Here is a 143,028-nt window from a genome sequence, read left to right as displayed (position 1 = left end):
AACAGCTCAAGTCATCCAATCCTGGGTACATTTTTGCATGGGGTAAAGTATAATGCAGAAATGAGGTGCTCATGCATAAATTCAGCAGTGTGGTGGCTGTAAATATGTTGTCAGTTTTTAAGTTCACACCAGGCTTTGTGCAAAACGATTTTCATTGAAATAGAGCACACAGTTACACCAGACATAGAGCTACATATACCTTTAAATGACATTTGAAGAACATCTCCCCCCTCAAAGAATTCAGGGCCCTTTCCTTATCCTCTGGACTCCCTGGGAAACTCAACAAACCTGCTGTCCCTGGAACTGGGTGTGAAGAAGACAGCTGCATGGGACACAGCTGTGGGCAGCCTGAGGAAGTGCCATCCACCTTGGGCCTGCCCAGAAAAAGCAAGGCTAGAGGGAGAGACTAGGGTGATGCCTGCTGCTTCCAGGACCCCTTCTCCTGCTGAGAGTTTGTTTGCTGAGACCTGGGGGCTGAGAGGGAAGGTGTGTCAGAAGGAAAAGGAATTGATTTTGATTTCTAGTAACCTTGTAATAATGTAACATTTCTATATGTAACTGTGTATTTTTGTAATATTTTGCTCAAGTTGTCAGTTGTTGCTTCAGTTTCTTTGTATACCTCTCGGAGATGCTTTCAATGCATTGAGTGGTACAGAAATTAAATACCGTATTTTTTGCTCTAAAAGACTCACTTTTTCCCTCCTAAAAAGTAAGAGGAAATGTGTGTGTGTCTTATGGAGCAAATGCAGGGTGCGCAGCTATCCCAGAAGCCAGAACAGCAAGAGGGATCGCTGCTTTCGCTGCACAGCGATCCCTCTTGCTGTTCTGGCTGCTGGGATTCAGAATATTTTTTTTCTTGTTTTCCTCCTCCAAAAACTAGGTGCGTCTTATGGTCTGGTGTGTCTTATAGAGCGAAAAATACGGTAATCAAGCAATCCTATTGCTGTGACAGTAAGCAGCAGTGAGCTCCCCTGTTGGGAGGCCAGGAAAGCATCTCCACACATACCCATGCTACCTGTTACTGCTCTGATGCCCTTGCCAGGGCCCCATCTGATTGCCAGTTAGCGAGTCGGTGTAGTGTAGTGGTTAGAGTGCTGGACTAGAAACTGGAAGACCAGGGTTCAAATCCCCACCTAGCCATGAAACTCACTGGGTGACTTTGGGCCATCTTAGCCTAACCTACTTTGCGTGGTTGTTGTGGAGATAAATAAGGAGGGGAAACCACATATGCCAATTTGAGCCCCTTGGAAAAAAAGGTGGGATATCAATGCCGGTTTCTGGTTTCATGCTGGGGAGCATTTGTTGTTGTGTCGTTTGACATCTGCTGCCTGGAGAAGCAGAGGTGCCATTGTGAGACCTTTTGGTGTGCAGGTGTGTCAGCAGGGGGAGGGACAAGAAAGTGAAATGGCTCCATCTACTGTACAACTATTTGATTGTGATTAGATTTGTAAATTATCTTGTTTAAAAACTTCCAAAATCTCCTACGCCTGGGGAAAGAAAAGAGTTATTTTCCCATCTACAGACTCTCAGCATTACTTCTGTGCTAAGTAAGAGAGGCAGAGAGATTTGCCAACTTTTCTTCTGGCAGGGCTCCTATCTCTAACAGCTTCCTGCTGTGCAATTTAATAACTGGAGTTTTCCCTGTCAAGGAGATGCAGTGAGCCAGGGAGTTTCATCTACACAATGTCAAGAAGCCATTAAAAGCAGGGAAGCCCTATTTGTGGGGTGGGGGTGGGGGAGTTGACAACTCTAGAGGTCAGAAAGAGCACCAGAAGTGTTTCTTCCACACATGTGGGTTGCACCTTTCATGCACGGCCTGCCTGTCTCTGCATCACCCCTTCATACAGAAGAATATTACTTTTCTCTCTCCATCAGAAGTCCTGTGCCTTGACAATCACATCAGAAACAGAAATTCAGCTTGGGGACAGCTTTCTTCTCCCTGTGTGCCTCCCTGAATATTGTAACTGCTCCTGTTGATTTCTCTTTGCCCATAAAGAGCCTCTGTCAGGGGGTGGGAAATGTTGGCAACTCTATCAGAGAAATCACTACTGCTTCTGAACATTGTCTTTGGGACTTGCAAAGGTCAGATTCGCTGAACAGTCACATTTCAACATCTTCTTTTTAAAGTAAAACTGTGTGCAGATACGTCCTCCAAAACAGAGCATATGTTCTTTTTTCTTTTTAATTCAATTCTTATGTCAAATTTGGTTTCCGCAAATTATAGCATGGGAAAGCCCATCCTATATCCCTGAAAAATGTGCCCACTGATGTTTCTCTCAGCAAACTGTGCTTGCCTGGGGACAACCCACAGAAGCTGCTTTTGCTACAGACCACCGAGTGTCCTCTTTTCTTATCTGTTTATACAGAGAACTTTTAATTTCCTTCTATGATGGATTACTTTATTTACAGAAGCAATGTTTATCAACATGCTGCTGGGACAGTCTCTTTCCAGCTGCCTCTGGTCTATATCATAATGTTGTTAGTAGAGCTGAGGTTAAACCAGCCTGAAGGGACCCAGAAAGCCGACGGAAGGGGAAGATGTACAGAGGGGGTTGGGAAGGTGTAGAAGTTCAGTGGATGTCACCCCAAGGCCGGCTCAGCTTACTGAGCTATACTACTGACCCTTGGGTAGACAGAGGCAGCCGTCTCAGGCGCCACATACTGGAGGCCATGGACTGGCAGCAAGGTGCTGAAAGCAAAGCTAGGTGTGCCATGCAGCCTGTGCAGCATCCTCTAAGACTGCCTGCTACCTCAGGTGCAGTGTAGGATGCGGTCCAATCCCCAACCCTGGAAGTAAGATTCGGTTGCCACTCCAGTCAGATTCTGTATGGGAAAGGGGTGGTGGCACTATCTTGTCCTTTGCCTCAGGCATCAGAATATATTGGGCCAGGCCTGCTGAGGTACAAAGCACAATTCCCAGCCACAAAGAATTCTGGGAACCGTTGCTTGTTAAATATTGCTGGGAGTTTTAACACTGTGCGTGTGATAAAAGATAGTACCCAGAATTCCTTGAGGGCGTAAATGTGCTTTGAATGTGAGTTGAATGTATAGTGTATATGCAACATAAAATAATTTTTGAGGAGTTTACAGGTGATTGTTATGCCGAAAATGCTTGAGGAAGGAGAATATCTCAGTGATAGTGAGGGAGACTGTGATTTGTGGGTTGAATCCCACTCACAAAACAAGCAAAAGTCTGGAAGCAGCATGAGGGACAATCTGTCAAGATGTCCAAAGTGTATGATGTAAATTCGGTGTTTTTTAAGAACAACCACCCCTTGGGCTTCCAATTCCAGGAGGAGAAAACACTTGAATAGGGGGTGGAATGTGGAAATGTCATTTCTGGGACAGCGAGTGAATAAAAACAAAGTGGAACAAAATTGAGGAAAGTGTGGGCATGGACACAATTTGTGTCTTTAACAGCATCTGAACATATAGGAATTAAGCAAGAGAAGTTTTCCTTATTGTCTCCATACCAGAAAAACCTTTGTTTCTTAAATTCCTTTGCATGAGGCTGTCCAAGATGCTGAGCCAAGGCCTGTAATCAAAATTTTTAGAGTTGGAAGGGACCCTGAGGGTCATCTAGTCCAACCCCCTGCAATGCAGGAATTTCAACTAGTTCATACATGACAAATGGCCATCCAACCTCTTCTTCAAGTTTAGCTGGCTTTGCAATGCCAGGTACAGGAAGGCTGTAAGAACTAAAGCAGGAAAAGAAATAGCTTTTATTAGCCTAAACGTTGTTGCTGCTTCACTGCCACAAGCTGTATGATAAAGAACTTTGTGGAACTTGAAATCCCGCGTGGAGGCAATCCAGTAAAAGTTATTGATTTACTCCATGTTTTATTTCCTATGCTCTTTGACTACCACATAGCCAATAAAAGCTATAATGCCTAATAAAAGTAGACGAGACGTGAATAGCGATGCCTGCGGGTGTGGTAAAGAAAAATGGGAAGAAGCTGAGGAGCCAATTAGCTTACTGTTAGGTCGCTGGGAGTCCTGCCATCGCACAGACTTTGAGGTTGCAACTGCAGCATTTGAATAAACAGTGGCAGGACATTAATTGTGCGTTTGACTCGATGGAAAGCCCCAGCCTTTAACATGGGGCTTGGCAGGAATACAAGAATGCTGTGGCTGGAATGAATTCTGCATTATTTGCAGCAGCAGCTAGGATTAATATTTTTGCATGAAAACTAAGACCTTCCCAGGTTATATGAAAAAATGTAGTCAAAATAAACTTTGGTCTTTGGGGAAAGCTAGACAGGTTGTATGTGTGCTGTTACAGAAGTCAGGTGCCTGTCCCTCTCTCTGCCAAGCTGCGGCAACAACACATGGGATCCCAGGCGCCCACACAGGGCCTGTGTCCCTTTGGAGAACAGAAGACATGGTGGATGCTGTCGTGCTTTGAGAAATAGGGTGTATTCGCCTATTTGCACCCTCAGTCTGTATGGAGGGTGTCCAAATCTGACAGCATGGCCCAGAGCATGCAAATAGGCAGTCCCTCCTTCACCCTTGCCAAGATGAATATCCCCCTTTCTTCCTCTTTCTTCTTCCCAGGGCAGTTACTCTGGTCACCTTCCAAATCTCCAGTGTCCAGTCACACCTGGGACAAGGAGTTGTTGACGGCCCTCAATGACTCTCCGTTGTAATGCTAACAGCTCTGCTCTTCAGACAGGTTTGCTTAAGGCAGCCCAGGAATCCCCTTGCAGCTTGTATTCTCCCTTCATATCACAAAGAATCCAAAATACCCAGCATTTATTAATTTCTAGGGTTTACCCCAAATCTCTAACAGTGCACATGTGCTGATTGCCAGTTTACCATGTAGATATGCATGTTTTATACAGGGGAAAACATGCACAGAAGCAGGAAACGCTTAAGCTAAAAGCAGATCACCATTCATGTTCTGTCACTGTTTATCTGAAAGCTATAATTACAGCCCCAAACTCTGTGCAGTGGAAAGCCTCACACTTGCATAAGGAGAAGCTGATTGAATTCCCAACTATTGTCAAGTCACTAACCTTCCTTGTTCTGGGCGTTGTGCTCGAGAGGGCATTCCCTGGTTGTTTCTGTGCTATTATTTTTAATTTTATTGTTGCTTATTAAACTTATTAGTTGCTTTTGAAAAACCCCAATATAACCCAAAGTGACTTACAACAGTAAATAAATAACACTCATGAAGACCAGGATAAAACAAAGCACAGAAAAATCTAAATCACATCCATGTTTTTAAAAGGCAGAGTTAAAAGATCCCACCCACTGAAAGAGGTCACAGATAATTAAAAGTCAAAAGCCTGACGCCTAAGATATATAATGATGGCGCCAGGTGAGCCTCTCCGGGGACAGCATTCCATAAGCAGGGAGGCACCAATGAAAATACCCTTTCTCTTGTTTCCACCTTCTGGACCTCTCATGGAGAAAACAGGTGGAAAAGGGCCTCAAATGCAACTGCAGAGTCCGGTTAATAGGTGGAGAGGAGGTCCTTGAAGTATTAGGGTCCTGAGCTGCCTAAAGCTTTATAGGTGATAGTCGTAGCTCTGGGATAGGGAAACTACCATACATTTCAAGTGCATTCAGTCTGGGAAGGCATGTGCTTTCAATGTGTGTCGAATGTGCTTTCAATGTGTGGTGTGGATCTGCCCTAAGTTTGTTTTCTTTCAAAAGGATGCACGCACATTCCACATGGGACGGTGCAATGGTGCCTCGTCAGCTTCTACTGAAGATGTAAAGCTGAAACATCCATTGTTGAAAAGTTCATAAAACTGGCGCTGGCTTCGAGGAGAGAGGTGCCATTTTGTCATCACAAGCACCAGTCTGTTGGCACCCATGAACCTGGCACAGCCACACTGTGCACAGCAGCCATAATCGCACTGCACCCACTTCTGAACCAGGAACAAAATCTTGTCTGAGCAGTTGGGAAATACGGGAAGACTAGATTGTGGGAGCAGCTTCTCTCTATGACAGGATAATAATTATGCAATTGTTGTGCAATTAAATAATTATAATCTTCTGAGACAGCTTTCCTCATTCTGGTGCCCTCCATATGCTTTGGGCTACATCAATCTCAGTCAGTATGGATGTGCTGGCTGTGGCTGATAAGTGCTGTAGTCCAAAACATCTGAAAGATGACAGACTGGAGGATGCTCTCTGGAGGGAAGATTTCCTACATAGTCAGGAGACCTGTCCAGTAGCTAAGAACATTCCTTTTTTAGCTTTTCCATAAAAAATCCCGACTTGTTTCAGCCCATTGGTGATTTTAAACTTTTGTAATGGATGTGTGTGGGAGCTGCTTGCTTTGCTTTGCTTTGTTTTTAAGATGAGGTCATTGGAAGTTGTGAATTAGTCATTAGGATAAGCCGTGTCCACACTCTTCAACATTGTATGAATGTCACACACTAGAGGAATTCAGGCTAATCACAAGCTGTAAATTCCATGGATTGACTTGTTTCTTGGCTGTGAAGATGCTGCTGGTACTCTCCATTGAGAATTTCATCATTTCCACGTGTTTGTTTCAAGCCAATTCATTATTAGTCTTTTTGACCCAGCTGTGAGTCACATTCCTTTGGGATTCCATTCTAAAAATCTCAATCAAGAGATGCTGCCTCAACTGGGGTTCTCTTAGGTCAGGGGTGGGAACACTTACACCTCCAGATGTTGTTGGACTCTAACTCCCATCATCACTGACCACTGGCTATACTAGCTGGGGCTGATGGGAGTTGAAGTCCAACAACAGGTTCCTTTCCCATGACTCCCATCTCTGTCTGTCCATGGTGGTACTGCAACACTGCTGGGAGGTAATTCAGTCAACCATTCTCTCTCTTTGATGTACACATGAGCACCAATTTGGCAGGTTTGCGCTTCCAACCTTATAACTGTGCTAAAGACGTATTCCAATATTTCTTTGTGCCTAGGCTGCCTTCCTTTAATCTCTTGTCTGCCTGCCTTCTCTAGGACTGCAGACCTTGGCTGAGCTCTGGAGTTTGAGACCACACCACCCATGTAAGGCACCCATTCAATGCCAGTTAAGGGAATGCTATTAAGGATGATGGGAGCTGTAGCTATGTAAGGGGGAAACTACCGTTCTCAGGATTTTTTTCAGCAGAATCGTGTGTTTTAAAATGTGTGTTGAAAGTACTTTCAATGCATGGTGGGGATCTGCCCCAACCCTGGCTCATTTGGTGGCTTGCCATGTTGTCTCCTGGATTTTCCAGCTTCCATGCTAGGTCTGTTCTAATTTTACTGGATTGAACCCTCTAGCTGGACTTTGGAGGTACCAATCCAGCCTAAATATGTGTGCATTTGGAAACTGACCTACAAACAATTACTGTTCTCTGCCTTGGTGATAATTTGTAAGTGGAAATTCAACAGATGCATCCTTTTCCAGCATGGCAATGCTGTTAACTTAATGGCTTCATGACAGGCACAAAACACTCTGTAACAACCCAACTTTCACTATGATCTTTCCACATTTGATGCCAACAGTATCACATGGTAGTGTTTCTTCTCTCTAGTTGGAGGCAGTGAATTTTATTTTATATTTTTAAGAACGGTCATGATGATTGCATAACATGTATTCTCTGGAACAAATAACTAGTGTTGCTAAATTTGAAACTCATTTTTTTAACTCCCAAGGTCTATCCAAATCCTTGCACATAACAAGCAATATAAGTTCACAACAAGCCAAACATAACACTTTGCCTCCCTAAACATAGGGAATCCATGTCACTTTACTGACCAAGTAGCCCAATCTCTGAGAAAGCTGCCCCGACAAGTGTCATAATGACCTAAAGTCATTCTGGGACAAGGATAAGTGGCTCACTGTGTAGCCGCCACACTATCGCATCTCCTGGTTTAGACAAGACTCAGTAAAGCCACTAAGCTGTCTGTGGGCATGGACAGAAATGAACCTTTGGGACCTGTTGCGGAGTGAAGAACACAACACCAAAATTAAGCCAAGTCCATCTCTTATATTTGGTTAAAAATGTTTCAGATGTCACATACATGTTTTCTGTCCTTGGGTAATTACATCCAATCTACTTCCAGAGTAATTTCAAGGTATTTGCTTTGCTTCTGTTCCAGGCACACACTATAGGAAGCATTGCTATACAGGACATCCCCACTTTCTTAGTAGAGTGATTGTTCATTGTTAAAGAAAACTCCATTACTCTGGAAAGCAAAAGTACTGAGCTCCCCTGGAGCAATTTATCTCAGTTGCACAGCTTCCCCTGCTTTCACACCATGGCGATGCAATACAGGTAACTCTCAACTTACATGCATTTAACTTGTGCACATTCAGCTTCACACACTTGGTAAAAAATAAATTAAAATAAAACGAGGTGGAAAGAAGGCAGGGATCAAGGAAAAAAATAATTTTGGCAATCCCAGCCACCTGTGAACCAAATGTGTTTTGACTATATGTGATTTTGGCTTTACGCACTGTCCTCAGAACATAACCACAGAGTACATTGAGAGTCACCTGTGTTCCTAGCCTGGGACACAAAGAGGACAGGGCTCCCGCATCTTTAATAGCGGCACAGAAGAGGGATTTTCTATGGAGCTTCTGAAATTCCCTGTTCTGCACAACTAAAGGTGCAGGAACCCTGACCACCCTAAATACTCATTTGCAATGAACAAGTGGTGATGAGCTCCATTAGATATTAAGAAACATATATTGTTGCTCTGAGTCTTGCACTGTCAGCTCAGGGCCTTACACAGGGGCCCGCAGCAATTGCCTGATGAAAAGCAGCTAGAAGCATTTTTAACTTTTCTTTACTGAGTTGCTTGTTTGCTAATGCCTTATTCTCTCTGTGTTTCGCCAATGCAAATACTTTTGATAGTTAAAGAACTCTGTGCAGACCCTGCAAACTGCACCATCGCTACCCGATGGTTAAGTGCCCTGTGTGCTGCTGCTCCACAAAGAGAGGTATATTGTGTTTGAAAAGACCCAGTGTCCAGAAGACCTGCCCCGGGTACGTACCATTCCAAATAAGTCCTCCATGCTCCTCTACCTTGCAGTAGGACAGAGCTACCTGTACCTGAAGCATAGCAGAGAGATATAAGTTTATGTCATAATACACAAAACTGTATGGAAGTGGAAAGTCCCTTCAAGTGGGAAGAGCACTTGCGTGACAATTCTGTGAGTACATGGGCTTGGGCCCTGCAGCTTACACTTTCCAAATTCACAGTGATGAAGGAGAACTCCCTCTGACTTCAGGAACTTCGAGGAAGAATCCTGTTGACCCTCAAACCACATGTTCCAAAATAGGCCCCCTGGCTTTTGTGGATCTGTTTTCTAGGGATGTGGCCCGAGAACTGCAGCTTCATCATTAGATGGAAGATTGCTAGTTCAGATAATTTGTATCCCTCTCTCTTACTTCCCTACTTTTATGTGGACTTTGGCTATGCAGAAGCTTGGTGGGAAACACTGAGCGAGACAGGATGGGAAACAGGAAGCTATCAAGGCTGGTGGTGGGAAATGCATTGGTCTAGCAGCTGCTGTACCACAAATAACAAACAACTTCGTTCATGTACCCAGTTCCCATGGTCTAACTGCACCAGGTTCCTGGGTAAAATGACATAGGTTGGAAGGCACAGCTGGAGGGGAAGTCACAACAGAGTTCCATCTTCCACCTGAATGAGAGAAAAGTTTACCCATTGAATGAGGCAAGAGCTGGGCCTCCCTTTAGCCCTTTATTCAAAGAACACAGTTTGGCCTCCTGGTGCACCTTTCAATGGGACACACATTTCATTGAATGTATATGCATTTATATGCACACGTTTCGTTTTACTTGGCTCCAATGTATACAGAAAAATTGTTCACATCATTATCATGGCTATCAGGCAACAAAACCTTGTATGTTCCAAGTTCTTCCCCAGCAGTCTTTAGTGTGATGAAATCTGCACAGCACCTAACAGAAGCTCAGTTAATCATTTCTGACCTCCTCCCACATTCTAGCTTCTGGCTGGAACTAGGTGCAGCCTCCCCAGCTTCACCGTCAATCAGCTTTCCCCATGCCTGTTTTGTTTACCAACTGACCCAATGAAGTGTCCTAGAGAACCTAAAAGCTTGTACTTTGTGACATTTTAGTTGGCCACCCTAAGGCATTGCCCTAACCATGGAACTGGTGCTACACAGACCACTTGCCATTCTTCAGGCATGGAGAAACAAGTTACAGTACAGTGGTACCTCAGGTTAAGTACTTAATTCGTTCTGGAGGTCTGTTCTTAACCTGAAACTGTTCTTAACCTGAAGCACCACTTTAGCTAATGGGGCCTCCCGCTGCTGCCGTGCCGCTGGAGCACGATTTCTGTTCTCATCCTGAAGCAAAGTTCTTAACCTGAAGCACTATTTCTGGGTTAGCGGAGTCTGTAACCTGAAGCATATGTAACCTGAAGTGTATGTAACCTGAGGTACCACTGTATGTATTTTTGTTAGCAATTTCACATTTGAGTTCTTTAAGAACTACCCAGCGGATGTCATTCAGACCCAGTGGCCTGCCATTTTTAAATTTGTCAATAAGGCCTGGAGCTTCTTCTCTTCACTCTTCAGGGGGTTGGACTCGATGGCCCTTGTGGTCTCTTCCAACTCTATGATTCTATGATTCTATTGTCCCTCATGTCACAAAGGCTCAAAACTGGACACCAGGAATTTAGTGTCAATGGTTCCATGCTGGGGAACATTCTTGCAGCAGAGATTTGGCAGGGCTCTTTGCTTTTGTCTATCACACATCTCTTGAATTATTTTTTTATAATGCCAACAGACCTATGCAGCTGTTTAAAACATTTTGATAAGCCAGTCATTTTAATGATTTTGTACTGTTTTCAATGCCTCTCGTAACCCCTTCCTTGTCCTCCTGTAGCTTTTGTATCCAGAAATCCAGCTGGTTCTCTCCATTCCATCAGATTACCATTCTGTCTATGCCCTCCTTTAGGCACAAGCATTTCAGCTCACTCACTTTGGCTCGGAGGCTTCTGAGATTAGCAAAAAAATACCTGTACACAATTGTTATGTGCCGGCATGGTTGCTCAAGAGCGAACAGGCAAGACTCCCAGCGGTCTTTTCTAGGCTTTATTATCTGTACAAAAACATTTACAGCACAGAGCGTCTCAAGTCCATGTTTGCTCAGTCGCTAGCAGAATCTGGGAGTGGGCGGTCCTTAAACCTTCCCCAGCATAACAGTCTTTTGACCCCCATCCTTCTCCTCCCCTCTCTGCGCTCGAACCAACTGCGCAGAGAGGGCGCTGGCAAAGGGGGACTTGCCTCCCCTCCACTTTGCTCAGGCTTGGTGTTGTGGCTCTCTCTAGCTTCTTCTGATCCATGCGCCCCTTCCCCACTGGAGGCAGGGCTTCCCTCCTTGCTGGAGGAAGAGCTGCTTTGCAAGATCTTCGGAGGCTCCCTGTAACACAACTGCCCTTCCGCCTCTCGCCTCTGAGCTGATGGCAGTTCCCTAACAACGATCGCTCTGTGTATGGTTTGGCACTGTGAGTTACCCTGCAGTGCTTTGATCTCTTTGAATTACTATTGCTTCTTCCCGCACTTTCAGTGCCTAGTCCTACCCTCGCCGTCTGGACAATCATAACCATTTTCTATGTAGGGTTTTTGTAACTGTGTATAGATGGCAATGGGCCCAAAGCTCAAAGGTGACATATGATCAAACTATAATCAGATTGTTTTTAGGTCCTTTCATAGACTTTCCAGTGTTGGAAAGGACCCAAGGATCATCTAGTCCAACACCCTGCAATGCAGGACTATTGTTTTAAGTACAATAAATAAAGCAGTGTTATTTGTTTATTGAAGTGGATTCAAGGTAACAATATCCTGTAGGGATATTGCATTTTTACAATGCTCCAACTGCAGCCTTTTGTCCCTGGCAAAGTATGATTCTTCATCACTGATCACACATCCATTGTAATTGCCATATGAAATGCTGCCATGCACAGGTGCCTACTGAGTAACATGTACAACATCACTAGTGAGGACCAAAAGAGCTATCCTCCCCACACCAAACAATGCATGCTCTATTTTGTGACCGATCAAATGTTTTATTTTTAATTTCTTCGGATATTATGAGCAAACTCCCTGTGCGCCTTAATCTCAGTCCCAATGATGTCAATCACCCTGATGCTGATTGTAGGCCTTGGTGCAGTATTTGCAACATGAAGATTGCTTTGTCTCTCTTCCTTGGCCACCATTTGGCTGTAGCAGCCAGTAAATGGAAAGTGGCAGGCAGGCAGGATGACGCACAATACTTCATGAAGTCTGACCTCCAGAGTGGTACCTATTTATCTACTTGCACTTTTTGGTGTGCTTTCAAACTGCTAGGTTGGCAGGAGCTGGGACTGAACAACAGGAGCTCACCCTGTTGCGGGGATTCAAACCGCTGACCTTCTGATCAGTAAGCCCTAGGCTCAGTGGTTTAGACCACAGCGCCACCCGTGTCCCATAAACCTTCAATATGTACATATTTTATTGTTTTGCTGTGGAACTAAAGAGACCAGAAACCTACCCTTTGGGAAATCTTATGCAGGATTACCAAGAAAATCGTTAATAGCTTATTTGGGAACTGATGATGCAATTATGGACATATAAATTTCAATACTTTCTGGTTTCATTCCATATTTGCTATCTTTTGCAACCTTTTTGTCAGATTAATTTCTGACATGGATTTGTCAAACATGTGTATTTACAGAGTACAATTCTTTAGAATATGCCTAATATACTAATATATGCCCAGCATTGTTGTTGACCATCCTTGGAGCACAGGAAATACCATGCTTTAACATGTGGAAATACATTCCAAAGAAATGGTTTAAAAGCACATGACTGGAGATTCCATCATCCATGGAGTTCTTGAACCTTCAAGCATTTTACCCCATATGAGTTCCTTTGAAATGCTTGTGCAAAAAAGTTGGCTAGCCAAATGTTACTCAACCCCTGTAACTGTGCCACAGCCAGCAGCAGCATTATCAGCAGGTATTAGCGGGTGATAAATGTTTATCATCAAATGTTTTTCCTGCTGGTTTCTGCACTTTGTTGTTGTGGTTGTTGTTTAGCCGTTTAGTCGTGTCCGACTCTTCGTGACCCCATGGACCAGGCACTCCTGTCTTCCATTGCCTCCCGCAGTTTGGTCAAACTCATGCTGGTAGCTTCGAGAACACTCCAACCATCTCGTCCTCTGTCATCCCTTTCTCCTTGTGCCCTCCATCTTTCCCAACATCAGGGTCTTTTCCAGGGAGTCTTCTCTTCTCATGAGGTGGCCAAAGTATTGGAGCCTCAGCTTCAGGAACTGTCCTTCCAGTGAGCACTCAGGGCTGATTTCCTGAAGAATGGATACGTTTGATCTTCTTGCAGTCCATGGGACTCTCAAGAGTCTCCTCCAGCACCATAATTCAAAAGCATCAATTCTTCGGCGATCAGCCTTCTTTATGGTCCAGCTCTCACTTCCATACATCACTACTGGGAAAACCATGGCTTTAACTATATGGACCTTTGTTGGCAAGGTGATGTCTCTGCTTTTTAAGATGCTGTCTAGGTTTGCCATCGCCTTTCTCCCAAGAAGCAGGCGTCTTTTAATTTCATGGCTGCTGTCACCATCTGCAGTGATCATGGAGCCCAAGAAAGTAAAATCTCTCACTGCCTCCATTTCTTCCCCTTCTATTTGTCAGGAAGTGATATATGCAAGCAGACCATTTCTTATTAGTTGGCAACCCTGGGGAGTAAGAAATATTTTGACAATTGACTGTTTAGCTATTGTCTGTCCAATTATTCTGAAGTACACAGCACATTAGCAAGTTATTATGGGGTTATTATCCTTACAGGAAGGAAGCAGCAATCATCTTGAACAATATTGTTGCCAATATTCTAAACATAAATGAAGGGGAGGGTTGGAAAGAGGCAGTGAATTCCCAAGACTAGGGGAATTGGCATTGCCAATTTTTCACTGAATCTTTGAAGTGGTGTTTTGAAAAGCACCTTGATTTAGGAACTTAGGAAGGTGCACCCCAGGTTTGTTTACACCCTGTTGTCTACACTGACCAGCCCAGCTGGAGAAGCAGGGATTGAACCACGTAATTGCTCTATGACTGAGCTATGGGCCCTTCCCAGGGATAACATTTAGCTCCTAACGCAATTGCTAAATAAGAATAAAACAGCAGCTTTGACAGCAGCTTGGTCTGCAGAAATCCAGAAGTGAAGCTTTTCATAGCATGGAGATTAACAATAGCACGATGTTTGCCAAATAGTTAAATACACAGCTGCAGGGTCTGATTTAAAAGATGGGGAACCCTCCCAGCAAGCCCCCTAACTAAGTCAAGTTTTGACCTAACCATCTTAGTCTTGGATCTCTATGAAACCTTTTTCTAGTGCTCTCGGACTGTTTTGGATTGATACACAATGTGCCACTTGCAACAGAATATCCTGAAAACTCTCATGTTTTTGATTAACTTTGTACCAGATTGTATCTAATGAACCAATAAGACAAGCATAATAATCAGCTAAACAGTTTGAGGATCTATACAACTTTGTGACATGCAGAAAACAGCATTATTGGAGAAACCAAAGACTGGAACTGAGGGAAGTCGGGGGGTGGGGTGGGGGGTGGGTTCTGTGGGGGGGGGGAATGGGGGAGGAAATAAGGATATTTTTTAGATATGCCTTCTTATAACTTTGAATAAAAAAATAAATAAAAAAGATACAATGTGCCACTTGCAACAGAATATCCTGAAAACTCTAATGTTTTTGATTAACTTTGTACCAGATTGTATCTAATGAACCAATAAGGCAAGCAGATCTGAATCACTTGGGAACCGTAAGAATTTAATTCAGCTTTTCTGTGGAAATGAACTGGGTTGTTGTTTCTTCTGCTATTGCTAAGCTGCTGACAGGAAGAAATGCAAGGCGAACATGTTCTCAAGATGGAGTTGATGCCAACCTGCCAACCTAGCAGTTCGAAAGCACATCAAAGTGCAAGTAGATAAATAGGCACCGCCCCGGCGGGAAGGTAAACGGCGTTTCCGTGTGCTGCTCTGGTTCGCCAGAAGCGGCTTAGTCATGCTGGCCACATGACCCGGAAGCTGTAAGCCGGCTCCCTCGGCCAATAAAGCGAGATGAGCGCCACAACCCGAGAGTCGGCCACGACTGGACCTAATGGTCAGGGGTCCCTTTACCTTTACCTAGGCTAATACTGCAAAATGCCAAAAGTCTCCAGTGACTGCATTCCAAGGAATGCAAAACCCTAGGTCAATGCTTCCATCCTTGGAGTCCTCATCACTCTGAGAATTGGTGTGCAAGCTTCTAACAATATTCTCCTGCGGACTCCTTAAAATGGGAGAATCCAGATATCTAAGTGAAGAGATCAGGAGCAGGGCAAGAAGTTCAGAACTGGAAGGAAGCGGTGAAGATGGCCTAGTAAGTTTCCCTGCCCCACCGCCGAGCTTTAAAGATGACACACTCACACACAAGACTCTTGCACCTTGCAGGAATGTTGAGGTTGCAAACTCATGTTCCATCGATGAAGGTGGGTCTGCTCCCCTCTGTGAAGGTGGTGCCTGGTTCTAGGTAACAAGGCTACACCCTCCTGTTCAGTCATTGCCACCTCATGTTCAGCTTCCCCACTTGGGTGATCCTCCCCAGCCTCCACTGAGGCTCTCTGCCCCACAGAGGGGAGAGATGGCATCTCTGCTCCCCCTTCTAGAGCGGCTGAAGTTGAGGCAGAAAGGGGATACCTGCCATCCTCCATTCCAAGTTCCCGTCCTGCAGCCCAGCCCTGCATTTCTTCCTTCTCCTGTGTCAGGCCCTGCCAATCCAAGCCTGATCCCAACACGGCTGCACTTTTAAAAATTATTTACTGTGGGTGCTTCTACATTGTAAATTAAGGTTGTAAAAGGGTTGTTAAGATATTGCAAATGGGTCATTGGCAACAGGTTTGGAGGGTGGTGTTTTTTGTTTACTTCTAGAAAGGGTAACTCCAAATGTGTGTGTGTGTGTGTGTGTGTGTGTACTACAAGCTGCTAACAACTTGCATAGATAAGGAGCACCCATCCCTCTATCAGCACCCATGTGGAAGCACCCTGTATTCTCTCAGCAGCCCAGTAGCTAATGTTCTGTTTTTTCAGCTCATCCATTGTTAGTGCTGAGCAATAACAAATTTAAATGTATAAATGCCACAATCTTTCCTCTCCTTCCTTAGAAAGATGGTGATCTCAATTCAGAATTATCCACAGATTCCACCCTTGCCTCCAGTTCCCTTCACTAAGTGTTAAGGGCTGGAACTGCAGCTATGGATATAAGCCACCATTCACTCACTTGCAGAGGAAGAAACAAAAAACTATTCTTGAGCTGGCAGCATCTGGTGACCTGGGTCTATGTAACAAGCACAACAACAAAATTGGGGGTGGTGGGGTTTTGCTTTCACTTTCCACAGCTATTTAGCTCTTGTCCAGCAGAATGAAAGCCTTGCTTGTGCACCAACAGTACTGCTGAAGCCAATTGTATAGGGCTGCATGAAAGCACTTGCAAAAAGCCGAATCTTTGCTCAAACGGATGAGGAAGGAATATGTTCTGATGACTAAACTTCTCCGCTATGGAAAAAGAAAGGATGCATTTTGTCATCCATCAGGTGTTAGGCCCTTGAAAGCCACTAGTCCAAGACAACTAAATGGGTGGGAGTCCTTTGAGCCAACAGCTGGTGCTGCTGGGGCATCAGGAAATGGGTTGATAGGACATCCACTTTTTTCCATGTCATCAATGAAGCAACCCACACTAGTTTGATGGAGCCGCATCCTGACTTGGGGATTTCCAAGCAAAGAAGGCTATTGGAAACAGATGTGTATACACAGACATACACAAAGATCAACTCGTGGATATAAATTATAATCCTCTTTGTACCTTGCAAAGGGGTGCTGCTGTATTTTGTTCCCCTCCGGGGAGGGGGGGACACATATCCTTGAGCTGTGGTTTCTCTGTCTGCTCTACCTCTCTGGATACTTTTGATTTATCAGCTCTTAAGTGACAGATGACTTTAGGAGGTTATTGACATTACTTATTTGTCTGCAATTGACCAGGCAATGGAGCCCCAAGAAATACAGTGAGATCAGAACAATCAATGGCATTGAGATTTAACCTAAACACATAAATATTGTGGTAGTCAAAGCTTTTAAATATCACTCGCAAGCCATTGGTACATAAGCAGGCATGCACTTTTAAAAACAAAAAATTGGGGGCTAATCACATTTTGTTGTATTTGATTTTCTTTCTGAAACCGAACAAAGAAAAATATGATTCCACTTCAACAAAATTGTGACAGGCAGCTGTAACATGGACAAAGCAGCAGCAATAATGTCCAGACCCTAGACCAGGAGTGGGAAAACAAATTTCAGCCAAATGGTCTTCCGGGATGGGAAGTGCCAGAGGCAAAAGTTGGCTGGAGCAGCAGGATTGACTCTTACCTTTGTACACAAAAGTCAGAGGTTTCACACACACTCCTCTCCATCCAGAAAGGCCAAAGGCATGATCAACACTCAAAGTTTCATTTCAGCAAGGCAAAAGCACTTGAAGAGTACATGGAGAGCAGGGTTGGTGAGGGATATGGCCTGGGGGAAACCCTGAAACTCAGGCAGAGAGGCCTGGAGGCAACATTTGGCCCCTGAAACTCAAGTTCCCAAGCCCTGTCTCTTCCTGAAGTTATCAGCCATAAAGAACACAGCCAGAGTTTAACTGGAAAAGAGCTGGTGTGTGTAATTTTATTCTTTGTGACTAAAAGAGGGTTTTCCCCCTCCTAGGGTTGCTTACTGTCCTTCCCCCTAATCATACAAACTCCCTGAAACCTTGTGGCTTGGAGAATTAGTGTGTACATAATATTATCACTTAAGTGTGTACTTAAGCAGCAGACCTCCAGAAAGAAAAGGAACAAAATGAAAGAATCACAAATGAATAATCAGCAGGAGGGAAATCGTAACGGGAAGTCATCATCTAACAGGTGCTTGGAGCACTCGTGCAACCACATTTCACATAGCAATCATATTTCTCCCAATACGGATTGTAATTTGGGTGCTTGGGCAATGCAATGTCCCATCCAAAAAGCAGATGATGAGAAACATGTGGACAGGGCACACCAGAGGAAAAAGAAATGTGCATTTATTGCTCAACAGATGATTGTGCAAAAAGGCCCTCATTACGGAGGACGTTGGCCAGCCAGCCACCCATCTGGTGGTACAATGATCTCCTTTCTTAGAGCCCAAAGAGGTTGAGGCACAAAAAACCAAACCTGCTTAGAATGGAAAGCGGCCATGGTCTGGAATGAACACCACCACTGACATGACACAAGCGGGAATGCAAGCCACAGAGAGACAACTGAGCTCCCTGCTAGTTCCAGAAACAAACTCCATTCACCTCAACAGTTGAGTAAAACTGGACTGGGGCAGGGGAAGCAGGAAACTGAAATGGCACCCAGTGGGACCCCAGATTTACTTGGCTGTGGCTTTGCCTGTTTTAATTTAACATGGAAAACATGTGGGGAAAACATGGAAAACATGCAAGGAGGTGATAGTGCAGGCTTGAATTGAATTCACATGCAGGTGTCAAGGTCCAAAGGAGGCTCAGGTGGAGACATTTTTGGTCAGGAAGAAATGGGTGGGCACCTCCAGGATACCTGTTTATGCAACCTGCCTCCTGATTTGTTTGCATGGAGGATTAGATGAAGTTGCATTATCTCACACTTTCCATTGAAGCTTACTGTCACTTTTCATACCCTAAGAAGTTCATTTATTTATTTGCAGAAGTGAGTTTTCTGCACAAGACCTCCCAATCAACTGAATTTATCAGACTGTTGCAATTTTTTGGTGCAATTTAATCTGGAAGCACCCAGATACGGGGTGGGGGGAGAGGTATCCCACTAACTTTAAAAAAAAATGGGGCGAATGTGGCTCTAGTCCCTGCATAACTGGGAGGAGAAAGGGAGGAGAACATAGAACCAGGTTCCTGTTAGCTTTCCTTTGGTTTTAAAAGTTCTCACAGATTTGGTCTCTCATGCAAGAGCTATACTAATAGGGGAAAGTCCTCTTGAAACAACACTAAACAAAGGTTTCACAAAATAATGAGGGCGCTGCCTTGAACAAACAGCTTTCATTGTTTTTCTTTCCCTTCTCAATTCTAAGCTAGGCTGATGCTCCAGTTGCACGGCCTCTGAAGAATTTTTAAACAACGCTTGAACAACCAGCTCATAAAATGACCTGAAGGAGATGAGTTGTGCTGCTCATGCTGTTATCCAAACTATGTCTACTCAGATATAAGTCCTATTAAAGTCTATGGATCTTACTCCCAGGTAAGCAGAGTTCAAACAGCAGCCTCAGTCACTGACTGGATTACTCACTACAATGACTCTCATGCAACCATGCACTACACAAGAGCCACAATGTTGTTTCTGTGGAGGAGGAGATAATTGCATCTTCTCGTAGAAGTATCAGATTTTCCCCAAGCACAACAGTGTGTTGTTGAGTGCTTAGTGAGTGCAACCAACCCACAACAAAAGTGCCACCATGAAGGAAGACTGTGTGCAACAAATGAGAAGCAAATGTGCATTTATGTTGTGGAGGGGAAAAACACCCTTCTAAGAATTCTGGTTACATAGAAGGGAGACGCCACAGTGCGCAATGAACAAAGTGATGCTTGCTGTCATGATGAGAGCCAACAGATGATCACACATTGAACTGGCCTCGAACTCTAAGCTTATGCTAACATGAGCAAGTCCCTGAGGCTCATTCAAATGAAGGTGGTAACTGCTGATCTGCTCCAGTTAAGCTTCTGGTCCCTAAGCAAAAAAAGATAAAGGAGCTAATAATCACAGGCAGTAGTTCCAAAAGCTGATTTATTTCCCACCTTTTCTCAAGGTGGTGTACAGTATTCTTCCCACCTTCCTCATTTTATCCTCAATAGAACCCTGTGAGGTAGACTGAGAGACTATGACTGGCCCAAGGTTACCCAGTGAGCTTCACTGCTGCGTGGGAATGTGAACACTAGTCTCCCACTGTTTCACTCATCCAATACTAACTGCTACTTGTCCTGAGCCTCTGGCCTGCATGGCAGCAAGTCAGTATGCCAAGTCTGGGGGATCAAGCCACATAAGCCAAGTTCAAACATCAGGAAATGCAGTCCACGGTCAATCCAAGCAGCCAGAATACAGTCCGGAGTCAAACCTGAAGCACAGTTCCATAGAAGTCCAAGAACATTCAAGCCAAGGTCCATCAACATGGGCACCTCAGCTCTGCTTCCCTTTTATACTTTGCATGCAGCATCTGGGCTTGAGGAGGCAGGTGACCCTCACCTGTTCCAAGCCTCCTCCAGCTGAGGAATCACACCCCTCCTTCCCAAGCTAGCGAGCCCCACCTGGCCAGCTAGGGAGCCGGGCAGTGGGCCCTTGCCTGCCCCAGCCTCCTAGAACGCCACTCCTGCTGCTCTCTGTGCCTCAGAGCCCGCTGTGTCCATGGGAAAAGGGGCCCCTCTGGCTCTGGTGATGGGTCATGCTGCTCTGGTTCCTGTGCATTGTCCTCCATCCCCTCGCCACCCTGTGAGTACTTCCTTCCCCACCACCTGCTTGCCCTGGTGTGTCCCAGTCCTAGCTACACCCCATGCTGGGACCCTCTTCCGCCACTCCATCGTCCTGCCAGTTCATGTCACTGCTGCACACACACCCATCCCTAGCCATTGCCCATGCTGGCTGATGGGGAGGAAGTCAGACAACTGGAGGGGGAAGATTCACTCCTAGTTTAAGGGAATGACTGTGACTGGAACTTGGATTTTATAGTATCAAAGAGTTCAGACTCTAATAGTTAATATCTTAATGTTATTAATCTTAATAATAAAGATCTTATTAATCTTATTTAATATTTATTATTAATAATATTATATAAGATTAAGAATAATTAAATAAGATTAAAATATTAATCTTATTTAATTATTCTTAATCTTAATAATAAAGATATGTCCAGGGAACATACTTCTGAGATTCATGCATAGGATTATGTTGTCAGGCTATTTTAATACCACTGCTGTTTTACTGTCGTGGTGTTTTATTATACTTGACTGCTGTTTGTAATTGCTGCCCCAGGAGTATTTTATACTAAAGATGTGGGCTCTAAATACTGTATACAAATAAATAGGCACAGGATTGCCAAGTTATTCACGCTGAGCTCTTAAGTGAGGAGGAAAGTTTGCTCCACTTAAAGCATGTAATGAATTGTTGATGAATTTCTTTTTAAATGAAGATCTTTGCTCAAGGAAATCTTGATCAAAGAAGCAGGACATGGCATAACTCTTATCAAAATGTGGGCAACCGTAGCAGTTCAAAGGGTTGTGGCTTAATGATAGAACAGCTCCAGGTACAGCTTGTTGGAATATTCTAGAAGAAACTTGAAAATGGTCTTGAACAAGTTGCTAGGCAATGGAAAATTTCCCCAGCAACAGGGGTCCTTATCAGGGCATGCAATCAACTCAGTCTGGGTCAGTGTAAATGAGTACGTGAATGAGTCAGCCTTAGGTCTCTGGCCGGATGGCTAAAAGAGAAAAGACTATGTTGCTTTATTTGTTTTGTTCTTTATTAATGACCAGTGTAAGGTTTTGTAAATCATAAAGACTCTGAGAAACAGAACCAAAATGGTGTTTATTCCTGCAGTGGGAATTTCACTAAGAGATAGCTGGGATGCTGCTGCTGTTGTTGTAAAGAAGTCAGTAAAAGATGCAGGGGAACTTTTCTGTAAAAGGAATTCTGCTGCAGAAAGGAATGAAAATGCAAGAGCAGATGCTCACACAACAGCAGGGATCCTTGCCTGAAATCTGACAGGCAGCCAGAGCCAGGTGGATCATGAGTCTTACCTGGTATGCAACTTCTTACGTTCCAATTTCCTTTGTTCAGGGGTGCCAACTTGAATAAAATAATGGAGGGGCCCAGGTAGGCCCCACCCTGCATAATTATGTGATCAAGTGATCAATTGATCACATGATGGGGCTCAACCACACCATTTGAATGGCAATGCCCATCAACTTGGGGGGACAACCCCCTCAAATATCTTTTTTGGGGGGCAAAGGGACCTTGGGCCCTAGGAGGTGGCTCCTATGCCTGTGTTCATATCATTTGTGACCCTGAGCTCAGCTCTCCTAATACAGATTCCCAAATGACATCTTATAAATCATCTGCAGTATAGTCTACTTGTCTAGTCAGAAGCAAGCCTCACTAAATTCAGTAGAACTTACTCCCTGGTACATATATTGGGTTAAAGGCTCTGGAATAAGTTTGGAAGGCAACTGAAACAGCAGGTGCTGTGTTTTCCAAATTGCTCTGGAGTTTTTGCAAGAAAGCCCTAACCCCAGCACTTGCAGGAGAAGAGACATAGATCTGGAGACAAGAGATCAGTGACTGGGTTCAGAAAACATATGGAAATTAACAGCAGTTGGATTTGGTCCAAGGTCAGAAACTTAATGACTCTAACCTTCTGAAACCAAACCAAAGCCTCCTTGCTTTCAAAGAGTTCCCTTTCCTTCTGTTAAAGAGGGTGGTTTAAGAAAGTCCTCGTCAATTGTCACTTTTATAAATAATGTTTTTTTAAAAAAAATCACAATGAGTCAAGCCAAAAGTTTTCTCCGGTTTGTTACCCGGTCAGTGTGTTGAGTGGAAGAAAGCCTAAAGACACAGGGACTGGATGCCTCTGAAGCAGGAAACCAAGAACTGCTAGAAGAAGGACATCCCAGGAAAGGGGGGGGTGAGACAGGGAGTAAAAAGGAAACCTACGTAGACCAAAAAGAAGGCAGAACAAGGGGCACAGGAGAGGGGTCACATCTGGGGCTGGGGGAGGGGGGAGAGGGGAAATGCCACATCAGCCCCAGGCTGCAGCATCAGAAATCCCAGAGACTTCATATTCACTGTGTGGGCTACCCCCACTGAAGACAAAATCACATTTCAGGGAATCGGCATGGATTGCTGCAATTTGTCCTTGCCGTGGCAGTTCATTACAGAATCAGCCTTGGTTGGCGTCCAAAATCCAAGTCATTGAGATTGAAAAACAGCCTTGTGTTGTTGTGCCTGCAGATATTCCCAATAGAGCCCCCCCCCAGCTCCTTCTTCGTCTTAGCAGCATGTTCACAATGTACAGGGGTGTGCAACAGCCACCATCTAGTGTTCCTAGTAGGGGGTGGACGGGGGGGGGAGCAGCTGCACACACACACACACACACACACACACACACACACACACCCTGCTTACAAGCTCAAGGTGGAAAGGATTTTTGATTTTGAATCTGAGAATGTTGACTTCTAGGGAAGTAGCTGCGTTGGACTCTTGCAGCAAAAACCACCAAGAATCACAGATGTAAAAGGCCTAACAGATTTATTGTGGCTCGGGAAAAATATATGTTGTGTGTTGAGTGGGTTGCAGCCTCCTTCAAGCTTCATTGTTGCAGAGTTATCTAATAAGCTCTAAGTGCAGCAAGCTCGTAACATGTTCCTCACAGCTTGCAGGCAGCCACTGAAACTTCCTTCCACCTCCCCCTTTCCTGGTTATGAAAGGGTGAATTGGCAGAAATGGGCCGAGTCACAGCCCATCTGGGGAGTCATTGTTTTTCCTGGAGGTTTCTGCATCTTAGCAATTAAGCTGCAGGTCTGGGTAACCACTGCCTCACACTTCACCTCATTGACGTGAGGGCGGATATGGGCTTTGCTGACAGAGAGTCTGCGGGACGCTGTGGGACATGCCAGTGGTTTATCTCAGCTGGATATGTCCCAGCCTCTTCCCCGATGGAGGGGACTTGGCTGTGGCTTCATCTGTTTCTGATCAGATGTCCCCTCTTTGACACAGCTTGTCTTGAGTGGTGGTGGTCAGGGTCTCATGGAGACTCCTCAGGTGGGCGAGGAGCAATATACCCCCCCCCTCAGTGGCATACAAAGCAGTGTTTTAGGGGTGCAACAGCACAGAGAAGTGACCCTGTTTGTATGATTAGCTGTCTTATTGTGAAAGTCAGCTCAGAAGGGCATTGCAAAATGAGATGAAAGCCAAGCTTGAGTCAAGGTGCCCCCGTGGCCTGTGGTTAAGGGTCATCAGGTGTAGTAGGTGAGGAAGCGGGGGGGGGGGTCACTTCCAGGAAACCAGTTTATTGAGCATTCAGTTTGATCTGTTTGCAGGGAGGATACGCAACATAAGCTACTTACTGAGCACTCATATTTTATTGTGGGGTGGTTATACAGTGTTGCATCAAGCAAATGTCGCCTTAGAATTTCAGCTGTCACTTTCCTTATTGCACAACAAAAATGCCCATTTTTATTGGGGGGAAGTGGGTTTATTGAGCAAGGCTTCCCAATCTACTATAATTACACAACCTGAATTTGCAGGTTTGTGAATGAATCCCACCCGGAAGTCCAGGAAGCAAACACACACACACACACACACACACACACACACACACAACTTACTTTGCACCAGACACAAGGCTGTCACATCCTGCCATTAACACAGGCCTGATGGAAATTCCCGGATAAGGACTGGTCTAGTGTACAGACTGGTGACCTGCTCCAGTTGTGCAAACAAGACCACAAATGATCTGCCCTCCTGCTCCACAAAGAGAGGGTGAAGAGATTTCAGGAAGCAGGGTGAGGTGGCAAGATTCACAGCAAGGTTCAAATGCCTACTCTTTAATATCTTCAAAAATAAATTGCAAAAATGTAGAGTATTCCACAAGCATGAGCTCTGGTTTCCTTTTTTATATACTTCATAATCATTAGACATATAGAGTTGTATCCTACTCAGAGTAGACCTATTGGAATTAATAGAGTCTGAGAAGAATATATGATACACCAGAACAGGAGGAATGAGGGGTTTCAGAGGTGGGACCATTCAATATATCCTATTTGTAGTTTCACTCTGGCTGCTGTCAGACCATTTAAAAACATGAAAAACATCTTTGAGCCTCTCTCTCCCTATTGTATTATGTCTCACAGTTCTTATTGCAGGATCATTTGCAGAAGAATGATATGTTTAACTTGGATCTGCATTCTGACCAATATAGGTTCACATTAGTGGCTTACCTGAGCATAGACAAAAGAAGACAGTTTAATCACCATGAATTTGGACTTGGCGGAGTCCTTAGTCTTGCCAAGGCATGTCTAAACAGCTGCTTTCTATATTTCAAATTTGTCACTGAGGAGCACCAGCAGGAGTGTGGGAAACTTCTTTTGGGGTGGGCTGGGGGAAACCCTGCTGTCCAAAGGCTGGAAGAGCCATGCAAATGGCATATGCAGCCAATTCTTGTCCAACAATGGTCCCTTTGACATTTATGGGCTCAGGGATTTAGGGGGACCATATGCTCCTGAAGCAAGAGCCATGTGGACATGTTGCCTCAGAGCAGAGATAGGCAGCCACATTTATTCAGGGCATCTGACCATGCCTTAGTACAGGGCTGAAAACATGGGCTGAAACACCATTTTGATGAACTTTTCTACAGATTATGTAAAGGAGCTGCTAAGCTCCAGAGCACTGAACTTTCCAGGGCAATGGGAAATCAAAACTTAGTTTCATTTTCCCTATTTCATTAAAGCTAGAGTGCATGATTGAATAGCCTGCCAGTCACATATTTAGCTAATTGGTGCCGATGAAGTGTTTAACTAAAACTATAACAAATTGGATGTTTCCAGGCCATAGTCCAATTCTGTTCCAGAATACTTACTCATTCATTCTCTGATAGTATTCCAGATATAACACAGAGGGAATCCCTTTCCTATTGCTTATTAAAATAATTTGCAAGTATTCTGTTTATGATATATTACTCACCCATCCCATTAGGCTTAGAAACTTCGTGAATGACCCAGTTAAGGACTTTCAGTTCCTGTTGACTGAGCTGTGGAGGTTAAATGCATGCTTGAATTTTGCTGATTAGTAAGCTCCAAAGTACTTTACTTTGACTGGATCATGTCCATTATGTGAAAGAAAGAAAGAAAGAAAGAAAGAAAGAAAGAAAGAAAGAAAAATTGTTTGGTTCATAGATGGTATGCAATTTAAATAAGCACAAGAACATTTCTGATTTTCTTCTGTACACTCTTAGTCGCCAGTGAGGCTTGGAGAGTATCACTGTGGTTTGTCAAACTCCAGAATATTCAAAAGATGGCTCTGAGGCTGAGTAACAGACCTTTCATCACTGTGAGTCAATGTGGATCATTGCAGATGATACGCGCACACACGCACAGACACACACCACCTCTTAAATTTTTTCCTGTGTAAATTTTAAATACTATTATTATTATGGCTGCTTTCTCAAATGCTTTGTAAAGTAGATTCCTTAGAAAGTGCTTCAAAATATGCCTACTGTGCAAACCTAGGGTGCTTCCAGATGTGGGCTTAGTTTGCAAATGGGACATTGAGATATATCACAAATGTAGGCTAGCCATATGTCTGGAATTTCCCGGAAATAGCCTGGATTCGGCAGTCGGAAGCAGTGTCTGGGTGGAACTCACTGAAATGTCCAGGGAAATCTGGACATATGGTAACCCATGTCGGAAGTGTAGATTTTGCCAAATTTTCTTAAAAATAGCTGAATTTTTTTTTGAGTTTTTGCAAAAGAGAAAAGGGGGAGGAAGCAGCTCAACCCTAATAGGTTATTGCCAACGGGTTTGTTTGTGTTTGTTCTTGTTTGTTTGTTGCAATTATTGATCTTGATTAGATGAGGGGGTGGAATACAATCTGCCTGTAATTTATTACCATGAAATGATACCAGTCCAATTTAAGTTGTTTGCTAAGAAGCACCAGAATAAAATTACAATTAAATCAGGTCCCTCTAAAAGCTTATTCCTGACAATAAAATTTTTCTTCCTTTCACTTGTGAATGAGCAAATCTTGAAGAACGCTAAACATTCATTCAGTTAGAGTTATTTTTAGCAAAACTATCTCTGGAGAGAGTTCTGGGAAAGGCCTGATATGTCTGTAATTTTTATGTGCATTGGTCATAATAATTGAAGAGGCAAAATACAATCCCAAAGCTACATCTAGCCATAGAACCACTCAACCTTACAAAAATTCAAATACAGAAATTGGAATTGGAAGTAAAAATTGAATGGATAAAAATAAGGACAGGCTAATAAACCATAATAGCTAAAAAAAAATAACCACAATAACTAAAAATAATAGAAAAACTGGTTGTCTCCAGTCTCTAGTGGCTTTAATTCTAATTTTAGAAGTGGTCAGAACAAATTTTGCAACTGTTTTGGTTAGCTCTGCATGCTTAACTTCCTTCCAACAAAAGTGAGAAGTTTGTCTTTTGCAGTATTTCTTTAGTTAGCTAGTTCTTCAGCTGGAAAATGTCCTCAGATGCCTTCTTTATCAATCAATAAAAGCAGGACACTCCTTGCCCAATGCCTATAGGCGTCCAATCTAAAAGAAAGAACACAAAAAGTACAGGAGGGGAGAGGGAGGGCAAAGTAAATTCAGGCAACAATTTCTCAAGCTATAATGTTCAAATAATTGTCAGCTAGAATGGAAACAATTCAGTGAGAGGAGGAAGAGGAGGAGGAGCCAAGTACAAATTGTCTCTCAACAGAGCCAATGGAATAGTCCTTCCCATGACATTAAAAATGTTGTTTTCTAGAAGTAGTAAGAGTCAGCTACTAGTCCAACTTCTGTACATGGAATAGGAAGGAGGCACCATCTTGCCCTTCACCTTGGGTATCAAAATGACTTGGGCTCCCCATGTGTGGCTGGGGTTGCCTGCAGCTGCAAGGACCATTAAATGCTTCTCCACACCCTTGTGGGTCCACAGGATTATGTGATAGCTTAGTAGCCATCACCACACCTTTTTGAACAGCATAGTACAAGTGTTGCTACTTCCCATGTAATCTGGCAGGCTAACGTAGGTGGAACATGTAAAGCGGGGTGGAGAACTTGCATGCCTCCAGGTGTTGTTAGTCTTCAACTCCCAACACCCTGACCGATGGTGTGTTGGCTGGGGCCGCTGGGAGTTGAAATCCAATAGCAGCTAGAACACCGAAGGTTCATCATCCCTTACTTAATCAATACAGCTGCATGGAGTCCTCTCTGTCATTCTTTTTATTAAATGTCTACCTATACAGATAGGCCAAATTTGTTGGAAGTCTCATCGCCAGAACCATTTGAAATGGTCCAGACCAGCTTGAGTAGTAGGCAGGTCTGAACTGACATTACATAGTCAGGGGTCAGCAACCTAAGGCCCATGGGCCAGTAGCGGCCCACGGGGCTCATCTATCTGGTCCATGGCGCCCCATGCCACCCCCCACCGTCCACTCTTACCGGCATGGCATGGTGCGGTGTGGCGTAGCGCGGGGACCGACTTCCGGATTGATGGTGCCTGTGCGCATGTTCATGGACATTCCTCTGACCCGGATGTGCACTGGAAATAGCATGTGCGCACACATGCAGGACGGAGACGTGCCCGTGCGCATGTGCACCAGCTATTTCCAGCACACATCCTGGTCGGAGGAGCGCCAGAAATAGCGTGTGCGCACGTGCATGGGCGCTCCTGTGACCCAGAAGAGTGCACATGCGAACACGCTCCGGCCCATCCAACAGACGGAGTGTGGACTAGCCCATCGTCTGGTAAACTTGCTGACCCCTGGACTAGGGTATCCCAATGCTTGGTTGAATGGATGCTAAATGACAGGTTTGGGGTTGAAAGGTTACAGGCATAGGCAAACTCTGGCCCTCCAGATGTTTGGGACTACAATTCCCATCATCCCTAGCTAACAGGACCAGTGGTCAGGGATGATGTGAATTGCAGCCCCAGACATCTGGAGGGCTGGGGTTTGCCTATGCCTGGGTTGGGAGGACAGTGGAGTCAGATAGTGTCTTAGGCTGCTGCAGCTTGAGGCCTCATTTTGATTGTGTTTGCCCAACAGTCTCTGAGTCAGTAGAAAGCAGCAGTTGGGGCTCTTAATTGTGGTGTGAGACACTGCAAAGCGTTCCACAGCTATCATTTCTCAGAGTGTTTACTAAACATCTCTGTGTCAGTTGCGGACAGACAGGCAAAGGGCCAGGCCTTAGGAGCGAAGCTGCATTGGAGAAATGATGCTGTCCGTGACTCATATGCGTTGCTTGAAATTGATTGCTGAAAGTGATTATTTACCCCACCTGCTTAAATGGGTTAATATTATTGGAAGCTCTGACTTTCCAGAAGGCCAATTGAGGTTGTGGGGGAACTGTCAATGCAGCCTGAGCATGACGCATCTTTGAGGTCAGCTGGGGCCTTCTCGTACCTGTGCATGTAATAATCGAGCTTGTAGTGGTCATACTGAGTGTTCCTACAGCTGTATCTTGACTTGATCCTCTGGGCCAGCCAGAGGATGAAGTGCTCCAGTTCAAAAATGGCACATTCCAGGGTTTAACTGGGAGCAGCTGGCCAGGTGGGCAGCACTGGGTTGCCACCACTAGTGCATCCATGCAGCTCTAAACTTACTTCATGCTATCGAGGCAGGTTGCAGTGATGCAGCTGCTGGAAGGTTGGCTCCTGAGTTCGTGTTAAAATCACATTCGCTGCCCTGTTGACCTTTAATTTCAGAGGAGTGTGTGGTTACTCAGCGATGTGGGGAAAGCATGCCGCTCACGTTCAGATCGATCTATCCATTATTATTACTTCACACTAACTAGGGATGGGGGAGAAATTGTATTCCATTCTCATTTAAAGCCGAATCTATCAAATTTGTACTTTCGGAAACTATAAGAAATTCACACTTGTTCAAGTTTTGCAATGCAGTTCAACCAGGCGGTGTTTACAAAAATGCATATATTACAGGGAAATGTGCATAAAATGACTATGTTAGTAAAATTAACATAATAAAATTCATGTTTGGAGAAATTATATTAAGAGAAGAATGTGTACATTAGTCAAAGATGCATACAAAAATGTGTTATTTTAACAGGTAAGGTAAAGGTAAAGGGACCATTCGGTCCAGTCGTGGCCAACTCTGGGGTTGCGGCGCTCATCTCACTTTACTGGCCGAGGGAGCTGGCGTACAGCTTCCGGGTCATGTGGCCAGCATGACTAAGCCGCTTCTGGCGAACCAGAGCAGTGCACAGAAACGCCGTTTACCTTCCCGCCGGAGTGGTACCTATTTATCTACTTGCACTTCAACGTGCTTTCGAACTGCTAGGTTGGCAGGAGCTGGGACTGAGCAATGGGAGCTCACCCCGTCGCAGGGATTCGAACCGCCAACCTTCTGATTGGCAAGTCCTAGGCTCTGTGGTTTAACCCACAGTGCCACCCGTGTCCATTTTAACAGGAATCCACACTAAAATGCTGAAGATTTTTCATGAGGGCTCTTTTGTGAGTTGCTGCAGAAATCTGGGGAACTGAATTTAGGACTGGAAAAAGAAGAAACCACTTCTTTTGTTGTTTTGTTTTTTTGATGGAAACCGCAGTGGGGGAGAGTGCTTGATGATTTCCCACAAGCATCTGGTTGGCCACTGTGTGAACAGGATGTTGAACCAAATGGACCGTTGGCCTGATCCAGCAGGCTCTTCTTATGCTTGCAGAAATGTAGAGAACTGAAATTGACAGATTTTTCTATCAATACTGAAAACCAGTTCTGAAACTAGGCCCTGTTGAGCCCTGTCTCCAGTCAAACCCTATCCTGCTCACTTCCTAGTTACTGTGCTCAGTGAATTGTTAGACTCCGTTCCACCAGAAAGCCACATCACAAACAGCTGCTCACCTTGGGTCAGAAGATAAGTCAGATGGAATGAGAATGAAGCGGGACTTCAACTCTCCTCATGAGCCATAGCTTCCACACAAGAGTAATGAGTAGTTGCCCTTCCATCAGCCACAACAACTGGGTGAATTACTCCCCCCAAACAAACAGAAGACAAGGGAGCAATTTTTACTCCGGTCACCAGTGACTACTTACCCTTAGATCATGGAATAAAGGGTAGAGGATTGCAAACCTCCTTGAGCGTCAATGTCTCCTTATGAGAAGAGCTTTTTGATATTAGCTGATGGGATTGATCTGGGCCCTGGAAGTGGTTCCAGCAGCTTCAGCTCAAAAGCTTCTTTACCTGGCTGTGCGACCTGCTGGCACATCTTTCCACCAGTCCTTTGCTGCCTCTGTGTGACCAGACTCTTGCCTACCTGGGTGCCCTTTCACTTGGGACCTGGTCTGAAACACAGCCATCTGAAGGAATTCCCAGACGAAGTTTGACTTAAATGTAAAGAACCATAAGAAGAGGGAGTAGGACCCTGAAGTTGCCCTTGAACAGTTAGCACCAGAACAGCTGGCTGAACCCATAGCCTTCTCCACCATGGTGTGATGTACTGTATTTATTTGAAAATTACACTGATTATTTCCAAATGTTATGAAACTATTTCTTTTCTTCTTTCTTTCTTTCCATTCCCTTTTTCTTTTTCTGATGTATTTCCCCTTTTTAGCCATGCATGTAAGTGGCCACCCTATGCCTTCCACAAGGTTCTGCTTGTGCTCTAGATCCCTACCATGTCCAACGCCATACATCTAAGCAAGTGCAAGGCTCCAGTGCTTTACTAAACCCACAACCTGTAGACTGCAATGATTCAAGGCAGGAAGGTTTGCTGCTTGCGCATGAAGTGGGCAGAAACATGACTATGGCAGAGCAACTCCATGAATCAAAAGAAAGAAATATATGACTAAGGGGCAAACTAGACATGACACAGCAAATCAATTATCGGGAAATCCCATTTGTTTTTATACTGGCAGGCAGCCAGTTTTTATACTGGCATGTTGGGGAGCGGGGAATTGTATTGAGCATGTGGGGTTAACTCTTTCCTCACTCCCCATCTCTCTGATTTAAATATCACACATCCCACAAACTGATATTGGCTGTAGTGGCTATCCATTGCAACTCTCTTTTAAAATCCTCCCCTGTTGGTTGCAGCTTGGACGGGGGGCATTTAGATCAAGGAAATCATGCAATTGCATTCAGCATGTCCACCCTGAAATCTTTGCAGACAACAGCAGTACTAAAAGTGGGATTCCTTATACCCTCCCTGATAATGTCATGGACACAAATAATCATGAATGCACAACATAAATGAAATCTCTGGAAGGGTCTTAGTTAGGTCTTTAAAAGGCACCTTGGCAAGGCATCACAGTCATAATTGAGAAGTCTTCTGAGGAAAGGTGAAAGAACTGGATACATTTAGTTAATGTGTAGCCATTACAAACATTTAAAAGGCTGCTGTGCAACAGAGTAGGTATGGTTGCTTGTTACAGAAGTTAAAAAGGAGCAGAGGAGAACCTGAAATGTTCATAGGGACATTAAGCTGAACATTCAGGCATGTCTGACTGGGGGAAAGAAGCCATTGGTGAGGAATCTCCTTCCTCACCCGCATTTTGGATGAAAGTTTTTTTTTCCAGGGTTGCCTTTAATATTGGGTACGAAGAGAGGTGGCTTATTTCATGGCCCATTCTGAAAGCCTGCTTGGACAACTGCATTTTTAGGGTTCAGGAAATGTGCCTCACCTGTCCAGCTACGTCTCCCCTTCAGGTGCAACTCAGTTGTGAGCATCTCACATTTTTCCAGCACTCAGATCTCAGTGGGTAATGTAATTCTCCCCCCAGCTAGCATGTTTATCACTTTATTAACTAGTGTGGGAAACATGTGTGGTGCCTACACCTTTAAAATCTTTTTTTCTTTTTTCACATCCTCATCCTCTAGTCTAGTCTGACCTAGAGGAAATTACTTACACCTGAGTCATGGTCAAAACCAGCAGAATGTAAACTTGGTTGTGGGCAGCTGGCTTAAGGCCCATTGATGCCAATAAAACATAGGCATGACTAACATTCATTGACTCCAAGGGTCTGTCATTGTAATGTTATGACCGGCCAGATGGGTGGGGTATAAGTAATATATTAGTATAAATTATTATTATTACTATTATTTTTGAATTGGAGCTATTCTCCACTGTAACAGGCCAAGCACAGAAAAACCTTTAAAAAACAGAGAGAGCTGGTAAGGCTACCTCCTCTGCTCTAGAAGGGCTCCCCTTATTTTGCAACCTCTTTTTTTCTTTTAGCTTGATTTGTTTGGTTGTATAAGATAAACAGCCTACCTGCCCTCTCCCCACAAAGCACTGCTATTCCCTTTGGAGGATGACTAGGGCCTGCCACTATACCGCACCTCCTGTCTCAGGATAAGGTCAAGCAAGAGTCTAGAAAAGGCTTTTCATCATCCAACCAAGCGCCCAAATTCTGTGACTGTAGACAGCTCTGTCAACTCTGCTCCTTGAAACCAGCCTTGGTGTCTACAGCACTGGAAGTGGTTTTGTGCCATTCAGCACCGCCTTTCCCACAGCGAGGGGGAGTCTGGGAGCCGCGGAGTCCTTGCATCAGGCAAAGGGGGACATAGACTGGGGAAGAGGCTATGTCTGGCAGGGACTTGTGGAAAAAGAAATTGCAAGATGCTCATCAATCAAATAGTCCAAGAAACCAAAGAGCTTCAGCAGGAGGGCACCAACAGGCTAGAGTTATCATCCCATTCTCCTTGCAATCTTTTTGACTAGGGATGAAACATCCTGTCTGAACAGGGTCACAGCACAGCAGCCCCCTCACCTCCCACAAAGCTCTTCCTAGGAAGGAAATTCCACACAGCCAAGCCAGAGAAGAAACAGCAGCCATGCTTGTTGCCATGTTGGCCAAGAATGATTGCCATTTCCTCTCTGCCTGAGCAGGGCCCTTTAGAAACTGCGTGAAGGCTGAATAAATGGGTAATCTATAAGTGGTCTCTGTTCTTCTTTCTACATCATTTATAACTTCAGAGGTATACATCATGCCTGTGATCTGTTCTACTTCCACCTCCAAAGGTTGCAGTCTTTCACTGCAGCTCAAATCCCTTGATTTTGTAATTTGTTTCTATGTACCTTCCCCAGCTGGAATGGCCAAAACTGTACGCACTATTCCAGATGTGGCCACACCATAGTTATGTGCTGTTATGCCACCTGACTGACTATTCTTTTGTTATGTTGATTTGTGTTTAATTGCCCAGAATGATTGGTTGGTGTTTGCTCAGTAGGATGAAAGTAATCACCTGGAGATGGTTCCTTGATGGGTCCCAATTTGTGCATTCCAATTATATATCCATCAGAGCTGAGAGAGAGAGAGAGAGAGAGAGAGAGAGAGAGAGAGCAAACTGTAGGCAGGTAGCTGTATGGGTGAGTGAGTGAATCAGAGAAGCAGAAATTTCCAGATTAAAAAAGTAAATTTAAAAAAAACAAACCAGAATTGGGTAAATGTTCCTTTGGGGGGTAGAGGGACGCATGGTAGGCGCTGTGGTGTAAACCACTGAGCCTTGGGCTTGCCAATCGGAAGGTTCGTGGTTCAAATCCCCACGACTGGGGGAGCTCCCATTCTTTGGTCCCAGCTCCTGCCAACCTAGCAGTTCGAAAGCACGCCAAAAAGTGCGAGTAGATAAATCGATACCGCTCCGGCGGGAAGGTAAATGGCATTTCCATTCGCTGCTCTGGTTTTGCCAGAAGCAGCTTAGTCATGCTGGCCACATGACCCAGAAAACTGTCTGCGGACAAATGTCAGCTTCCTTGGCCTATAGAGCGAGATGAGCACCACAACCCCAGAGTCGTTCACAAGTGGACTTAACTGTCAGGAGTCCTTTACCTTTACCTTTTTATCTTTGGGGGTACAGATCTTCCTGGGGATCTGATATGGCATCATTCAGCCTTCACCAGTCTGGGGCAATCCAGATGTTGCTGGACTACATTATTTCTGACTGTTGGCTGCAGTGGCTGGGGCTGATGGAAGTTGGGTATTCAACAACTTCTAGGTGGCACCAGCTTAATGAAGGGCTAGCAGATCTGCTGCCTTTATGCTCTGCTTGTGTGCTTGTAAATAAAGCAAATACTGTAATATGAGAGTTGGTGGTCATGATGGCCACGAAACTGTCCTGTGAATCAGGAGATCCTTGGTTTAAACCTCACCTCTGGTCTGAATTCACTTGGCAGGCTTAGGCAAGCTACACCCTCTCAGCCTGATTCCCCCAGCACCACCACCACTACTACCATCACCTGCAACAAGAGATAATAACAGCACAGATTTACTTTACAAGGCTCACACTGTTCTAAGGAGAAGTACACTGAACACTTGAAAACACTACGCAGATGCTTATCATGATGAGGATGATGTCAACATCATTACAAAAATGCCATAAAGTCTCCAGTGTCCTCTCATCCAGAGAAAGCCAGACATGTGTCCGGGAAACTTCTCCTAGTTTGAGGAATTGGAGAGGGGCATACAACCATATAAAGGCATCATAGCGCTGACTGTTTCAGAATCAAGTTTAGTCACTTTCCTAATAATCCCTAACATGCAATTTGCCTTCATGATTGCTGCTGAGCCCTGGACCTTGTGAAGGTGTCGGTCATCTATCTCCCTCCCTGCTGCTCCAGTAACCAGCTTCCTCTGTCATCCAGGAATCATCACTAAACAAACATACACTCTTTATCAAGAACGGCAAGCAGTTAGAAGTACGCAAGCCTTGCAACACTTCTCACCACTGATGTTTGGCACCAATATTCTCAAAGCATGGCAGCGGCCCATTCGGAAAGCAAGTTAGGAGAGCAGAGCCCTCTGCTGGGTGGCTGTGAAAGGGAATACACTTTGACAGCTTATTTTGGTTCCACTCCCAGCTTCCTTTCCTGTTCTCAGTTTAATTAAAAGACACACTTTCTGTTTCATTCTGTAACACTCTACAAAATAACAGGTATTTACATGCGTATGCCTGCTTGCTGGTTTAATCAAAGAGCACTGGCTCCCAGCCTTGACAGGATAGTTTAGGGAGTAAATAGGGCCTTGCAGAATAGACACCAGCAGTGACGGTCAGGGTTGCCATCCGGTGATCAGGATTTGCAACTCTTAGTATCTCAATTTGCCAGAGAGAGGGGGGGGGGCTTTCTTTCATTTCAATGTTTTTATTAGAAACACACAGACTTGCATACATGTGACTTTTTATTTGTATCAGTCTATTGTTGTTTTAACTATGTTTTAAATTATTGCTGTACTGTTTTAATGATAATTTTATTGTTTTTTGTAAACTGCTTTGAGTTTTTTCTACAATGAAGAGGCATATAAATTTTATGAAACAATAATAATGATACATAAAGGTAAAGGGTAAAGGTACCCCTGACCGTTAGGTCCAGTTGCGGACGACTCTGTGGTTGCGGCACTCATCTCGCTCTATAGGCTGAGGGAGCCGGCGTTTGTCTGCAGACATGTGGCTAGCATGACTAAGCCGCTTCTGGCAAACCAGAGCAGCGCACGGAAACGCCATTTACCTTCCAGCCACAGTGGTACCTATTTATCTATTTGCACTTTGACATGCTTTCAAACTGCTAGCTTGGCAGGAGCAGGGACCAAACAATGGGAGCTCACCCCGTCGCGGGGATTCGAACCGCCAACCTTCCGATTAGCAAGCCCTAGGCTCTGTGGTTTAGACCACAGCGCCACCTGCATCCAATAATGATACATATTTATAATTACATATTATTATAACATTTCCCCATTACTATCCCTATAAAAAGTCATAATAACAAGAAGAGGGGGAAATATAAGTATATGACTTTATATTCACACATTCATTTGATTATAAATGAACCAACTAAGGCTTTAAATAGTTCCAAAATGTATTTCTGTTTCATGTAAGAAAAACTGGATTTTTGATAAGAAATTGCAACTTCTTGGAGAACATTTATGGGCAACATCAGGGAGGATCTCGCTCAGTTTATTTTATTCCATTCCCTAAAAGAAAAGCTGACCTGGGATGACTCTGCAAATTGGTGCTCATCACTTCATTACAATAAATGATTGCTTTTCTGCATGAAATAGCCACTATGGATCATCAATTGACCTTGGTTTAGCAGTAGTTTTCAAAAGAGGCGGTTTACATGTTCAGCTGTGAATCACTAAGAGATAAACCACCACACAATTATCACACAATTGTCATGCACGTGTGAGTCAGTTCTTCATGTAAACGGGAGCAGCTTGTCGGAGGAATTTATGTTTCAGTCATCTCAGGATCACTGGCTTTGTAGGAGGACACAAACTAGCTAAGGGTGGTCCAATGGGGCACTGTCCCACCAACCTCAGTCTGTTCTCACCAAGCCCCTACCTGCCTCCTTTTTTACATACTTACTTCCAGGAGGGGCATTACCTGTCAGCTTCCTCCTCCTTAGTCTCAATGTTGTCCTCTATAGAACTCAGCAGAGAGGAAGGTGGGGACTATGCTAAATGTTGCCTGCACCCCAGTCTCCAAGCAGCAGGAGATTCCAGGAGTTTGAGCACTTACCCAGGATCCAGCTTCCTTGGAGTGAAGGTCAGTGGAGACTGTGGTGTCTCTGGGACACATGCTTTTATTTACAGAGATATGCAGCCTGAGCACAGGATGGAAGGACTCATAGCTGTTACACTTCAATAGATCTTGCCTCCCCATTAGGTTCCTAGAACGTCCTCAAAGGCCATAGCTTTGGGTTCAGCACAGCTGAGAGAGTCAAGCTGCTTTCTCCAGCATCCAGCCAAGTCAAAAGAACACTCAGACAGTCACACCTGAACTATTGTTCTTCTTTCTAGGGTGACATGGCACCTAGCCAGGCAAGGAAAGGCCCACCCCTCCTCCGCCTGGAAAGCACCATCACTTGGTTGCTGCTAGAGCACACTTTTTAACATGCTGATGGGGTTTTTAAATAGGTCATTGTCTACTAGAATCTAAACCTCACAGATACAGAATCACAGAGCTGGAAGGACCCCACCCCCACCCCAATATATATATATATTATAGTGCTAAAATTAATTGGCTCTGCCTCTGAATGGCTCTTAGAAATTCCATGTCCTCCTACCTTCTGGGCTATGGAATTCATTGGTTGGAGTGGCACCCCGTTCCTCCCTATCTGTCTCTGGCTTTTTCCTAGGCAAAATGGTTATTTCCAGGCTGTTGCTGGTTGTGCTTGGGCTGCCAGTAAAATCACGGCCCTGTATAGGATGGAGGTGAGCACAAGCATCTATTGCTGCTGCCTTCCTATTCATGGAAGTACTGTGAATTCTTCCTGGGATTATTGTGCATTGTGTGGGGGAGTTGGTGTGGACTAGGGAGAGGGCTGCTCCTGCAGCACTTGTGCCTTGTGCGGTGCTGATTGATGGCTTCCATGCACAGCCAATGTGGTAACATTACTGGAGCACAATGCTGTGATTAGTGGATGGCAGCAGAGTTGTCATGGGTGCTGGAAAACGTCTGCCAGCGTTGCTGTCTTATCTCTTGTTTTCTGCTTTGCACGTGTGTTTTGCTTGGCACATGGATTTGTCACAGCAACACTGGTCCTGGTGTGGTGGCTGCTAGAGTAACAGTAGGATCATTCTACCTGCCAGACAATTAATTTGCTACGTTAAATTCATTCCTGTCAGAGTGATCCTGTAAAAGTGTCTCCAAGATGTTCATTCAGACAATTTAGTATTTGTAAAACTACAGGGCACAAAAGACTCCCAAACCTACCTCACCATAATAAGGATGTCTGGAACTGTAGGTAGACGAGGCACACACACCGAGAAAGAAGAGATGTTATTATCATAACTAAATTACCAATCTCTTACGAATCATTGAAATCCCAAAGGAACCTCTGTGGGTATTTCTCAACCCAATAAACTGTTTTATTAAATTTGTGAAATGAGATGACCACAGGGAGGAGAGAATGCCTATAGTAAATCACTGGCATGGACATTTCATACATAGCACAAATTAGTGGGATTCTTAGCATGGGATCAATTTTAAATTGACGCATTACAGGAAAGCGGTATGTCAAAATAGAATCTGGAAATAACTAAATGTAACTGTTCATGAGTTTAGCTCCAAGATGAGATGATAAACATTTTGACATTTTTAGGAAATGGAAACCCCGGCCAGTGTGCATCTGTATGGCAAAATGTTACAAAGAATAGTTACTACTTCTTTTTCTTTGGAATTTTCTCCAAAATGGAGGCAAGTGTGTACAAGCTCTGTGTCCATATCTAGCTTCATTAAAGCACCAAGTGGGAATGTAGAAATGAATCTCCATAGTTACTGAGCAGGCATTCTTCCCTTCTTTGGGTGCCATAGCAACATGGCATTTGGCTGGCTGGCTGAGGGAGTCAAGGGCCCTCTCCTGCAGACTAACTCATGATTACTTGCAGGCAAGATCAAAAGAAGCAAACAATAGAGATCAAGCTTGGGCTCAATCATAGAATTATTGCTAAAGCACCATCTAGTCCAAACCTGTATACAAAGTGAGGCTCATTCCACCCTCCTGCAGGTCAAGCTCTGCAGTCACGACCCACAATATAATTTGTGCAACGCGAGCAACTAAGATTGAAATCCCTATTGTGGAGTGAATGGCACACGCAAGTAAGCGAAGCAGTAGAAAGGGAAAAGGGAAGCCCACGCAGCAGGTCAGTCTGACCTATAAGAATCTTTGCCCACCCACCCCCATCCTCACATATTGTGACAAACCAGATCCTGAGTCTCAGGAAAATCCAGCCCCCAAACTTTCTACAGCAATGTGCTGCCACTGGCTGGCGCTGTCTCTGATGCCTCATGTAAGGATTGCCAACACTGGGCACCTGTGTGGCCATCAGTACCTCCTATGGCACACACAAAAGTTCTCAGGAAAACTCTTCTCAGAAGTCCACAATTCACAAGAGACGGTTTACTCTTCCTGCTCAGTTCCTGTTTGCACTGTCTCAGCTTCCCTTACATTGAAGGTGTTCCCTTAAACATGCCCACTTTGTTTTTGTTTTTTTTTAATATAATATTTATTGGAGTTTACAATAAGAATAAATGTAACAGACAATATAACAAATATCTTAACATATTTTCACATTTTTTGGGGGGCTTCCTCACATCTCCCGCTCCCACTTTCATCGTTGTAACTTTTTACCAGCAATTTGTTATCTTATTTGCATTCTTATATCCCTTCTATATTTCATAGTCTTCTAGTTCTCAAAAAGAGTTATATTTTCTCGATCTCGCTTATTTTCTTAAATCATCTAAGTTAGTGGTGCTCAATTATTTATGATCTAGCATCCTGCTTAGCATTCACTCAAGTTGCAATATTTTTGTAAATAGTTCTTAAATTTCTTCCAATCCTCCTCCATCCTCTCTTCTCCCAGGTCGCGGATTCTGCGGATTCAAGACCTACCCACACTGGAAGAATGGCAGATGCAACTGATAGACTATATGGAACTAGCTGAAACATGCCCACTTTGGACTGGCTGTAAGGATTGGACATTCATCCTCCCTTCTGTTCTGAACAGAGGAGAGGTGCAAAGGTTTTATATCTGAGTGAGTACAGCGGCAGCTTTTGCAGGTCCTCTTTCCCCCTCCATTGATGTGGGGGAGGGGGCACACCTGCATCCCACTGTGGTCCTATTTGTAGGTTTGGCAGCCATTTTGTCTTCTCTCCTGCCTCGTGGCAGCCTTTTTGCGAGCTAGCACTCACATCACTTCATCAGCAATTCCAGGTGTGCCCACTGGTCCCAAAAATTTGGTGAGTTTTGCATCAGAGGAAGTAGAGAGAATGAAAGTGGGCAGATGAGGCCCCATTCTATCGTGAGCACAGCCCACAAACAGAGACAGCAAAACACAGAATGACAAGGCAAGTCTTTATAAAATTATTCAGATGGACACTTTGCCACACATATGCTCCTTGATGTGCAATGAAGTGCTCTGTTCCATTTAGCAGGGTGAGGCCGGCTTTCCAATGACATGTCCACGGTCATTTCTGTCCACCCTCTGGCTTAAATGCAATGACATTCCTTGTCCCCACGACTGCTCCACAAAGACAATTCCAAAAGATTGCAGCTCTGATCAAAATCTTGATCGCCTTATCATATGAGGGATAGATTCAATTTCCTGTCTCAATACTCAGTGGGTTCAGGCAGCTGCCCTCACTAGCCATAGTGCTATCAAATTTTATCCCCCAGTGTCTCATAAGCCAGGCTTGCTTCAATTACAAGTCAGACATTTGGTGTCTCATGCTGTTGAACCCTCAGCCAGAAGAGATTCGGCAAACATCTGTGCTGCTAACTTTCAGGTGTCTCTTGAAAACGGTGTGTGCGCGGGCAGGCCTTTGCAGCTGTTTAATTTTTTGATTAGCTGGTCACCTTAATAAGTATTTGTATTTTAAAATAAATTTTATTTTTTAAAAGAAGAAGTTTTATGTTTTAGCAGTGTACACCACCTTGGTGTTTTATGATATGGCAGTATAGAAATACTTCTATATGTATATATAAAATAAACTGTTCTGTTTTACCATGGCAGGTTACGTAGACGATTTTGGCATTTGGTCACACTGCTACTTTATTTCAAGGCATATCCCTTTGCAAGAATCCACCTGCAGATGTCACTGCAGAGATGAACAGCAGACTAACAGGGATGGGTTTTAACAAATGCCCCCTCTGTACAACACACTTAAAGCAGTATTATGCCACTTTAAGCACTCATGGCTTCCCCTGCCCCCAAAGAATCTTGTGAAACGTAGTTTGTTAGGGATGCTGACAGTTGTTAACAAACCCTTATTTATACGAAGAGACCCTCACAGAACTACAATTCTGATAGTGGTTTAACAATCAATCCCTCTTCCCAGGGCATTAAGTCAGTCTTCCCTATTATGGTGAGATATCTTGTGTTTCTGTTTCTAGTTAAAGTAATTATTTCTACATTTGTGTACATATTAGAATACACAGTTTTTATGATGAATTTCCTTTTTCAGGTCTGCAATGCAAGATGTGTGTATTCCAGTTAAATCCACCCTCAAAACAATGACAGATTATGGTGCCTTTGATAACTGAAGTATCCAAGTCTCTTGGGGCCAGAGTGGGTGGTTTGCATAGGCTAAGGCTAGAGTCACAGGTGAATGAATTAATATGAAGATCATATTACCAAGTCTGACTTGGCTCTGGTTCCTGAACTGTGCTTTCTCCCTGCTTTATATCTGAGCATCACAACTATTGCAGCTGCATCCAAGTTACTTCCAATTTTGCAAGGAGGACACGTTGCCATTTAATTGAGCTGTGCTGTCATGCAGACCTAATGTCATACAGTGAGGTTTGGCACTAAACCAGAAGTACAGAAATCAGGAGTGAGAACAAAAGAGGGGTGCTTTGTTTCTTCTCTCCTGTGGGCTACATGCCCTGCTCATCCTGCAGATGCCTTGGCCTGCTATTTGAAGTGGCAAGGATAGGCCCTGGGGGTGGGGGTGGCCCTCTGGCTTGCTGAGTCAGTAGTCCAAACACCAGAAGAATCTTCCACTGGCAACCACCTCATTCACTTGGCCCTTTGGTTAGCATGAATGGCTGATATTTACTAGATGTCACATTCTTTGACCACCAAATCTCCAGGGGGAAAGTTGACAGAAACCAGACAGCAAGGCAGAAAGCCTTAGGGCTGTTTGCTATGCACATTTTTCAACTTGATGGGAAATTGCACATTGGAGGTGGGTACACAGAAATACAAAAAGTGTAGAAGAGATTCACCCAGAGGTAACAGAAAAGAAATAAGGATTATCAGAAGACATAGGCCATAGGCAGAAGTGATGCAAGGTTAAATTGTCTTTAATTCTTGGGAGTGGAGGTTAGTTGCGGATAAGCACAATTCATAGTTGCAGAGTGACGTTTCTTTAAAACCTTACAAAGGATTTGAAGAATATATAATCTGCGTAGCTCATTGGGATTATTCCTTTTCATAGCAAACTCTTCAAAATGAATGGATTTTGTCCCTAGGGATGATACAAATTTCCTCAGAAAGGAATATTCTGACAAATTCTTTCATATTTTCTTGTCTGAGAATCTCCTGAACTGCTGAGGAATATTATTCCTCTCATGGAGAATATTCAGCAAAATGGCCTCCTCAGTTTCACCATCCCTGAGACCAGTTATGGGTCTTATTTTTCATAGGATTTAACATTATTTTAGTGTTGTTGAAGGGAGCAATGCCATTGACCCTGACTCCTCCCTGCCCTTCTCTCTTAGCCCATTGCTGCCTTCATCTACCCAAAGGAACGAACAACAGAGTTTCAACGAACATTATGCAAGTTGAATTTTTGCCCCCAGAAAAGGAGTTTTTGAGAAATGTTTGCAATTTTTTGGTTTTTGAGCTCCCCATAAACTTTTGGAGGCTTTCGGTCCTCCCCTGGGGAATGTTTTGCAAATGGCCCACTATTTGAAAACAAATAGGAAATGGGTGTGGCCCTTCCTGGGAGAGGGAAGGAGCCCTAGTCCCATAAGACTGTCTTAACCAACCTGGCATCCTCCAGATGTTTTTGACTACATCAGTGTGCTCTCTCCTAAGTAAGGACTGTTCTGGCACAAGCAGAGTTGGTTGTGGTTTGAGGGGGTCTATGAACAGGAGGTATGACACTGAAATGGCCACAGTGTAGTAGATGTACATGGCAGTGGTGGCAACATCAACAGTACTGAATAGGATGGATTGCTTCTTTCTGTACACGAGAGACCAAAGAGCACAAGGTGTAGCCTCTGCGTCACAAGCAGTCAAGCCCTGACAGATATGAATTGCTCTACGCCTTTCAGACCTTAACTCTGTTTGTTTGTTTCTTTCACAGAGGGGGCAAAGTCTAAACTTGAAGCTATGTATCCAACCCAGTCGACTCCTTCCCTGCTCTGCTTTCAGGTGCTGTGCGCAGCAGAGGGGGGCCTTGCGCTTGTTCTACAGTAGGAGCTATCGCTGCAGCAACTGAGAAGGTGAGTTGCTTCACCATTTCCTAGCCGCTCGTTGATGGTACTCAGATTTCCCTGTCCTTCTGCTTTCTCATACTTCCAGGTACAGCTAATCCCATTTCCAGGGAGTGTTTGTCACGGTGTCTAAAGGGAAGAGAGGAATAGAGTGACTTTCCATACAGTGGAAGGGATGTTCTGAAGCTGAAATTTGCACGAAAGTGGGGTTTAAAATAATCTATACATGTATCAAAAAGAACTGCTTGTGCTTTTGCCTTTCATACAAAGGGAATGGCCACATCCCCTTCTCCAGCTCAACCCCACATATGGGAGAGGCCGTAGCATAGTGGTAGAGTGTGTGCTCAGCATGCAAAAAGTCTGAGGTTTAATCCCTGTTCTCTCTAGTTAGAAGGATCAGCTTGAAGGGGGCAAGGGGAAATCCTCAGATCTTCAAGAACTGCTGCCAGTTACTGGAGACAAATGAACAAACAAACTGGCCTGGTAGGAGGAAGCTTCCTGTTGTCCTCGTACAAATCTTTCTGGCTGGAAATACCCTAAATATAATTGATTCCTGGTGTCCTGACATCCCAGCAATTTGGAATATGGAGATGGAACAAACTGCTTGGCTCTTAAGAGCACCCATGGCTGCTAAAGGCCGCTATTGTATAATTGGAAACATAAGACTCAGCCATAAAATATTATTGATAATTAGGCAAATTTCAGGAGAGGTAACTATGGCCTAGTTCCCATGGCACAGTAAGCTAAACTATGGCTTGGCATGAATGTGTAAGTAGGTGTGCAAGCTCTGGGAAAGGATATTGTGGTTGCTTTCCTCTTCATTGGCCTTTTGCCCACTGTGCTGAGCTAAGCCATAGTTTCGCTGAGGGTGTCATTTGAACCCGGGCTCACCACTTAGCTCTCCCAGGCAAACAATGAGCTGTAAACTATTAGCCTGGACTTGGACAACACACTAAGCCCAAACAATGGATTAGTTCAGCGTGGCACAGCAGCAAAACAACTGGGTTGAAGCAAAATAGGGTGCAACCTGCTCTCAGGGAAACTGAAACACTTCCACATTTGATGTGGTGTGGCATGTGAAGCAAGCCACCCTTAGTTACACCACACAGAAAATAAGGAGGATTTGTGGCACTAAGTTTTCATGGATTAAAGCCCATTTTGTCGGCCGCATGAGGTTTTATCCCAGCTGGTTTATGTATATGTGTGCATATGTATATATGTAATCACACAGAGAAACGTCAAGTGTGGGGGCATAAGCAGAAAGTCCAAAGGGCTGTGAAATGCTCGATTTACAATGAGTGACATTTCCATGCAAAGCTCAACTGTGCAAGGTAAACATAATTAATGGACTTGGTGACTAATAAGGGTGGGCACATCTTTCAGTTTCTTCCCGGTTTCTTATTTTTCCAGTCTTAAGTTCAGTTCTTCACGTTTTAACATCAGCATGTGAATTTATTCATTTTTTTAAAAAAAGGTTTTCATGAAAATTCACCAGCATCTTAGTGTGAATTTCTCCTAATGTACACATTTTTGCAAAGAAAATATCCCTACAGTTATGCACTTATGTATATTAGTTCACTAATAAGTGAATGTGTATGCACACTTTACTCTGGTATATGCCTTTTTATACACATTCTTTGGCTGCATTGCAAAATTCAGAGAAGTGTGAATTCCACAGGGTGGCTGTGTTTCAGTCCTTGTATTATTTCAGAGAGTGCAAATTAAGGAATATTTAAGTGTGAATTGAATAAAAATTCTCCACCATCCCTATGGCCTAAGGATGATGTGGCATATAAATATGCAGTATAAAAAGTAAGCAGTACTGAGGACCATCTGATGGTGTTCAGGTTGTTGTTTTTCTGTGTTGTTTTCCTTCCATTCATTTTTCTTTCCCTTCTTTTCTTTCTTCTTCTATTTTGGATTTTTGCTAGTTCTATTTCTTTTTCTCCTTAGCTGTATTTCAGCCTCTGAATAGATTTGAGTGGGCAGCTAGATGTACAGGAGTTCACAATTTGATCCAAAGTCTTTAATAGAGAGAAGTTTACCACATCCCACTACTTCTTTCATGCAAACCTGAAATATTGATTAGATAGACATGAGTGTTGGGCATCTGTCTGGAGATATAATTGATGTATAATCCACAGGATCAAAAGTCAGGAAGATGGCAGATCTCTTTCACCATAGGAATGACATTTCTTACAAGTAAGTTTATGCATATCTTTCATACCATTTGATACCACTGGAGGACTCTGCTTGCCACAACCAACTGTTCTTCACGTTATATTCATTCTTGCATGTGGACAAGAGTCTTTCTTCATCAGGAAGAATTTGATTCTGAAAACTTTAGACCTTTTATGTTCCTTCTTTGGAAGATGCCAAGTTCTAATTAGGATTCTGTGGTTTGCAAATACAAAATACTACATAGTTCCCATGGCAGTTTTAAAATATGCCTCTTTTCAGCCCTGTTGCTAGTTAAGGTTTGTTTGCTTTTTTGTTTATTATTCGTATATCCCACCTTTCTTCCAAGCAACTTGAGGTTTAGCCTTGCAACATCTTTGTGAGATGGGTTAGGTTGAGAGATGGCAGCTGTCCCAAGGCAATCCAGTGAGCTTCTTGGCTGAGTGGGGATTTGAGCTTTGTTAACTGAGTTCCTGCTCTCAGGATCCCCTGAAGGCTCATTGAGATGGATGCTGCAGCATCCCTACTTGTGGGGAGATGCCATCAGTACCCAGTTTTGACTCCATGTAGTAGTGATGAAGGGACGTGGGTGGCGCTGTGGGTTAAACCACAGAGCCTAGGACTTGCCAATCAGAAGGTCGGCGGTTCGAATCCCCGTGACGGGGTGAGCTCCCATTGCTCGGTCCCTGCTCCTGCCAACCTAGCAGTTCGAAAGCACATCAAAGTACAAGTGGATAAATAGGTACCGCTCTGGCGGGAAGGTAAATGCCGTTTCCGTGCGCTGCTCTGGTTTGCCAGAAGCGGCTTAGTCATGCTGCCCATATGACCCGGAAGCTGTACGCCGGCTCCCTCAGCCAATAAAGCGAGATGAGTACCGCAACCCCAGAGTCAGTCACGACTGGACCTAATGGTCAGGGGCCCTTTTACCTTTACCTAGTAGTGATGAAGGGTGAGGGAATTTAAGGCATGTAAGGTGGATATATTTAGACATTTTAAAACCTAGGGAACATTTCAACCCCTTGTGTCTATTTGTTTCCTCCACAGTGAAACTGAGAGCAGCTTCAACAAAGCCAACAGCATGACCAGGCCAAGTGGCAAGTCCATTTACCGTAAGAACAGCCTGTTCTTTTCTCCTGCATTCAACATCTCCAGTCTTAATAAGTCTGAATCCCCATCCGAGAGCTCTCAGGGTTTCTTTGTTCATTTTTATTATTTGCTGCAAAGTCTCATATTGGAAGGGGGGGGGGGAGATAACCAAATTGTAGATGCCACCTGCGTCCTCTCCTATTTCTGTCACAGCAGTATTAGAACGCTTTTTACCTCAGGGATTGGCCTTAGAGTAATATAGTTGCCACTTTCCTTTATGATTTCTCTTCTCCTCCTCAGACAGCAGTGAGATCAGCCGTCCCTCACAAACAAGCTAGTTAGAAGGGTGGAGAGCTCCCCACCCCCACCTTCCTGCTTGTCAATAAAAAATAAGAAATTGTCCCTAGTTGCACAGTTAATCATTTGACATTGGAGCAATATTAATAGAAGCCACACATCCATTCTAATCACCCAGCAATGAAGCCATAGGGCTGTAGTAGACCACATGGTGAAGCAGAGATGATTACATGACCTCCTGCTGTTTACCAGGAGGGATGAGGTAGTGGGGAGGGTGATGTAAAGCAAGACCAAGGATTACCTAGGAAGTAAGGTCTCATAACATCTTCCTGCTTAAGGCAAAGGTGAAGATGGTGCAGAAGTCAACTGGACTGGCAGTTGGAGTTTCTTTTGGTATTGGCAATATGATTGTGTCTGCCACTACACCTCAGGCCAATGTGGTGGCAGGCGGTGTGGCACACACAATTCTGCCCTCCAACTAATGGGTACAGCTAGGGATCTGGATGCTGCTTCCCCACAACGTCTGCTGCCTATGGCAGTTGCCACACTCTGCCTAATAATAGGGACGGCCCTGCTCCAACTTACGCACTTGCTTGCAACTCATTGGCCACACGAGAAACTCCTTCCAAGATGCCTTCCTTATGAATCGTTGGGGCCAAAGCTATTTGACCATTCTGAATTTCCTGATATTTGTACAAGAGGTTGTACAAACCTCATACAGAGGTTTGGATTCATATATTTAAGTGAGGATTCCCTTACATCTGGGGGTACTGAAGTTGATTTCTTCATACTGTGCCTCCTCTCTCTCTCTCTCTTGCTCTCATAGACCAGCGGAAGGAATATACTGAAAGTATGATAAAGCACCAACATGAATTCCAGCACCGCGTGGAGGTAGGAAAAGCTTGGGGAAGCAGAGACATTTCATTCTGTCCAGTCATAGTGGAAGAATGAACTGGTCCCATGCAGTGGTGCCAGTTCCTAAACTTGGTGGTGCCACACAATTCCCATCATGTTGGTGGCCTCATACTCTCTCCCACAGGAGATCCCATGTGGGTCGCCCATTCCCTGACTTTCATCTCCTACACGTGTTCAAAGGAACATGTTTGGTGAAGGGAGCAGAATCACAGCATCATGCACCATTCCCAACCTACACACATTCATTTGAATGTGTTAAAAGAAAACCTACATGAATAAGGCTTTCTCCACAGAAATGGGGAACCGCTCCAGACTGTATGTGCAGAGGCTCTCATCATTCATTCAGATGAATGTGGATTAGGCAGGGACAGGACATGCCAACTGTGATCCCACTTGCTCCCTCACTCAAGGCTGAGCCATGGGCAGAGGAGCCAAGAGCTGTGGGGGAAGCAAGTAGCCAGGAGCGCATCAGAGCTCAGGAAATCCTTATTGTTCAAAGAAAGCTTTTATACTCCTTCCTGCCCAGGAAGATTCAATGGAAAGCTTGAGTGGGTGGAGCCAGGCCAGGACCAGAAGGTTTTCCACCCAGAAGATTGCCACCAGCAGGTCCATAAATCACCACAGGGCAATCCAATAAAATCGTCACACAAATGAACCATGAGTTCCTGACTACTGTGCACAGAAGGAGCTCAGGTCCTAGTCTCTCAGACCTGAAGTTACCCTGAGGTCCAGCACTAGAAGTCTATACTTGCTACACAATTTAAAAATACTTAGCTGAAAAATCATCTGCTTTTTGATCATCCAATTAATCAATCAATTAAATTTAAATATATTTGTATACCACTGAAACATCTGTGTAGGATTTTCTGAGATAGTAGGAAGAATGAGCATCTTTAATATTTTCTTTCATTCCTTTTCGCAGTAACATACTAGGACCAAATTATCACTAGAAATAAACACACTACTCATTTAATTATAATTTGCCCCAGTAGATAAGCGTTTCCTCCACCAATGGTTCAACTAAAGCTTTCAGCTTACAGCCCTTATAATTTCATAGAAAGGGTAGAGCCTTAATGCACCACAGCATAGAGGACCATTCAATGCAATACTTCCTGGTCCCTTCCATGGAAACTGTTTATGTGGGGGTGGAGTGTCCTGATTACCTGCTGCAACAATTAAACTATGGCTTCTATTCCCAGCACCTTCTGACCTGCAGTGTTGATGGCAAGGAAATTAGCAATGTAGAGAACTGTATTAACCGACTCAAGATGATGGATGCCCAAGGTCAGGTGTGGGGACAAGACATGCTTTTGCAGGTGAAGGATAACAGATTGTTGCTGACTGACATTGAGGCAGAGGTAAGCAGAGTTGCTTTATCTTATTGTGCACACCATGTAATGTCAGCGGGGGACAAGTTGTGATAAGTAACTGAGTCCACATCTTGATTGGAAGGGACCAGACCTCTAAATACTCATTTATACATTTATTCATAAAACATTTCTATACTGCCTTTCACACCAGCTAAAGATATACCTATGGTATTACCATAAAAAATGATTAAAAGTCAAGCTGGTCTCAGCAGATCGTCCTCGCTCTGTCACAGGTTGGCTTGTAGAGCTCCCCACCCCATCCTTCAGACCTGGAAGATTGCCAGGGAATCCCCAATGGCCTGCACTGCTGCTGACTGTACACTGATTTCTTTCTTTGCTTACAGGAAGAGCTGGATAGTTACCCCCTGGAATATATCCAGGAATGTGCCTGTGTCTTGGACAGCTGCATCTACAACTCCATCTTGGCCATCACTGTGAAAGAAATGAGACCATCCAGGACTAGCATCATGCTGTTTCAGTGCGAGCAGATTGGGGTGAGCAACTTCAGGGCCCAGAGGAAGGAAGAGACCTGGGCAGGGAGGGGGGTTAGAACAACCTGTATGTTCCATGAAATGAAAGATTGCATTTACTGTGTCTTTTTAGATAGTCATGGTGGGGCCATGACACATGGGGAACTTTTCCCCTGAACACTCACCCAGCTGCTATTTGGTAGGGTTTTTTTCCCTCCTGTGGCAAATAGCAGCTGGGGTGGGGAGCGGTTTCTGCCAGGACCATGGGACAAGAGCAAAAATCTCTCATTGTGCTCCTGATTCTCATTGCCTCCCATTGTTGTGATTTAAAACACAATCATTGCAGTCACACATTAACATGTGTCGTTTGACCTTTATCCATGTGTCTGTGTGCAAGATGGATGGATGGAAAGAAAGAAAGAAAGAAAGAAAGAGGGAGGGTGGGAGGGAGGGAGGGAGGGAGGGAGAATCTGAGAGTAAGAACTGCGTTGTAGAAGTTCCCTGTACTCACTACAACTTGGATCACTCAAGTACGTGTCCTCCATCCTGCACTACCATGAGCTAAAAGGAGTTCTATAAACTGGTGACAGATTTCCTCCCAAGGGTAAGGGGGACCCATTACTGCTGCTATTGCCATAGAAATTGAGAGTGATTTCTATTCCCTGTGCACCACAGTAGTAGCAGGAGTTCCAGCTCAGAGCATGCCTGAAACTGAGATTAGAGGAAGATATTTTCAGGGGAACTTTGGTAGATGCTGGTGAATGGTTGTAAAAAGTGATAGACTTGCTTTTACTTTCCTCCAGGCTGAGCTGCTGAAAACCAAAGTGGAGAAGGCCGTTGAGGAGTTGAGAGATGAACAGCAGAATCACAACTTGCTCAGGTAGTGAGAAATTTAGAGGCCTGTGGTATGGACAGCCAAACCTTTCTTTCTCCAGAAGCCTGCTAGATTTTAACTTGTGCATAATCATTATCAATGCAGAACTCCTCAGTCCAGAGAGACTTCTCCCCCAAGTCAACGTAAGATATATCCCAGCCATAGAGAAATATATTATTTCTACCGGCCACCTGGAACCCAATCATACTGAGTTGTTAGGCTGTGAATCTCTGCCTCACTTGCCTGTTAAGCATGTGGCATCTCCCTCTCTCCCATGTTCACAAGCTTTTTCTCACACTTTTCGGTGATTTCTTGTTATCCAAATTCTCCCAGGCAGATTCCACCAGTGCTCTTGCAGTTCCTTTAGGTTCAGGTTCAGTGCTGAATTTTCCAAGGTTTTCCTTCATTCTTGCTTTCCTAAGAATGTACTTATTCTCAATTATCTTATCAGGAGCAACCTGGAGAATATGTTGTACCAGCAGAGCCGATCATCACGTACTGACAAATCCCCACTGATCTCCCAAGAAAGAAGACCAGTAGGGCCAATGGAGCCAAACCATATGCCTTCTCCAGCACAACAGCCTTGGCAGAGGCAGCAGCAACATCCCTGGAGAGCTGGCCCAGTCCCTGTGGACTATGGTAATGATGACGTTACAGTCTCTCTTGCAACACGCAGCAGCATTTGTAGCTCCCACTCTCATAATGCATCAGGAAGCGGTCAGAGGAGACATTGTATCTCCTAAGCAAGAATAACTGCCTATGGGTTGTATCCAAAGTAGCACTGCATAACGTGTCTCTTTAGTGCAAGGACTTTCACTCCTCCACCTGCATCCCCCTAAATCTGTTCTAGGGATTCACCCCAACCCTCTAAAGCAGATTTTGAGGAGGGTGAAGGTGAGCACAAGCAAACGCTTTTACGACATGGGCCTGTAACAGTACCATTGTACTGTTGAGAGTGTATTAACTTAAGGTCTGTGTGTGTGGTTTGGGAGCTGCACAGTCAGGGAAAAAACAATGCTGTCCAGGGCTGTAAAAACTGCGGAGAGAATAATTGGGTGCACTCTTCCCACCTTGGATCAAATCTACGCTTCCAGGTGTCATAAGAAAGCTGCAGAGATAGTGCAGGATAGTGCAACATGTTAAATGGTTGCCCTGCTTCCTGATGTGGTATGTCTTGCTTCACTGCGAGAAGCAAAGTTACAGGGAACTAGGCAGAGGGCCTTCCCAGTAGTGCTGCCTGCCCTGTGGAATGGCCTCCCATCAGATGTCAAGGAAATAAACAACTATCTGACTTTTAGAAAACATCTGAGGGCATCCCTGTTTAGGGAAGTTTTTAATGACTGGTGTTTTAATGTATTTTTAATATTTTGTTGGAAGCTGCCCAGAGTGGCTGGGGAAACCCAGCCAGATGGGCAGGGTATAAATAATAAATTATTGTTATTATTATTGATCTTGGGACTCTGTTGCAGAAGCAGAACAGCCACTTCACCAGCAGCAGAAATATGAGTCAATGTATGAAGACCCTGGACCTCCAATGATGCAAGACACAGACAGAGATGCTGTAAGTACTTTCCCGGATACCACCTCCTGCTAGCCCCCAACTCAACCTCTTTCCCCGTTGTCTTTCTAGAGGGTAGGAACCTCAAGCACTGATAACAGGGGGGATTATTTGATTAAGCAGGGCAGGAAAGCTGTGTTGTCTGAGAGCTTGACTGGACAGAGGGAGAGGGGCATCTCTTGGCTGTGAGACCTGGAAGACCAGCTCCCTGCCTTGGAGGCCTTTTTCCAACTGGTCTGGGAGGAGAGGGCTCAGGCTGACTCCAGCTACAAAAGCTGAGGCTGCTAAACAGACGTTTGGGCTGGGGCATTGTTTAGGGGTTTTTGTTTTTGCTATTATTGAGATGATGAGAGAGAGGGGGGGTTGTATCTTTATCTTAAATCTTAATATGTTTAGTGTGGAACCTTTTCAATTTGACTGTGTGCTTTTTGAGGTTTTATTTATTGTTCATGATTACTTTTGTTATCTTTGTAATTAAGTATTTTTTTATATTGTAATCCACCTTGAGCATGGCTTTAACTATGGAAAGGCAACATACAAATAAAATAATGAATGAATGGTGTGATATGAATGCCTATTGGATAGAGACATGAGTTGGGCTACTTTGAAGAACACTGTGCAGTCAATAAGCACTTCTGCTGAGCAGATATTGACAGATAGCTCAAAAACTGGTTTGTCGGATAGAAGAGAGTCAGGAAGATGGGCAGTTAGGAGCCAACCTTACAAACATTAACGGATTCCTATAACCCTATAACCCTTGGTCCGAGAGTAATTTGTGATAGCCAAATGTATCATATGACTAATTTACCTGCTCTTTTGTCTGAGACTTTTCTCCCAGACTTGAGCTGAAGACCAAACAAAGCAAAAATGACAGATAATCAGCCAGTATAAAACAAAGTCTCCAATGATGGCTGTGAGAATTTGAACTTCTGTCATAACAGACTGACTGAAAACCCTAAAGAAAGTCTGAAAAGAGTGCTGGAATTGATTAAAGAATTTGGAGAAGTGGCAGGCTTCAAGCTGAATATAACAAAAACAAAAATGCTTGTTAAAAATGTAACCACAGAAGAAAAGGACGATTTAGAAAAAATATTGGGCCTGAAAATCTCCTCAAAAGCGAAATACCTGGGTATTTGGATCACCCCCAAGAACATAAACTTATTTCAGGATAATTATACCAAAACTTGGTTAGAGATTAGAAAAAACTTTGTAACCTGGAGTAAACTAAAATTAACATTTCTGGGTAGGATTTCCATTATAAAGATGAATGTACTTCCAAAATTAATCTTTTTATTTCAAATGATTCCAATACTGGGCGAAGCAGGTTGTCTCAAGATATGGCAAAGAGAAATTTCCAGATTCCTGTGGGAAGGGAAGAAACCTAGGATTAAACACCTGATCTTAATAGACATAAAAGAGAGAGGAGGCTTTTCCCTACCTGACCTAAAACTTTACTACGAGGCAGCATGTTTCACCTGGCTAAAAGATTGGTGCACGTTGCAGGATTCGGACCTCCTCGACCTGGAAAGTTTTGACAACCGTTGGGGATGGCACGCCTACCTAATATATGGAAAAGCGAAAATTCATAAAAACTTTACCAACCATATAATAAGAAAGTCACTCTTTGCTGTATGGGAAAAATATAAAGACCTGATGGAGCCTAAAGTCCCGTGGTGGACTTCTCCAGTAGAAGCCATAGCAGTAAAACGGAAAAATACTCAGGAAAGCTGGCCAACATATAAAATACTTCTAAAAAATGAAGATAACCAAATAAAATTAAAAAACTTTGAGGAAATAAGAGACCACATTTCAGACTGGTTCCAATACCATCAGTTATTTGAAAAATTTAAATCTGACAAACAAAAGGGGTTCTCAACAGAAATTTCCCGATTCGAATCTGATCTTCTAAATTCTAAAAGAAAAACTCTTTCCAAAACTTACCGACTCCTCCTTGACTGGACAGTCAAGGAGGAGGAGGTAACAGTGGCAATGGTGAGGTGGTCCCAGGATTTTGGCCACTCAATAACCATGGCCCAGTGGGAAAATTTATGGAAGATCAATTGGAAATTCACAAATTGTTACACGATTAGAGAGAACTTTCAAAAAATGCAACATCGATGGTATCTAACACCATGGAAGCTTTCAAAAATGTATAAAAATGTATCAAGTAATTGTTGGAGATGCGGAGACTCAGGAACATTCTACCATATGTGGTGGATATGTAGGAAAATACAGGTATTCTGGGAGAGTATACATGCAGAACTGCAAAAAATGCTAAAGATCTCTTTCAATAAAAAACCAGAGGCCTACCTCCTGGGAATAACAGATTTGGATATTCCACAAAAGAGGAAGGGTATCTTTTTATATGCGACGGCGGCAGCAAGAGTGTTGATCGCAGCAAAATGGAAGAGTAATGAAATCCCCTCTATTCAAGATTGGATCCAAAAGCTGACAGAATATGCTGAATTAGATGGTTTATCAGAAAAAATAAAAAATAAATCAAAACAGGAATTTGTTTCTAAATGGGAGGTTTTTAAAGAATATCTGAAAAATAAATATAGTAGTTTAAATTCTGTTGCAGCATTTGAGGAACTTCAGTAATAGTTGCAAGGTAGATATAAGAAATTAGATTTAATGAGAATAAGTTTAATTATGAAAAAAAAAGTGTATTGGCAATAAGTAATATGAATTTGAAGTATGGAATAGATGGGAGGTTGGGTCTTTAGTGTTAAGACCAATAGATGTTTTATTGTTTGCTAAGAATATTAAGTGTCTATGGTTATTTTTGTAATTTGTGTGTAATTCGGTATTTGTGTTTTTTGTTTGTTTGTTTTTCTTGTTGTATAAATAATTCTTTTTTTTATTAAAAAAAAGAGAGAGAATTTGAACTTCTGGTGGTTCCTTGAGAAACAGCTTTTGATGCAGTGTCTGATTTAATTTTTTATTTATTTATTTTTGTTCCTTTGCTGGCCGCAGGAGATCCTGAACCATGTCTTGGATGACATTGAAACGTTTGTAGGGAAAGTACAGGAGACCAGTAGATCCCAGAATGACAAGAAGAAGAAGAAGTCGAAAAAGAATAAAAGCAAAGAGGGTAAATAAGAATGGCAAAGAGGTCGCCATGAGGTTCTGACCCCAAGCATTTTTCTGCCTTAAGCATATCAATATATGACAATGCCTGCCTTGGCGTGCATCAACCTTGGGTCCCTCACATGTTGTTGAACTACAATTCCCATCAACTGTCATGGGTGACAGAAGTTGTAGTCCAAGAACATACAGGAGCCCAAGGTTGAAGAACAGTACCCTACCCTAACACCAGGCCAAGGTACGTACTGCTGAAGTGATGTCAAGATCCTGTGGTACTTGAGACAGATAATCTCATGGGTTTTCTCCCCCTCTTTGGCAGTAACAGTACAATAACAAGACATAGACAATGTACTTGATTTAACACTTGATTGGAAGCCACCCAGAGTAGCTGGGGAAACTCAGCCAGATGGGCGGGGTATAAATAATAAATTATTATTATTATTATTATTATTATTATTATTATTATTACATAGAAAAATCAACAGGACCACAGTCAATAGTAGGGAAAGGCACCCATGTCAGCCACTGTGGCATAACTCAAAAAAAAAAAAAGCTCAAAGCCCCTCTCCACTGTTCAGAATGGTGTGGGCATCGAATCCTGGCATTCAATGAAACATGAGTATATTTAAGGGAGGAGGGACTTTTGTAGGAGAGGCCAGCCAGCGCAAACAGGAACTGAGCAGAAAAAGCAAGCAGTATCTTATGCGTTGCGGATTGTTGACAGAATATTTATTGTGGGTTTTTGCAGTCACTGAAGATATTATCAGGTACACTGGCACCTCTAGGTGCTGGATTGGAGGGTCACAGGTTCACGAAGTTCACAGAAGCTATTCTTGATGATGTCCACCAGGGATGGCTTGTGCACTTTGGATCAGGGTGTCTGCTAGGACAGGGGAAATTTCCAAGCAGCTGCTGTAGCTGGCCAAGGCCTGTGGAGGATTAGCCTTGGCAGCTGTGTTGAGCCATAAGCCAGTTGCTTGGTTACGTTCTGTCTTATCTACACTTTCAACTTAATGAAGAGCCTGTGAGCTAGTGAGTGGGTGGCTTATTTGTATCCGATGCACTCAGGATGGTGAGATAGAGATTGGATTCCAAGTAATTCATTCATGGGGACACTTCATGTCCTTGCAGAAATATGAACATTCTATGCAGATTTGATTGCTTATTTTCTGTCTCCTTATCTGCCCTTAGAGCTCCTTTGACAACTGAAGGTTGAACCATAACTCACTGTTTTCCTACTTCAGATATAACATTGGTCTTTAATATTCTATTTTATTTTATTTTGGTCCCTTTTTGTTGGGAAATAACTGGGGAATGTCAGTTAATCCTGAAGTCCCATGTGTGTAGGGAACTGCAAAAGAAAAATAGATGACTCACTGAATTAAAAAAAGGGGGGGGGGCTTGACTCACTCTTTAGCCAAAACAGCCCTCAGCAGAGTTTAAAACAGCATTTTCAAAGCAGGGGAAACATACTGTAGGTTGTTAGACCTTTAAATGTCCAAGCATTAAGCATTCTCCCCTGCCTCTACCCCTCTCAGAGTGAAGAGACCACAAGCTTTAGTAAGTTTAAATGTTTTACTTATAGTAATCACAGGTCTCTCTCATGCATTGTTCAATGCTACAGCAGAAACAACACTGGCAAGGTATATTTGTTTGCAAAATACAAAAGTGAGTCTCAAACACACAGTCTGAGTCTAGAGTCCCAGCCTCAGAAATGTGCTTTGCTTGCATGGTTCAGAGAGAGGGGAACAGGAAACAAACCATACTTCCTCCCTCCCCTTGCCTAGAAATTTACAGCTCTGTGTTCTTTAACCCCTTTCTTACTGACAATTATGCACAGTTACGATTAGCTGCGTAAAATCTCCCACACTTTCCCCATGCCTCTCCTAAAATTAGCTCTTTTTCGGGAGCTATTTTTAAAACAGGCCCAAACTCACAGCTACCAGATGTACCTACCAAACATACATATCTCCATAAGCCAACTTGACAATAAAATATATGTCTTTGGTGAATTAGTATTGAGAGCTTCTGGGAGCAATGGAAACTCTTGCAATAAATGTGGCACTGGTTGGATTTTCAGTGTAAAACAAGCCTGTGCAAAGATGTGGGGTGAGTGGGCGAGTGTCAGACGAAAGGAATAAAAGGGTTTGTCTTTTATTAGGCAAACTATCTGCACTGTGCTTGAAAACCTCAATAACTGGGATTAGGCTAGGAATCCTGTGGCCCTCCAGTTGCTGCAAGACTACAGCTCCCATAATCACACACCATTTGCCACCTTATCTGAGGGGAGATAGGAGCCAAACAACATCTGGAGAAACACAGCTTCCCCATCTATGGACTGGAAGGACAGTAAGGCAGTGATCTTTACTTATGCTATGCTGACCACCATAGCTGTCAACTTTTCCCTTTTCTTGCAAAGGGAATTTCCCTTAAAAAGGGGAAAACGTTGACAGATATGCTGACCACACCCACAGCTAGCAAAGCCAGTCTCTTGGATTTAAACTGACTTTGTCCCACTGAGGCTTTCTGGATCAAACCAGCTTCTGTTCATGTTACCTGCCAATTGTTTTGGCGTATCTGGATTGTAAATAGGGGTTGAAAGCTGTGTGCATGTGTTCATGCTATGAACCAGCCCATAAATTAAGAGCCTAGATAAACAAAGGCTTCTACATGAGTAACACTACCTGTAACACCTGTTTGTTTCTGGTTGAGCTGACTGACTGATTCTTTCTCTGGATCTGCAGCAATGCCTCCGGAGTCTGAGTTCAAGGACTGTTTCCAGAAGATCAAATACAGCTTCATTTTGCTGGTAGGTCAGTGTACAGCCTGCACAAACTTGGCAAGGAAATTCTCCAGCATGAGCAGGGCTGGCCGCGTATCTGAAGAGAGAGGCATCTCCCCCGCCTGAAGGCCCGGCCTCCCAAGCGCGGAGCAACTAGGGCAGATGCACAAAGAGCCCTATTGTGTCCTGCTGCAGCCATTCATTGCAAATGGAGAGGCTCACGGTGGATTTGTTTTGGAGATATCTTGACCCACCAGAGCAGGATAAGGAATGTATGGATAGGAGAAGGTGGGGAATAGGGATGTGAACCAGTACGGAGATGGATAAAGGATCAAATAGTATCCATTGATTATATTTTGTACCTGCTTTCCAGATGAAAAAAAAAACCCTTTTCCCAAAGCAATTAAAATTCAATACACAATGCTGCTGGCAGGCATTCTCCATAAAAGACACAGGTCCTCCCTGTGAGCCACAGTCTAAGGGACAAACCAGATGACATGCCATTTTTACAATTAGCAAGTGCAATTAGGAACAGTGTTTTTCAAAAGGAAGGGCAAGCCTCATCCTGACAATGTTTTTCTTCATTTTCTCTCTTAGCTGCCCAAGTTTCAGTTCCTAACAGGAGGCTGGTTGGGCACTAACTCTTTTTCCTCTACTGACTTTTCTCATCTAACTTGCCCCTTTTCCCAGGGGGGAAGGAGAAGAGATGTGAGGGAAGAGGGAATGACAGATAACAGAACACCATGTGTAGTTTCAGTCTTAAAGGCAAGACATAGAGGGAAAGGGAAGTGGAGAGGAAAGATAGAGAAGGGAGAGGATATTTGACAGTGCCAGAAAAAAGGGGATGAGTTGCTTACAGGCAGCAGGCCCAAGTCATTTTGCCGCCTGAGGCAAAGGACAAGGTGACACCTCCCCCATTCCATGTACAGAAGCCAGCCAGATTGGCAGCAGTTGACCTTACTTCCACACTGGCAATCAGACAGCATCCTCCACCTCACCTGAGGGAAGCAGGTTAGCTTAGGTAGCACATGACGACACACACAGCTGTGTTGACTCCTGCCACCCTATTTGCAGCTGCCACCTGAGGCAGCCACCTCATTCTGTCCCACAGTAGACAAGCTTTGGTAGCAGGCATCAACATCCAGTTGAAGGAGGCCAGGCTGATCTCCCCTTGCTGGTGGTAGCACTGGGCAGAAATGGTGCCGCTACCCAGTGTTTCATGGTCCTCGGGCCATTGATTGGGAAGGGGAAGAGTGCCACTCCCTATTCTCTGCCACCACAGAGCAACTGAAAGTTGAAACAGTGTTTTTGCTAAGGGGTGGGGAAGCAAGCTTTCTGCAGCTCCATGCATTAAAATTAATGGTCCTAACTTAGTCATGTGCATTTTGATAGGTCTGCTCTGAGAAAAAGTTAAATGCCACCCGGAGAAATATATTAACAGTGTAAATATTAGCTTGCCTTTCCCCCCCAGGCAAAACTTGAACATACAATGCAGCAACCAAGCGCTCCTGAGATGGTTCAGCTCATCTTTTCCACTTTGAAAATTGTGAGTATTCTAGCCAGGAACAGACTCCTGGAGGCCTCTGGTGGTAATCTACTCTCCCCCATTATTATTAAAGATATTATTTGCTATATCAGTGTGTGCCACTGAAACTCTGCTATGGATTTTCCTGTGCCATAATAATTAGATTTCATAGTGCTTGGATTAAGGACTCCATGCATTTTACTCCTAACCTGCTCCTGATTTGTTGGTGACCTTGATGCCCCCCAAGCACTATTATATATATCTCACTTTCTGCATGAAAGGGGACAATCGCCAAATGATACCTGTGAAAAAAATTCCTAAAACCTTGAGATCCCTAGAAGGAGGCAGTAGAGAGATGAATAGTATTACCTTTGGTCCTCTCTTTGGGCACAACAAAGGGTTCTTATGAGCTTATGTTCAGAAGAAGTCTTCCTGGAGACCTGACCACACTGGGCAGGGACAAAGATACTGTCAGGCTCCATGATCTCATATGCTGTTGCTTTGCAGGTTTTGTCCAATTGTCCTTGGACCAACTTGGCCTCTACGGTGTCCTCACCTTTGCTGATTCCTGCAGCAATTGACTTGCTAAGGTGCTCGTTGGATTCCAAAGACCAGCTTATTTGGAAGAATTTGGGAGATGCTTGGAATCTAAGCAGGTACGGATAAAGCCCACAAAGGAGCTAGCATGTGCAAAGCAGCATGCCATTTGAACTTAATGATAGACATTAATGAGTACATTCCAGTGACATATCTCACTGTAGCAGGAACCTGGCCAGAGGCATCTGCCAGGCCACCGCTGGAAACAGACAACTGGTCTTTTGGCCTGATCTAGCAAGACTCTGATTATGTTCTTCATTTGCAGCTGCACTATGTCTTTTGTTGACCCTAGCTCTGAGTCACACCTTGAAAGTGTGTAAAAGTACAAGTAACTCTGCCACGCAAGTGAATTTCCAGCAGGAAGTCTGAAGAAAAGGTCATGGACTTAATATCCTGCATTGCGAGAAACATCCTTGGCTCCACATCTGTAGCAGGATGCACCTTCGCATTTTGGAAGGCCCTTCACTACAAGTTCTCTTCTTCCCCCATAGGGCAGAACATCCAGAGGGACCATCCATCCCCAGCTACCAGCCCACGTTCTTGAGTGGATGGGTGCCGCCGATGCCCACTCGGAGGCAGAGCTCTGTTGATTTCGATAAGGTGAATCTCTCCTTTAAAAGCACATGAAAAGCAGAAGTAGACCTTGCAACCTGTAGTACTGAAACACAAGGGGGAACTGTGTGTTTCCCTGGTAACTAGCGATGACAAAGGATAACATCATTCTGCTGCTGTCTCTGCACATGAATTTAATGAGCAAGAGCAGTGGCTTTGACTCAGAATAAGCTTTTTAAATATCCAATACATTTCTTGTGTTTTCCTCCACACAGGTCCGCACAGAAAGCCGGAGTAGCTTCTCAAGCAGGTATGTTCTCTTCCTGGCTCTAGCATGTGACGTTCTTGTTGTTGTTTAGTTGTGTCTGAGCCTTCGTGACCCCATGGACCAGAGCACACCAGGCACTCCTGTCTTCCACTGTCTCCCGCAGTTTGGTCAAACTTATGTTAGTAGCTTCGAGAACACTGTCCAACCATCTAGTTCTCTGTCGTCCCCTTCTCCTAGTGCCCTCAATCTTTCCCAACACCAGGGTCTTTTCCAGGGAGTCTTCTCTTCTCATGAGGTGGCCAAAGTACTAGGAGATAAAGTTTAGGGTTGTGGACATGTGCAAATCCCATTGAACCCAACAGCAAAACAGCACATAGAAAAAACTGTGTTTGTCTCAGGAGTCTATATCCTCACAATTCTGAGTCCCCTTGATTATCCCTACACAGAAATTAATCAGAAAATGATTCTATCAGCCATGTATATGCCTGTATGTGAATATGTACACGTTATTCTAGTCCTAAAGCAGGCCTCTCATTTTCCATTCTCCTGCTCTCATCAGGGCATCTGATGCTCCCCAACTTATGCAAGCCATATGTGACTTCCATGCAAGAAACCCCAGGGAGCTCACATTGATGAAAGGAGATCTCCTAGAGGTAAGACAGAAGTTCCTTACCCTTCAGCAAACTAACCTCCTGGTAAAAACAGCACTTTCAATAATAATAATAATTTATTATTTATATCCCACCTTTCTGGCTGGGTTTTCCCAGCCACTCTGGGAGGCTTCCAAAAAAATATTAAAATACCGTAATACATCAAACATTAAAAGCTTCCCTGAACAGGGCTGCCTTCAGATGTCTTCTAAAGTCTGGTAGTTGTTTTTCTCTTTGACATCTGGTGGGAGGGCATTCCACATGGTGGGTGCCACTACCGAGAAGGCACTCTGCCTGGTTCTCTGTAACTTGGCTTCTCGCAGTGCGGGAACTGCCAGAAGGCCCTTGGCGCTGGACCTCAGTGTCTGGGCTGAATGATGGGGGTGGAGATGCTCCTTCAGGTATACTGGAACAAGGCCATTTAGGGCTTTAAAGGTCAGTACCAACACTTTGAATTGTGCTCAGAAACATACTGGGAGCCAATGTAGATCTTTCAAGACCGGTGTTATGTGGTCTCGGCAGCCACTCCCAGTCACCAGTCTAGCTGCCGCATTCTGGATCAGTTGTAGTTTCCAGGTCACCTTCAAAGGTAGCCCCACATAGAGCGTGTTGCAGTAGTCCAAGCGAGAGATAACTAGAGCATGCACCACTCTGGCGAGACAGTCTGTGGGCAGGTAGGGTCTCAGCCTGCGTACCAAATGAAGCTGATAAACAGCTGCCCTGGACACAAAATTGACCTGTACCTCCATGGACAGCTATTCCTTCTGCATAAGCTCAGCAAGCCTCCTGCCCTGTTGCTTAATTGCACCCATGTGCACTCCAAATGATTGCAGCCCAATCATGACTCAGGCAGGTCAGGAAGGGGGGAAAACCAGATCAATGGGAATAGGGTAATAATTCCAATTATCAAGCAGTGGTTTCAGCAATGTTGCATGAGCTTATTAGAAAGAAAAGACAGGGTTAAAGGGTTAAAGACTTTGAACCCTAATCTTTGTCAAGAAATCGCTCTTGCTGTAGATGGACTCTGGAGCTGGAAGCTAATCAGTAGACAATAGAACCTCTCCCACCCAAAGAGAGAAGTCTCTCCAACCTTTTCTTAATATCTCTGATGATTCACTGTTCTAACTAGCTCATTCCATTTCTGCCTCACTGATAATTTTTGCTTAATGCAACCTTTGCCAATGCCATGCTCTCCAGATATTTTGGACTCCAACTCCCAAGAGCTCCAGCTCTTGGAGATAGGAGCTGTAGTCCAAAGTAACTGCAGTGCTTTTCATGTTCCATCAGTGCAACAGACTTTCTCCCTCCTCTAGTGAGGGAGAAGATTACATTGCACAAGCAAGAATTATTGTACTGATGGGACATGGGACTTGGTGCTATGTTGGATTCCACCCTTGGAGATCACCAGCTTGCTAAAGGCTGGTTTACTATCCTGCATTATGGAACTCGAAAGTTAAGTGGGTAGCCCTTGGCTTGTACTAACATCACTGATATCTCCTTTCTCATGGTTACATTCCACCCTCACTAGAACTCAAAGGCAGTATACAGTGGGACCTCAGTTTAAGAACAGGCCTGTTTACGATCTATTCGGTTTACGAACTCTGCAAAACTGGAAGTAGTGTCTCGGTTTGTGAACTTTACCTCGGTCTAAGAACAGAATCTGAACGGTGGAAGGGCACAAGCGGCGGGAGGCCTCATTAGGGAAAGCGTGCCTCAGTTTAAGAACAGTTTCGGTTTAAGAACGGACTTCCGGAATGGATTAAGTTCGTAAACTGAGGTACCACTGCACAGGTATTTCATTTTAATCAGTTGCAGTGTTTTGGAGTAATCACACATTCTCCTTTGTTTAGGTTTTGGATCAACGGAAAAAATGGTGGCTTGCTAGAAATGCTGCAGGAGAGACAGGCTATATCCCTAACAATATCCTGGAGCCTATGGAACAGAAGACACCTAATGGGAACAACGCAGAGCAAGTAGGTACTATTCTTTATTGTGCTGGATGGCATTGCAGTGGCACAGAGATAGGGAGCTATGAGTTGGTAAAATACATCTGCTCTGCACAGTCTTTGAGCATATCAATGTCTGCCCTTCAAAAGAGGCAACGCAATGCATGACCAGAAACCTAGAAAGTGCTCCAGAGGAAATTTAGGTAGCTCTGCAAACACTGCTGGGAGCCAGCTGTGCATGGGACTCCCTTTGCTTCATTTCTCTCCTCACCTCCACCCCCGGGTTCAATATTGGGACATAGGCTATTTTTTCCCCTTTTCACAGAAGCGGATGAAATTTGCAAGCATACCAACCCTCTATGGTGGCTAAAGCTTGCCAATTTACAGACTAAGAAATTCACAAGTGTTTGTACTGAAAAGCTCTGAAATGTGATTTGCTGTTGTTGTTGTTGTTGTTTTAAGGAACCATGTACAGTTGTTTTTTTTAAAAAAAAAAGTTCTGGGCAAAATTTGATTAAATTTGCAGACAAGCTTGCCTATTCTGAATCCTGCCAGATTTCAAAAGGCCAGCTGCAGTGGTTTTCCAGCAAAAGCAGCTATTAGAAGCAGGGGTGGGGTAACTCCAGCCCACCAGGCCTCCCCAATTGGGCCCCTGAAGCCATTTCAGGCAAGCCATATCCACCTGCTCCACAGCCGACATCTGTGGATCAGGTAAAAGCAGAGCTTGGCCAAAGAGGGCCAAGCACCCAACAACCACCTGCAGCCCTATGCTCAGTGCTGGGAAAGTGCTGAGTGGTGATGGATTTCAGTCAGGACCATGGCAGAGAAAAAGCATTTAATCTGCCCTCCCCCAACACCAGCTTTTTATTTTTTTTTAAAGCAACTATGCAAATTCATATCTAGTTTGGTTCTGAGAGCTAAAAGAAAGAAAAATTAAGTACCCAAAATTGCAGCCACTCAGCTGTTCAGGATGTAAGCCTTTAGTTGGAGGCAATCATTGTTCTCTATTAAATATCTTTCTCCTCATGTGTCTGCATTAAGGTTTCAAGAGACTTCCCTGATCTCCGGCCCAGTTCTTCACCAGCAGAAGTCACAGTTTGGCTCAGGATGAAAGGTTTTTCCAAGATGTAGGTGCTGCATTAATTACTGACCCAAGAAAGCTTATCCCTAACAAATAACTCGGCCCCAGACCCTTTCCTAAGTGCTGTGTTTCTGATACATAGCTTAGCAGACTGCCTGCAAAGATAATAAACTTTCAATTTAGACTTAAAAGGCATGAAGATCAACAAAGCCCGATATCACAGCGGCACTATTATCATGGTCCGGGGCCAGTTTCAGAAATTGTCTGGTTATTTCTCCATTGAAAAACAATGGAATAGTAGGGAGTGCCACTCTTGTATACTTTATCACGGTGATGGTGTGCGCTGGATTTTAAAAAATCCAAACTCTGTATAAAGATGACTCGAATGGAAAGCTCAGAAATAATGAAATGTGATTTGATTATCTTGCACAGTATGTTCTACAACCAAAGAACATGGAGGTTTTTGCAAAGTTCAGGGAGAACAGGAGAAGGGAAGGTTGTGAATATAAGAGATGGTACATAGGGCTAAAAAGAGTGGAGTGAAATTCTTCCCGGCTGTAATCCCTGTTCTGCCTCCCTCTAGCTTCAGAGATTTCACCAAAGCTTCAGAGATTTCACTACTATAGATGAAAATGTGGTTTTAAAGAGGATCTCAGTGCTGAGTTCTGTATGAAATATCCAGTTCTAGGTTTACTGAGCCATGCAGAACCAAAAGTGACCTAGAGGCTCAAGTGATGGGTTTGGATGTAAAAGAGCCAGGTTCAAATTCTCAGTCACCCAAGTTGCTGTCTCTCAGCCTTACTTATCTCACAGAATTGTTTTTTCACACAGAATGATAAAAGCATATAAACTAAAGTGGGCTAAAAACTGCTTGGTCAGCTAGCACTATATTTGTGGCAAAGTCTACCTTCTGCCTGGCACAGGCTTGAGGAAGAGGTGGTGCTGTGGTCTAATCCACTATGCCTCGTGGGCTTGCCAATTGAAAGGTCAGTGGTTTGAATCCCATTGTAAGCTCCCGTTGCTCTGTCCCAGCTCCTGCCAACCTAGCAGTTCAAAAGCACACCAGTGCAAGTAGATAAATAGGTACAGCTGTGGCAGGAAGGTAAACTGTGTTTCCATGCGCTCTGGTTTCTGTCACAGTGTTCCGCTGTGCCAGAAGCGGTCTAGTCCTGCTGGCCACATGACCCGAAAAGCTGTCTGCAGACAAACACTGGCTCCCTCGGCCTGAAAGTGAGATGAGCACCACAACCCCATATTCACCTTTGACTGGACTTAACTGTCCAGGGGTCCATTACCTTTTACCTTTTACTGTTCTCTTCTCTTTGGGGATGTCTCAAGCCTGTACCATCTTTTGCCACCTTGCTTTGATGCTTTCTCTCTCTCTCTCTCTCTCTCTCTCTCTCTCTCACACACACACACACACACACACGTACACTTGTCGCGAATTCCTCGCGGCGCTTTTAGCAGAACGCTCAGAGTCCCAGGTTCTTTAGTGCAGTATTGTTTAATGTGAGCCAAATATATATACAAATATTTACAGAAGCAGTTCAGACAGAGTACCTGCACCTTGAGGCAAAAGAGGACTCCACACTCATCTACACCACTCCACCACAGCACCACAATTACTGTTGAACAGGCTTTTCTTTTTAACTGGTGACAGCCAATCATGTTACTGCTGAGTCATTCTGACCCAGCACTTCACAGAGTATTGCATCAGCCTGTTGCAAGCTGAAGCCTGCAGACTTACTCAGCATCCTGCGAATCCCAACACACTTTCCCTTCTTCCTTCATCTTTCAACAGTACGGTGAAGGCCCTTGGAGTCCTTGACGGAAACCAGATTCTGTCACTGAGCAGAGAGGAGCTGAAAGCAGTTTGCCCGGAAGAAGGAGGAAGAGTGTTTCTCATGCTTTCAACCATTAAGTCAGCACTGTAGGTAAGACACCCTCCAACAGAACACTCATTTGTCTTGCGGCAAGAGATATGCTATAGGGTGGCCTCTTCCCAGGCCACACACCCCTCAGGCTGCTTTGCACCCTCCTTGAGTGTTTTTGCCTGGCTGGAATAGTCCTTGGATTGTGGTGATGCCTCGCACTTGCCTGGACAGAGGATAGAGAGATATGCATGGGTGCATGTGAAAACCTCTCAACCTTTATGGTCAGAGTCTGTTTTCACTGTTAAGAGCCATGCCTGTTTCTCTACCCACTTTTGCCTCTGGCCAGCTCACCATTGGTATGTAGTCGCCAGACAGTTTCTCATGATGGAACCTGGCCTTCAGGCTGAAAGCCAGTCCCCTTTCCCCTCCTGTAGGCAATATTTGACTGGATACAATGCCACAATGCCATTGTGTTCTTGCACAGGCTACGCAGTTTCCCATTGCCTCAGTTTCTCACTGGTGGAGATGTATGTAGGCATAGGACCCAACTCCTAGGGGCCGAGGTCCCTTTGCCCCCCCCCCCAATAAAATATTTGAGGGGGCTGCCCCCCCCCAAAGTTGATGGGCACTGCCATTCAAATGGTGTGTGAGCAGTGTGTCTCTTGATCGATTACACAGGGCGTCCCAATATTTTATTCAAGTTGGCACCTGACTATAGGAACACCATGGGTGCTTAATTCAGGGAGATATACACAAGTAGAACATAGGGGTTTTCTACTTGTGTTATGTTCCTATACAGCAAGTTCCTTAATTCAGGGGGATAGCATAGGCATAGCTTGTTGCATTCCTGCACCAGCTTCTCTCTCTTCAAGCCCCACAGAAAGCTGACAAAGAGACCAGTGACCCACTCTTATGCACTAAATGTGTCAGTTTTAGGATTGTCTCACTTTTAAGACTGGGGGTGGGAAACCTTTTTGGCTCCAGGGACCAATCATCATCTAGCCCCATCATCTAGTACAGAGTTTATGGGGAAGCACTTGGGGAAAAGTCACTGTTATCAAGCTCAACAATTATGAAGGATAAAGCAAGCAATTCTGAAATATAACCTCAAGCTTCTTAGAGGTTTGTAAATGTGGTAAATGTAATGATTAGAGATTATCCAGCACCAACTCCTCTTTCCTTGCTTCTCTTGACAGGATGATCCGCCAGAGCAGCCATCTTTAACCACTACATAATTATCATAATAGGAACATGTTAATGATTTTCCATTTTCAAGAAGGTGAAGTGTTTTCCTCTGCAGCTGTGTGCATACAAAAAATTGTAAATAGTGGGGCTGTAATGCCATAAAATAAGAGGTATTGTCAATGCAATTTCTGTGCAAATCTCAAAATATATGCAAGATAAGGAGTAGGACAAATTAGCACAGCAGTACGTTAGTGTAGCAAGTTTAGGAAGGCTGTGTTATGACCAACTAAACATTCTTGATTTAGTCTCCCAGAAAAAGAATCAAACTTTTCTTAAGTTAGAGCTATGTCCTAGTGTCCCAGTACCATTTTTGATGGGAAAACATGAACTTTCAAGGTGAGTGGAGGAGCTCACTGCAAGAATTGAATGTTTTACAACTAATTTCTAAATGTTTCCATTTGTGTCAAACTACCCAATAAATTTTAATCTTTAATGTGTCACAACTGCTTGTGTTTTTGCTGTATAGTAACTACTGGTCCAGAACCTTTTCAAAAATATTTGTGAAAATTGTGTACTTCCTACTAGGCATGTGCTCTTATCTCACCGTAGGTTAGATTTAGCAACAAAATAACCCTACAAGCTACATTTGCACCTGCAGCCAAATCTTAACCCAAACAGCCTCACTCTAGGGAGGGAATCCTTCTCTAGAAAAGAAAGCATTCAGAATACCAATATAAAGAATGCCACTAGACCTCAAATTAGCAGGAGACCAACAGAAATGTCAGCGACGCAGGTGGCGCTGTGGGTTAAACCACAGAGCCCAGGACTTGCAGATCAGAAGGTCGGCGGTTTGAATCCCCATGATGGGGTGAGCTCCCGTTGCTTGGTCCCTGCTCCTGCCAACCTAGCAGTTTGAAAGCACGTCAAAGTGCAAGTAGATAAATAGGTACCGCTCCGGCGGGAAGGTAAACGGCGTTTCCGATCGCTGCTCTGGTTTGCCAGAAGCGGCTTAGTCATGCTGGCCACATGACCCGGAAGCTGTACGCCGGCTCCCTCGGCCAATAAAGCGAGATGAGCGCCGCAACCCCAGAGTCGGTCACGACTGGAACTAATGGTCAGGGGTCCCTTTACCTTTAACAGAAATGTCAACCCTCTTCTTCCACAGATGGGCAAGACATGTTCATACAACCACTCAGAACAGCAAGATAAAAGCAACACATTAATGGCCAATAAAGGTATGATGGCACATTCAACAGAACAAGAATTATCATTCTTTATTGGCTACTACAGCTTTAAAAATACAGAATAGTTTCCAACCATTCTATAGAAAGAGTACTACATTCCGGGGGGGGGGGGGGTGCCAGCCTTTAGTCAATCCAATCAGCTCTACTCAAGGCAAAAAGAAGTCTTCTTGTCTAGCAGCAGCAAGGAAATTTTTATTCTTCATCTACTCTTTCTTGTTACACCATTTAGCCATCTTGTTATTAATGGGAGTCTTCATAAAGTGGCTGGATTTCATGTAGGCAGCAATCTTCTCTAGGGCCTGGAGGTGCAGAAAAAGAATGTTTTTAGGAAAGGATGTGGGTGAAAGAATCCACCTCAGTAAGACAAAAGTTGAAGAAGCCTTAGGAAAACTGATACTGCTCTCAACTGGCACTGGTTTTGCTCATGCCAAAATGGCAAGTCTGAATTTTTTTTTTTTAATGTTCCTTTGTTAAACTTTTCTTTAATGGTAGGTGATAAATGAAGGCCACAGGTTGTATTCTATGCTAGTTCTAACTCAGAGACGACCCACTGAATTTAATAAGCCCAAGTCAGTCATGCGCACTAACTTCAGTGGGTCTAGTCTGGGTAGGAATAGTATTGGCTACCACACAATTCTTCATGGTTGGTTGGCTTACCTTAGTTCCCATATTTTAGTTCCCATATTTTAAGTGTGTACACCCTGTGTGGTAATGTGCGTTTAAGGCTGGATGTAGGCATCTTTGGGGGGGCACTGTCATTTTGGACTCACAGCTGTCCAGGGCAGCTGTCTACCAGCTCCATTTGGTACACTGGCTGAGATCCTATCTGCCCATGGACTGTCTCACCATAGTGGTGCATGCTTTGGTTATCTCCTGCTTAGACTACTGCAACGTACTCTATGTGGGGCTACCTTTGAAGGTGGCCCAGAAACTACAACTAATCCAGAATGTGGCAGCTAGACTGGTGACTGGGAGTGGCCGCCAAGACTACATAACACCAGTCCTGAAAGGCCTACATTGGCTCCCAGTATGTTTCTGAGCACAATTCAAAGTGTTGGTGCTGACCTTTAAAGCCCCAAACAGCCTCGTTCCAGTATACCTGAAGGAGTCCCAGCCCGGACGCTGAGATCCAGCTCTGATGGCCTTCTGGCAGTTACCTCTCCGCAAGCAGTGGGGTTACTGGGAACCAGGCATAGGGCCTTTTCAGTAGTGGCGCTCTCCCAGTGGAACACCCTCCCTTCAGATGTCAAGGAAATAAACAACTATCTGACTTTTCGAAGACATCAGAAAGCAGCCTTGTTTAGGAAAGTTTTTAATGTTTTAAGTATGTTCTGATATGTGCTGTGAGCCACCCAAAGTGGCTGGGGAAACCCAGCCAGATGGGTGGGGTATAATTAACAATAATAATAATAATAATAATAATAATAATAATAATTGCACACAATATAATCCCCATGTTGTCCCTGTCCTACATTGTTTGACAATCTAATGCACATTCTGCTGGGATGATTATAACTAGCTTTGTGCCGAAAATGCACTTCTCAAGCACATTCTACGTGTGTCTCATGTGTACACAGAGAGCTCTTTCTCAGGTCATCTCCTGTTGGGGCTGGCCTACTGATACTGTAGGTGCATGCCATTCTCCTTCAATGCATTTATCTCGTCTCTAAAGGAGATTGGCAAAATAGGAAGCAGAATATATTTGTCTCTTCTAGTTGAGAGGAGAATAGAGAAATACATTGCACAGTAGTCTGAAGACAGGTCCAACCATGTGTACAGACAACACCGATAGCAGCTGCCCCTTGACACGATCCTATGGTGCAAAGGTGTGTACAAAAGCAAACCGCTATGTACAAAAACACTGAGAAACAACCCCCTATGCATTTCAAAAGCTACATGTGTAAAACAACAGCAGCCAAAGTGTTCACCTACTGAGCTCAACATGACCCAGCTGTGTTGCTGTGACAGTGCTGAGGAACTCCAGTCACAATCAATTTGACCAGGCAGCATCTGAATCTCTGGGCTAAGCCATCTGGTACAAAATAAGACATTCCAGGAGGCTTCTGGAGCAATCCATCACTTCATGAAGGAAGGAGCTCCCGCAGTATCTATATCATCACACAGGATGGGCGAGAACACAAACAAAACCTCCCTCTCTCTCATAGCCCACAAAGATGTTAGTGAAGACCTTTCAGCAGAGTCAATTAATTGCTAGCACCCACTGCCTTGCTACCAGTCACATCTAGGAACATATGAAATAATGGATGAATGGGAAATTGCCACCATCTCCCTCTGAAGCAAAGCACGTTTCAGAACCCTGGCCTTTATGTGCAAAAAAGGAAACAGACAAATGTTTCTTGCAAATTCCTGTTTGTGCCAACTTGGACAGTTGCTCTAGCCAGTTTGGAACTTTGTAGTCAATCAGTTTGTGGCTTCTTGCCAGAAGCTAATGAGCCAAGTCACAAGATGCAGGCAAAGACCTGCAAGCAAGCACGTTTTGGGAAGACAACACTAACCTCAAAACGGGAGACAAAATCCTGAAGGTTCTTGAACTGATCAAGGCACTTGGGTTCAAACATGCGGTTTTGGTCGAGGACATCATACATGAGGAAGTCAACAAAGGTGATCTGGAAAGAGACTCAAAAGTGAGACACCAAAGGGAGCAAGCCTGCCTTCAGATGCCTCTAGGTGGACATGCACATACCTTGTCCCCAGCAAACCACTTTCTGTCCCCTAGGAACTTTGAGAACAGTTTCAGCTTTCCTGGCAGTTGCTCCAAGTACCCAGGTTTTAGTTTCTCCTGCAAAACAAGCAAGGGGGAAGACTGGATCCGTGTTCTCAGCTAAAGTTCAGCATAACTCCCCTCCATCCAACAACCTATGAATTTGATGCTGTCAGTGCAAGAATTATCAGAGAACAAGGCAGGATGGCATCTTGCCTTCAAGGAGTAATATGTCAGGAAAACAAGAAGTTATTAGGCATGACCTAGAAGAGCCGCCTTGGGACGTGGGTGGCGCTGTGAGTAAAACCTCAGTGCCTAGGACTTGCTGATCGTAAGGTCAGCGGTTCGAATCCCCGCGGCGGGGTGAGCTCCCGTCGTTCGGTCCCAGCTCCTGCCAACCTAGCAGTTCAAAAGCACCCCTAAGTACAAGTAGATAAATAGGTACCGCTTTATAGCGGGAAGGTAAACGGCGTTTCCGTGTGCGGCGCTGGTGCTGGCTCACCAGAGCAGCTTTGTCACGCTGGCCACGTGACCCGGAAGTGTCTCCGGACAGCGCTGGACCCCGGCCTCTTAAGTGAGATGGGCACACAACCCTAGAGTCGGTCACAACTGGCCCGTACGGGCAGGGGTACCTTTACCTTTAGAAGAGCCGCCCTTATGGAGATTTTTTTCACTTTCCTCGAGCCAAACTCTATCAATCTCCATAACACCAACAGGAGAAATGTAAAAACGCTGTTCTGTGAGCAGATTCACATTTACACAGCAAACACTGTTGCTTTGTGTACCTTGGTGTTTCATGCAGAAAATGCTTGTGAAGTGTGAATCCCACACAAATGCACGCACCTGCACACACGTCCCATCTCTAGCAAGGTTTCTAGAAATATGTTCTAGACCAGTGTTTCCCAAACTTGGGTCTCCAACTGTTGAAGACTACAATTGCCATCATCCCTGACCACTGGGGTCCTGTTAGCTAGGCAACATGGGAGTTGTAGTCCAAAAACAGTTCGAGATCTTGGAAGAGACACATACTTCTGTCACTTTCATGCATTTGGTGAAAGAAACATTGCTCACTCTATACAGTGTGACTCACTCTCCTTTTGGAGACAGCCTATAGCAGGGGCCAATCACCTTTTTGGAACAGTGGGCACATTTTGAATTTTGAGAGAGTGCTGGGAACACCCGTCACAATATGGCTGCAATGGGGGCATGGCATAACACAAAATTAGAGGCAGCCACCTGCAACAAGCTTAAGCTTTCATTGGAAATCAGCAATCTCCTGCCAGTCCCAATTGTGGGATCACACAATATTGATTTTACACAGAGAGATACACTGAGGCTGTCTAATAACAACAAGGAGCACTACCCAGCACCAGAAAAATATACAAGGTCATCACACCACACTCACTCTCAGGACCGCAATACCTGAAGGACCGCCTCTCCCCATATAAACCAACCCAGAACCTGATCATCATCTGAGGCCCTTCTTCTTGTGCCTCCTTGAGAGGTCCAGAGGGTAACAACGCAAGAATTGGCTTTTTCTGCAGTGGCTTCCCGTTTGTGGAATGCTCTCCCCAGGGAGGCTTGCCTAGCACCTTCATTATATATTTTTAGGCACCAGGTGAAAATGTTTCTCTTCAACCAGGCCTTTGGCTAAGATTCTACAGCCTTTTAAATGTGTATGTGGGAGGGGAGTTATTGTTTTGTTTTGGTGCTTTTATCCTGCATTTTTATCTTGTGCATCTCCCTAAAATCTACAGATGAAGAGTGGTATATAAATTTAATCAATAATAATAATTTCACAGAAATTGCTTAGAAAGTACCTGCACATTTTGCCCCATCTAGGAGTGCTAGAGACTTACATTTTTTCCCTAGAAAGCTCAGAGTCTGGGGCAGCACCAGTGAGAGCTTTTGCAAGCACGAGGCCTAGGGCATCTGCAGGGACTGAGTTGACACCCCCTGTCCTATAAAAATCCCCACAATGCAACAGCAGCTGTGAACAACAGAGGCAGGTGAACTCACAAAATCAGCGTTGTACACGACCATCACGAGGCTCATGCGGAAATCCATCACCTGATTCTCCAGCATATCCACTCTGACAATCTCCTCCTCTGTTTCTCCACCTGGAGAAAACACACGACAATGAGAAATCCCAGACAGACAGAAAGAAGCCGATGCCAATCAGCCAGCCCAGGTCCCCCAAAGAACTCAATTTTACTCACAGAGCTTATGTTTACGTGCAATGTACCGGAGAATGGCATTACTCTGCGTAAGCTTGGTCTTGCCATCAATTAGGTAAGGAAGCTGGAAAGTAAGCAAAGAATGATCAGCTTAAAGACAAATCAGCTTGAAACTTTGTGCTTCCACCATTAATCACCCCCATTCACTCTACTCACACTCATTCCTCAACCACTGCTTCCCAACCCAAGGCCTTACAGAGGAGTACCACAAGGAAGAAAGGCACATTCCTCCACCAAATCTCCAGAACATCTGGATAACCCAGGCACATTCCTCTTCCCACCTGTCATATGATAGAAAAAGACAGTGACCTACATTAGGGAAGTCCAGGCCCAGCTTCTCCTTCTCACTGAACCATTGGCTCCTGTCATAGTCGGGGGCTGGAAGAGAGAGAGAGCATTTTCACTTCCTGCACATAAAATTTGCTCAGTCACTCTCCTTTGCACAGGCAAGGCAATCAACGTTTAAGAAATGCCACACGCACATGCGTGCACACACACCATGAATTTGTGGCTAAGGTTGCAGTCCCAAGGAAAGCGGTTAGGACAAAGTCCAATGACAATTCAGCAAGATTTAATTCTGAGTTAGCTTGGTGAGAGCATTCTGAGGGATATTTTTCTACAGAGGCTGATAGATCTGGGCCTTGTTGAGTTATAGCAAGCCCTGTTCAAGTCAAGGGCACAAGTTCAGGCAAGCATTCTGAATTGCTTTCCCACACTTTACTTGTCCATCTTGCTAGGATCCATTCAGAGGAGTATCTCTGAAAGTTACATGGAGCAGTTATCTGGCTTATTTTTATATTTTCATTCTAGATCCTAAGAAACCGTTGGGGCATTCTGCCGGTTTCAAGAAATCGCTTCACAAAATGAAGATGCAGTTAAGAGGAAAACAGCAAGTTCTGAGCTATGCGGATTATAAGACAAAGCCTCCATTGTGCTCAAGGCTTTTCTGGACAACCAGGGTTTATAAGCACAATTAATTCTTGCTGTTACACATTTTCAAATATCTGCCTCAAGATGGTGCTTCTGCTATAAGATCTCCATCTCCCAGCACTCAAATGTCTAGTATTTTACAGTTAGGAAAACTTCTCCCTGAACATTCCCAATTAACACAAGGAATGTGGCCTAAGTCATTCCAGGTTTTAAACACTAATTTGAGCACTTTGAACTGGACCTGGAAACAAACTGGCTGCTGCTGCTGGCTTAAAATGGGGTTATAAGAGTTCTAAATAGAACTCAAGTAAGTCAGTTACCCGGCTGGCACATTTTGAACCAGCTGTTCATTGTTAACTGTGTTACAACAGAGGGCAAACTCTAAACTTGGAGGCAGTGGCATCTGGCCACATCCTCAGCTTCTTTGTAGGAAATCAAGCAGATTCAAGAAGTGACTCTGGAAAGGGCCGTTGCCTTTTCCCCCCATTGTCCACTTCCCACCAGCTGTGCATAACCAAAATAACCCCCATCACCATCCACTAAGACAAGCAGGAAATGTGGACCAATTGAGTGGCGCATAGACTGCACTCTAGTGCATGAGCTCATCTTAATACTGAAACAAACACAAAGATGGCATGTACCCCAAAGATTTGGGGTACTGAAATCATTTCTAAATATGTCCTTGGTGGTTGCATACTTCCATACTGTGCAAAGCTACTGTTGGAATATTCATCCATCCTTAACTTATGGGAAGCTTGCAGAGAAAAAGCCACTGAAGAGGTACTGTCCCTGCAGTTATGCTCTCCCTGTGCTCTCTGTCACTCTCTCATGTGCAAACACACAAATGCAGGGGATTAAGCTAAAGACACCAGAGTGAGCTAGCAATATAGCACTCAAGATAAAATCTACTTTCACAATCACCCTGAAAAGCTCATTGTGACGGTTTGGTAACAGCAGCCTCTAATACACCTTTGCATTCATGGTATGTGCCTCCATTCTACGCACCAAGGTGATTCAAATGCTGTGGCAATAAGTGGGAATTTGAATCATTTAGTTTCCTGTTGCTTGTTAGGGCAAGTACAGACCACAGAAACCAAACTTAGATATCCACACTTGGGTGTGGGAGAGCCAAGATTTAGTTAGTTTAATTTTGCCCCTTTATTACTCTTGAACAGAGTCACCACACACACAGTTCTAGGAATATTCCTCCAAACAACATCTGGTAGCCATTTAGAAATATATGGTGGTGTGTAATGCAACATATATAAATATTATGTAACAATTACATAACAATAAGCAAACCGATATATTAAATATTATCTTTCCCTTCAACAGTTGCATGAGTGTTACAAGCTCTTCATCAACACACACACAGAGCCTTCCAGCAACTTGACAAACCTTCAGATTGTAGTACTTAAGTTTAACGTAGTTGCAAAAATGCAACTTTGGGCATTTCAAATAACTGGCTGACATAAGCACAAGCAAAACACTTTCCCTACCAACTCTTGTTCAGAATGCCCAAAGGCAAACTGCCTCTGCCCCACCGGGAAACATTAATAAAGCAGCAGCTTTTAAAAAGTGTTTAGTACTCTGATTAAGAGGAGGTTGGTACATTCTAAGTTTAGCAATACACACCTTCTCCACAGCTGTAAAACTTATCTTCAAAAGGGGTGTCTGTGTACGCTAGTAGCAAGCGGATGCTGTGGGCAAGCTGCAAAAAAGGAAAGAACAATAAAAAGGTATCGCAGCAGCAGTCAGCATCTAAGACGGAGGAGGAGAGGGCAGAGGGTGAAGAAAGAGCTGTATGTGAAGGAGGTGGGCTTTCCTCATCCTCTGGGCCCCCTGGAAAACTCAACAAACCTGCTGTACCTGGAAATGGGAATGGGGAATGCAGCTGAAGGGGACACAACTGTGGGCACCCCAGCAAGTACCATCTGCCTTAGGCCTAACCATAAAAAGCAAGTCTAGAGGGAGACTTGAAGTCCAAGGCTTCCAGGAACTCTTCTCCTGGTGAGGCATTTGGGGGTGAACTGAGAGTTTGACCCCGAGTGAGAACGGAGAGGCTGTGTCAGAAGGGAAATGAATGTAATTTGTACTAGTGGACCCCTAGATGCCTTTGGGAAACCGGCAAGCGGGATGTGAGCCCCAGGGCCCTCTCCACCCCCCGCCCACTCGTGATTTTCTGCAACTGTTATTCAGCAGCATTCCTCCCTCCAGCTGTGGAGGCGGAGCGCAGCCATGGTGGCTAATCGCCATCGCTAGCCCCCCACCTTCCACGTGCACAGAGCGGTAGAGTCCTAACAGCAAAACGCGCAGGCAAGGTAGGCGTGGACGAAGCAGAGCTCGGCAGGTGGGAACCGCTCGTCCAACGAGCCTCCGCCGCGGGCGCCCCGTCGAGCTCCGCTCGCGCGAAAAACGAGGCAAGGCGAAGGCCCGTGGGGGGGGGTGTGCACCTCAAACAGTCTCGCAGGACCTGCCGGCCTTTTGCAGGGAGCAGCAGACACGTGGAGCAGCCAGACAAAAGGCCTCCGCCGAGCTCCGTCCGCCTTTCCCCGGCCGCTGCCCTGGGGGCCTCCAGGACTGCGCCTCGACGGCAGCGCAGCTTCCCAAGGGGGCTGGGGGGCGGGACGGTGGCTCGAGCTCCTCTGGGGAACTTCTCCCTCCTCGCCTTAGAAGCCACGGGACCAAGAGCGCACCCAAAGGCTCCCCGCGGTTGAGAGGGCGTAAGCAGCCCCTGGACGGCGCCGACTTACGCAGGGGCGACCCACGGGCGCGCCTCCCCCCCCCCCCCCCGCGGGAGCACCGAGAGCCTGGGAAGGCTCTGCAGAGCAGACTCAGCAGGCGGAGGGGGGAGACCTCTTCCTCGCTTTCTACACAAGGAACTCACCCCTCGGATGTCCCAGTAGCCCAAAATCATCGTCATGTTGCCTGTTGAGTTCTCTTTCTCTCAGCCTCACTGCCAGCAGCCACCTTGGAGGAGGGACTCAAGAAGCAGCCGCCGAGGCGCGTCGAGTTCAGCTCTTTAAAGGGCCAGAGCCGATTAATCTTATTTTTAATTAGGTGGGCGGGGCGTGGAAGCAACGTTTGGGGAACGGCTTTTTATTAGAGTTTATGAAAACTGCAAATACACATAATCCTAAAGCTGGCTTGATTGCACATTAAACCTGCCCCGGAGAAGAGCACTTTCCCATTGGGGTCAGCCCCAATTAGCACCGAAAAAGGACTGGGGTGGGAAAGTGTTTTGCTTTCTTCTAACCCGATGTTATTGTGGCGTCGTGTTTTTTTACGTCCTACACCACCTTCTTATACTTTTCATGTTGAGTTTTGTGAAACTTTATATAATAAAGTTGCAATGTGATCTTTCTGTTGCGAGGAAAGGGCGTTTAAAAACAAAACAAAACAGGATCAAGTGAGAAGCATTCGTGAAACTTTTGGAAATTTCTTAACCACTCAGCCCTGTCCATTTCTGCTGAGAAGTAAATCCCACTGAGTTCAGTCCCCAGTAACAACTTCGGCTGCAGCCTAATGCCCACTTACTTATCACTTAATTGGGCATAAGACTACAGTCCAAGTTGATACAAGCATCTCCTGGGAGAGGGAAGCTGGAGAGCAGCCAGACACGGCAGGCTGGAGTCAGGTTTTGGAGAGAGAACATTCTTACAAGTAAGTTTGAAAAAGTGCCTCAGGGAATTAACCCCTTAAGTGGCTTTTTTCACTGCAATATAGTATTAGACAGAGGGCCTTCTTGGTAGTGGCGCCCATCTTGTGGAACGCCCTTTCATCAGATGTCAAAGAAATAAGCAACAATCTGACTTTTAGAAGACATCTGAAAGCAGCCCTGTTTAGGGAAGTTTTTAATGTTTGCTCTTTTATTGTGTTTTTAATAGTCTGTTGGGAGCTGCCCAGAGTGGCTGGGGAAACCCAGCCAGATGTGCAGGGTATAAATTATTTGATTATTAATTGAAAGCTATTGTCTATTCCAACAATTGACACACACACACACACACACACACACACTGCAGTGTCTCATCTCTTCTACCACACACCTTTATTGAAAAGTTAACTGTTGAAAGATTACGGAAAGAACTAAAAAAAACCTACTTAGGCAGGCTTTTTTATTATTATTATTTTTAAAATAAATTTTATTAGTATTTTCCACACAACAACAGCACGAAAGATATCAAAAAATAACAATACACAACACACAAAAATCAACATTCGAAAACTAAAAAACAACAACAAAGCAAAAAAACCAAATCCATATCTTACAAGTTAATATTATAAACACTAAAACAACAACATCAAGACATTGACTTCCACCAATCCCACAGCACCTCCTTTATCTCTCATTTTGTCTTCCTGTTTTCCTGTTTTCTTTATCATCTCTATCCTAACATCTAGATATAAATCCTTCTTTCATATCCTTTCACTTCACAAGGTTATTCCAGACTCAGCCAGATTTCTGCCCTCGAACCTTGACTTTTGAGGTATTCATTTAGGCACTCCCATTCTTTTTTTTACTTCACTTTTTGGTTTTTGTCTTATGTCTGTCAATTTGGCTAATTCTAAGCATTCTGAGATACTTATGCATGCTTTTATGGATCATGTAGAAAGGCCTTAATTGGGAGGAAAGGCAGGCTAGCACTTCCCAATCATAGAAACGAAACCTGTGGCTTTATACCACCATGTGTCCTGCCAGTGTATCTGGCTGACAAGCATTGGCACAAGGGCATCAGTTGCACTGGGCAATGTTGCAAGGGACGACAATTCCTCCTCCTCCTCCCCCCTCTCCCACAGTCAGGTTGTTTTGTGCCCTGTGAGCTCTTGGAATAAGAAGCCAGGACAATTGTTTCAGTATCCTTTTTTTTTTTTTATCACAACAACAACATTAATTAAGAGTCACAATGACAACATTAATTAAGAGTCACAACATAACATACATGTTTAAAGGCACGAAGGGATAGTGAATCATTCAGAGGCCATCCCTGATGCCAACACTCCTCTACAGAAGCTTTAAGGTCCACATTCTCCTCTTTTATTTTTTATTGCCCCACTGGGCATTTCTCAAGAAGATGGGAGTCTTCAGGTAACGGCTAGATTTCATGTAGGCAGAAATCTTCTCCAAAGCCTGCAAGAGAGAGTCATTAAACAGCAACAGCATCACACATAGCAAGAGTCTAAATCCAACTCTGGAGGAAACCTGGAAACAGTTGTCTAGGACCCAAAATGCTTTGCACTTAGGACATGCTTGCACTCTTCTTATGTGTTTCTGCCTGGCTATAATGTGTCCCTGAACTCTGAGAATGCCTCTCATTTCCTTAGATGGAGGATAGAGTTGAGTGTCAGAGCACATGTAGAAATGAGCCTATGGTAAAAAAATAAAATTTACAGCAATTGCTCAGCTGCTTTTGCCTCTGGCCCTGCCCACCATTGACAGTGGCCTCCAGAAGCTTCCTCAGAACAGAATGGCCTTGGCTGAAAAAGGGTCCCTACGCCTGGTATACAGCAACAACAGATAGCTTGAAAAACATGACAGAGTTTCTCTGTGGATTCTGCCACACACACAGCCCAGCAAATACTTTCTCATTATCTGGAGAAGCAGATTTTTTTTGTTGTGCAATTTTGCCAGTCTCTCATAGCATGTATATCATCTACACAGCGTGTGTGTGTGTGTGTGTGTGTGTGGATGTGTGAAGGGAGTGAGGCAGGGGAAGCACCTTTCTGCAGGAAAACCCTGCAGAAACACGCACACCCCTAGTGTTAGAATGCACAACTCCTATGTGATGGCATATACACAGTGTCTCTACCCCCCCTTAACAAGAGTATTTAATATCTATAAGTGAGGGGGTGCACATGTGTAAATCTGTGGAGGCTGGCACCAAGTGGAACTGCTCAGAAAGGATGAAAGGAGACCAATATTAGGTAGAGCCAGAGCCAATGGCAAGCAGAGCCATAGAAGTCATAGAATCATAAACTTGGAATGGATCCTGAGGGATCCGGGTCAACAGATTCTGGTTTTGTAACCATTATTCTCTCTGTTGAATTCCACAAAGGCAGCACTGAGACTAAGGCCACATTCACACTGTGCATCCAAAGTGCTATGATGCCCCTTTAAAGAGCCATGGCATCCCCCAAAGAATTCTGGGAGCGGTAGTCCATTAAGTGCGCTGAGAGTTTCTGCTCACAGAGATACGGTTCAGAAATCCCAGAGTTACCTGGGAAGGGGAATTGATTGCTAAACCAATGTGGACAGTTGCTCTTAGAGCCAGACAGTAACTTGCAGGAAGCACCCTTAACAAACAAAAAAACAGCTCCCAAGATTCTTTGGAAGAAGCCATGACTCTTTAAAGTGCTATCATAGCACTTTAAACACATAGAGTGAGTGTGGTCTGAGGAGGAAGAGGAGGCTGACATTCAGTGCAACCCTGTGGACTGGTTGTGAATAAGGATGTATAAAGAAAGTGACAGATTAAGGGAAACTGCCAGTATTCAGTTGGTTGGTGGATCGCATTTCTTCTGCTATGGATAAAAGAACAATTCCTACTGGAGATCCATGCATACAACACAGTAAATCTCACCTCAAAGCGGTCAAGGAAATTTTTCAGATTTGGAAACTCATCAAAGTACTTTGGCTCAAACATCCAGAGCCGTTCCAATACATCATATGCAAGGAAATCTACATAGGTGATCTAGGAAATCAAAAGAGGAAGACATTTTAAATGGATCCATAAAACTAGAGAGACATCTTTGTTTCTATGGAATTAGGCATAGCCCTTGTACCTTCTTTCCTGTAAACCACTTCCTGTCCCCCAAAAACTGGGAAAGCAGCTTCAGTTCCCCGGCTAACTGCTCCAGGTACTCAGGCTTCACTTTTTCCTGCAACCAGAAGTTCTTGAATTATTACATACACAGATTCATTTCCAGTTCAACTCTTGTGAAACCTTGAACTACTGACTCCCCAGTTATAGGACTCTCTTTCTCTCTCTAACTCTAAAGATCTTTTCTTCCTCTGCTCGCCCTCGAAGAGCAGAAAGAAAGTATTTGTTAAGACTTACATAAGAGCTTTTTTTCGACCCACTCACTCCATATGGATCCCCAAATCATTCTCATCATTGGCTGGATTGCCAACTTGGAAGGAGGATTCAAACCACCAGACTCACAAAATCTGGACTGTAGCAAAGTCTTGCAAAGGTCATTCTGACATCCATGAGCTGGTTTTCAAGCATATCCATCCTGATGATTTCTTCTTCACTCTCACCCCCTGGAGAAACACAACATACACAGAAGGTAAGAGCGCACCTCTAACCAACTATTTGACAAGAATATTATCAATCAGTTAACTGGTTAATTTTAAGCTGGCATCCAAAGAAACACTAGTGCCAAAAAGACTCACATATCTTGTGCTTGCGTGCAATGTATCTTATGATGGCGTTGCTTTGTGTGATCTTCATCTCACCATCGATTAGATAAGGGAGCTAAGGAAAGGATAGAAAAAGTTAATGGTGCCAGTGCAGAAGACCCAGAATATTTCATCGCCCCATCATCCTTGCTGGACAACTTCCCATTTACATAGGATGAACAATGCCAGCAGAAAGGATGTCTAAACTGAAATGGCTTCAGGAGAAAACACACTGTTGGGTGTTAGTTTTTGCATCACAGCTCTAGTATCATTATTTAGGGCTACTCAAGGATTGACGTAACAATTTTGCACAGAATTTGCCACCACCAATTGGGAAACACTGCACTTGAGAGTTGTGTGTGAGAGTTTAGTTGCAGAAGTTACAGGGCCTGGCTTCTCCCCCCAGGCACACTTGAAAGGCCCTCTGGCCTCTGGCTTCCTGGCAGCCTTTGCTCCAGCAAGAAGCCAGGAATGCACCGGCTCCAGCCTCCAGCCAATCCACTGCTTTAGATTCTGCTCACACACCGTCATCATTTTCCACTGAGCTGCGACCTGTACTTGAAGCAGCAGTGCAGCAGAGCCGGATGAGAAAGAGCCCAGGACTCTGGCCTGATTGCTCTCACTCATCTCAAAGAGGGAGCAGCAGCAGAATGACCCCACCATCCCCATCAATGCACAACGACATGTTGCTGGTTTTTTCCACATTTGCTACATACATTTGGGAAGTCCAAGCCCAGCGTCTCCTTCACATTAGTCCACTGACTTCTGTCAAAATCAGGAGCTGTAAATACAGGTATGAAAAGTAAGTCCATGGTAAGTCTGCTCTCACTTCTATACCAGTCAGGCTTATTTTCCCCTTCATTTCCAGCTTCTCTTGTGTTTTTGGCTCCATTCCTAAGGGGGTTATCAGGCATGAATCCTAGCAATCTCATACTGGGAGCCATAGTCCAACACAACCAGAGTGCCAGACTGGGGAAGGTCATTCTAGCTGTAGAAACATATTGGCCACTGTCCAAAGTACAACCCATACTTTTAAAGAGGCAATTGCATCTAGAAGTAGACACAACAAGAGATTGTCTGTTCCATTTCAACTCCCATCACTAAACACTTTACATGGCCTACATAAAACACTCACACAAACCCTAAAATCATTGAGGTCCACCAAGACATTTGGCATGTATGAAAGCCAGAAGGCATACTCAGAAACACTAAGCCACTGTTAAGTGATCTTCAGTGTGCATTGTTACATGAGAACGTAACCACCTTTTTGGCCAGATGACGGTCTGACCAGATTGAGCAGGAGGCTTACACTTAGTGGCCACCAGAACTTGCAGGCTGCTGTCTAACCTTGGTCCACCACTGAGGATCAGAGGCAGCAGCTGTGCTGGGATTTAATCCTAGTCTTTCTTGAAAGGCACATAAAAAGCACAAGTTACCGTACTTCTTTAAAAAAGCTCCATCTATTTCCAAATGTTCTTGGATATATTTTTTCTCTGCTTTCCACAATTCCCACAGCTAGATAATTCAAAGACACTAAGCAAAAAACCAAAGCAACTGACAATAATCCTAACTGCTGAAGGGATTCATTGTTGGTCAAGAGATAAGCACATGGTTTCTGTACTATGAGCAAGGTCAGTGATAAGTAGCAAAGGTTCAAAGAGGTTCTCTGTATCAAGGCAGCAGGAGGTGGAACAGGATATGAGGGCACTTTCAGCCCTTCCTCACAATCCTCTGTTTTGGAGGGGGGGAGCCACAATGGCATTAAAGAATTATTTCCCCTCTTGTCACTGCTTCAGGTGGAAAGTGTGTTTTAGAAGAAACATCATAACTGAGCAATCTGATGTAAGAAGTTATGAGGCCAGCTTCAGAACTCCAGATTTCACGCAAGAAGCACATCAGAATGTTCAGCCATAACAAAAACTTGTTTTGGTGACTTCTTTTTAAAAAGCCAATTACCATAGCTCTTCCACATACATCTGTGGTGGTTAACATCTGCCCCACAATCCAGATTAGGCCCAGCAAAGGTCCCAAATTGGCTCATGAAGCCATTTCTTCCAATCACACTTGCCCTATGTGACACTTGGTGTTGGGCAGGTATGTATGTGGCTGTAAAGAAACAATAGGGACTTTGAAGTGTGCTCCTAAGTGTGGTTCCTTAGCGAGGAAGCCTTTCTGTAAGCCCCAATCAGCTGATTGGTACTGACACCAAGCCGTGTTGGGATTGGCTACCCTATGTGGGCAAAGGAAAACTCTTCACCTGCCAGCATGGGGTCATCAGATGATTGTGGAAGTGGCCTTTGAGAGAATGTCTGAACCTGACCCACAGGCTGGATTCAGCTCCCCACCCCTAAAACACATACAGTGGAACCTCTAGTTAAGTACCACTCTGGGCACGTAAGTTTCGGGTTACGAACGCAGCAAACCCAGAAGTGTATACTTCCAGGTTTCACTGCAGGCGCAGAAGCGGTGCCTCTGCCTATGGACTTTTGGGGTTGCAGACAGACCCCAGGAACGAATTTAATTCGTATCCAGAGGGTCCACTGTATTTAAGTGTCAGGTTAGCACTTCTCTCACACAAAGACATGAAACATTTGCAGTTTTACTAGTTGATGTTTTTCAGCAACAACAGGCTTCCAGCAATCCCTCCCAAGGCCAGATATAAGCCAGGCCTGCCCCCACTTCCTGCTGGCCTTGCTTTGTTCTAATCGCTTGCTCCGCCTCCTACTTCTTGGAAATTCAGGTGCAGCCAATTTTCCTCTGGAGCTAAATCTAATTGCCTCCTACCACCTGCGTCCTGCTCCTTCATCTCTGTGCTGCTGGGAAACCTTACAGGCAGCCTTCCAGAGAAGGCTTATCTCACTTTTGTTGTGTGAAAGAATCAAGTTTCTCATTTCCTCTGCCTCTTCCTCCGCCTCTTTGCCGGCCATGTCTCTAACATCAAGCAATCAATGGGGAAAAGCAACATTTTAAGTAACAGCTCACCCATGCCTTTAAGACAGGCAATTCCCATGTTTAAAATACTTATACCTTAGAAGCAACAGTGAACATCTATGTCAATTAACAGCTACAAAGCTTAGACACATCTAATGTTTAATCAATGAGACTGCAAAACTGCCTTACCAAGACAGGAAACCAAATGCCATTTTGCTTCCAGCAGTGACCAGCCAAATGGCTCTGAGAAGGTCACACGCAGGGCAGGAGGAAGGTAGCTATAGGTTCCCGCTTGTTTGTCCCTCTACTTTGATAATGCAGCTAGAAACTCCTCTGGAGTCAGCTCCTTACCATCTCCAAACGCATACTGCTTGTCCTCATATGGGGTCCCTGTGTATTCCAGAAGGAGTCGGATCGCACCAGCGAGCTGCAGGAAGAATAGTGGAAGAATAATCAGCATTGGTAGAAAAGCCAGCAAACTACATCTGCTCCAGACTAGCAATGGCCCAAGGCAAAGGATATTGGCATCCTTCTGAAATTTCACAGATGAAGATAGCAGATGCTTGCAACTGAAGGTTACTGTCCAATAGCACCCTGGCATCACTGAACCCCCTGTTTCATGTCAGTGGCTGTGATCAGACATGACAGGAAAACACGGTTTTTGGTGACAGAAATGAGCCTACTGTCAAGGTTTGGGGGCTGGGTATACTTTTTCAAGCATAGGAACAAGATCAAAAGCTTTCTTTTCTTGTTTTGATTAACTGCAGCTTGTCACCCAAGGTTTAAAAACTGTGGCCTTGTGCCGGTTATTTGTCTCCTGGCGAGGTCAGGACGGATTTAGGTTTGATGAGCCCCTAGCTACTGAAGGTAATGGGGCCCTTTATATGTCCAGCTGTCCTTTGTCAACAACAAATTGTCGCTTTTTTGTGCTGAATATATGCTATATGGTAATTTATGGACCTAATAGGTATCTAAAGTCATTTGCACAGGTTGCCATGCAACCAGTCCATGCAGAATGTGTTGTTGTTGTTGTTTAATCATTTAGTCGTGTCCGACTCTTCGTGACTCCATGGACCAGAGCACGCCAGGCACTCCTGTCTTCCACCGCCTCCCGCAGTTTGGTCAAACTCATGTTAGTAGCATGCAGAATGTAGGCATCCGATATACAGAAATGAACAAACCAGTGATATTTTAGGGAGCAGGCTAGCAGGCAGAGCCCATTACCTACATCACAGGAGCCTACACAACATAAAACACTGTTACTGTATGTAGGCTTTATTTTATTTGTTTTTTATCTTATATTTTGGAAATGTACATCCTGATTTTGTCCCCTTTACATTTTTTGGGGGCCCCCATTTTGGAAATGGACATCCAGTTTTTTGGGGGGAGGGGCAAGAGAGTGGGGTCCTAAGCTATAGCTTGTTTAGCTTATATGTAAATCCGGCACTGAGTGAGGTGTAAGGCGAACAAAGGAAGGGGGCTCTGTGCTCTACAAATGGGTAGAGCCCCTCCGTCATCTCCCATATACAGTGGTACCACGGGTTAAGTACTTGATTCATTCCGGAGGTCCGTTCTTAACCTGAAACTATTCTTAACCTGAAGCACCACTTTAGCTAATGTGGCCTCCTGCTGCCGCTACACCGCCAGAGCCCGATTTCTGTTCTTATCCTGAAGCAAAGTTCTTAACCTGAAGCACTATTTCTAGGTTAGCGGAGTGTGTAACCTGAAGCGTATGTAACCTGAAGCGTATGTAACCTGAGGTACCACTGTAGTTAGAAGCAGACACCTGGAGCATCCCTGCGTGCTCCCTCTGCCTTTCCCCAGCCGCTGCCCCGAGGGATCCGCTGGGGATCTCCAGCAAAGCGCCTCGACGGCAGCGCGCTTCCTCGGCGCGACCAGCCGGGACCCGGGCTCCTTCCAGGAAAGGTCCCCGAGGGACTTCTTCCTCCTCGCCTTAGAAACCACTCGTCCTCGAGGGCACACAATTGCCCAGGTTTCTCCAACCAGGGCTTAAACATCGGCTAGCTCTGGGCCCGCGGCCCCTGGACGGCGCCGATTTGCGCAGGGGGCACCCGCAGGCGCGACTCCCCCGGTGGGAACAGCGAGCGCCTCGGAAGGCTCTGCAAAGCGAGGCAGGAACCCGACTCAGCAGGCGGACGGGACGGGGCGCCTCTTCGGCTCTCCCTCCCTTTCTGCGCAAGGAACTCACCCCTCGGATGTCCCAGTAGCCCAAAATCATCGTCATGCTGCTCGCTGTCCTCTCCTCTCCCGTCGAGCTCCCTTTCTCGCAGCCTCACTGCCAGCAGCCACCTCGGAGGAGGGAGGGAGCAGCGGCGGCGTCGAGTTCAGCCTTTTAAAGGGCCGGAGCCCTTTATTTAGTGTTATTTTTAATGAGGTGGCAGACATGGAAGCAATGTTTTGGGGATGGCTTTTATTACAGTTTAGAAAACCTGCAAATACGCATAATCCTAAAAGTGGCTTTATTATTGCACATAAGCCCGCAAACTCATATTAAACCTGCTCCAGAGAACAGCTCTCCCCATTGCAGGTCCCCCCACCCCCAGCCAATAGAACAAATTTTGAAGAGTGCTTCAAAATTTGCTCTCAACTCAGACTGGGAAGAGTGTTTTGATTTTAAACCCATGATATTGTACTGTGATATTTTTATGTCATTCACCACCATGTTATTGTTTTTATGAAAGTGTGGCCTGTAAATATTTATTTAATAAAGTTCCAATATGACATGTTGGGAGGCGGGGTGATATTTATTTATTTATTTATTTAAGGTCAAATGAGATGCGTGGGTTAGACTTTGGGAAGTTTCTTAACTGCTCAAACCTGTACATGTCTCATCACTGGGGGCACTGTTATACAGTGGTTTCGCTCCTTCCTCCTGGGCCGTGTTCAGAAAGTGGTGGTGGGGAATGAGTGTTCAGACCCCTGGGCTCTCACTTGTGGGGTGCCATCCTCTCCCCCATGCTTTTTAAAATCCATATGAAGCCTCTGGGAGAGATCATCCCAGCTTTGGGCTGGGTGTTCATCAATATGCAGATGATACCCAGCTCTACCTCTCTTTCAAATCAGAACCAGTGAAGGCGGTGAAGGTCCTGTGTGAGTGTCTGGAGGCGGTTGGAGGATGGATGGCGGCTAATGGATTGAGGTTGAATCCTGACAAGACAGAAGTACTGTTTTGGGGGGGACAGGGGGCGGGCTGGTGTGGAGGACTCCCTGGTCCTGAATGGGGTAAATGTGCCCCTGAAGGACCAGGTGCGCAGCCTGGGAGTCATTTTGGACTCACAGCTGTCCATGGAGGTGCAGGTCAATTCTGTATCCAGGGCAGCTGTCTACCAACTCCACCTGGTATGCAGGCTGAGACCCTACCTGCCCGCGGACTGTCTCACCAGAGTGGTGCATGCTCTAGTTATCTCCCGCTTGGACTACTGCAATGTGCTGTACGTGGGGCTACCTTTGAAGGTGACTCAGAAACTACAACTAATCCAGAATGCGGCAGCTAGACTGGTGACTGGGGGCGGCCGCCGAGACCAGATAACACTGGTCTTGAAAGACCTACATTGGCTCCCAGTACGTTTCCGAGCACAATTCAAAGTGTTGGTGTTGACCTTTAAAGCCCTAAATGGCCTCGGCCCAGTATACCTGAAGGAGCGTCTCCACCCCCATCGTTCTGCCCGGACGCTGAGGTCCAGCGCCGAAGGCCTTCTGGCGGTTCCCTCATTGTGAGAAGCAAAACTACAGGGAACCAGGCAGAGGGCCTTCTCGGTAGTGGTGCCCACCCTGTGGAACGCCCTCCCATCAGATGCCAAAGCGATAAACAACTACCTGACATTCAGAAGACATCTTAAGGCAGCCCTGTTCAGGGAAGTTTTTAATATGTGACATTTTAGTGTATTTTTGGTTTCTATGGAAGCTGCCCAGAGTGGCTGGGGAAACCCAGCCAGATGGGCAGGGTACAAATAATAAATTAGTAGTAGTAGTAGTAGTAGTAGTAAACCCAACAGAGTTAAAGGGGACTTTCTCAATAGTAAGCGGGCTCAAGACTACAGTCCAGGTTGGTACAGACAGCTCTCAGAAGGGTTCAGCTGGAGAGCAGCCAGATACTATAGGCTGAAGCCAGTTATTAGAAGAGAGGACTTCAGACAGAGTCTTACTAATAATTATTAAAAAGTGGCAAAGCGAATTATCCCCTAAGGGGCTTTTTCTCCTCAATACAGTCATACCTCGAGTTGAATGTGCTTCAGGTTGAGTGATTTCGGGTTGCGCTCCGTGGCAACCCAGAAGTAACAGAGCGTGTTACTTCTGGGTTTTGCCACTCGCGCATGCGCAGACGCTCAAAATGACGTCACGTGCATGCGCGGAAGCGGCAAAACGCCATCCGTGCATGCACAGACGCACCGTTGCGTCTTACGTTCTATTCAGGATGTGAACGGGGCACCGGAACGGATCCCGTTCGCATCCCGAGGTACCACTGTACTGTATTAAAGGCTGTTGCCTATTCCAACAATGCGTACACACACTGTTTTGCCCCATGTCTTCTACTGCATATCTTTATTGAAAATTTGACTGGTGAAATATTAAAGAAATTACTAATTTTAAAAAAAACATACTACAGATGGCTCACATAGAAAAGCCTTAAGTGGAAGGATTGGCATGCTAGCACTTACAAATTGGGCAAACAAAACCTGCTGCATTAGACCACAATGCTTCCTGCCAGTGTATTTGGTTGGCAGGTATTTATTGGCACAGCGCACTGGGCAATGTTGTAGAGGACAACCTTCTTCTTCTTCTTCTCCTCCTCCTCCTCCCCACCCCCATTCAGGTTGTTTTGTGCCCTGTGAGCTCTTGGAATAAGCTCTTTTGATAAACAAGTAGTCACCAGTTTGATTTGCTGGCAGCATTTTAAACCCAACTTTGAAGCATGGGAATTGAAAAGTACATAACACAAATGGAAAAAATTTTTGTGGCTGCAGGGCAGAAAAATTAAGAAGCCAGCACAATCTGTTCAGTATCCAATAGGTTTTATTAATGACAGTCTGGATTAAGGGTCACAGCATAATATACATGTTTAAAAGCATGAAGGGATGGTGATTCACTCAGGGGCCATCACTGATGCCAACACCCATCTGCAGAGGCTTTAAGGTTCACAGTCTCCTCTACACTTTTTCATAGCTCCACTTGGCGAGTCTCCAAAAGATGGGAGCCTTCATGAAACGGTCAGATTTCATGTAGGCAGAAATTTTCTCCAAAGCCTGCAAGGGAATAGTCATTAAACAGCAACACATAGCAAGAGTCTAAACCTGACTCTCGAGAAAAACTGAAAATAGCTGTTTAGGATCCACAATGCTTCAGAAATGTTTTCGCCATGCTGAAATGTGTGCTTGAACTCTGATAATGCCTCTTGCTTGCCTGTAGGAGTGTACCTAGGGGTTGACCAGGCTGCCCCCACCCCCTGGCAACCAACGCAGCTAACTAATTCTGGTTTTGTCCCCATGCTACTCCCTGCTTGAATTCCACAAAGGCAGCACTGAGACTAAGGCCACATGCACAATGTACAATGTACATTTAAAGTGCTATGATACCCCTTTAAAGAGTCATGGAATTCCCCCCAAAGAATTCTGGGAGCTGTAGTCCCTTAAGTGTGCTGAGAGTTTCCAATCACAGAGCTGTATTACAGAGTTCACAGAGTTGCCTGGGAAGAAGGAATGATTGCCACACCACTCGGAGTTGTTGCTGTGGGAGACAAAGAGCAACTCGAGGAATTGCATTTCCTTTGCTATCAATATAAGAACAATTCCTACTGCAGATCAGTGCATGTTGTTGGTGTTGTTTGGTCGTTTAGTCGTGTCCGACTATTTGTGACCCCATGGACCAGAGCATGCCAGGCACTTTGCCGTGGTGAAGGGGCTTGAATAACTCAGAGAAGCTATGAGCTATGCCGTGTAGGGCCATACAAGATGGACAGGTCATCGTGGAGAGTTTTGACCAAACGTGATCCACCTGGAGCAGGAACCGGCAAGCCACTCCAGTATCCCTGCCAAGAAAACTCCATGGACAAAGACAACAGGCAGATCAGTGCATACATCACAGTAAATCTCACCTCAAAGCGGCTAAGGAAATCCTTCAGATTTGGGAACTGATCAAAGTACTTTGGCTCAAACATCCAGTGCTGATCCAATATGTCATATGCAAGAAAGTCTACATAGGTGATCTAGAAAATTACAAGTGGAAAACATTGTAAATTGAGCCCTAGAACTAGAGAGACATCTTTGTTCTATAGAATTATACATAGCACATGTACCTTCTTTCCTGCAAACCACTTCTTGTCCCCCAAAAACTGGGAGAGCAGCTTCAGTTTTCCAGGTATCTGCTCCAGGTACTCAGGCTTCAGTTTCTCCTGCAACCAGAAGTTCTTGAATTATTAGGTACACAGATTGATTTCCAGCTCAACTCTTGCGAAACCTTGGACTACTGACTCCCCAGTTATAGACTTCCTTTCTCTCTCATGCCTGCTTATTGGTTGTAACTTTACAGACTTTTGTTCCCCTCCCAGTCCCACAAGAGCAGAAAGAATTATTTGTTCAGCCTTACGTAAGTGCTATCTTTTGACCCGCTCACACACCATACTGATCCCCAAATGATTCTCAACATCTGCTAGATTCCTGATCAGTTCCAATTTGGGAAGGGGGGATGCAAACCACAAAACTCACAAAATCTGGACTGTAGCAAACTTTGGCAAAGGCCATTCTCAGATCCATAATGTGGTTTTCAAGCATATCTATTCTGACCATTTCTTCTTCACTCTCACCACCTGTAGAAATGCAACATACACAGAAGGTAAGAGAGTACCCACTAACCAACTATTTGGCTAGAATATTATCAGTCACTTAATTAATTGATTGATTTTAAGCTGGCTTCCAAAGAAACACTAGTGCCAAAAAGACTCACACATCTTGTGCTTGCGTGCAATGTATCTCATGATGGCGTTGCTTTGTGTGATCTTCGTCTCACCATCGATTAGATAAGGGAGCTAAGGAAAGGATAGGAAAGGTTAATGGTGCCAGTGCAGATGAAGCTACCCATAAAACTTCATTACCTTCTCATCCTTGATGGACAACTTCCCATTTACTTAGGAGAAACAGCATCAACCGAAAGGCTTTCTAAGCTGAAATGGCTTCAAGAGAAGCCATTTCGCACTGCTAGGTGATAGTTTTCATATCCTAGGTGTAGTAGCTTCCAGTCTTTCTCAAGTCCCCCAAGTCCCACAGAATCTTTGAGGAAAGTCTTGCACATTAAATGTATGGCGTTTAAGGTGTGTGCTTCTTGTTTCATTGAATGGAGACTAGAGACAGGGCTGGAATAAGGTCTTTAGAGGCCCTAAGCGCTTAAAAGATTTTGATGCCTCCATGTATATCTAATTCAAAATATAACAATAATAAACCATAAAATAAAATTATATTTTTCAAAATAAAACAAAACCAACAGTAAGATGGAAAATAATGTTTATTTTTTACACTTCCACTTTATTTATATCTGAAAAATTTTCTCCTACTTTTTCTAATTGCAAAGTCTTTGATCAGATCCTCATAACTAATCTTGCATAACACATCTGCTTCTATACTTGGTAGAGATAAGGCATCCAGCCTGTCTTCTTGCATAGTTGTTCTGCTGGGATTTTTGATAATCTTCAACTGAGAAAACGAACACTCAACTCAGCAATTTCTGACCACTAATGTTGAAAATCTGGCAATGGAAAATTCCTGTGGTGCCCTACTTGATGCCCTAAGCACATGCTTATTTTGCTTAATGGTTAGTCCTGCCCTGGACACAGAGATGGTTGAGAGAATATGTGCAGAAACTAGCCTAAGGCATAACGGTAAAATTTGCATTGCTCCACCCAGTTTTGCCTGTGGCCCTGCCCAGCACTGGCATGTGGCCCTTGGAAAGTTGCTCAGAACAGAACATAGCCCTCATAAACTAGAGAACTGTGCGTGAGAATTTTGTTGCAGAATTTACAGGGCCTGGCTTCTTCCCCAGGCACACTTGAAAGGCCCTCTGGCCTCTGGCTTCCTTTGCTCCAGCAAGAAGCCAGGAATGCACTGCGGATCTCAACCTCCAGCCAATCCACTGCTTTAGATTCTGCTCACACACCATCATCATTTTCCACTGAGCTGCGACCCCTGATAGCTCTCACTCATTTCAAAAGGGAGCAGCAGGAGAATGACCCTACCATCCCCATCAATGCACAACAACATGTTGCTGGTTGTTTCCACAGTTGCTACATACATTTGGGAAGTCCAAGCCCAGCGTCTCCTTCGCATTAAGCCACTGACTTGCATCAAAATCAGGAGCTGTAAATACAGGTATGAAAAGTAAGTTTTCTCCTTCATAGCCAGATTCTCTTGTGTTTTTGGCTCCATTCCTAAGGGGGTTATCAGGCATGAATCCTAGTAATCTCATGCTGGGAGCCATAGTCCAAAACAGCCAGTGCCAGGTTGGGGAAGGTCATTCTAGCTGTAAAAACACAGGGCTGAATTGGTCACTGTCCAATATACAACCCATACTGCATACAACAGCAAGAGATCATCTGTTGCATTCCAAGTCGCATCACTAAAACATTTCATGTGGTCTGCATTAAACACACATACAACCCTTGAATCCTGGAGGTTCACCAGGAAGTTTTGCATGTTTAAAAGCCAGAAGGCATACTCAGAAACCCTTAAGTCAGGCTTCCTCAACCTCGGCTCTCCATATGTTTTTTGGCCTACAACTCCCATGATCCCTAGCTAGCAGGAGCAGTCATCAGGGATGATGGGAATTGTAGTCTCAAAAACATCTGGAGGGCCAAGGTTGAGGAAGCCTGCCATAAGTGATCTTGAGAGTGCATGGTTACTTGAGAACATAAAGGTCTTTCTGGCTCAGATCAAGGTCCTCCTAGCCCAGCTATCTTTGCAGGAATCCCAGCAAGGAGCACACTAAGTGGCCTCCAGAACTCGCAAGCTGCTGTCTACCTTCAGTCCACCCCTGAAGATCAGAGTCAGCAGCTGCACCAGGATTTAATCCTACTCTTTTGTGAAAGTCAAATAAAAGGTGCAAATTATTATCTATCTATCTATCTATCTATCTATGTATTTATATATCCATCTATTTTTAAGTGTTCTTGGATGTTGTTTTCTCTCCTCTCTACCATTCCCACAGCTAGATAATTCAAAGACACTAAGCAAATAAAATAAAATAATAAAATAAAATAAAATAAAATAAGGCAACTGGCAATAATCCTAACTGCTGATGGGATTCACTATTGGCTGCAAAGGGACAGCTCCTTACCATCTCCAGGTGCATATTGTTTATCCTCAAATGCGGTCCCTGTGTATTCCAGAAGGAGTCGGATTGCATGGGCAAGCTGCAAAAAGGAAGAGACAATTATTTAGTGGCAGAATAATCACCAGTGGTGGAAAAAGCAGACAATTACATCTGCTCCAGACTAGCAATGGCCCAAGGCAAAGGATACTGACATGTCTGCTGATACTTCACGGATGAAGATAGCACATGCTAACAAGGTTACTATTCAATAGCCTCCTCGCATTACTGAAAACCCTGTTGCATGTCAGTGGCTGTGATCAGACATCACATAAAACCATGGTTTATTGTGACAGGAAGGAGCCTACCCTCTTGGCTTGGGTGCTCCCCACTCCTTTTCAAGCATAGGCGCAAGCTCAAAAGCTTTCATTTCTCATTTGTTTCTTAATTTTAAATATTTCTTAGCCACCTTTCATCAAGAAGATTCCAGCATAGTGTATAAAAGTGTGAATAAATCTGTTCCTGCAACATATGAATAGAATACAAAACCAACAAAGAAAGAGAACAAGAGGGAAAGGTAGAAGCAGAGAAGGAAGGCAGCTCCAACAAAAATATTGCCCCAAATGCCTGGGCATTACAGCGACTGCTCCAGAAAAAGAGAAAAATACAGCATATTTTAATGACGGGAGAAATGGGGGTCAAGTGGCAGCGGGGGGGGGAGCTCCTTATGGGGGGCACTTGCCTTCCCCCCACTACCACCCTGGCACCACCTGCGCTGGGCAAAAAGGGAGACCTGAATGTGGCACTGAAAAATATTGCCATGTCATTGCCATGCAGAAAGCATTCCACATTCAAGGCACCATTACCGAAAAGGAACTCTGTTCCAGAAGGTCCTTGGGGTAGCTCAGTCAGGAGAACACCAGCCTCTTAATATCAAGGTTGGAGTTCGAGCCCCATGCTCGGCAAAAGATTCCTGCTTTGCAGGGGGTTGGACTAGATGACCCCTCGTGGTCCCCTTCAACTCTACAATTCTATCTAGGATGTTAAGTGCGTTTCCAGGAGCTCTCCGGGCAGGGACAAGCTGGTACTTGAACAAAGATCTGGGGCCAGGGAGCAGGATGGGGCTGGGATGTGCTTTTTTGCACCTGCACAGAGCGCAGGAAGAAGAGGAAAGGAAAAAAAGACGTGGCCAGCCTGCCTCCTTAGGACTCCAGAGACGCGGGTCTCCCGGAGGGAGGCGGCTGAATTTTTGGCAAGATGGAACTGGCTCCTTCTCCTCCTGCACCACCATCACTGCTTTTCACTCTCGCTGATGACACCGTCACCCAACTGTTATCCAACCCTTTTTGGCACCGGATTGAAGAGGTAAGAGGGGAGGGAAGCGGCTCGGCGCCGGGATTGGCTGCTCAGCTTGCCCGTCGGGGCGTATCTCCGAGCTTCCCCGTGAAAATCAAGGGGGAAATCGCGGCCACAGGAAACGCGCTGACGATGCAATCCCGTCGCCCCCGCGCCAAAGCCGGAATTTCAGGGAACTCGAGGTCTGGCGCTGAGTCACGCCAACTCCGCGTGGGGCCTGATGCTGTCCACACGGGCTGGCAGCGACTCTCCGGGCTTTCAGACCGGGTCTCCCCCACAGGTGTCTGGAGACAGCGGCGATTGCTCTTCAGCGTGCTAAATAGATGCTGGAGCACCGGACGTTTGATTGAGTGATTGATTGATTGATTGTATTTCTATGATGCTTTTCATCCAAATGAATCCCAAAGCAGCTTATATACAATAAATAACAATAACTCAGTGCCGAATTTACCTATAACCTAAACAAGCTATAGCTTAGGGCCCCACTCTTTTGCCCCCCCAAATGGATGTCCATTTCCAAAATATAAGATAAAAAACAAATAAAATAAAACCTACATACAGCAACAGTGTTTTGTGTTGTGTAAGCTCCTATTTGTTATGTGCAAATGGCTTTAGGTCCATAAATTACCAAATTGCAAATATTCAACACAAAAAATAGCGACAATTTGTTGTTGGCAAAGGACAGGTGGACATATAAAGGGCCCCATTACCTTCAGTAGCTTAGGGGCTCATCAAACCTAAATCCGGCCCTGATAGTAGAATATCCTTGTCTTTCCCCGAGTTGGGTGGCTTAGTAAGCGGGAAGAGGGTTGCAGCCTGAGCCTCTCGCCGGACTCCGGCAGCCCGTTTCCCTGTCTGTGATTTTTTAAGTCCCAGGCAGAAGTCAACGGGCGAAGTTTTCTACCGCCGCTGCAGATGCGTCTTCGGAAAGCTGCACCTGTTGCACGTCTGCCTGCGAGGCACTCATAGAATACACGCCCGCCCATCAGGAGCAGAGCGTGAGTTTTGGTACCAGGACCGGAGCTCTGCTGGCCAAAAGACATCCCCAGCCTGCCCCCCCCCCCCCGCCAACCAAGGACCCCTACGTACCCCACGGATATCCCAGTAGCCCAGCGTCACCCCCATCTTCGTCCGGCGTCGCTGGCTGCTGTTGCTCGGCTCAGGCAGAAGCAGGAACCCCGCTTTCGTGGAAAGGCTGAGCGCCGCTTTCAAACTTGCCCGGCGAGTTTCCGGGGGGAATGTGGATGGGCGACTCCCATGGCGAGCTCCGTATTACCGAGGCGGGCTCCGCCCCCAATCGGGCTCGTTTCCAGAGGCTTGCCTCGCCTCCCGGCCTTGAAACCTTTCCTCCAACCTCGCCAGTCAGTTCTGTTGTCCTCGTAGGGGCGTGGGACTGCCAGCTCCTCCTCCTCCTCCAGCCCCAAACCCATTGAAAGCAAACGCTCCTCTTTGGATGATTCTCTAGCAGCTTTGCAGATGCTGAGGATAATTTGCACAGCACAGATCTATTTGAAAGGAGACTTTTAGAAAGGTCAGAGACAGGGGTTGTGAAGATCTCCGAAAGAAACAGAGCAAACTAGGTGAATTGAGAGTGATGCACAGGAGAAGACAAAATATAACCCTATGTGTTTTGGGAGTGTTAAACTGTATGACTGACCTTTCTAATCTCTGGGTCCAGCAAGTGATGAAATCTAATCTTCTAATACCTGTAATAGGCAGGCTAGCCTCCTGGACAGGTGTCAGAAGAGCAAAGGAAGGGGCTCTGTGGGAGGCAGAAAATGGGTGGAGCCCCTCCCTCAACTCGTGTTTTTTTTTAAAGTTCTTATTTATACTTTTCAAGTTTATACATTTCATTAGTTTCACAATCAATTTAAAATTTCAAAATGTTACTCTCCTCCTTCTTGTTTTAATAAATTTCTGCAAGTTGTCCACCCTTCTCCGATATTCTTTTTCTTTACTGCTATAGCTTCCAGCAGTGAGAGCCATAATGGTGTTTTTACCTCTAATAAATTCGTGTATTTATCCCAGGCATAGGCAAACTCAGCCCTCCAGATGTTTTGGGACTACAACTCCCATCATCCCTGACCACTGGTCCTGTTAGCTAGGGATAGTGGGAGTTGTAGTCCCAAAACATCTGGAGGGTTGAGTTTGCCTATGCCTGATTTATCCCATACTCCATCCCCTCCCTCAACTCTTGGATAGCTAGAAAGACAGAGGCAGAGTTGAGAGGGCAGTGATGTGGGCCAGATGTCAAAGCAACAAGCTGGGAGAAGGCAGAGTAATACTTGATTTCTGTTTGTGAATCCATGGCTGTGGCTATGGGAGAAGTGAGACCCTCTTGGGGTGTTAATGCTGTGAACTCCTCCATCGTAGGCTCAGATTGTACAAGGTGAGTCCTTTAAAAGAGGCCCCATAGATACTGAGTACACATGTTCCATGGGGCCTCTTTAAAAAGACTCACCCTGTATATATGTGTAAGGTAAAGGTAAAGGACCCCTGGGTGGTTAAGTCCAGTCAAAGACGACTATAAAGTGCGGTGCTCATCTCGCTTTCAGGGCAAGGGAGCCAGCATTTGTCCACAGACAGCTTTCCAGGTGATGTGGTCAGCATGACTAAACCGCTTTCTGGCACAATGGAACACCGTGACAGAAACCAGAGCGCACGGAAATGCCGTTTACCTTCCTGCCGCAGCAGTACCTAGTTATGTACTTGCACTGGCATGCTTTTGAACTGCTGGGTTGGCAGGAGCTTGGACAGAACTACTGGAGCTTACACCGTCCCAGGGATTCAAACTGCCAACCTTCTGATCAGCAAGCCCAAGAGGCTCAGTGGTTTAGACCACAGCGCCACCTGCTGTGTAAATAAACTATATATCATAAAGACACCATGGTCTCATTTCTGAAGGAAGCATGCACCCTAAGTACCCCTGGAACCTCACACCATTCGGGAATTGCAGGGCTTGCAACAATATATTCCTAACCTCACATTACCATGCTGGGCTCCTTTAGGAGAAAGAATGGGATATGAATTTAAATTTATTAGTAATAATACAGACATTTATTTATGGCATTTGTATACTACATTTTCCTCCAAGGAGCTGAGGGTGGCTTACATTTAATCCCTACCACAACCCTGTGTTACCACAGGTTAGGTTAAAAGGCAATTATGTATTGTGTGGAGAAAGGAAGATCTCTCACATAATACTGGAATGGAGTGAAGGATACTGGAGGCTTTGGGAAGGACCAAAGAAAAGACTACATCACCTCATGCATAGTGAAACCAATGGCTGCCATCTTGGGTGGCTTTAAAAGAGGATTAGACTAGGCCATGGAGGAGAAGGCTACCTACTGATGGCTACTAGCCATGACAGCGAGATTCTACCTTCCACTGTCAGAGGCAGTATATGCCCCTGAGTTGCTGGAAATCACAAGTGGGAAGAGTGCCTTTGCACTCCTCTGGTTGGCCACGGTGAGAACAGGATGCTGCACTAGAGGGGTTTTTGGTCTGATCCAGTGGAAGTCCTCTTATATAGTATCTTTTCAAAATAATTAGCTGAATCATTCAATCTATAGACTCTTTCATATTGAGGGAGCAGAGAGTAGACCATCGCTCACCTTTGTTTCAAAAATCCCTGCCCCTGGCCTTGAACCTTGTGATCCTAGACAGGGAAGAAAGGAAGTGGTTTTATTACCCCACAGAAACCAGTTGTCTTTGCCTCAGGCTGAAGTGGAAGAGCAAGATGTGGCAACCTCCTTATACTTTAGCCTACCATAAATAGGGACCTTGGGTTCAGCTTCAAAAACTGGGGTGTAATTCCCCCCAAAGACTGGACTTTGTGATAAGAAAAGTGAAGGGGAAATGTGCCTGGAATTAAATATACTTAAGGCAACAGGAAGTAGAGGGAGGAAAGGTAAGAATGAGATAATCAGGAGTTTAAGTGATCGGATAAGTGTTTTGTGAAATTTCTCTAGGAATGCAGCACCTGCTGTTGAAGTACTAAATCAACAAACCTGAACCGTTTCTTAGTTTCACCTAACAAGAGCTGGACTCTCCATGTAGACCTCATGGGTTATTACATTGCATGTGTGGAATAGGGATTATTTCTGTCACTAAGTCTTTACAAAATGCGTGGGATTTCCATGAAATGGAGCTATGAACCTGGTTACAGATGTGCAGTGAATATTGTTTAATAATATAACAGCAGGTCCTTTTACATGATTTCATGGGAACAATGCACGACCGCTGGGTCATGTTGGTGTTGGGGGGGGGGTGTTTAACAGATGGTTGCGAAGTTTTGAAAACCTGCACCAACTGGAGGTACTGGTTCTGGACCTTGATTTTTTTTAGCAAGGGTGATATTTGGATCTAAATTGGTGAACATAAGATACTTAAAATTATGCAATTGAAGAAAATGGGTTGATTTGTTTTTTTCATTATACATATCTATCTATAATACATTTAATTCTTAAAAGACTGAACTCATAGGAAGTTGCATAACAAAACAGGACACTGGAGAAGGCTAATAAACCAAATTGTGTTTGTCCTTTTAGGGCATATTCACATCAGTGGCTTGAGATGCAGCAAGGTCATCTCCCCCCCCCCCCCATGTGCCCAGTTGCGTTTCAAGCCACAATGTTTCCCTGCCCCACAACCCCCCTGGAAAGCCTATTCATTCAGATGTCTTCTGCGCTTGCATGCTCATCTGCACAGCAGCTTCTGGGTTATGTTCACATTAGAAAACACATTAGGATACAGAGACTGAAGGTGGCTTGAGGAAAAAATGCATCAAACAGCAGTATTTATCAAGAATCTATAGGATCAATAAGCATCATGGCTGACATCATGTGAACGCAGCTTCAAAAATTAGCAGTGAGGTGGCCCTGGACGTGGAATAAGTGGTAATGTGAATATACCCCCCGTTATGCAGAAAAACTGGCTGAAGAACACTAAGAACACCTCATGTGCTGGAGAGAGGGCTTCTCATGCTCTGTATGGATGGTTTTTCACATCTTGTGGATTATTTTGATGGGAACTTGTGGCACAAGCATGCAGCTTGCCGACAGGACGTCCTACATTAAGAAATTAACACTGGTGAGCTGAGGACACCTTGAAACCAAATCTGATGCTTTCTCCAGTGACATTACGTATTATCCTGCCTACTGAATAAAAAGGGTGCTCCTTTCTTTAGGGATAGAATTCACTGTTAATCCGTTGTACAGGGCGATTTTGTATTCTTCTGCAATGAGGCAGGGCTAGTAGAGTCCTCCTGCTGTTCTCCTGGCCTGGGCTGCTCACCATCTGATACACCTGTCTCAGGTTACCTCTCTCTCCCCCCACCCCCACCCCGCCCGGCCTTCGTAATTCTGCCTTGCACAGAAATCTTCCCACAACTCTTATGGCAGTCTCTTGGCCCGGCTTCCTTTTGGTTTTCTAGAGGTGTCCCTCTGGTGTTCAGATGCCCAATAAAGCAGATCAAGGTTTGGATGTTATATTAGTAATCGTGTCCCATTTCTCCCACCGTTATCTAAACATAACAAAACTTAAGTCATACTGGGGCCCATAGAGGTCTCCTCCCCTGTTGATAGGAGGCTGGAAATAAGCATTCTACTGTAACCAGCAGAATGCCAGAGGGACACCGCTGCTGCTGTGAGTGCTGGAAGGAAGACCGCTCCCTGCGGCAAGGCCCATTTCCACCTGGCCTAGTGGGCGGGGCCCAGACTCACATCGAACAGCTAAAAGAGGCTTCTGGGAGGCCAGAGGGACATTGCCGGAACAACTCTTGGGTTGGGGAAACTGGCTAAAATGTTTTAAAAGGTTCCAATTTTGGTTCCTCTGTTTCATTTTTGTTGGGTTGGTGTTGGTTAAATGTTTAGTTGGGGTTGGCGGTTATTTTAATTTGGATATAACTGTAAACTGTTGTAATTATTGTTATTGGTTTCTACTGATTTATTGTTTTGTTTGTTCCATGTATAGGATATTTTGTTTTTTAATATTTGACGTTTTTGTTGTGTTTTTATATATGTTGTAAGCCGCCCAGAGTGGCTGGGGAAACCCAGCCAGATGGACGGGATATAAATTAAAAAATTATTATAATAGGTTGAGAGGTGTCCTTCGCTGTGATGTGTGTGGTGCCCCAAACAGTTCCTCTGGTTTGCAAAGGGGCTCAGAAAGGCCCACAATCCCTGACATACACGCACTCACCCTATGGATTCAATCGCTTCACACAAGGCACTGTGGCAACGGAGTCCAGGAGTTTTCAATCCAGGCAAACCTTCAGAAACAGTAGCAGGTGGTGGAAGGAAAGCATTTGCAAAAGACGGGGATTTTGGTAGCTGGCACCCATTGAGGTTCCCTTGCCTTGCACCCCCTCAGGAAAAATGAAGGAGGAACAGTTGTTATCTCTTGCTCCTCTCAAATGCAACAATCCCCCAGAGCAGGGGTCAGCAACCTTTTTCAGCTGTGGGCCGGTCCACCGTCCCTCAGACCATGGGGGGGGGGCAGACTATATTTTGGAAAAAAAGAATGAATTCCTATGCCCCACAAATAACCCAGAGATGCAATTTAAATAAAAACACACATTCTACTCATGTAAAAACACGCTGATTCCTGGACCGCCCGTGGGCCAGATTGAGAAGGCGATTGGGTTGCCTACGCCCGCCCCAGTTTTGTTTCAGAAAAGCTAGAGCACCATCTTCTGGCAACTTCACAACATGGCATTTTGCAATTATTTCATGCTCCACAAGTTTTCTCATCTCTGAAGCATTTTTAATTCAGGAACTACTTTACTATCCTTACTGTATTGATCTTCCACCCACCACAAAATCCCAAATGGCAAGTTTCTTATTTCTATTTTGCAGCCGGGAGACAGTCACACTTGACCACAGCCACAGAATGAGCCCATGAAGAGTGGGTTCGAACTCGGATTTCCCAGCTCCAATTCTTTAACCCCAAGGCTGTGCTTAAAAACAGGCATAGGCAAACTCGGCCCTCCAGATGTTTTGGGACCACAACTCCCATCATCCCTGACCACTGGTCCTGTTAGGTCCTGATAGGAGTTGTAGTCCCAAAACATGGAGGGCCAAGTTTGCCTATGCCTACTTAAAAACAAAGAGTATTTTTAAGGTAAAGGTAAAGAGACCCCTGACCATTAGGTCCAGTCGTGACCGACTCTGGGGTTGCAGCGCTCATCTCGCTTTATTGGCTGAGGAAGCCGGCGTTTGTCCGCAGACAGCTTCCGGGTCATGTGGCCAGCATGACTAAGCCGCTTCTGGCGAACCAGAGCAGCACACGGAAACGCCGTTTACCTTCCCACCGGAGCAGTACCTATTTATCTACTTGCACTTTGACGTGCTTTCAAACTGCTAGGTTGGCAGGAGCAGGGACCAGTTTCACCTAAAACAGCAAACACTACATGAATTTGCCAAGATAGCCTCAGAAAGGAGTTTGGAGCAACCAGCTAGCACAGTCGGTGCTAAGTTACTATCTGCTACAACTATCTGCACCCTTGAAAAGGAAGGTTCCAACTTGCCAAACCTGGAATATTCCCGACTACTATATCTGCTTGTATGTAGGCACTCACCTTCTACTTCATGGGTAGGCAACCTAAGGCCTGGGGTCCACATCCGGCCCAATCGCCTTCTCAATCTAGCCCGCGGACGGTCCAGGAATCAGTGTGTTTTTACATGAGTAGAATGTGCCCTTTTATTTAAAATGCATCTCTGGGTAATTTGTGGGGCATAGGAATTTGTTCATTTTTCCTCCCCCAAAATATAGTCCGGCCCCCCACAAGGTCTGAGGGACAGTGGACCAGCCCACAGCTGAAAAGGTTTGCTGACCCCTGTTCTACTTGATACAGCACTGGGCATTGGATGGAGTTCATTCCTCTCCCACCCCACCCCCCAAGTTGTGAGTCATTGTCTTAAAAAGCAATGACGACAAAGTGCACTAATTCATGTACTCAGTGAAAGGAGACAGGAGCACCTATGTGGATAGTAGCCTTGCATTTTCATAAACTACCTGTCTCCGCCAGCGAAACAGGCCCCAAATTGTTCAAACTACTGCCAATATATATTTATGCAAGCCTGGGTTAACTAGAGATATCACTGTGTGTTACATAACGCACCATGTACAAATTAAGAGCGGGTATTGGGGTAAGGGAGTCCAGCTATCTGGAAACCTCTCGTTTTGAACCAAGCCCACATTCCAGTCAACCTGGTGGTGGTCATGATCGTTAGCTACTGTTTTATGAGCTGCGTTCCAACCTTATCTGATTGTTCTCTAGGGTCAAAATCCACAAGCTCACATTTTCTTAGATAGGCAATCCTAGCTAAGTTAGATACCTGGCCCATAATTTCCTGCTGTTCCAAGCTTTCAAAAGCCCCCTCAGGAAGGCTTGGTGCAAACAGGATTCCTGGGTTTCATTTCACCCATTTTGCTCTGTGACTCACAAGAAAGGAAGGTGTTTTCAGTTCTGTACTGGTCTACCACTTTAACTTACAGGGATACACCCCGACTCACCACCCCCACAAGAATTGTCTTCAGTGAAATTATATCAGAATATCCCAGACCTCTCTCTCCTGCCTTCTGGAGAGAAAATAGACCTTTAGCAATGATACTCTGGGAGGGGGGTTAATGTCTGTCTTTGTTACAACGCAAGCAGCATTTCTTGGCTCTCTGAATTAAAGCACCAACCATGTATATTTGATGCATTTTCTGTAACTCGTATACATTTATATTTTTGAATGTTTAACATACTAATTCATTTTTTAAAAAAAAAATCATTTCTTAAAAAGGAGTAGTTGGCCTGCAGTCCACAAAGACATGGTGTTGATTGCTCAGTTTGAAAAGTGTACAACTGTCACGGTGGCATTTTTAGACTTTGGTCCTTTAGATGATTAATGTCCCGCATAAAACATACTCCATCCTTGTGTGGAAGCAATCTGAGCAATAGCTCTGTGTGTGGTCTATAAGTCATCCAAAGGAAGAAGTCCATTCAGTCAGAAACAACACAGAAGACTTACTTAAATAATCTTTAATGATGGATCATGCTCATGTTTGATAGGATTTTTAACATCACATTTCAGCACAGACAAGCAGATAGTTCATCCAAACTACGTCAAAATTATCAAGAGTGTGTGATAGGAGGATGCAGTAATTGCCAGGGGGATACGGGTTTCATCTCCATCTGACAACAAAGCAAAAACTAACATGGTGTGTGCCGCACCAGATACCAAAGCGAAGCAAGGCAGGTTGCGGCAAGGAAGGAAGGAAGGAGGGAGGGATCTGTGGGGAGGGGAGAACCCTCTTGACATAGACCAAGGTACATTCAACTCCCTGAGTCGAGATTCCGTTATCTTCACAAAGATACAGACCAAAATGCTGTGGCTCCGATCCGCAAGGCTAGCTGAAACCAAGGCAAAACACCTCCACTGCCCTCTCAGAGTACCCAAACAAAAGCACAGAGGTAGGGGAGGAAAGAAAAAAAGGTTTCCCCCTTTCAGGCCATGGAGGTGAGATGCCAGTCATACAAAGAAAACATTTTGACCCTTTAAGAATTCTCCCTGTCCCTCTTGTACACACACAAACACACGGACACGAAGGAGAGCAAGTGCCTGTTTCAGAGGTAGAAGCTCAAGGGGAAATCTACCCAGTCTTGGCACACTCCATGTACTACTTTAAGCAAGGCACTGGCTGCAGTATGGATCTTCAGATTTTGGTCCACAGCAGCCTAGAGGGAGGGCTCCGCAAGCTCCCTGCCCAACCTTAGAAAAAATAAAAACCCCATTTCTATTGCTGCTGCCCATCTAATGTTTAGCAAACGCATTTTTCCATTGAATCAAAGCTGCTTGCAACTACAAGGTCAAAAGTGCCTTGGCAACAGCAAGGGAGAGGTGGCGCCATGCAATCGACTCACCACCGAGAAGCCTTTGTTCGTGAGCAATGCAGACTTTGCCCGAGAGTCTGAAAGGAGTGAGCACTGTCTGAGACTGGTCTTCTACTCCAAGCGGCTGTGCTCACGAGGAATTCCTTACTGCGACTAGTTGCACACAGACTGCTAAGGGGGCCACAGAGGCCCAATATGTCAAGGATGGTGAGCTGCCCACAACCAAGCTTCACAAGCTATGTGATGGTGAACAGCTTGGCCAGAGATCTGTGGAGGGGACCCTTCTAACCGTTATGAACCTTTCACAGGGCGGGACTCAAAATGGAGAGCAGGGAAAGGCACGGATCCATGTTCTTCTGCGCGTTTCCATTTTGAGTCACATGGCTTCAGCAGGAAGTATAAGTTACTGCCTGTTGCCTCCTTGAGATTCATTACCCATTCGCAATAAGCAGGAGGCATCAAAGTCAGTTCCCAGAACAGCAGCAACTTTGCTGGTGAGAAAGCTAAACTATTTCTATGGCATGTTTACTTGCCAAATGTAGAAAGAAGATCTTGACGTACATATGCATTATGCAAGGGCAGACACAAGAGGCTGTTCTCAACCCAATGCAAAGGACAAAGGAGGTTGCCCACGTGGTCTATGCCCAAGCGTGGCAAGGCGTACTGAGAGCTAACGGCTCTCCCCAAGCTCAAGCAATTGACAAGAAACCGCTCTTTGACCCAACAGGGTGGGGTTTAAAAACAACAATGCTATTCTAGAGCAGCTCCAGGGAGGAGGAGTCAGATTTTGTTTGGAACAAACAGCAATACTGAAGTGGGCACCATTTTGCTGATCTACTCCCCAAACAGCAGAAATGTTCCAAGAAAATAATATAAATATGATGCAGATATTGTTTTTTGCCCTGCTCCTGGGCTAAGGGTGGCTTGTGGGGTGAGGGGAGGGCACCAGTTTAGATCAGATAAATGGATTAACACATGCACTCTCAGTGACACTGATCCAACCAAAAACAGATGTTTAAGGTGTTTTTTTGTTTCAAAAGGACATAAATAAAGGAATACTCAAGATGGCTGATCACAGAACGCCCATGTCACATCCATTTCAACCTTAAGGCAAAAGCCCCTGCTAGGATGGGTGTTACGGCTCCTCTTGTTACACTTAGATAAAGACCTCTTTGATACATGATTGTAGAGAGGGACAGACAAATGCTAAATATGCCAGTTACCTGGCAGGCTACTTTCTCTTTATCCTGCTGGGCTAGACTCGAAGGCCCACTATTCCCCAGCCACTCACAGTATTTTGCCTCCCAAGGCAGGGGCGTTGAGAACTGGCGCTTTCCCCAAGCAAAAGACACCAGAGTTTAAGGGCTTGAGACAGAAAAGACTCTCACCACGTGGCCACGCTGTGCACTGGAGGCTGCAGCATGGGAGAGCTGCGCTAACATGCTGCTCTGATAATAAAAGGCAGGGCTGCCTAACCAAAGAGAAATAGAGATAGAGAGGATGCTTTATTGGCCAATCAGAAACTCCAGCTGCCAGCAGCCAAACAGAGGACAAACAAAAATCCAGCGTAGCAGAAGGCACCACCACTCTGCTCTATCCCTTGGCAGAGCCACACAAACACTCACAGCATCTCATTCCAAATACAACTGGGACACATGCTTCCATGCTGGTGCTTCATTTGGCCTCCATGCAACTGTTGCCAGGCGCCTCTAAGGTCCACTCAGCAGGTCTCTGCCACAGCCTTACTCTTTGCTGTCCAGCCTCTGCTCAAAAACAGCACTGCCAACATCTGCAGGATGTTCTTCCCCCTTTCTAGAACTCATTCTAGAGACCCCCAAAAGGAATTTCTCTGACACCCCCGCCTCCATTGCCCCAGCAGGTTACCAAGTGCAAAAAAAACCCCAACCCATTAATGCCTTTCCAGGAGATAACAGAAGATAACAAGATGCTTAAAAACAAAAACACAACAGGAAATTAAAACGGTCCGTGGGGCCGGGGTGAGGTGGGTGGGTTGGTCAGGATCTCTTCATGCTTGTAGGACAGCCCCACCTTGGCAGGCCAAGAAGGGGATGGAGGGGAGATTGTGTGCCGGCCATTCTTCAGCGAGCATCCAGGCTGGAGCTCATAGTCAGAAGGTCTTCCTCCTGGATGGTCTCCAGTTCCTCCGTCTGCACAGCCTGCGTGATGAGGGTCAGTTCCTGGGAAAGTGTCTCATAGCGGTAGGCCACCCGGATGTCTGGCACGTTGGTGCGCCGGATGTCGTTGCCCTCAGGACCCTCCTTGTGGTAGTTGTGCCCAAGCCACTGGCTCTTCACCTGGGCAAAGAAGAAAGAGACCAATCCATTGTTAGGACAAGTGACAACTTATGCTTTTCCACTGTGCCATTCAACTGCATGGTAACCCATGAGCACTTTAATCAAGGCTAGCACTAAGCATAAAATCCCAGAATACCTTTGTCTGTCTTTAAGAAATCTGTAAAAAAGAAACCCCTGTGGAAGCTGTAAAGAGCTGGCAACAAAACTGAGCCTACGTCTAGGCTGCTAGGATAATGGGCTACATCTCTATAGTTTCTCATCAAGGCTAAAATGCAATTTTTGCAAAAGAAAAGAAAGGCAGCTACATTTATGGTTCTCTATACCCTAAGAGAGAACTTGTCCTCTGAGTGCCATTCCTTATGAGGCCAAAATGGCACCTTCCACATACCAAAGACAGGTTATCAGCAGACCTGGGGGTGAAATGTCAATGTTTTGGAGAAGTACAAACCCGAATGGGTAATGCAAGAATAAAAACAGCTGATTAAGGACTGAACATGCTCAATGAGCACAGAATAGCAACTGACTACTGGGTGGATGGGTAGAACTTGAAAATCGGGGGGGGGGGGGGAATGGAATGGAGCACACTTGAAAATGGCAGGAATCCTAAACAGGAACACTCCAGGGTGCAACAATTCCTTATATTGCAAAAGTAGGATATCTTTGTGAAGACATCTCAAAACCTAACAAGGGCAGAGGAGGAGACAGATTAGAACCACTCTTTGATTCCTGCCTTTTCAAATCCCACAGGGGCAGAAAATGTGAGCTGCTCTCAGCTGGCCTGGACTGGAAGAAGAATCCTTTTGGTAAGGAGGGGGACTTCTTTCACATAAAAGGACTGCAGTGGTATTGAGTTGGGAGAAATTGAGCTCAAGAGGCCACAGGGACAGCATTATCCAAAATTCCCTCTCCCATCCACCAGGGTCTTATTGACAACCAGGAGGACAGATCCTTCATTACTTAAACTTAAAGGGTCACAAAGTCCGGAGAGGAGCAGGGAGGTTACAGAATATTCACCTCATGACACAACTCCTTCTGAGCTCAATTTCTTCCCTTTCAGAAGCGGTCATGCTGCAGAAAAGGCCACAGAGTGGAAGGAATTGGGCTGAGAAGAGACCCTCTGGGCCTGATCCCAGCCACTGCCTTTCACAGAGCCCAGTTGTCACATGACAAATACAAAGATCTTCAGCTGGAGCATGTTCATGTTTGTGTAAAGGCACAGCTGGGCAGGAGGCAGTTCTAAACTGATCTTAAATTTCCAAAGCTGGAGACATCCGGCCATGAACCGATACAGAAGGGAGTTGCTGGGGTATTCTTGTGTACTGTATTCTCTGAGAGTTTAGGGAACAAAGGCAACCTCTTTTCAGGGGGAAAAAAGATGTAGCGTTACCTTGTGGGAGAAGCCACTCATGAGCACACTGTTGCGTGCAAGTTCGCACATATCACAGGAGCTGAGCTTCCAAACCTGTGTGGCGATGCTGTACTCTTCCATCAGGGGTTCCTGTAAGAGATGGTTTTGTCAGTCAGGCTGCATCATGGACTATACTGCAGATGAGAACATACAGTGGCCCCATCAGGTGTCTAGGGTCCCACTCAGAAGAACAAGCAGGAGGGTCTCCCAATGAAGCAGGGCTGTCTGACCACATTTTGAAAGCAGCGAAGTTATACACATTGTCTTCAAAAAAGGGCACCTCCACATAAACTCCAGAGTCTAAAGTAACCTACTTGCACCCTCTGTTTGTATATAAAGAGCATTAAGACATGCCACTGAGCTGGGTTTGGAGATTCTGGTGCACACTGGATCAGATGGGTAGGAGTGTGATATTTATGAGATCATGGGGCATATTCTGGCTACCCTACCACAATTTCTCTGCACTAGACAATTAGGAGAACAGCATGTACTAGGAAAATTAGGACAACGGCATGCGGCGAATATAGCTGAAAAGATGCAGACAGCTGAAGCAACATCTCCTGTAAATAAAGTTCAGTTGTAACCCTGGCCTGGCCTTCCGCTACTATCCCTCCAGGCTGAATCAAGCTCAACACTACAGGCTGACTATTACGTTCTTGCTCTGACAGCTGTAGTGGACAGGCATCTGTCCAGACAACTGAACAGTCACTAGGTGGCAGCATTCGTGCTGACTTGTTGAGAGGAACTTACTCTGAGCTTGCACAAGCAGAAAAGGAATTAAAAGGAAAATCTGCCTACAAAGTGGAACCCAAGAAATGTACATATATGACCAAAATGGAGACAGAATATGATTCCGGCCCCCCCCTCCAGCCAAGAACAGTTGCTAAAGTTACTTCTGAAGTCTTCCACAAGGTCCCAGCCCTCAGATCCAAGTTCTATAAGCGTCTGTCATGCAGAAAAGACATTTAACTGACTGCTATCAATTCATCTGGCTAGGTAGGAAGGTGAAATGTAGGGCTTCTCCAAGGTAGCTTGCTCTGAAATGCTACCCATTCCATTTGTAGGCGAGCTGGCAGGGGGGTGTAGGAGATTCAGTGCATGGATGAGGTATTTGGAGAAGAGCTTTGGCACTTCTTAGGCACTAGGGAATGTCTTGGGGCATGCCAGACCTCTGCAAAAAGGCCTAGGCTCTATGTGAACTAAGATGTCACTTATCAGAAACATTCCAAGCAGATTTTAAACTGACGCTCCTAGGGAAAAGCCAACAGGAGCTGGGAAGCATCTGCTTCAGGGTGAGGGTGAAAATGTTTCTGAGCATCCAAGTTAGCAGAATTAGGCAACAAGAACAGAGCAGGATGGGAGAAGCAGCCAAAGGACCTCAGGGGGAAACGGAAGAAATGTGATAATACTGTGAGAGCTTCCAAGCCAAGTTGGGGGTTGCGGTGGGGGAAGGAACTGGAATGCTTGCCGCTAAAAGGAGAAGATTGCTATAGTGGGAATAACAGAAGCTTAGTGGAATGGAAAGAACCCAACCAATGGATTAAAGGTACAAGAAAGGAGATTCCAATTACGAAGGACATTCTGACACTAATTGCTGTTCGACAGTAGAGCACACTGCCCTGGAAGGTGGCACTCTCTCCTTTAACAGAGGCTTTAAAGCAGAAATTGGATGGCCATCTGTCAGGGATGCTTTCATTGTGATTTCTGCATTGAAGGGGGTTGGACTGGGGGTACCTTCCAACTCTAGAATTCTTTGAAAAGAACCAGTGGAATACAGATTCATACAAACTTTACAAGAAGGAAAGGCTTGTCAAAAAAGCATTTTGCTTGGAGTGGGTAGTGGTTTTTTGTGGAGGTTTTTTTTTGCAAGGTCAGAAGTTACACAAGACAGGTAAATGGATGTCATCTGCCACAGGGTCATGGCCTCACTTGGCCTCCGCGACATCACACTCACCTTAGTGAAGTGGAACTGCAGTGGGTCATCTGTGGACAGGGAGACCATGAGGCCCCGAGAGAGGTACTCTGGCAGAGGGTTTCGATGGTAGCTTAAGAAGAGGCTGTTATTGCTGAGTGGGGACATGGCAATGCCAATCTGGGCCAGGTAGTAGAGGTACTGCAGCACAGGTGCCTATGGAAGAAATGCAGGTTTAGGAGCTGGGCAGCACATCTGGGGAGTGTTGAGCTTCGTCAAATCCTTGGCTCAGAAGTGAATAGCAGCAATACCCAGGGTGTGCCTCCTTCAACAAGTTCAGAAGGCTCATGAGATGCCAGGAACTGAACCTGGAAGCTTCTGCATGTGCTCTGCCACCGAGTTTGCACATGGGCACACACGCTCTCGTTTTCCAGGTGTGCCCCCCTCCCCTTCTTACTCTCACCTTGCGGAGCAGGAGGCCATGTGATATGTTCTCAGACAGCATGAAACCAGATACCAGATGGTGGATGGGCCCTGCCTCTCCACAGTGGGGGCGCAGCACGAAGGTGTGAAAGCCTCTCTTCCTAGAGAACCAGCGGCAAAACACACAGTTCAGTGTCACTGTATAGTGCCTTCATTTTATCTGCCTATTTATTACATTTATATCCTCCCCAGGGAGCCCAGGGTGACAAACAACAGGTGATAAAACAATCAAAGCATCTTCAAAACTATTCTAACACAGATGCAGGTTAGGACCAATCTCAGCTTAAAAGGCTTTTTGAAGGAGGATGGTCTTCAATAGATGCCTAAAAAGACAACGGAAATGGAACCTGTTCAGTGTACATGGGGAGGGAATTCCAAAGTGTAGGTGCAACAACACGAAAGTTCCAATTCCTATATTGAGCGGACTTCCTGATAAAATGGCATCTTGCAGAAGGCCCTCAGCTGCAGAACAAATTGATTGACTGGGTATATAAGGGTTGAGGCGATCTTTCAGGTATCCTGCTCCCAAGCTGTAAAGGGCTTTATGCACCAAGACCGGCATCTTGAACTTGGTAGCTAACTGGCAGCAGTGTCTTTCTTTTATTTTTTATCCAAATTTTTTAAATTGATTTTCCAAGATTTTTAAACAAACAAACAAACAAACAAACAAACACACACACACCTTAACTGTACTTAATCCAATCTTAGTAACATTGTTAAGTGACTTTCTCAAATCCCCCTAGCTAAATTTCAGTGTATTTCATTGTAACAGTTTTCCAAAACCAATTTTCTCATAAAATTAACTTAATCACTTAACATCTTTCTTTCTTTTCATTTTAACTTTAAACATATTATTCTCTAACATCACATATTTCAATCCTAGGCCTATCTGGTATTTGCAAGTTTTTCCAATTAAGTTATCTTAGCATATTTAACTAAATAGTCTTTGAATTTCATCCATTACTGGCAGCAGTGTCTTTCTGTAGGAGGAGTAGGCGATGAGCCGTTAGAATGAGAAGTGGAATGGGAACTGGGATCCAAGCAACAACATCGAAGGTGTGAAGCTAACACAAAACCCAGCAGCCACCTCCAAGGGCTCTGTGAACCTGCTTATCTAATAGGGCACAGCGCTGCGTGCTCAGTCAGCAGGCACCCAAGGAGACTTGGCTCAGGAGGTTGCGCAAAGAGCCTTAAAGGAACAGGACTGGGGAACCTCAGGCCTCGAGACCTCTCTGTCCGGCTCTGGGGGCTCTGCTCAGGTCACACTGCCTCTTTGACGTAGGCAGGAATGGATGCTTCTCTGGATGGAGAACAGAGACGGGCATGCAGGGGCAGAAACCAGTCTACTGTACAAAGGCAAAACCCGCTTTTGCCTCTGGCCTCACCCACCACAGACATGTGGCTGCCCAAAGGGAATGTGGCCCTTGGGCTATAAAGGTTCCCCACTTTTGCCTGTGGAGCTAGCATTCTGGAGTCTCATCCATGTATACTGGGGGGTGGGGGGGAGGTAAGAAGAGAGCCTCCTACCTGCGCAGGTGATTCAAAACCACCATGTTAGCATATGTGTAGTAAAGGTAGTAGGAATAGGGTGGGTTGTCCTCCTCCACCCAGTTCCCAGGCAAGGGGCTGTCTAAGTTGAAGATGTGGTGCTCTGGCTTTGATTCGTCATCCACGCTGTCAAATCCATCCACCTGCCCATCAAGAAGCCGAGGAAAAGGAAGGAGAGAGAGAGAGACAGAAAGTGAGGATGAGATGGTCCCACTTATCTAAGGATTTTCTGCTCCATGCAGAAAACTAAGAATTTTTCTGAATCCTCTCGCTCCATGCAGAAAACCTGCTATACAGGTGCTTAAGGAGATGCTCATCCTCAAGAGCCTTCTCTGAGAAAGCAGAGGCAAGTCTGTTTCATAGCTAAGACCGAAATGCTAAGACTGAAGGTTCAAATGGCCAAGCCAAAGTCAGTCCCCCAAGACTGAGTGCCCAAGCCTCACATATAAAAACATAATCCAAAGGTATAGCTATCCCTTTAGCCTGTTCCAAATCTAGATACCTCGCCAGTCTTCCCCTAACGAAGCCACACCAGATCAGCCAGCCTTTTTTTGGTGGCAGAACTTACGTGCTCCAAGAAGAGGTGCAGCTCCGGGTGGCTGGCAGGGTGGATCGTAGCTTCGAAGAGGGGCAAGAAGATGTTCTCCAGCATCTCCTGGAAGTTGGCCAGCTGCTTCTTTGTCTTGTACACATCGCTGTCGGAAGCAGAGATACACGGAGGGCATAGTTGTCATTCACAGAAGCTTAAGACACAGGCCTTTGCAGAAAACTCCATATTCTGCAGTTCACCAGAGGGTTATCACTTGCAGGGGCTGAGTGAGCCACTCCACATGCCATTTGACCAGAGTAAGACCTAAGGCAGTATTGTGACCCTAGTTCAAATCTCACCTCTGCCATAAATCTGTTAGGTGGCCTTAGGTGAGCCACACCCTCTTAGTCCCAAACCACACCACACCTCCCCCATTTGCAATATGGGATCACAATTCTGAGCTCCACTGATTAGAATGGCATATTATCAAAAGAAATGACATTTGAAAAAACGGCTATAAATTTATGACTGTGGAACTAGTCTAGATGGTTTTGATACGACAATAAACCACTTAGAAAAATCCAAAGCAATCGCTGGAAGCTACTTAGAAGAGGAATTTAAAATCACTGGAGTTAGCAGAAAATTTAAAACAACAGAGCCATTTGAATATTCAGATAGTAACATTTGACCTAAAGAATTTGACTGTTTGGGACATAAAGAAGCATGTTGTGGCCTGGACACACATCTGTCCTGTAATCAAGTGCTGAGCAAGCTAGGACTGAAACAGTATAATTAACAGCTACATTCTCAAGAGTTTGCCAACAGCTTCAGGGACTGTTAGGCAATGGTCTTAAGAATGTGATCCAAAACACAAGCTTGCAAAAACTTGATCCAAAATATCTCCTTGCAAAAAAAGTGGGGGGCATGACCATAAGCATTAGTGTATCTCTCCCCAATTCATTGCTTTGGTTAAAACATGATGGTATGCTATGTATCTTCTCCTTTCTTTGCTGAGGCAGGCTGCTTGTTAAATATTGTAACAGATTTCTTCTCTTTTCTTCCTTGTGGACAACAACTCTTTTTTAGGACAATAACATTAAGTATTAGGATAATAACATTATGTATTTATGTAAATACTAATGTATGGAATTGAAACTGATTACAGCTAGTGATCTATATTATATCTTTTTATTAAACTTTCAATTGAAATTCTCTTAATATATGTTTTTAAATAAAAATGAAAAACAAAACAACTATTTTTTTAGGAACAAGTGTTTGCTGACCGCCCCCTCCCCCCGTATTTCAAGAATACCTCATTACAAAATGCTGAACTTTCTCCTGCCCTAATATCAACTTAAAATACAGACTCTACTAAACAGGGTTGTAGGGATAACCAAGATAATGTATGTGAAATACTTTGGACACCCTACAGCACTACACAAATTCTAAGTATCATCATCGACTTCCAAAGCAGCATTTGCATGGCTTCCTGTTATCTTTAATCCATAAGAACACAGGGAACTTCTTTATAATACATCAGACTTAGTTGCCCATCTAGCCCATTATTATATCCTCTGATCAGCAGCTGCAGCGCTCCAGAGCAGAGAGTGGCCTGCTACCTAATCATTTTATTTAGAGGTGCTGGGGGTTGAAGCTGCCTTATTCCAAGCCAGACCCTTGGTCCATCTAGCTCAGTACTGTCTACACTGACTGGCAGCAGCTCCCCAGGGTTTCACACAGGGATTTCGCTCAGCTCTACCTGGAGATACTGTAGATTTAACCCTGGCCCTTCTACATGGCAAAGCAGTTGCTCTACCACTGTGCCCCAAGAATGTTGGGCTTGCTTCCCTTTCATAGCTTTCTTTTTAGAAAATCCCAGCTTACTCTAGTCTCTGCACAATTTAAGAAACTCAGCATGTTGCACTCCTCAGGTGCCCACCAGGCCCCTGTTCTTTGCATTGTCACCTGAAAGATCGCTGGCGCACTCACTCTGTTGCTCTATTCAGACAGGGGGGCTTTTCATTCACTTCCCCCAGCCAGCGGAACAGGTGTTCAGCTTAGAACGTGCAACCCTATCTGAAGGGCTTGCAAGCTGTGTTGATAGTGTAGCTGGGCAGCTAAGCTTCGAGTGCGCTCTCCTGCTAAGCTAGGATTACAAGCAAGCACAGCTAAAGCCCCAAGCACAGATCCATCAAAACAAAGTCCTCCGAGTTCCTCGTCAATTTAGTTTTATCCATCAGTCAAACAAGCAAAAAGAAAATTATGGGCACCAGCTAAGGAATAAATGGACGTAGTTATATGATGCGTAGCCCACTTTTCTCCATTAAAGCAGCTTGGCAGCTTTGTTTACTTTGTCTTAAACCATAAATTAAGAGGGTGGGAGGGAGCAGAATATACTAACACCATATCAGAGAAGCAACAGGAAAGCAATGGTAAGAGCAGCTGCAATATAAGGTACGTTTGCGGGCCAATCACATCCGTGGCTACACAGTGTTAAGGAAGGACCTGGCGGGGGCTGCAAGAAGAGAGCAAGCTGGGAACCAAGGGAAAGGCGGCAGAGAGGAGCTGAAGGGAGAGACCTAACTGAGCAGGGGAGGAAGCAGACAGAGGAGGAGAGAACAGGAAGCAAAGTGGACTTTGATAAGCTGAGACAACAAAGGCAGAAACTGCCACCTGCATGAGAGCAGTTAACTGACATTATTGATTTATTCATTCAAGAAATTTGCTGTTGCCAGGCAACTGGTGGCAGCTTGTTCATTTACTGGCGTTGGTAAGTAATCTGCTAATTTTATGAGCTGGTGTTTTTTTTTTTTTTAATCAGTCCTACTGAATTCCATGCAAGTAAGTGCATGTAAGATTGCTGCTTTGGAGACCTTGCCTAAAGAATACCTGCTCAGGCAGCACAGTTTTCACCATTCTTTTATAAATGCAAAATAAAAGGGGCAAGATGTGTCCCTTTATAAGGAGGCTACTCCACAATCTGGGTGCCAAAACAGCAGAGGAAAAGAAGCTCATGCAGGTGCCTATGAGAGATCAGGGATTTTCTGCTGTTGTTTTGGTACCCAGATTGCTTTGCGGGTGAGGGAAAGGTGCAGAAACAAGAGCCACAGGAGCAAGATTCTGCTTACGGAACAAGCTTTCCCAACTCTTCCATTTCAGATTCCGCCTTAACTACTGGGGTAGCTATTGCCTAGTTCTCAATACAACAGCTGCAGGGGTCTTCAAACCCCCCAATCCCGCCAGCACAACAGATTCTACCCCTCTAGCCCTCGCAAAACCCTTTCTAATAATCCCAGCAGCTTGCTACACTTTGCTAAAATAGAAAATGTAGCTATGTTTCTCCTCCATATGACTAGGAGAAAATACTGCGATCAATTCAAGCCACATAAGGCAGCACAGCGAAGTACCCGTAGCTTGGAGGCTGTTTCCCCTGCCAAAGGTTGGCTCCCCTTCCTGGAATAACACGGGGGGGGGGGGTTGACACTCACAAGAGGCGAGGCACCTGCACCAGCCAGCGCACGTTGTTGGAGTGCACTTTGTGAGCCACAGCCCACTTGGCCAGCTTGTCCCACTCATCACGGGCTCGGCCATAGATGGAGAGCCGCAGCTCCGCATTCTGATACTTGCTCTCTTCCAGATCAGACATCACCTCCTGCCAGGAGAGAGAGAGAAAGGGCTTGTCAGCAAAGGAGCCTCATCAAAGACATCAAAGACTACCCTCCTTTGCTACAGAAACACTCTCATGTTTTTGCAGGATGAAACGCATTACAAAGGCAATCCAGCACTTGGACACCTTATACCTCCTTTGCATGCGGGGTAGAATAATTTATCTGCCTGCAATTGATTGCTTGGGCTTCACATGTGCTCTTTGAGACAGCCCCTACTGTCTCAAAATTGACTGCTTTCTTTGCCCTATTTTTTATCCCCAGACAGGTGCATTGTTATTCCTAATATTCTAGAAAGCAGACAGAGTGAAGAAGATCTTGAAACTTAGAATCTTGACTGCCTTTCATTATTCTCCTGGGAAACCTGCAAGCCCAAATTGAGATGAATAGAAGAAATCATACTGTGCCTTCCCCTTACTTCCTCAAGTATGGAAGCTGGCACCAGACAGATTTTGACAGCCTAAGAATGTATGCTCTCCTTCAAAAGCTACGTTTCAAGACCTCAAGTCTGAGGGCAAAGTTTGCAAAAAAGCAATACTTAATCTGGGAAAAACTCAGAAACCAGGAGGGATGAAGTGGGCTGCTAGTAGTCAAGAAATCTCAACTGCCCAGCATGGTTCCCTTTCTCTGCCCCATCTCCTGGTTCACTAGATGCCCTAACTCAATTTGAATGCTCCTCCCAAGTTTTAAAACCACACACAACGCAAGAATAGGGATACAGAGTTTGGATAGCTTATTCAGCACTCTGGCAATAAGTAGAAGCTCCTGGGTACACAACTAAGGACAGATCTGCTTACCTTGATGATATGGGCAAAATATTTTCCAGAGACTCTGTTGTCTGTCTTGATGAAAATCTCCCGCAGCACAGACTCGCCTATGGGGTTATATTTGGCATTGAACTTGTCAAAGCGATGGAAGGTGTTACGATCCTATTAGAAAAGGCAGCAACAAAGATTGTTGTAATTAAGTTACCATGAAGACAAAAGACTGCAATTCTCTTCGTCCCCATTTGGCAAACTGCAAATGACTATATAAGGCCTGTAATAACGTTGTGAAGGGTCTTATTTGACATACCGCATGGACATCAAGCGTGTCTACGCTGAGATCATAAGCTGTGAGATTCATGGTCTCAAAGACCTCCTTTAGAGTTTGCTCCTTGCCCTTCTCCACATGCACAATCTCCTCCAGGTGCTTCTTCATAGCCCTCTTGATGAAGCGCAACAGATGCTTCTGGTTCATGCAGGATGATGCATGGATATGCGTGTCCACCTGCTCAAGAGATCAGTGGTTAAGAATGTGGGCCAGGAAGCCCAGAGCTCAAGTCTGACCTTGGCCATTGACCCACCAGCTGGCTTTAGGGAAATCTATTATCTCTAAGCGCCAATCCCTAACCTTAAAACACGGGAAGAGAACCTGCTGCCGGACTACAACTCCCATCAGCCCTCATCACTGGCAACACTGGCTGGGATTGAAGGGAACATGAGTCCAAACTATCTGGATGGTCATAGGCTTCCCACCCATTTTAAGGACTGAAATAAAATTTAAAAATATATCTGTATATAAATGCTTATTATTTAGCCACCATGACACTTCTTGCCACTACGGTTGCCTGGAAGACCCTCAAATGGGCAGGGAACCATTTGTCAGGCCATCTAAGGAATCAGGGTGCAAAAACAAGCCTTTGAAAGAGAGTGCCTGTTTATTAAGAGGTACCAATGGAGAGGGGCCCACGTCTCCATCAGACTTGCTGTTCCTTCCTTTGGCATTGCAGAGGCCAGGCAGTTTGGGCTGTAGCGACTGAGCATTCTGCAGTAACTGCTGGGGTTCCCCAGAGTCCAGTTACAAGCATTCTTTGTAATGAAAACTACAGGCACATACTCCTGAAACACAGAATGTCAGTACCTTCCGGATATTGTAGAAATCGCGGTGCGGAACCCTCTTCTGAGCTGCCAGTTCTTTCATCTCATTGAGCAGGACGTGCATCTGGAACTTGGAACTCAGGTACTGCAAGCGTCTGTAGCAGAAGGATTTTCTGGCCAAACATTAGAAAGGAGGTTTAGTTCACCACACCAAAATCAGACCTTCACCTTCTCAACATAGTAGCCAGCACTGTAAATCATGAAAACCTAATTCGGGGTTTAAATCTATGCTTGCAGAAGGCTCAGGCTAGTGCATTTGTCAAGTAACAGCCAGCTTTTCTAATGTGGTCTGGGTGGGTGGGTAATCACCAAAGACATAAGGGAGCGAATTGTAAGGAATTCCATAACATCAGAATACATTGCCATGCGAGGTCAGGTCCATGTTCCAGCCAGCTCAAGAATGATCAGACATATACTGCAGAGAAATTCCAAAGCAAGCCATGTTGATCCTTACTGTAAGTTCCTGGCATCTCGTAATCAAAAGTGTCTCAGTTTGACCATGAAGTTTGTACTTCAGGTTATCATGGCAAGTAGCAATCACCAGAACTACCCCTCATGAATTTACTCAGGCCTTTTCATTGAAAAAAGGGGTTTGCTGCTAGTTTTCCATGATAGTTACCAGATAGGCTCACATCCACCCTGCTTGGATGTGAGCCTAACCACATTTAACTGAATTGTCATTTGGAAGAAGGAGCTTGCTCCTGCACGTAAAGATGAAAGAAATAAAATAATGGCATCACTTACATTGGACCATTGATGATCAGAGCCATTAGGACATTCATGTCAGCAATGAACTCCTGCAGGTCAGGGTAAGGCAAGTCTAGTTCTGTGGTCCTTTAAAAAAAAAAGAGGCAAAAGATGAAACAAGATCACAGACACAAGTAAACAAGAATCAAGAGAGCTATGTTGTCCAGATGTGTATTTTGCATAGTTCTATGTGTAAAATGAGAGGAAAAGCCAAGATCAGCACTGCCAATAGCACAAAACGAAGATCTCTCTCTAAAATCATTAGTTAGAACTAAAGGGGAGGAAGCTACTAAAAAAGGCATTAGCTCAAGAGAAAACTGGCAAACAAGATGCTCAAAATATAGAATTTGGTAGTTATTACTACTGCTTCAAATTGAAATTGCCAGAATATCCAGCTGCTTACTACGCCAACTCTGTTAAATCAGGTTAACTGATATTTCCATACAGAGTAGAAAATTAAGATTCCTGTGAACTTTCACTTTAAAAGAAACTGTAAGGCATTAGCAGTTACTATTATGGAAATGCATTGAGAAAAACACAGATTGTTTCTGGGACAGACTCGTGTTCTTTATTGTATGTGTGCTCTTTTATTGTATGTATATTGTATTTTCCTCCCTTATCTATGCCCGTTTTCCTGCTATGTCAGTATTTAATCAAAAATCACAACTAGGGTTCAAGCTTGAGGAACTTCCATTTCATGCAAAACTATCCCATGCAAGGTTCAACTTTTTGTCCAGGAAGTCCTGTCTAGCTGTATTATCGCGTTCATTCCTTCACCTTGGTTGCTTGCAAGGATTTACCTAGGTGTCTGAAACTGGTTAATAGCTATTTTGCTAGAATATGATGTTTTTTTAAATTCAGTTTTATTGTATAGTACTCTGAATACGTAAGAAGGAAAAAAATATAACAATAAAGTTTTCATACATTTTACTGATTTGCTTAATCTAGTTTGAAAACAGCATGTGCTGTTTGGTTCAAATAACGAACAGGCCCAATTAAAATGTGGATCTGCCTTTCTGTGCTCTCAAAGCTGTGTAGGCGGTTGTCAATCACACTTTCTTCCCCAGCTCCTGTAGTATAAATATTCCCTTCTATACTTTCCAAGGGCAAATGGATACAGCGAAGAAAGCACTAGATTCAGTGATTTCAACCGTGTTCATTATCAGACATCATGTGTGCATATATTATGATCTGCATGAGAACAGTGTTTTCACAAGATGCTGCATAAGAATATGGAGCTAGACTTCCTAAAAGCTCAGGATGTCTATAGATGAATTTTCACTTTCATTAGGCATATGCCATTTCTATAGATACTTGAGCTAAATGCATCCAAGATTCCCAGCTACAGAGAAAACAGGGAATAACTTGGCCATTTAGGTGTGGGCCATGGATAAAATCACCGTGAATGACCTCTGCTCACCTCCATATTTTACTTGTCACTAAAAAACATATTTTCCTAGAAGCACTGTTAGCATACCAAGGCATCTGTACCCAGCAAGAAATTGCCATGCCTTCTCCCATTCCCCCTTACTTGTCGGTGATGTCCTGCTTAGTGTACACATGGACTACTCCATTGACCATCTTCAGGCCAAAGCCAAGGTCTCCAGGCATTGATTCAGGGTCACACTTCTCATAAGGATGCTGGTTTGTAAATGGGGAGTGCCCTGAAGCATCTGCAACACGGGAAAGAGCAAATGAGAGGGTATACTTTTGCTTCATCACTACGGATATTTGACCTACTATTTTAAACAGAAAACCAAAATACAAAAAATAAAACTAATTATTCTCAAGAACCATCTCTCTCCTTGAAGTTGATGGCACATTCCCTTATCCAGTTATTGTTTGTCTGCCTGCTTGCTTGCTTGTTTAGCAAGAGTTGGTGAGAAAGAAAAGCTAGCACATGGGGCACAAAACAAGCAAGCTCGGTGATGGTTGTTCAGCTACAGAACATGACAGATCAAGTCAATATGGGACGGCACAGTCTCACTGGGTCCCAGTCACACCATCTCTCCCAATCATCCAAGGCTGACTCCACGGGAGCACAGGAACCTTGTAGAATGTAGTTAATGGGTACAAAGTTCCATTTTTCTCAGAATCTCTGTCCTTTTTTTTTTTTTTTTTTTTTTTTTTGAGAGCAAGCAAATTTCTAGTTCTCATGACCTAAAATACATTTTGAAACGTGGGGGCAAAGTCTGCTGAACTCTCGGAATCCAGAGAGGTGGCTGCCACTGAACATTTGCTAGAACTTCAACACCCCACATAAGCTCCTTGCCCCCCAAAGACTAATAAAATCTGAATAAAATGAATCGGGGGGGGGGGGGGGAATTACCCAAATGCACCCAAATGGAACCCAACAATTGCAGAATTCAGCATTTCTCAGCAAATGGCCCTACACTCACCCCATAGCTCTAGCATCTTTCCATGGGATCACTTAAAAATTATTTGTAGTTGAGCCCTTGGAAACATGAAGAGATGCCCCAATAGATCTTGCAGCTACCCAGTCTTGCCTACCCCAAAGCTGGAGGCAATGTACGACTTGGCCTCACAGCTCTCCTTGGGTGTGGGAGAGGAGGGGAGCTGCCTCTGGACCATACCCTGGTTTCCACTACCTGCTGGCCTTGCAAAGGCATCATCAATACCATGACCACCTTGTAAGTAGCCAGGGACCAATCTAAACCTTATCCATGTTCCTCTTCCTGTCTGCCACTTTAGGCACCTCCATTACTGGAATTACTTTGCTGAAAGGAATGCCCTCTCACACACAGGCCCAGATTCAGACCTCACCTCCAGCCCCAGGGGTCTCAGGGATCTCCTCATACATCCTGGGGGCCAAAGGCCTTTCTGAAAGGTCTTGTAGGAAGCGGGCTGTGGTCTTGCAGAAGCTTTGCAAAGAATGCCCCATATACTTCTCCCGAATGAACAAGGCCTTCACCACACTCTTGGCAGCATCCAGCAGGTCTGTGAAAGGCACCTGGGGGGGGGGGGAGCCAAAGAAAAACAGTTAGCTGAACTGGGAACAGCACTTATCAAGGAATCATGATGGGCAGGCTAGGAAACAGACGGTGTGAACCGCTAGACAAGAATATATAACATATCAATAATAATAATGTCTCCAATAAGGCAAATCTATCAAGTGCAAATTTCAAATAGCCACAAAATGCTAATTGATCCATTCAAACTATATAACGAAGGCCAGAAAATCAAAACAGCAGCCAGAAGGAAGTCTTCAGAGATTCAGTGCATAAAATGGAAAAACACAGGGACTGAGTTAGGTAACTCTAACTGCTTCGCAAGATATCGATCAAAAGCCAGTTTGCATGCAGAACTTCAGTATCCATAAATAAACACAATGAAAGTGCAAGACAGGTGCTGCAGCTTCTTCGTGCTAAATCAAATCACTCCAGAGGTTCCTAACAGACAGTTCAGTTAATCATAGTTTAGTGTCATTCAAACCATAAACCGGGGTTAATGTTGACTATGGTTTGTAGTTGGCTTGTTTCAAACAAACCATCATTAACTTTATCCACAGCGAACACTGAAACACGAGATTAAGCAAAAACAGATGTAAAAGCGTCTGAATTCCAGAAGGAGGGGGAAAGGGGGAGCATATGAGCCAGAAGCTCACATAGGCTCATTCACAGCACACTAAGCTGAAGTTTAGCAAAGTATCCAAATGGAACCACTGGGTGAAGTTAGGCGAGCTCCCCTTCTTAGCCCCAGACTCCCATCTGCAATTTTGTAACACTTACAACATGGGTGTTGAAAAAAAATCAAAGTTAGAAAATCATTTTAATACTTGAAATAAATTAATAATAAACAATTTTCCACAATGGCTGTGCCCAAAGTGACTCACAGCAAACATTCAAAACATCAAACTACAAAGCACCAAAAATACAAAATACAGAGCCTGTCAGTAAATTCTATTTGTCCAGCTGGTTTATTAGATGGGTTGCATATTTTTACCAACAGCTGCTCTCCAGGGGCTCAGGGAGACAGAGGCCTTTCACATTCCCTGCTACCTGATCCTTTAAAGTGGAGATGCCAGGGATTGAACCTGGGCCCTTCTGCATGCAAAGCACAATGTGCTCTAGCACTGAGCTAAGGCCCTTCCAGGGCAAAACTGGAGTCATTTCCTGCCTGGAGGCTATCTGATTGCTGTCAGAAAGCAGCATGTTGTAGAGCAGTGGTTCCCAACCCGCCCGCTCCCCCTAAACATTGCGGAACACATTGTCAGACCACGGAATGATTTCCCTGTCTGCTGAAAAGTTGTAAAGCACTGTGCTGGATGCTGCATGGTTTTTAATTGCATTTTTTTACAAACACAGCATGGATCACTCGCATGAAGCTTGTAGACCACCGTCTGGGAACCCCTGTGGCAGAGCCTTTGCGGGAGATTGTGGGTGGGTGTGCGTGGTTGGGTGCAAATGGATGGCTAGTTTCTGAATCCGTCAGTCTTACCCCGCACGTCTCTTCTCCGGAGATGGTGACCCTCTGGAACTCCCTTTCCAGAAGCACATCCCGTTCTTTGGGATACTGGTCCACCAGGTCCTCTCCCTGCTCCTTAAACAATCTGGGGGGAGAGGAAAGAAAGGGGAGAGTTGAGGGAGCAACAGTAAATGACAGATTTGGCTCTGCCGGTATCCTGCCGTGCTCACTGGAGTCCCCTTTTCGAAAGAGGCCCTTCAAGACATCAAAGCAGGACGTACCACACACAAGACACGTTCAAGACAGGGACAACCTCCCCGCCAACCACAGGGAGAGTAGCCCTGAACTACGGAAAGGGGTGGAGACAGTCATGGACACCTGACAGCTTCAGAACCTTGGAGACAGTCAAACAGGGTGCCCACGTAGCAGGAAGGTGGTTCCTGCTCCTCAGGGGAGGGCTCTTTCATTCTGCACAGCTTGCCCCTTTCTGCACTGCATGAAGTCAATCATCTGGCAGAAGATGTACAGAACCAGAAGCAGAGATCCAGCAAGGGCCTGAAGAAGCTGGTCTTCAAGGGACGCCCTGACAAGGACCTTGCTGGGCTTACTAGGGATCTGAGCTGCTCAGCCAGCACCATGAAAAGAGGGGAAGTGGGGAAGAAATATAAAACACAGAGACAAGAGGGTGGCTCCACCCACTGCGCCTGCCATGAAAAGAATCATCACCGTTATAATAAAAAGACAGGAGGGAAATGGAGCTCAGAGCAAAGGAACAAGTGAAAGTGACCAGCAGTGGAAAGGGAGGAATCCCCCGCTCAGCTGTGTCGAGAGCCATGGTGAGCTCGGGATCAAAGGTGCTTCTGCCTGCCCTAGTTGCCATAGGGCTTCCCAGCTTCTCAAGCTGAACAGCATCTACTTCTCAGAAGGGATCGCCAAACTTGACACATGCACCAAAACAGTGGCTAGCTTTGGCCTTTCCTCCGCAAGGATTTCTCCATTCTAAAACACCGAACTTTCATTCTCCTCCAGGAGGCGAGGGGAGATTCACTTACACCAGGCAAGTCCAACAGGTAGATCGTGGTCTACCGGTAGATCACTGGATGCCTGTGGTAGACCACTGGTAGATCATTGGCTCCCCCCAAAGAAGTTCAGCAGGGCTTTCCTCCCTTAAAAAAGCCCATTAACTTTGACCTGAACCCCCCAAAATGGGGTAGATCACTGACAGCTTTTAACTCCGTGAGTAGATCGCAGTCTCTTGGGAGTTGGCCACCCCTGATTTACACCATCTTTCCACTCTGAAGTTCAGTTCCAAGCCTGCTCCCAGGCTGTCTGGCATGTCTCTCAGACACTGCTGGTAAGATCAGAGCCCTACTTGTACATTGGGGGCAAAATAATGTGGACTTAAGATGGAGAGGCGAGGGATACAAATGCAAGCCCCACCCAACCCCAACTTCCTTGTGCCTCCTGGTCCCACTTCGGACTATCCCGTGTTGTACAAGGTCTGATGGGGGATTTCTAAGCATGTTCCACATAGAATCCCCCCACTTTAGAGCTTTGCACTGATTGTAGGAAGGTCTGAACAGGAGCTGGCATGCACTGGGATTTTGAGGGAAGGTGCAAGGGTTGTGTATGCATGCCTCTGCCTCCTCCCCATTTTAAGCCTGCACAAGGCAGTCCCAAATGCCTGCACATGTCTTAGTTTGACTTAGCAGTATCTGCACCTAATTAAGTGACCACACACGCAGCAGTGGCATGATTGAGAGTGGGAATGTGCCACATGCAGGTGGATAGAACTCTTGCAAGAGTGTCATTTCCTTTGTGCCTGCAAAGGTGGGGAGAGGATGAGGATGCAGCCTGCAGGGTGCTCCCGCTCCCACCCCTGAGTCAAGGGCAGAGAGAATTAATGCCAGGCACTCACTGTAAGTCAGCAGCACTGTCAATTTTCAGGAAGTCCTGTTTGGCTCTGAGTAAAATGTCAGGTTCTAGTCTGAGGATAAATGGGAAGTGGAGGCCAAGGCCAAGACAGGAACAAACAGAGAGACAGAAAGAGAGAGGGGGGAAGAGAGAGAGACACACACAAACAGAGAGAGATGAGGAAATGTGGAGGAAGAAAAGGAGAAGAAGAGGAGAAGAAAAAAAGAAAACACTAGCATTAATACAGAAACCAACACCAGAAATGGCAGACACTGTACAGCAATATTCACCAGCTATGGGAGACAGAAGAGAATGGATTCAAAAGGCCTAGGACAGACATCAAAACCAAACCATGGTTTGGCCATCAGGAAAGTGCTACTGATTTGAATAGTAAGTCCCTCCTCATCCATGGCAACCAGTTTGCCATGAAGATCAGGCAAACCACCCCCACCTGAACCAGAAAGTATAGCTCAATGTGAGTTTCTGGTTCTGGTGCGGAGGCAAACTATGGCCAGTGGTAACCATAATTTGATCAATCCAGACATTATGCCAAAGCATGGTTACCACAACCCAGGAAGCGGAGAAGGGAAGCAGTGTGTGCATGGAGAAGAGGGAGCAAATGCTCCTACAGCACACTTCCAATAGCCTAGGCATGGTTAGGTCACAACATCTGTACCGGGCCATATTTGTCCTCTCTCCAGTCCTGGTTTCTAAATGAATCTAGCCACCTCTGGGCAGATAGAGCTGGAAGAAATACAGAGGCCTTTATTTGCCTGCTGGTAACGTAGATAACCACAAAGCAATCCCACCAGTGAAAAGCCTCTGGGCACCCAAGACAGACCGTAAGCAGGACAAGCGTTGTGTAAAACTGCCAGCTACAAACGCACACACATACAGTTATGTATATGCACACACACAACCATGTCAATGGCAGGCATCCTAGCCAACGTCCGATGTGCACCTCTTTGGACCACCTATGTCTTCTCCAACAAGCCTATTCCCCGAGTTATAGCAATCTATTCTAGGTTGCAACTAAGGGTTTCCCATTTGGCTTCTTGCCACCTTTCTCAGTTCTCAACTGCTCATATTCATCCAGTTGTCTTTGTTCATGAACTTCTCTGAAATGCACCTTCCTACTCTTGGAAATACCAAACAAAGGAGCCAGAAGAAGACCAAGAAGCATCACAGCAACTTACTTCACATCCTGGCTGATTTGCCGCTCCAGCCGCTGGCGCCTCTCCTCCAGCTGTTCAATGGGGCTGTCTTCTGGGAATTCATAGGGGGCACTGCGCATATCACTCTCAGCCAACGAACGGCAGAACAGCTCCTGTGGGCACAGCAGCACAACAGTGCAGTCGACCGAGGGTGGGGCAGGGAGGAGTAGTTAAGCCTCCCACATAATAAACCTCTGACACCAGCATGGAGAGTCCATTAAGAGGGACTCCCTGGAGTCTGTCTGTTGAGATGGGAATACTCTGCCAGCATCCACGAAAGTATTGTGGGTGGGATCCATGCCACAATGCCTGCTTTTTCAGGGCAGGAATTCACAATGGGGTCACCAACGCAGTGACTTACAATTGCCTGAGTGATGACTGTTAGATGAACTTCACTGCTGCTGGTTTCCCATTGCCCAGGTCATCAAAAGGTGCATTAATGATTAATATATCTCAAGGTCCCCGTCTTCCCTGCTGCCTTCTCCAGCATGTTTCTGACACACGGATGTGTCAACATCAGGAAACGACAGCTGCTGAGCCATCAAGCAGGCCCTAATTTCTTCCTACAAAGGTCAGGTGGAAGCTAGAGCAGGCAGCTTCAAACACTTCCATACCACCACCAGTGCTCACATCCAGTGTCTCTCTGCTTAGGATCATGCCTCACATTTAAGTTGTAAGATATACACTTTACAGACCTGTACTGTGAATCCACTAAAGCCATAACATTCGAAGTGTATATTCAAGCCTGTGAGGTGGGGTTAATCTACATCACACCACAATGCTTTTCTACAATGTGCATACGACATTTATGTACTTCAGGTATTGTGATTTTAATAAGTCTGTACCATGGACCCATTAAAATCAGCACGTGACGTGAGCTCCACCAACAGGCTCTATGACACTTCTATCAGTCTGGGACCAGAAAGAGTGAAGGCAGACCTAACATCTTCAGTGTGGCAAAGGTAGATTGAAATGACATTTCCAGCCTTGAAAATGAATGCACCTTTTAATGTCCTAGACCTGGGGTGAGATACCCGTGGTCTGGCCAGATTTTATACAGCCCTCCGGGTGCCCTGCCAACCATCAGCTGCTCAGCAGAAATCGAAAGAGGATGTGTAACCGTGGCTCTTTCCTCTGCAAGGTCACAGCAAACTTGTATTCTTTGCAGAAATGCAAAAAGTAGTCCACACATTTTGCAATTGCTGGATCTCAATTTTGGGGAAGGACTTGCAATTCAGCTGTGAATTGAACATATTTGCATTATCACACTAGAATTACTGAGCCTTTTGGATAGGCAGTACAAATACAGTGGCCCCTCGGGTTAAGAACTTAATTCGTTCTGGAGGTCCGTTCTTAACCTGAAACTGTTCTTAACCTGAGGTACCACTTTAGCTAATGGAGCCTCCCGCTGTCACCGCGCGATTTTTGTTCTCATCCTGAAGTAAAGTTCTTAACCCAAGGTACTATTTCTGGGTTAGCAGAGTCTGTAAGCTGAAGTGTCTGTAACCCGAGGTACCACTGTATAGGAAGTTCAATGTATTTTTTTTTAAAGTCTATGAAGGAAATGGAAGGTATAACTTGAAGAGAGCTAGTAATAATTAAAAATATGCCTCTGCTTCCATGATATGCGTGGTGTTATGAGAGAGAAAGAGAAATTGTGTGTGCATCAAGGGTTTATGATTTTGTGTGGATCTGGCCCCACCTGGTTCAGGTATATGGCTCCACAGCTTTTCTACTAGGGCAATGTGACCCTCAGCCCCCCCCCCAGAAAGTCCCCCCACCCACCCATGTTCAAGAGCAAGGTATGAAGGAAAGAGACAGACAGCTCTCATGAATCACGAAAAAAGGACAAGACCTTGCTATGGACATTTCCATACTGCAACTAAAGAGCCCTGAAGCACAAGCAGCAAGAAAGCGAGCTGCGTTACAAAGAGACATGAGCTGGGAAGTGCTGAGTCAGGCTTGCTCTGCAAGGATTTCCCCCAATAAATCAGACAAGCAATTCAATTACTTAGCCTGCCAGTAGGTCGATCAAAATGCATTTTCAATTAATTCACTCAGGTACCCGATTCTTGAAAGCTTGCCTGTGGTAAGTTCACTCTTTAGATAGCTAAAGGCAAAAAGCCAAATTTCTGTGCCAGCAATTACAATGGAAACATCTGTTACATAGGTTAAAGGGTATCAGCATCAGAATTACTGGTGAGGCAAGTTGGGACCGCTTGCCGGTGACCCGCAAATTCCCCAGTTGAAATTATGGACCTTTTCAGTCTTTCCAACTGGGAGAGAATGCACCCAAGAGCCCATCCAGACAAAAAGTCTGGCCAAAGTACTCCTGTAATCGCTCTCCCTGACAATGGCTCAGTTCACACTCCAGCAAGAGATTGCTCACCTATTACTGAGGTTGAAAAAATTGTTCTGATTGCCTGAAACAGGAAGCCTGGAACTGGATCACGCAATAAGAGGAACATAACAAGAGCTTCTCCTTTTTCTTGCGCCTCCTTTCTCTTGTAATGCTGTGATTAGCAGGACAGTTCATCACTCACAGAGATTCCAGCTACTCTAGAAACCATTAAGTGCACATGGGACAGACTTTGCCAGGCTTTGAGGCTGGATTTAGGCTAATGCACATTTCCTGTGAGCATGCCACGCCTGGACTTGGAAGTAGCAGAGTCCCAGAACTGCACAAGATTTGCCTACCTTAGAATCTGGCATCCCCAAACAGTGGACGAAAACAACCAGTGTGGGCTGCAAGCAACGCTAGGTCCACCTTTCCTTTATGCCACACTTAAAATTGGGAGACGGTGGAATCATTATGGCAGTGGAGACCACGTAACAACACTTTATGCCTCAACTGCAGGGTGGCACTAACTGGCACAATGTGGCAACCTGGCCCTCTGGGAAACACCCCAACAAAACCTCACAACAAGCACACTCAATGAGAAATAACTCCGAAACACCGAGTTGGATACAGAGGTGATCCTAGGAAAGCAAAACTGTACTTCAGCCAAAGCGTCAAACCAGCAGAAGCTTCTACAAACAGAAGGGGAGGGTGATTTATCCCCACAGCCCCTCCACCCACCACCACCAAGCACAATTCCCAGGGGCACAGGAGATTACAAGAGGAACTGGCAAAGATCACTTCCCTCTCACCTTCCATTTCCAGGAGTTGAAAGCAACCCACTCCTTACCTCCAACAGTGAAAGGCTGCATGGATTATCTCTCCCCCCTCCCCACAACCTTTGCAAATGCAAGAGGAGTCGCATGCATTTGTCAGAGTTCGGGGTTACAGAGTTGAGCTTGTTTCATAAAAAAGCAATCAAAGGAAAAGAGGAACTCAGGGCCAGTAGGTATAACTCTGAGGTGGTGTCCTCACGGGCCTGGTTCCAAGGTTATAAAAGAGGAAAGCAACAGCAATGAAGAAGTAACATTACCTCGGCTATCTCTTTGTACTTGCCATCCATGGAGGTGCGCAGGTCAACAGGAAAATGCTTCAGGCAGTGGGGAGGCCCCGGGAGGGAACGCGCAGGCTGCAACTGGCGGGACCGCGGCCCTCCGTGGATCTCTGTGGAAAATATGAGACAGCAGTCAGGGAGATGAGAGAAAGCCATGGCCCTGATCAGAACAATTCAAGGGAAGAGGAGAAATTTAATCAAACACAGCCTTTATCAGTTCTCTCCAACCTGGTGCCCTCTAGATGTTCTGGACTATGATTTCCATCAGTCCCAGTTGGCAGCGGCTGGTAATTCTGCCTGGATCAAAACGGAGAACTGCCGTAGGACAGTCCTGCTTTCCAAGAAACATCTGCAAAAGGTTTCTGCAGATTAGCAGACACCCCACCACCATCATTTCCTTTGAGAAACTGCTAAAACACTTGGCTTTACCATCACTCCCTTCTCACTCCACATCATGCATTTGAAGGAAGCAGGTTGTGGCTGCTGGTACTGTAATTAACAAACAAACAACTTTATTACCCTGCCTTCACCCTAAAGTCCCAGGGGTGGGCTACATTGATTAAAATTACATCAGAAGTTTTAAAAACTTACAATAAAAAATGCAACCACACACACAAATAGAGTGGGTCCTGAAAATATACATCTCAGGTGTCAAGGCCAGGGAAAAGGGGTGCTAAGATGATGACACTATAAAAGGTAAAGGACCCCTGGGTGGTTAAGTCCAGTCAAAGGCGACTCTGGGGTTGTGGCGCTCATCTCGCTTTCAGGCCGAGGGAGCTGGCGTTTGTCCACAGACAGCTTTCCAGGTCATGTGGCCAGCATGACTAAACCATTTCTGGCGCAATGGAACACCGTGATGGAAGCCAGAGCGCACGGAAATGCCGTTTACCTTCCCGCCGCAGTGGTACCTATTTATCTACTTGCACTGGCGTGCTTTTGAACTGCTAGGCAGGAGCTGGGACAGAACAACGGGAGCTTACCCCGTCGCAGGGATTTGAACCGGCAACCTTCCAATCGGCAAGCCCAAGAGGCTCAGTGGTTTAAACCACAGTGCCACCCACGTCATATACAAGCCAATGTACTAATTCTACACTCTTTCCATCCTTTTGCTTCAGGAAGTGGCTCAGGAATGTATTCAAGCTAAGATGTTAGAGCAATTGGTGCACACAGAAATGGCACATACTACCTCTGCTGAACCTCACCATCCTTCAAAGGAAAACTAAACTGCCAAGTTCACTTTCTGGCAATCCTTCCCTTTTTCACATCTGTGCACACTGAAAAGTATGAAGCTGCTAGAACTCAGACTGGCCCTGGGCATCAACAGAGCGAAGATGCTACTGAAAATTGACATTAGAAACAGAACTAGTCTTGTGGCACCTTAAAGACAGATGTGTTTATTATGGTGTGACCTTCTCTGAATTAGTCACCAGATGCAACAAAAGAAAAATAAAAGAAACAGAGCAACTCTGATTGCCGCTCGTAACCCATCCCTTACCATGTCCAATGAATGGCAGCTATTGACAAAAAGCAGGAAATCCTCTGTGAAATATGCCCAATTTTATGCTGTTTTCTGGTCTCTGTTAACATAGCCCAGGTTCATCAGCTCCTGAGCTATATTTACCAGTTCCAACAAGAGCCCACCATTTAAAATAAAAGGAAATGGCACAAGCACTATTTGATCCATTGGTTCACCATCCACCCCCAAGGGTCGCTCGAAGCCCACACTCAAATTACCAGCTGTCAGTCTGTGTCACAGGGCCCCAGACCTTGCAAATGCCCAAGAACTATCTTATGATCCACCCGCCTCTGTTTGCCATTTTCAGCTGCTCTGCTACCAGGGACAAGGGTTGGGTCTGGAATCCACCGTTATATTGGCATTATGAGAAGAGTTCCCAGACATCTCCTTCCATGCCTGGCCATTCATTTCCTGAATATGTAGTCACATATTAATTTTGGCAGATTACATAATATGCACAATTGTTGCTTTATTCAAGCTCACAACAGCCATGCAAAATAAGACACTCCTACTCCCATTGAACAGATGCAGGATTGAAGGCAAGACTTCCTCAAGGGAAGCGACTGTATGTTCCTGGCCCAGCAGGGATTTAAAGTCGGACTCTGGATAGGCAACCAGCATATGCTATTCATCTGGACCCCACCATGTCTCAAACGTCAGTTCTCAAAGTGATCCAGTGACCTCAAAATACCGGAAATGCCACTGAGCTGTGGACCAGATAAGGGAAGAATCCCTTATCAACTGGCATCACCTTTTATTGGGCTTTTTCAATGCCATTCTTCCTAGCATTTGTGACAACCACAAAGCATTTGTGACAACCACAAACCACGTTGCAGATGGAGGACTCCAGCCCAGAGATGAAAATACTTACTGCCATGTTTAACAAGGAATTTCTGGCAGGGCCAGGAACCGACTATGCTAGCTAAAAATGAACAGATGCTATTGCTTTTCTTGAAGAACAAGGATGCAGAAACTGCGGCCCTGAGGATGTTGTTGGACTACAACTCTCACCACCCCTCACCAATGGGCATGCTGGCTATGGCTGATGAGAGCTGGAGTCCATGGAGGACCACACAGTCCCCATCCCTGCTGTAAAAAGTGAAGTCTCCTCACCATCATGCCCAGTAAAAAGGATCCCATTTCTCACCAGCTTCAGGACTCTAAGCATCCACTTTGAGGTTGAGAAGCACTAAAAACAAAAAAGGGTATCCCATCCCTTCTAAAAGTTTAAACTAGTTGGTAAGGCTTGCCCTACCACTTGTCTGATGTAGAAATAATAATCAGCTTCCAGCCTGGAGACGAGTACCTTAAGTTGGCTTCCAGAGAGACTATTAAGGGGAATAACACATCCTTTGTTCTGTTAAAAGGAACCTGGCAGAGACACATTCTCTCTTGTTTGCGCCTGCAGAGGCTGAAGGCAAACACCATGGACCGATCAGCCAGACCCTACGCTGAGCCTCACAGGAGAAACTGCTCAAAGTCCATTTTATAGGGGTGACTGGCTTTCAGCTCTCAGGCCTTAACGTTCTAATGAGAGCAAATGCTTGCAGACCAGACCTTTCCTCCCTGCCGCTGCAGCAAGAGCACAACCACTCCTAGCTCCCCATGCAGAGCACAAGGGGAACAGATAGAGAAATCAATACAAACAGCCCAACCACAGCACTTTTGCTGACTGTTGGCCAAGATCTACCATGGAGTGGCCTCTCTGAAGCCACACAGGAATCCAGGGGTGACCCAACTTCCTACCTCTGCAGACTCTGGGGCAAAGCAAGTTGTGAAATAATACAGAGTCATAGGCAATTACTTTGTTCCCTTCTGCTAGAATCGACATGTCTTGACCTCAAAATTCCTAAAAATAAAGCAAGGTAAACAAAATAGACTCCTCAAGGGAAAGGGAGCGAAAGAATGTAGTTACTTGAGACATTTTAAAAGCAGATCAGAGTCCCAACTGCTGTGTGCTCAGTATGTGTTGTAGAATACACTACATTGGTCCATTACATATCTTGTTGTTTAGTTCTAACTTGTGACAAGGTTGCTCATAGATCTGTTTTTAATGTCTCCCAAGGATGCTTCACACACTACAGAAAATATGGGTTTTCTTTGCTCCTCTGCATGTCTCTGTGGTGCCTTTAAACCTTAAGGTCTCCAAGTCCATGCCACCAATTTTTCACACATGTCTGCACCCTCCACACATTATAGTAGTCACCATGTGGACACAGTCAACAAACAAGAGCTCATTTCCCTCCGTAATAACCCAATGTAGGTGCCAAACTAGCAATCTTCTAACTCATGTGAATTCTTTCCTTTCCGTGGCTCATGTAGACATCTTGACTGGCACTAGCCATGGTTTGCAAACAAGCTTCCATCCCTGTTTGTGCTGCTGCAGATGTTAATGCTGCTGTGCCAGAGTCAAATCTAACCAGGTGAGTGAAGTTAATTTTTGAGGGTGAAAGTAAGGAAGATGATGATGGACAAGAAAGGAGATGCAAACCTGCAGCACAGCTTTGATCACCTAACCATGGTTACATTTTCATTGGGTCGATTTGAAAAGCAGCTCTAAGCAAGACGCTTCACCTACTAAGTAGAGAATAATAAGCAACAGACTGGGGCGGGGGGCAAGGGAGGTTCAAAGGTACAAAGGAACATGACACCTCTAGCGGAACTGGACTATCACCAACAGCTACTGGCAATTACATAAACTGACACTCTTGCATGCTGTCAATAGACAGGAAATCTACATAACTTGTGTGGTCAACTATGTCACAAGTAAACACTACATGGCTTTGTCAGAACCTTTTCTATTTAAAAGTTTCAGGTATTCATAGCCACACAAAAGGATTTGGCTGAGGAGCCAAAAGGATCCATTTCTAGGTACCATTTTCCAAGCCATACTGCTCCAAGTGACATTGCTGAATTAGGACTGGGGAGATCCAGGCTCAGATCCCATTTCAACCATCATGAAGTTCCGAGTGACCCGGGGCTAGTTATTCTCTCTCAGCCAGATTGAAGTCACAGGGTTGTTGTGTGGATAATGAGGTGGGGGGACCCATGTATGTCACCCTGAGCTTTTGGATGAATAGGATAAAAGTGTCGAAATTAATCAATCAATCCACCATTCCTGCAAACATTTTTTTATCACTGTAATGCCTCATGTCCTTACTTCTTTTCCACTCTCTCTGTCATGCGATACATCACATTCCATTCTTTGAAGAGGATATCATAAGTACACACATTCATGAAAATTCATGGCTCACTTGCACAGCCCACACTAAATCACAGGATCTGGCATTCCCTTGGTTGAATCGTACAAGTCCTGTCTATAATTACTGACATCACCCACTACACAAGGAATTCCATTTGTTTTCCCATCCAAACCAGCTATTGTCTATCTAGAGTCACTTTTCAACCCAACTCAGCTGGCCTGCAAGTACTGATTTCCTTTTCTTGTCAAGAGACAGAATATCTTCTTCTAAATCGTATTTAGTATCAACAGTGTGTTCAAGTAAGTTTGTTTCTGTCCATGAAAAAGTTGAAATTACTTTAGGCGAAGGGTGATAGGCCAACAAGTGAGGATGGTTGGAAGATGTCTGATGGAACTGGAGGTGCTTGACTGGTGAGCAATCTGTCACTCACTGTTGCCCCTATAAATCGCTCAAGAATAAATACAAGATGGAGGATTATTACTTTAGAGAAAATCTCCAGGTCAAATTGCCACAGAAGCTACTTTATACAGAGTCAGACCACGGGTTTGTCGAGCTCAGTGTTGCCTACTCTACAATGATTAACTCTCCAGACTTTCAGAGGGGACGACGTTGTCCAGCTCCACCTGGAAATACCAGGGATTGAATTTGGGATGATCTGCAACGCAGAGTATGTACCCTACTATCTAGCTATGGCCCTTCCCAAAAGGTTGCCTGATCACAATCTAGAGATCCTGCCTGGGTCTAAACATCCCACGGCAACAGGAACGCAAGGAGCTACCGCATTTCCCAGTCCATTCCTCCTCCAGATCCTGCATCCATCTTCATGTAGCAGTGTGGGAAAGGGGTAAGGGCAGATAAAAGTAACAGGCCAAAAAGAGCCAGAGGAGCTGTTTATGACCCTGCTGTTGCTGCCTTAAGAGTGTTCAAAAGAACAGGCAGGATCTCCAGGGCCTCATCCGGCAATGAGACACGTGTGTTCCTACCCACCAGGGTCTAATAAAGCATTTCATAATTATATACCTGGAAACGTCATTTCTGAAATGATATGATTATTAGCTTTTCCCCATCTAGTGTTCTTAGCTGTTACATCTACAATAACCAGAATTCTTGTCGTGGGGGCACTTAAAACAGATGCTGATTCCGCCCCAAAAGCAGCTGCACTGCAGTAGCTGGCAATATGCATTTTGTGCACTCAGATTTTCAGTGCTCATTCCTTCAGAACGAAACTTGTCACAGAAACGGAAAAATTGGCCCTGCTGTCCTTAGCAGCCTATTCCCAGAAACCTCTGCACAACACATTCCAGTTTGTGGGGGAGGGGCCACTTATCTTAGTAGATGCTGAGCAAGTGTCACAAGTGTCACAACTACCCGACGAAAGGGTGACACAAGAGAAACCAGTCCCTTCGAGTTCATTCATATCCTGAGCTCACTGGAGACACGTGAGAACTCCATAACTACACAAAGGTCTCCCCCACCACCACCCCACGACGAAAGCTTGCAATGCCTGCTTTTCATCTGGCCCTCAGCGGGTCACCAAGGTACACACCACAAAGCAGAAGCATCAAGCCCTGTTCTAGGACAAGGAGGAGAGCATTGCCATCAACTGTCAAACCTGATTCAGAGTGTTTTTGCTTGCCTGATGCCCCAGAGGCTGACTACCTGCTCCATCACAGTGGCTTATGCAGAAGGAAGAAGTGTTTGCTTGGGTTCCCTCCCCCCCGCCGCCCACTGCCCCTCTCCCACTCCCAATCCAGGCACTGCCTGAATAGTCAAGCTCCACTGTGCCTTGCTAATGACCCTCACATGTCTCCCTAATGGGCTCCCTGTGCACAGTGCAAACAATCAATTCATTAGGAAAAAAACAGCAAGAGCTGGGGAACCGCCAGGCCAATTGCAGGGCTAAGCCTTGGCAGCCCCATCAAAGCCAGCATGTGTCTTCAGCTCATGAGGGGGGCAGCCAAGAACAGCTGCTCCTGTAGCTCCAATTGCTGGCTGGGCAACACCACGGATGGCAACACAGATTTCCTCAACCTTTCTTCCACTGCCACTAGCAGCTTTTGGATGTGCAGCCGTCTGGAGCCCCAGCTTTTGTTGGGCAGCCTCCCAACACCTGCCAGAATCAATGGGGGAGCATCACTTCCAGGCCCAAACCCTCCATGGCAAAAATCCCCTTGTGACGTTGCAGCAAAAGTTTAGTGGGGTCAGCAGTGTAGCCTGCTCCTCCTACACTCAGATACCTAGGAGAAGTAAAGACAGGACATGGCTTCCCACACTTAGTCACATCATCATGCTTGGTTCTGAATCTGCAATGGTCTTCCCTTAAGTCAAGTTCTGGCCAAATGCTGAAGCTCCTCCACCAAGACTATAGCTGCGGATGCTGAGTCGGTCACATGCCCATATTGTGACACTTGTTATGCCACTCTTTTGGAAATCCTGAGCCCACCGCACACAGAGCAGCAGAAATGTGGCTAATTCAGACATATGTTGATGCCGTAATATATAGTGACGGCTTCATTCACATGTATGTAATGGAGACACTTTATTGTGACATCTCGTTGGCGAGAGGTCACTAGGTGCTCCATCAATCCGACTCCAAGGACCAGATATTCATTTTTCTTTTATGCAATTTACCCCTTGGGGGTTTCCCACGAACACTGGGGATGCAATTATGGTTAGTTTAATAGTGGCTTAAAGGCTTGCCCTGAGAAACTAGAAAGCTAGACTCTCTCTCAGTAGTCCTCTGTTGATCACTGAAATGCCTGTTCCGGCAACATGAGACAAGGTAGCACAGATAAATTGCCATGTGACTAGTTCCTTGGGGTGAAAAATTAGGCAGTTTTTATAGAACGTATTTCAATGAAATAGTGGAGCCTCTTCCAAACAGCTGTATTTTCACAAGTACTAGAAGTTCACAGAAATATGCTTTAAAGAGTACTAATAAACCCCCCCCCCCATTTTTAATTTTATTGTACATATTACATGCAGGTGGTTGTGACTAATGGCTATCAGATTTATACACATTCAATTAATTAAAGTACGTGTGGGTTTGTTTGTTTTTAAACTCCCTTTCTCACAAAAAGCCTTGCACCACCAAAATACTAAAACAGAGTGCAAGGGATAGAAGTCCTGCATTTTTTGTGGGTATCATCGCAACAACTTCTCATCACAAGGAATCCAAACTCTTGCAACGCATCTGAGAACATGATAGGGATAAACACAACTGCAAAAGAAGCTGTCATCATTACCCACTTCCCCCCCTCCCCAAGACAGACATTTCAGCATCTGCACCAGGATAGCCAGTGGAGGTCCCCTTCAGTGATGAGCTGTCAGCTAGCCCAGCTTCAGAGAATTGCCAGAGGTTTACACACAGAGACACAAAACACCTCCCACTCCCCGGAAAAAAAGAAACCTCAAGCCTCAATCAATACAGGAATACCTTGCCAGTGCTCCTGCTCTAACTTTCAGGGATTTGCCTTCTGCGGCAGCCTGAGCAAATCACCCCTCTCTTTTACGTTGAGTGCCACACGCCCATCTCACGTCAAAGGCTTTTAAATCGCATGCCCCTTAACAACACAGCACTGCAACTCCAGCCCATTAAATAGAACAGGCAGGCTTCACTTTATCCTTCAAGCATCTCAGAACTCCTGATTAATACGAGCAGCTGCAACTCAAAACCATCCAGCCCCGGAGGGGAGAAAGGAAAAGACATTTCCAAACACTTACAGATCTGGCAGTCTTAAGGGCCTCACTAAGCCTCTGCCTTTTCTCCACCTGGAAACCAAGATGCTGGCAGGCTAGGCAAGGAGCATCCCATCACCTTCTGCCCCCTGAGCGTGGACCAAAAAGCCTCCAAGGTACCCTTGGGGGAGGCAGAGTGCCCACAAGAAGGCAACGAGGACGAAGCAGGCAGAGGTGCCTGCTGCCGCTGCTCTTGCCGGTGTTTCGCAGCCTCCTCTCTGAGAGCTGCAGTCCCACAGGATTCCAGCTCCAGAGCCGGCTTGGGCTGTACCAACCGTAGCTACATGGGGGGAGAGGGAGGAGACAAAAAAAATATGACAGTCTCTTCCAAGAGGCAGGCAGAGCCAGACAGGCAAAGAGAAGCCACCCTCCGCCACCAGTGGCCACGCAGCAGAGCTAACTCCTGGCCTCAAAGTAAGGAGGAGTTAACCCCTAATGTGCCAGCCACAGCTGCAGACGTGTATCCCAGCGCCCACCCCCATCTCTCTCTGAAAGTAAGCAATGGCAGAGATCTACCCACACACAAAAGCACAGAGCACCACATACTGGTCGTTCATGCTGTAAGAAAAGGGGGAAATCGAACAAAAGCTAACTCAACTTTAAGAGTGTGTTTTCATTATGTACTGGTATAATAAGGCACAAGAACACTCCAAGCCACATACTTTGTAGGGAATACATTGAGATTCTTATTTGGTTAAGCTCAACGTTGTTGTTATTATTGCCCCTCTCTGTTTTTGTTTCACATTGTCTCTGTATGATTTTAAAACAGAATATATCATATTTCATGGGTGGGGGGGCAAACAGGGGTGTGTCTTGTGCTCCCCCCATCTTTTTCCCACTAAAGGCTATGAGGAGTCTGGTAAACATACACACAAATTCCATCCAGCAGTCAGTTTGCAAGGTGTGATTATCTGTCCCTCTCAAACATTAAACCCCACTCTGGCTAGAATCTGAGGGAGGGTGCTCCCCTTTGCCCAATTTCTCCTGCACCAGTCTGGAAAATATTACTTTTCTGCTATCTGTAGCAGATTGTCTTTATCTGGCTCACAGACCATCCAGCTCTAACCATTAGGAATCGTTACTTCCCAAATGGCACATTCTAGCCCTTACGGCACAAACCCCATTGCTGGCATCACCCAGGTGTGTTAAGACAACGCCAAGCCAGATCTCGTTTGGTTCCAAGGTAAGGAGAGGAAGTGGAAGAATCGAAGCCGTGCTGCATACTGGACTGCAGCTCCGTGGTGATGGGGATGGAGGTTGTCTTGGCAGAAGCCGCCTATAAGCTTTGTCTCCAAGAGCTGCAGCCGCTGGTTAATTAAGAACAATAAATGGCCTATGAGAAGCAGCTGTCCTTTCCTGATCCCGCAGGACGTAATGGAGGTGCCTGTGCTCAGAGTCTGCTGTCACGGAGATGAAGGGCCTCAGGGGTGACAGTGATGGGCATGTCATTCCTCAGTCTCGATCCTCTGAAGACAGACTGGCAGCAGGTTTTGGAAGCCTGCCCAGTGATCACTCTCTGAGGAAGGCAGTGGCGGCAGCAGCAGCAGCAGCAGTGCCCCAATGTTGCTTACACAGACTTTCTCCAGTTCTCAACAATCTGGCCAAGGATCCCACACCTCTTGTTGAGAGAGCCAAATCCAACCCAATGCGGTACTTGCTCACAAAGCCCTTATGTGAAATGTGTTTTCAGGGATGGCACTAGAGCAGCCAAGCCCCAAATCCCCAGAGGCAAGCTCCAGGCTGAACTGCTCAAAAATGGGTTTTGAAACCCATGGAGGTAAACTTCATTATTTCCACATCTGGGAGGAGTCAGCCTTTCACTGTGGCAGCACCTGTGGAACTCCCTGCCTATTGACATTAGGTAGGCACCCTCACTATACCATTTCACACACCAGCTAGTTTCTTTGTTTCAGCAAGCCTACCCAGATATAGTGTTGTGTATGCACTTGTTTCTAAAATAAAAACAAAAATGCTGCTCTTATCGGTGTATTGTTGACAATTATTTTATTATACACAGCTTAAATATTTTCCTTAATTAAGCAGTTTTGTATTGCTTTCCTAAATAAAATAAAACTATTTTTGTAGTGGGTGGACGCGGGTGGCGCTGTGGGTAAAACCTCAATGCCTAGGGCTTGCCGACCGCATGGTCGGCGGTTCGAATCCCCGCGGTGAGGTGAGCTCCCGTCTTTCGGTCCCAGCTCCTGCGCACCTAGCAGTTCCAAAGCACCCCTAAGTGCAAGTAGATAAATAGGTACCGCTTTATAGCGGGAAGGTAAACGGCATTTCCGTGTGCTGCGCTGGTGCTGGCTCGCCAGAGCAGCTTCGTCACGCTGGCCACGTGACCCGGAAGTGTCTCCGGACAGCGCTGGCCCCCGGCCTCTTAAGTGAGATGGGCGCACAACCCTAGAGTCGGACACGACTGGCCCATACGGGCAGGGGTACCTTTACCTTTACTTATTTTTGTAGGTATATAGCTTTCTTTCAAATGAATATGGGGTGTGTGTGGAGAACTACAGATCAGCAGCCAAGCCTTTGAGGAGCTTGACACCTAAAAACTGGCATCAATCCCTTTCAAAATAGAATGGCTAATACCTTTTTCCTATCAATATTGTTATGTCCACAGGTGAGAAACACCTGTATTTTCAATAATAAATAATATATATCAGTTATTGGGGTTGCAAGCAAATGAGGCAGATAAGAGAAATATGAAGCATGGGGATATATTTACACAGACCTTATACTCAGTGTTAGTATTTGTACTGGAGTGGGAATGGCTGTTGGATGAATTTCAGCAGCTTGACAAAAACAGCCTTAGAGCCAGATGTTTGGAAGCAAGAGAAGTACACTGAATAATAAGTCTGTGGGCCAGGAGGAAGAGGAGGAGGAGGAGGAGGAGGAGGAGGAGGAGGAGGAGGAAGAGGCATTTAACTCCCTCTGTCAAACATTAGTCGCATGTTTCTGGATTACTTGCATTGTGCAGATGACAAAATAAATCC

At 45.0% G+C, this 143,028-nt stretch overlaps 4 protein-coding genes across 8 annotated transcripts in view; 1 reads left to right on the top strand and 3 right to left on the bottom strand.

Moving 5' to 3' along the window:
- The first annotated feature begins 43,593 nt into the window (after window positions 1–43,593).
- Window positions 43,594–68,533, top strand: EPS8L3 (EPS8 signaling adaptor L3). 2 transcript variants are annotated; one of them, XM_081011915.1, is made up of 20 exons: window positions 43,594–43,744; window positions 45,880–45,937; window positions 46,958–47,022; window positions 48,123–48,187; window positions 49,411–49,569; window positions 49,926–50,075; window positions 50,855–50,931; window positions 51,377–51,564; window positions 52,398–52,486; window positions 55,460–55,577; window positions 58,315–58,379; window positions 59,824–59,898; window positions 60,385–60,533; window positions 60,966–61,074; window positions 61,302–61,336; window positions 61,854–61,947; window positions 63,795–63,917; window positions 64,932–65,017; window positions 66,773–66,905; window positions 68,042–68,533. In XM_081011915.1, exons 2-19 carry the CDS (start codon window positions 45,897–45,899, stop codon window positions 66,903–66,905), a joined length of 1,821 nt encoding a protein of 606 aa, XP_080868041.1. In that variant the 5' UTR covers window positions 43,594–43,744; window positions 45,880–45,896; the 3' UTR covers window positions 68,042–68,533. The 2 variants fall into 2 exon arrangements, with proteins under 2 accessions (XP_080868041.1, XP_080868040.1); XM_081011914.1 differs by having other exon boundaries at window positions 52,395–52,486.
- A 745-nt stretch (window positions 68,534–69,278) lies between these two features.
- LOC308479533 (uncharacterized protein) lies at window positions 69,279–97,501 on the bottom strand. The gene is made up of 17 exons (XM_081010239.1): window positions 97,251–97,501; window positions 94,833–94,908; window positions 93,792–93,856; window positions 92,454–92,535; window positions 92,216–92,316; window positions 91,807–91,902; window positions 91,571–91,716; window positions 91,168–91,305; window positions 79,203–79,209; window positions 78,051–78,107; window positions 76,799–76,874; window positions 74,547–74,611; window positions 74,216–74,297; window positions 74,016–74,116; window positions 71,979–72,074; window positions 71,791–71,901; window positions 69,279–69,573 (listed from the first exon to the last, which is right to left on the bottom strand). The coding sequence occupies exons 1-17, from the start codon at window positions 97,284–97,286 to the stop codon at window positions 69,478–69,480; spliced, it is 1,431 nt and encodes a 476-aa protein (XP_080866365.1). The 5' UTR covers window positions 97,287–97,501; the 3' UTR covers window positions 69,279–69,477.
- Window positions 79,262–87,856, bottom strand: GSTM2 (glutathione S-transferase mu 2). The gene is made up of 8 exons (XM_081011916.1): window positions 87,703–87,856; window positions 85,845–85,920; window positions 83,279–83,343; window positions 82,557–82,638; window positions 82,324–82,424; window positions 81,944–82,039; window positions 81,742–81,852; window positions 79,262–80,291 (listed from the first exon to the last, which is right to left on the bottom strand). Exons 1-8 carry the CDS (start codon window positions 87,736–87,738, stop codon window positions 80,199–80,201), a joined length of 660 nt encoding a protein of 219 aa, XP_080868042.1. The 5' UTR covers window positions 87,739–87,856; the 3' UTR covers window positions 79,262–80,198.
- Window positions 97,502–105,177: 7,676 nt separating the features above from the next.
- The window catches only part of AMPD2 (adenosine monophosphate deaminase 2), a 48,744-nt gene continuing 10,893 nt past the window's right edge, over window positions 105,178–143,028 (bottom strand). For 2 of the 4 annotated variants that reach the window (XM_081010518.1, XM_081010517.1), the window contains exons 2-18: window positions 131,555–131,685; window positions 128,106–128,236; window positions 126,914–126,982; window positions 125,029–125,140; window positions 123,355–123,541; window positions 122,102–122,243; window positions 120,568–120,657; window positions 119,807–119,936; window positions 118,979–119,173; window positions 118,702–118,833; window positions 117,728–117,891; window positions 114,279–114,405; window positions 113,690–113,853; window positions 112,143–112,263; window positions 111,722–111,895; window positions 109,747–109,857; window positions 105,178–108,359 (exon numbers count right to left, since the gene is read on the bottom strand). In XM_081010518.1, coding sequence (XP_080866644.1) covers window positions 108,144–108,359; window positions 109,747–109,857; window positions 111,722–111,895; window positions 112,143–112,263; window positions 113,690–113,853; window positions 114,279–114,405; window positions 117,728–117,891; window positions 118,702–118,833; window positions 118,979–119,173; window positions 119,807–119,936; window positions 120,568–120,657; window positions 122,102–122,243; window positions 123,355–123,541; window positions 125,029–125,140; window positions 126,914–126,982; window positions 128,106–128,236; window positions 131,555–131,685 — 2,396 coding nt within the window. In that variant the 3' untranslated portion in view covers window positions 105,178–108,143. Of the gene's footprint in view, window positions 108,360–109,746; window positions 109,858–111,721; window positions 111,896–112,142; window positions 112,264–113,689; window positions 113,854–114,278; window positions 114,406–117,727; window positions 117,892–118,701; window positions 118,834–118,978; window positions 119,174–119,806; window positions 119,937–120,567; window positions 120,658–122,101; window positions 122,244–123,354; window positions 123,542–125,028; window positions 125,141–126,913; window positions 126,983–128,105; window positions 128,237–131,554; window positions 131,686–140,017; window positions 140,257–143,028 lie in introns of those variants that run through there. The other 2 variants (XM_081010520.1, XM_081010519.1) reach the window with 2 other exon arrangements.

The sequence above is a fragment of the Podarcis pityusensis genome (genome assembly GCF_964106645.2).
Source record: "Podarcis pityusensis genome assembly, chromosome: 6".
Classification (NCBI taxonomy): domain Eukaryota; kingdom Metazoa; phylum Chordata; class Lepidosauria; order Squamata; family Lacertidae; genus Podarcis; species Podarcis pityusensis.
This window is presented reverse-complemented; position numbering and strand designations above follow the sequence as displayed.

What these genes read in the sequence shown, in the direction of transcription:
- LOC308479533 (XM_081010239.1), bottom strand. Translation starts at nt 97,286, where the DNA reads ATGGGGGTGACGCTGGGCTACTGGGATATCCGTGGG. An exon ending in GCTACTGGGATATCCGTGGG is followed by an intron (nt 94,909 to 97,250) that starts GTACGTAGGGGT and finishes TCCTTTTTGCAG; the next exon opens with CTTGCCCATGCAATCCGACT. An exon ending in TGCACGTAAACATAAGCTCT is followed by an intron (nt 74,117 to 74,215) that starts GTGAGTAAAATT and finishes TGTTTTCTCCAG; the next exon opens with GTGGAGAAACAGAGGAGGAG.
- GSTM2 (XM_081011916.1), bottom strand. Translation starts at nt 87,738, where the DNA reads ATGACGATGATTTTGGGCTACTGGGACATCCGAGGG. An exon ending in GCTACTGGGACATCCGAGGG is followed by an intron (nt 85,921 to 87,702) that starts GTGAGTTCCTTG and finishes TTCTTCCTGCAG; the next exon opens with CTCGCTGGTGCGATCCGACT. An exon ending in TTTGCTACAGTCCAGATTTT is followed by an intron (nt 82,040 to 82,323) that starts GTGAGTCTGGTG and finishes TTCTGGTTGCAG; the next exon opens with GAAAAAGTGAAGCCTGAGTA.
- EPS8L3 (XM_081011914.1), top strand. Translation starts at nt 45,897, where the DNA reads ATGGCAGATCTCTTTCACCATAGGAATGACATTTCTTACAA. An exon ending in AAGTGGCAAGTCCATTTACC is followed by an intron (nt 47,023 to 48,122) that starts GTAAGAACAGCC and finishes TTGCTCTCATAG; the next exon opens with ACCAGCGGAAGGAATATACT. An exon ending in GATGCTTGGAATCTAAGCAG is followed by an intron (nt 60,534 to 60,965) that starts GTACGGATAAAG and finishes CTTCCCCCATAG; the next exon opens with GGCAGAACATCCAGAGGGAC.